We start from the raw sequence: 144,179 nt of genomic DNA on the forward strand, positions 1-144,179 counted from the left end.
CTGGGTCAGTGCTGGGAAGGCTTCATCCAGTCATGGCTTCCTCATTCTTGTCTACTCTAAAGCAGCTTCTCCTTGTCATTCTGCAAGGGGCATTTCAGCATAGAGACGACTTTAATCTTAGGACAGTCAAGATGTGCCACACCTGGTGGATCAGAATAGCACTGTTGTTCAGTTGCTAATTCATGTCCAACTCATTGTGACCCCATGGACCGCTCCCCTGCCCTTCACCATCTCCGTGAATTTGCTCAAACTCATGTCCATCTAGTCGGTGATGCCATCCAACCACCTCATCCTCTGTCATCCCCTTCTCCTCCTGCCTTCAATCTTTCCCAGAATCAGGGTCTTTTAATGAGTCAGCTCTTGGCATCAGGAGTTTCAGCTTCAGCATCAGTCCTTCCATGAATTTTCAAGGTTTATTTCCTTTAGGACTGACTGGTTTGATCTCCTTGCTGTCCATGAGACTCTCGAGAGTCTTCTCCAGCACCACAGAATAGCTCTGGGGAAATTCCAATCCTAGCAGACCAGTGGCATCCTGGAACTAGCTCTTACTAGTCTGCAACAGCTGATGGTTAAAATTTCAGGAATTTTGAAAGCTGGTTATTGATTACAACATTATTAAAAATTCAATCATATAAACTTGAAATTCAAAAAATTATATTAAAAACAAAGGTAATAAAAACTCTAAAGTTATCACTTTTAATTATATTACTATCAACCTTGCCCTGCTTCCCAAGAGGCGCTCATGGTAAAGAATCTGCCTGCCAACGCAGGAGATATGGATTTGATCCCTGGGTTGGAAAGATCCCCTGGAGAAGGAAATGGCAACCCACTCCAGTATTCTTGCTGGGAAATCCCATGGGCAGAGGAGCCTGGCGGGCTACAGTCCACGGGATCACAGAGTTGCACATGACTGAGTATGCACACTCAAGTATGCATCTTTGCCCTGTGGGTAACTGACATTTAGGTATCTATATGGCGGAAAAAATACTTAATGGTTGGCCACTGACCATCTTTTCCCAACTCTGCATTTAGGGACATCATACTGGAGCTTGAAATTGGCTGTGGTGGAAGTATTTATACTATGGAAAACAGCAAACACTTCAAATCAGACTTTTAAATTTTTCCCCAGAGAGCTGGTTGTTAGACATCTGCAAACTGTTAGTCACTCAGTTATGACCAACTCTTTGTGACCCCATGGACTTTAGCCACCAGGCTCCTCTGTCCATAGAATTCTCCAGGCAAAACTAATGGAGTGGGTTGCCATTTCCTTCTCCATAGACATCTGCAAACATACGGCTATAGCAACTTCTGCATCTGCTCCCTGTGTCTACTCCCTGTTTGGCACCATCACCAGCTTACTTGTCTGTGTTCCTTTCCTACTAGATGATAAATTACATAAAGGTGGAGATTTTTGTTCATTTTCTTCACTGTAGTTTCCTCAGCAGCACCAGCAGGGCCTGGCACATGGCAGGCACTCAGCAACTCCAGGGTTCCTCATACAAAACAGCCCTATTTACTGGGTAGAAAAAACAAGTGAAGACAATGTCACCATGCTGAATTGGCTTGTCACTGGCTTATTCACTCCCAAATCCATCAAGAAAGTGGAGGGAGCACGCTGTTATTGGCCAAAAGTGTCATCTTGTGTAAGAAATACATTGTTCTTGCAGCCAGGTCTCACTATTTCAAATTCTTCCATTCAAACCCAAACCATCTTCAGTCTGCCCCACACTAGTTATTCTTCAGTTATTCTGATGGGTCATGACAACACTCTCTGAGAAATTCTCCACATACCTTGGGCCCCAAAGAACAGGGTGGGGGGGCTGGTAAGTAGGGCTGGAATCAATCCGTCACGAACCGTGCAGCATCATGGCAGAGCCGGCTGGTCCTTCCTTCCTGGCTCCGGAAAACAACTGGGTCAACATCACTAAAGGAAGGGAAAAGGAGAAGGGCTCCCTGGCTTTGGACTTAATCACATTGGTGACAAGCGCCATTCAAAATATTCCCCTCTAGGAGAATGCTGGGTAGGCTGGGTCAGTTTTTTCTCTTCTATAACACACAGTTGGCCCTTTGTATTCAGGAGTTCTGCAGCCTGCGGGTCAACCAACCAGATGCATCTGCAGTTGGTTGAATCTGCTCATGTGGAACCACAAATAGGAGCGCTGACCTCACTGCGCCATCTTATACCGTAAGGAACTTGAGCATCCGAGGAGTTTGGTATCTCTGGGGAATCCTGGAACAAATCCCTCATGGATACCGAGGGAGGACTGTACATGCTTACTAACATCACCACGTCTTCACTGAGATGATGGACTCAAGCACCTCATCCAGGTGGGCTCAACCCTGCCTTCACACTGGACTTACCTGGAGAGCTTTAAAAACTACCAAGGCTAGGACGCCGCCCCCAGAAGTCCTGATTTAATTGGTCTGGGGAAGGACCTGGGTCCTGGGACTTTTTACAGTGTTCCTCAAGGGATTCTAACATGCAACCAGGCTTGTATAATCATATAATACAGCTCATTAACAGGAGGACCCAAGGAATTGGTCCTCAAGGAATTCACTGTCTAACCAGAGATGCTCAGGGCATCTCTGGCGTCTGGGCAGAGATCCTTGATGCCTATGAGCTCTTTGGACATCAGTGGCTAAGCATGTGAGATATTTCAAAGTCAAGTCCAGAAACAGCAGACGCGCTTTGTGAAGCCTCCCCTGGCTTGATTGTGCATGTGTGTGTGCGTGTAAGTGTTTACCCACTGATGTGTGTCCTGGTGATAGTCCAGAGAGGCGAAGGCAGATGCCTTGACCCCGACTCAGACAGTTAACGCCCAGGAGGCAGGTTGGCAGTGAGAGGTCCCCTGTGTCTTGGGAGGGGTGGATCACAGAACAGGGGCCCCTTCTCAAGGGGCGGTCACTACTCAGCCTCTGCCAGCATCACCAGCTAGGAATGTGGGCTTGGTCTTACCACACCTCCCTAATTTTTAAGAGGTCAGAAATCTGGATTTTCTGTTCAATTACTTGATTTTTTTTCTGAGTTGGGCTCAATTTCATTAAATCACACACACACTCTAAGTAGGATAACAATACCCATCTGTAGACCGGGATGGGACTCAGGCCCCCAGAACTAGAAGGAACAGCAGACCAATTTTCTGTGTTTTAGATTAAAAGTGGAGATCTTGTCTCCTCACCGTGGACCTGGGGAGCAATGCGCAGGCTCTTTTGCCCCTTTGCTGAGGCACGGGTGTGACTTACATTGGCTCGGGGTCCTGGGGAGCAGGTGAAACTGTCCTGGCGCAGATCAATCACCATGTGAATCTGTGGCCTGCCACCTGCTACCATTTTGGCTGTGACATCGTGAGGTGATGAAACCTTTGTTTCTTGGTGAAAGAAAGCCCCCGGCTAAAGTAGCCAACTGCTGCCATGAATGATGGGAAGAAAGTAAGGGAAGGAGGGGTGGCTCCAGAAAGTGGGAATGTGACACTGGGGTAAGGAGAGAATGATGGGACTGATGGGAGGGCACTCAGCAGGGCGCGGCTCTGTGGGGAACTCGGCCCACCATGTGCTATTTTGCAGACAATTAAAGAGGGATTAGCAGGACTGTTTGAGTAAATGCGTCTGTCAGGAACCTCAGAGAACGTGCCAGGGATGAGAGGGCCAGGGGTGGGTGATGATGGACACTGGCCCCGGGTGGTAAGGAGGTGCCCAGGGTGTCCACCGAGGAAAAGCTGTCAGAGAGAGAGAGAGTGTGTGTGTGTGTGTGTGTGTGTGTGTGTGTGTGTTGGATGGTTGGTCAGTCACTAAGTCATGTCCAACTCTTGTGATCCCGTGGACTTTGCCCGCCAGGCTCCTCTGTTCATGGACTTCCCAGGCAAGAATAATGGAGTGGGTTGCCACTTCCTTCTCCAGGAGATCTTCCTGACCCAGGGATCGAACCCACATCTCCTGCTTGGCAGGCACGCTCTTTACTACTAAGCCACCAGAGAAGTCCATGTGTGTGTAGGAGGTACCAACACACAGGAAGCCTGGACGTGTAGCACATACACAGGCGAACTGAAGGAACCTGGGGCAGAGAACAGAACAGGGGCTCCCGACCCCAGCTCAGCTCACAGCGGTGCAGAACCTCCCGCCTGGAGCAGGATGGGGCAGCCGGAAGTTCCCCTTGTTGAGCGGGGCACCACCACCCACTCCCTATCACTTGTTTGGCTCCCTTGTGTTTTTCCAGAACTCAGCATCTCTCCAGAGCCCTTCCTTGGTTGCCCTCGGCAGTGGGATCCCTCTGCTCCCCACTCTGGTGCCCTTGGCCCAGCTCATCTTTTCCCTCTGATGTCATCTCACAATTGTTTTGCTTGTGTGTCGTCACCTTTGCTTAAAATGTGAGCTCCATCAGACAGCCCACACCTCCCTCCTGTCCCCAGGCAGTGCTGGGCGCATGCAAATGCCCAGCAATGCCTGTAGAATGGCCAGGGACTCAGAGGTGTGAGATTCCAAAGGATCCAGGAATTCCTCCCTGCCACCCGCCTGCCTCCCCTCCCCGGATTCTCCTTGCAGGTTCTGTGGACACCCTCACTGTAGATGGGACCCCTCTACCCCTGACCATGTGTTTGGTTCCAGCTGAGTTGCTGAGTCCATGTGTTTGGTCCCAGCGCTGTGTGGGAAGGAGCAGGCCCTGGTCCTACCATTCCAAGGCTCATGGGCCACTGAGCAAATGAGGTCACAGGGCATAGAGGGGCTCCAGTTCACGTGCTTGGGCAGGGGTCCTAGGTGCCAGGAGAGGCATCATCAGCCCAGGAGACAAGGAACTGACTCAGAGCAGGTAGACTTTTGGTGGGTGGGTTTAGGAGGGCTTCCTGGAAGAGAATGGCTCAGACCTCTTTGGGGAGGGTGATCCTGGAGCACGTGAAGTGAGGACTCGGAGGGCGCTGCTGAGGGAAAGGAATTACATGAGCAGGATACAATCGAACTGGAAAGCTGGTGCTGAAACTGGGAACTTCTGCATTGAGAAAGGGGTCCTTACCCTCCAGTAACCTGGTCCAGCCCATATACTGTGTAGGGTGACTTATCCAAGGTCACGGCAAATATAAATCTGGATTCAAACCCAGGCCTCCTGACCCCGAAGCCTGAGGAGGCACCTGCCTTCTACAGCCCAGACCTGCATGAGGCTGAGTCCTGGCCTGGGGTCAGAGTGGTGGAGGACATGGCCCCTGGGGGTGTGTGCAGCATGTCTGGTTCTTTTGGTCTGTTCTCACCAGGGTTGTCTTCCCTAAAGAAACAGGTGTGGAGTGCCTCTTCCAGGAAGCCCTCCCTTCAGGCTCTATCTGCCCCAATCTCTTCAAGAGCTCCCTCTTCCTTCATGAATGACTCCACTGGGGATGGATAGATCTGCTTGAACTCATGGTCCTCAGAGGCTGGCAGAGTGCGTGTTGACGGCCTGTACTGCTGAATGGATACTGCACCAGTCCTGGCCTAGACCCCAGCCTGAACTGGCTCCTGACTTCCTTCCAACTCTGAGCCTGGCTGACCCAGACGCTCACCCTTTGGCAATCTGCACTGCTCCTTGTTGATGGCATGTCCTGCCAAAGTTGCATCCAACCCCACTTTTGGGTCACTTTGGAACTGTTGGCCATTTGGGTTTATCCTGCTCCACCCTGTGCCCCCTGAAGAGCCATCCCATGGATATCACAGTGCTGGCATCCATAATTTGGCCCGTTTTTCCACCATGGTAGTTAGCCTTATATGGCCCCCAGTCCCAGGCCTGTTCTCTTGGCTGGGGCAGGCCTTTGTAAAATGCCTAGAGTCTGGGCTCACATGGGGACAACCAGACAGAAGAAATGGGACGTGCCTGGAGAGGGAAGCACAGGCCTGCCTTCTCAGGGTTTGGCAGCTAGGCTGACAGAAGACGCCCTCCAAGCCCCTCCCCAAAGAGCAGCGAATAAACAGCTGAAGGACTGAACAACAGACTTTATTAGAAACGCTCTTCATTCATCAGTCAATTCACATTAAGGTGGCAGGAGGCAGTGCCATCTGGGGCTCTGGTGTCCCACTGTTGTGACAATTTCCAGTTAAAAATCGGTCTGGGCAGGGAGTGTTGGAAACACAAGAGATGCCCTGTGGTGGTGGCGGCGGCGGCAGCAGCATGGGTCCCCAGGGAGGACAGGCCAGGCCGGTGGAGAAGGTTCCCCATGTCCACCCTTCCACTTACAAGGCTGCCCCGAGGCCCCAAGCTGATAAATACACAGCACATCACACATGCATGCGCGCGCGCGCACACACACACACAGACACACAGACACACACACACACACGCGTGAAACAGAAGCAAACTCGCGTGAGTATCCTCAAGTGAAAAAATAATTCGCTCAAATAAAGCTTTGTGGCAGCCAGGCTGCATCCTGAATGGACAGTTGCCTGGAGACCCTCAGCCCCCCGGAAGGCTCCCCAGCCAAGGACATCACCCCCTCGGGTGTCACAAGGCCCCCAAGCCCCCCATTAGCACCTGTGGACTAAGTACTGCCCTCATCACACTCCTCTTTTAAAAAATGCACCACTACTTAAAATAACAACAATAATAAAGGAGACACTCATTCCCTGGGGTGAATTTGTCAGACTCAGCTTCCCTGAAGAGAGGTGCCCGGAGAATCCAAAGACTGGGGGTCAGGATGGGGAGCTCATGAGAGGGGAGGTAAACAACATTCAGAGAGGTAAGCTGGGACGAGTCTCAACACCGTTTTGTCCACTCGCCAACTCCACAGCTGGGCATCCCTGGGTCACAAGTCTTTCAAAGGGGCAGAGAGTCCCAAAGTGTCCTGACAATCCTGCTGCTCCAGGAGGGGCGCGGGGGGCACAAAGGGCACGCGTCAAGCGGCTTTCACCATTCATTATTCAGAGGCAAAGTTCTCCCCAGAGCGGGCCAATTTTCCCCTGGCCCTGTCTGCAGCGGGGCCACAACACAGAGTCTCCTGCCCAAATGTTTTATTCATTCTCTTGAATAAGGAAACAGGCTCGTGGATCAATATCGGTGGCCGCTGTGTCCTGCTCAGCGGAGCAGGATCTCCAACCCGGCGCAGGCTCCAGGCTCTTCCTGGCTTCCAAAGAGGTGTCTGACTTGGGAGGGTGGCTTCCAAGGCAGCAAATCCTTTTGGCAACAGACATTGTGTTTCCAAACTGGGGAAGACGTCCCGGCCTTTCAAAGAACTGAATGTTCCGGCAAACCGGGGTGGGGAGGGAGACTCCTTGCTGTGTGTGTGGTATTGTGTGACCGAGAAGGGACAGGCCCAGGCTGTGGGTGCCCCTGCTGCCCCGCTCACTGGTACTGCAGATAGTTCTTGAGAGACTGAGGCAGAGGCAGGGAGCTGATGTCCTGCAGGCGCTGGCGGCCCAGGGCCAGGCGGATGCATCTCCGGCACAGGTCCATCAGCGGCAGGGGCTCGGCTGCAAGGAGAGGGAGGAGGGTCAGAGTCTTGTGAGAGCCTGTCCTCACATCTCTCCCACCCACCCCATGCGCAGTCCCAGCTGCCTGCCCCGGGGCTGCCCTTCAGGGCCCTGAGCTCCTCTGAGAGGCTTTCTCTGGTCATATTAGGAGAAACTGAAGGCTTAGAGCAGTGTTTTTCAAATTGTGGGTGCAACAGACTAAAGACTCATAGAATCAATTCATTGGGTGGTGACCAGCGATAAAGAAAAGAAAGGGAAAGAAAAGAAAAAAACACAGAGGCATGCCCATAATAAGGGATGAATACTGTTCCACGAAAGCCTTCTTTCCGATGTACGCGTTCACTGTGTCTCAATGCAAACAATACTCCTCATTGCAGGTCATGATAAAAGTGAGACGGCTGACCTAGGGTGTATCCTCTTAGAAACAGCTGGGGCGGGGGCTATTTGGAATGTCTTTAAAACCTCAAATTTCGTATACTATCAAGGGTGAAACAGATCACCAGCCCAGGTTGGATGCATGAGACGGGTGCTCAGGGCTGGTGCACTGGGAAGACCCAGAGGGATGGGATGGAGAGGGAGGCGGGAAGGGGTATCGGGATGGGGAACACATGTAAATCCATGGCTGATTCATGTCAAAGTATGGCAAAAACCACTACAATATTGTAAAGTAATTAGCCTCCAACTAATAAAAATAAATGGAAAAAAAAATTAAAAAAAATAAAATAAAACCTCAAACTTCTCCTCATAATCTCTTTTGATAGTCAGTGGAAGACTGCATTTTCTTCTAATGTCTATTTCTGGAAAAATTCATGAACTAAAAGTCGTAAGCCATGGAACCTCTGGACATAGGACCAAGCTTTAACTAGGTTTATTGCAGACACACTTATGAAGCTCTTATTCTCTTTCAGGTCCTCTGATCGGACTCTGGGGATACCAAGAGTCCAGTACAAAGAGCTCTAAGGTAAGGCCAAAGACAGCCCTGAAAGTGGAGGAAGGCTCGACGTCTGGAGGTTTAAATACATGAATAACTGTAGTAGAGTTAACATATGCAGAAATTATTACATGCACAAAGACAGAAGTCAGGCCATTGCTTGAAAAGCTTTAAAGGGAGGATACCTGAAATGGGGTTTTGAAGGGTGAATTTATGTGATGTTTTATGTGATGTGAGTTGGGATGTGTTCTAGGCAGAGAGAACAGGTAAAAACATAGAGGTATAAGATAGGAACAAGCTGGGAGGTCTGGAGAGATGGGAATGGTGCTACTCAGCTGGATCAGGAATGAAGAGGATGCTGTCATTTGCTGCCTTATGTGGCTTGTGCAGCCCTAGTTTTCCCAAGCCCACAGGAACATGCTAGAGGCCTGCAGCTGCATCTTAGCACTTTTTTTTGGTCAATAGAACATGTGATGTTTAAAAAGCATTCTATAACATGCTAAGGTACAATAAAACTGTAAGTGGTAAGCACTAACACAAGAGCTGTGATAGGAATAATATCACAAGGGAATGGAAAGAATGGGGGAATGTTGAGAGTACATTTTATAGGAATTTTCATTTATTGGAGCTGCAGAGTTAATGAGAAGAACGCTTAAAATCAAAGCCGGACTTGACTGCTGCATTGGGAGCCACACACAAGAGCATACCCAGGCATCCTTCATGTGGGGCAAGGCTGCCTGGTGGCATATCTGGGTGTAGTGTTGGTGGTTTTAAATGCTCTTACCTCTGTATCCTCTTTCGATCCTCATACAAACTCTTTAGGCTGACCAGGGAGGCCCAGACATCCCTTCATTCCCAGGCCTAGAAAGCAGATCACTCACCCAGAGTTTTGTGGTCACATGGTCAACATGCTTAGGCCAACACCTGACACCCCCCTCGAGATGTCCTTATCTCTCCCCTAGCAACACCCCTGCACCCAGCTCTCCTCCCACTTTCCCCACCTGGTTCTCATCCAAGCTTTGCACTGTCCCCAAAATTAGGCCTCTGCGAACCCCTTTCCCTGCCTCTCCACCTGAATTGTCCCATCTTTGACCTCTTGACCTTCCCATGATCTCCTTTTAGTTCCTATAGAACCAGTGCTTGCTGCCTGCGCCGCTGGACATTAGGGAGAAAAAACCCTTAAGTCCTTATTTAATGAGAAATTGCTACTTACTTACCAGGTAACATGAGAGATGAAATACAGTTGTAGCTACTGTTTACTGAAGGTGTGTTATGTAGGTCAGGTGCTGACCTAAGCTTTTTATCTCTCCCAACTCATTTGCTCTTTAGACTTCCCTGGTGGCTCAGATGGTAAAGAATCTGCCTGCAATGCAGGAGACCTGGGTTTGATCTCTGGGTTGCGAAGATACCCTGGAGAAGAAAATGACAATCCACTCCAGTATTCTTGCCTGGAGAATTCCACAGATGGAGGAGCCTACAGTCCATGGGGTCATAAAGAGTCAGACGTGACTGTACCCACTCATGTGGGAACTGGGTAGGAGCTATTATTATCCCCATTTTAAGGAGGAAGAAATAGAAATACAGAGCAGGTAAGTTACTTGTCCAAAGACACGCAGCTGGTAAATGGCAAAGCTGGGAGTTGGACCCAGGCACCTAGAAACTGAAAACTCTTATCTCTTAGCCACATTTATTGAGCTTCTATTCTGTCCCTTTGCTACGTTAGGTTTATTTCATTTAGAGTTGACGCCATCTACTTCAGAAAAAAGGAGACAGGCTCAGAGGGAAAGAGGCTTGTCTGGACAAGCACAGCACAAAAGCCTGTATGTGGAGCTTCACGCTGCTTCCTTTAAACACCACACAGTAATGGAAGATCACTTTAAAGTATGAAGAAGGAGAGGGCCTCCTGCCTCCCAGGCTCACACAGTCCGAAGATTATTACTCTGGCTCCGACCACTTTTCAGGTCACTGATGCTCATCTCTCCCACCATGAGGTCTGCACCCACCTAGACAGGCTGCCTTGGGGCTTAGGAAGCATCACTATCAACAAAGCTAGTGGAGGTGATGGAATTCCAGTTGAGCTATTTCAAATCCTAAAGCATGATGCTGTGAAAGTGCTGCACTCAATATGCCAGCAAATTTGGAAAACTCAGCAGTGGCCACAGGACTGGAAAAGGTCAGTTTTCATTCCAATCCCAAAGAAAGGCAATGCCAAAGAATGCTCAAACTACCGCACAATTGCACTCATCTCACACACTAGTAAAGTAATGCTCAACATTCTCCAAGCCAGGCTTCAGCAATACATGAACCGTGAACTTCCAGATGTTCAAGCTGGATTTAGAAAAGGCAGAGGAACCAGAGATCAAATTGCCAACATCTGCTGGATTATTGAAAAAGCAAGAGAGTTCCAGGAAAACATCTACTTCTGCTTTATCAACTATGCCAAAGCCTTTGACTGTGTGGATCACAACAAACTGTGGAAAATTCTGAAAGAGATGGGAATACCAGACCACCTGACCTGCCTCCTGAGAAATCTGTATGCAGGTCAGGAAGCAACAGTTAGAACTGGACATGGAACAACAGGCTGGTTTGAAATAGGGAAAGGAGTACACCAAGGCTGTATATTGTCACCCTGCTTATTTAACTTATAAGCAGAGTACATCATGAGAAACGCTGGGCTGGATGAAGCACAAGCTGGAATCAAGATTGCCAGGAGAAATATCAATAACCTCAGATATGCAGATGACACCACTCTTATGGCAGAAAGTGAAGAACTAAAGAGGCTCTTGATGAAAGTGAAAGAGGAGAGTGAAAAAGTTGGCTTAAAGCTCAACATTTAGAAAACTAAGATCATGGCATCTGGTTCTACCACTTCATGGCAATTAGATGGGAAACAGTGTCAGACTTTATTTTTGGGGGCTCCAAAATCACTGTTGATGGTGACTGCAGGCATGAAAATCTTTTATTTTCATGCTCCTTGGAAGGAAAGTTAATGACCAACCTAGATAGCATTTTAAAAAGCAGAGACATTACTTTGTCAACAAAGGTCCATCTAGTCAAAGCTATGGTTTTTCCAGTAGTCATGTATGGATGTGAGAGTTGGACTATCAAGAAAACTGAGCACTGAAGAATTGATGCTTTTGAACTGTGGTGTTGGAGAAGACTCTTGAGAGTCCCTTGGACTGCAAGAGATCCAACTAGTCCATCTTAAAGGAAATCAGTCCTGAATATTCATTGGAAGGACTGATGTTGAAGCTGAAACTCCAATACTTTGGTCACGTGATGTGAAGAACTGACTCATTGCAAAAGACCCTGATGCTGGAAAAGATTGAAGGCAGGAGGAGAAGGGGATGACAGAGGATGAAATGGTTGGATGGCATCACCAACTCAATGGACATGAGTTTGAGTAAACTCCAGGAGTTGGTGATGGACAGGGAGGCCTGGCGTGCTGCGATTCATGGGGTTGCAAAGAGTCGACACATCTGAGCGGCTGAACTGGACTGAAAGGGGCTGCCCTGCCACCAAGACGCCTTTTCTGCTCTCACACCTGCCCATTTCAACGTGGACCCTGCCAGCCATGTTCCCCTTCTCACGTTCTTCAGGGCCATCAGACACCCCCCTCTTCTGGCATATGCCCTCTGGGGGATCTCCAGGAATTCGAAGTCCCTGATTTCAAGCTCCAACTCTGCCAACTCTAAGTCTGTGCCTTTGAGAACGGAACTGGGAGCGCTTGTTTCTTCACTTGTAAAATGGAGCAACAATCCCCAGGTTCCCAGAGAAGATTAAAGGAAATGACAAAATCACAGCGCCTCCCCCTCGGCACGGTGCCTGGCGGGAGCTAGGGAAACCGGCCCCCACTCTTGGTGTATTGGTGGAACAGGCCTGGGCACCACCTTGACTGGAAGTGCTCTCATCCTTCACCCAGAGAACATGGCAAGGACTTTCTATTTCATTTTCTTTTTTTTTACCTTAAAAAAATTTTTAGGGCTTCCCTGGTGGCTCAGTGGTAAAGAATCCACTTGCCAATACAGGAGACATGGGTTCAATCCCTAATCCAGGAAGATCCCACATGCCATGGAGCAACTAAGCTCGTGCACCACAACTACCGAGCCTGTGCCCCAGAGCCCAGGAGCTGAAACCACCCAGCCCGCATGTTGCAACTACAAAGCCCAAGCACTCAGAGTCCATGTTCCACACCAGGAGAAGCCGCCACACTGCAACTAGAGAGTAGCCCCTGCCAGACACAACTGGAGAAAAGTCCTCAGAGCAACAGGAATTCAGCATGGCCATAAATAAACACATACAATTATTTTAAAAATTTTAAAATTAAAAACATTTATTCTGAAAACAATGAAGTTACAGAAAGTTTGTGAGTATGGTACAAAGAACTTTATTCTTGACCCATTTGAGAGTAAGTTGCCAACCTGATGCCCAGTCACCCCTAATTACTTTAGTATGCGTTTCCTAACAAATGGGCAATGGGGTCATTCTCCTGTATGTACTACAGTGCAGCCATTAAACCAGATTATGTGGCACTACTGCCATGGATTAATAATACCCAGGCCCCATTCAAGGATCACCCACAGTTTCAAAATGTCCTTTCTAGCAAAACAGCCCAGCTAAGAATCATTCGTTGCATTTAGTTGTCCTGTCCCTTTTACCTCCTCATTCATTGTTAAATTACAAGGAGATGGTGAATTTAAAAGACATCAGCCTGACACATCTGTCTTAGGGCCCCCAACCCCCAGCCTGGGCCTGTCACAGGGGGATGGCCCAGAAACTGTCCATTAAATGAATGAATTAACTTGCTACCTTGGGGTGTGTCTTCTATAGCTGTTTCAAGCTATGGAAATAAATTGCTCTCAACTGGCAAGGTTTCTGACTTAGCTCCCCATACTCATGTAAACCCCCTGAGAACAGGGCAGGAGGCTTGTGATGAGGGTTAAATGAGTTAGAAAGTATAACGCACTTGGCACAGTAACCAGCACATAGTAGGTGTCAGGCATTTGGCACCTCTGACTATCTCTTCCCCATCCAGGTCACCCTTTGTGAGGATGAGCTTGGGCAGGGCTGTTAATGAGATGGGGTCTACTGGGAGGTCGGGCTTCCCAGGTGGCTCAGATGGTAAAGAATCTGCCTGCAATGTGGGAGATCAGGGCTCAATCCCTGGATTGGGAAGATCCCTTGGAGGAGGGCATGGCAACCCACTCTAGTATTCTTGCCTGAAGAATCCCCACAGGCAGAGGAGCCTGGTGGGCTACAGTCCATGGGGTCACAAAGAGTTGGAAATGACTGAGTGACTAAGAGCTGCTGGGAGGACAGCAATTCTTTCTTTGAGTGACGGGAGATGGGTTTGTATTTTGCAACAGGAAAATTTGGAGCTGTTAAGGTTTGACAGTCACTGCCAGGATTTAAGAGCTTTTGTAAGAGCTTTTAAAGCTCCAGGCACATACTAAGTCTTCAGTGTCCAGAATGCTAAGCCTGGTCAGCAAGCTCAGTTCCGTGTGTCCCCTGCCCACTTAGGAGCTGAAGAGAGGGAAAGAGCTCTGTTTTTCCCCATTCCTCCATAGTCACTGAAATCAATCCAGAGCCCAAACTCCAAAGGAATCGAGGGAAGCAAGAGGGGCTGGAGTCCAGAGAATGACTTTGGCCCTCAATGTGAAAAATAAACCATCTCTAATTTCTGGGGGAACTTTAACTGATGACTTCGCAGCAACCCCAGAGCACACTGAGAAAGTCCCTGCTATGGCTGTGGAGCTTCCAGAGCTCTGAGGATGTCCAGCATGGCCTGGGCCATCCCCCAACTCCTCTCTCTTGCTCCCTCTGGCTTTAGAGCCATTCTCAGAACTGCCAGATGTCAAGGCTTAGAAATGATCACCCAGGTGGGAAGAGAAATACAGCATCTTTCAGCGTGGGAGCCACTCTCAGAAATATTTTCTGACAAAAACAAAAATGAATTTAAAAAGGAATCATTGTTTGCAAAACTGAATTTCCAAATAACCAATAAATACACAAAAAGGCACTCAATTTCAAGAAGCATCAGAGAAGTTGAAATTAACACCATGATGTGACTCTGTTATATGCCAACAACGATGGCTGAAGTGAAAATAAGGTTGTGGTAAATGCTGGTGAGGATGTGGAGCAACTGGGGCTCTCATATGGCTTCAGGAGGGTGTGTAAACTGGCACAACCATTCCGGAAAACTGGGAGTGTCCACTGAGACTGAATCTATGGCCCACAGCCTCCCCTGGTATATACAGGCTCACCAAAATGCATGTGCTTGGATGCTTCAAGAATTCTACCCTCCACCCGTGGTGGAGTGCACACACCAGCTGTGTCTCTTCTTACGCTGTGGTGTGTGTGGTGTTTAGTCGCCAAGTCCCTTCACTCTCATGGGTGCTTAGCAGTCTCTTCTCATGCTGTGTGTGCTTACTTGGTCAGTCGTGTTCGATTCTTTGCGACCCCAGGGACTGTAGCCTTCCAGGCTCCTCTGTCCATGGGATTCTCCAGGCAAGGATACTGGAGTGGCTTGCCATGCCCTTCTCCAGGGGATCTTCCCAACCCAGGGATCAAACCCAGGTCTTCGGCATTGCGAGTGGATTCTTTACCAGCTGAGCTACCTGGGAAGCCCCCAGTCTCTTCTTATAGTAGAATACTAATCAGCCATGAGAATGAAGGACCACGTGTGTGCGTGCTAAATCGCTTTCAGTTGTGTCTGACTCTTTGTGACCCTTTGAACTGTAGCCCGCCAGACTCCTGTGTCCATGGGATTCTCCAGGCAAGAATACTGGAGTGGATTGCCATTCCCACCTCCAGGGGATCGTCCCAACCCAGAGATCGAACCCAGGTCTCTTATGTCTCCTGCATTGGCAGGTGGGTTCTTTACCACTAGCACCACCTGGGAAGCCGAAAGGAACCACAATTACATTAAAAAAAAAAAAAAAATGAACCACTCAATAACTCGAAGTGAAGTACGTATGGTGAAACCTTATCTGTATAGAGCTCAATAGCAGGATGATGAAATCGGGCAGTGGTGACATTGAGCATGAAATCAGGCATGGTAAGCAGCAGTGACTAGGGAGGACTGGATATTGTTCTGCTCCTTGATTTTGACTTCTGGCAATACTAGTATGTTTAGTTTGTAAAAATCATCAGGCTTAATCACCTGAAACTAGTATACTTTCATCCTATATGTTATACTTCAAAAACAAGTTTATATTAAAAAAATTAATCACTGGCTGAGTTAGGAATGCCTTGTCTCCTTGGTGGGTGGGTGTGGACACAACGCAAGCGAGGTACCTTCCCACCTTCCCACCTTTTGGCCTCAACAGACAAAGTAGGTAGAAAGGGCTGACTTGGAATCCCAGCTCCTGCTCTCACCCCCAATGGTCCAGAGAGCTGGCTCTTCCTCCCAGAGTCACATTTTTCTCATCTGTAAAACTGGGGTAGCAACACCTCTATCTATGCCTTGTGACGATGGTATGGCATAACATGCCTCTTGTTCCAAAGGCGTTCTCTCTACAGTATGTCTTATGTCATCAGCCCAAGAGGACCCTTTAAAAATAGTAAATAATTTACTTATTATGGTCCTAAAAATGCCCCAGTACGTCACCCTAATTGACAACAATGCTCTACTCTTGATGAAGACTCACTGGAGCCAGGCTGGATGTCTGGTTCTGTGCTAAAAATATCACAAGGCAGTCATTTCCAAAGTTCTCCAGTGAGCTGAATTTTTGATAATTCTCCACCACTTACCCCCTGCATGACCCACAAAACATCCCAGGAGCTCTGTTTTCTTGTCAATAAAACAGGTGCATTAGTTCATCTGGTTTTGATGGTCTATGTGAAGGCAGTGGAGATCTAGGCACTTGGTGCCTTAAGCTCCTTATCTGGGCCCCTAGAAGCCTTCTCTGCTGATGGTGGGGAGATGCCAAGATACCAGTTATCACCGTACCCCCATTCCTGCATTCATATTTTGAAAAAAAAAAAAAAAAGATGAACATTTTTAAGGTCAAGATATGAAATTATTTTGAAACAGTTTAGACGATGGTCAGCAGATGGGGGAAGCTTTCAGTGACAGCTCTGACATCCGAACTTGAGCAGACAGTTTGTTTTCAGGGAAAGAAAGAAGACATCCATGTGGGCAAGCACACCTACACACCAAATGTCAGACACTGTACTAATCACTTTTCACAGACCGTGGTTTTGGTGTCTAAGGACTCACAGCATTGCCTGCACGCCTCTAGGCCTCCTTCATGCTGTTCCCTCAGCTAGGACACCCTTCCCTATACTGCCTGCCAGCCATCTGTAGGTCCTCTTTCAGGACTCAAATTAAGTGTCACCTCCTCCCTAACGAGGCAGTTCCCCCACCCTCTAGGACTGCATCTATCAGGTGTCAATCCACTTAGCTCACTATACAAATGGATGAATGTGTCATTACCTGCTCACTTCTAAAATACTGCAACCCTCTACCAACTGGCCCTCTCACGGCCAACAGAGACCTCAGCTTACATCTAGAAAGCTCATAGAATCTGGAGTTTTCCTTTACCAAGCTTCACTGTTTCTCCAACAAAAAAAGGTTGTGACTACAGCCAGGACAAAAGCAGCATCTTCAGATGAACTCAATGCCAACAAGCATCATGGGCACAGACACCTCTATCAGGTGGGAGTGCCCGAGGGGCTGGCCCACCCACCAGCTCCCTGACCCAGGACTCAGCAGCAAAATATTCTCATCTAAAGACTCCACTGTGCTTCCAAGCAGATTGGAGCTACACTACCATGGAGTGAATAGCAGCTGCATTTTCAGATGTGTTCAGCGGTTCTAAGAGCCTCTGCAGCCCCAGGCTGAAAGTTACGTCAGGAGATACTCCAGCAAAATGAAAAAGGAATTCAAGAAACACGAAGGCACAAGCTTCCAGGAAATGGGAAGAGTAAATGGATCACAGAAGCAAAGGAAGGTAGAATAAGTGACAAGAAGACCTGTTAGATTGTGATGCTTGGAAGAGCCTCCATCCAGTGGCTATCGTGTCTCTAAAGTGCTGCCCCGCGTAGTGCTCCATGCCTCCTGACCTCTGACGCCAGACCTTGGCTCCCCCAGCCTCAGACCTGCCACTGTGCCCTCTGGAAGTGCTGCTGCACACAGATATGGCACCTCACCATAACTGAACCCAGCATCCTCTCCCAGGACACCCCTGACCCTTCAACCTTCCCTGGGTTGGTGACTCAGGGCAGGAGGTGGGCAGGACCCCTTGCTTCGTCAGCCACACACAAAGCTCACAGCCTCCATGTGCTGTGAGAAGTCTCAGCTCCTCTGTGGCTCACACCGCTTGGCTCCATCCTCTCCTGATCCTCCACGCTGCCATCTGCGGACCTCTAGCCACTCATTTGTCAGGGCTCTGGCCTGGCCTCCCTGGTCCCCTCTCCACCGATACCTGCCACCCCATGAAGATGGATTTTTCCACAGGCACAACCCTCTCAATCACTCAGCCTCCTGGTTCTGGACTGCCTCATCCTCGGGGCCACGCTCCTCCAACCCACATCCTGGGCCACACCACAGACCTCAGGATCGCCCCTCAGTGCCCCTTCAGGAACCCAGTGACCGCCGATTAGCCACCGCCTCTCCCCTCCCTCCGTGACCATTACTTCGCCCTCTCTGCTGCTCAGCCCATCAGCACTGCTTATCTTCACCTCCCTCCTCACCCAGCTGAACAATTCATTATTCCCGGGGATGAAGAGTATGGGAGCAGGCAGGCGGGATGGGGTGGCCAGGGAGTGGATGTACAGCTGGGGGCTGGACAACAAGCTGGGGACAAGAAGACTCTAATATTCAGGTCATGTGTGGCCCGTTCCACCTCACAGCTGACTGGGAAATGACCGAGCAGCTGGCAGCCCTGGGCTCTGGCTGGCCTCGGCCACCATCTGGCAGAGCAGCCTTCCCATCCTCCTCTGGGCCTCGGCTTCTACCAGGGGGGCAAGTGGATTGGCAAGAAGGCTGCGGGTCCTTTACACCAGCTGACACTTGGCGAACAGAAGTCACATTTCATCTTGGCAGTGACTCTGACTGAACCCAATCAAATTAGGCTTCAATGCACAAGAAAAAGTGAATGGCAAGGCCGAGGAGGCCTGTGAGATTCATGTTAGGGGAGCCTTGGAAACCCAGGGTCGTGGCTCCCAAGCTGTTGGCACAGGCCAGGTAGGCTTACTGAGGGAGATGATGTTGAGGCTGGCTGGTGCGTGTGTAGTCACCTCCAACTCTTTAGAGCCAATGCATGCAGCCCACCAGGCTCCCCTGTCCATGGGGATTCTCCAGGCAAGAATGCTGGAGTGGGTTGTCATGCCCTCCTCCACGGGATCTTCCTAATCCAGGGATTGAACCCAAGTCTCCTGCATTGCAGGCGGATTTTTTACCATCTTAGCCACCAGGGAAGCCCAAGAATACTGGAGTGGGTAGCCTATCCCTCCTCCAAGGGATCTTCCCAACCCAAGAATAGAATGGGGGTCTCCTGCATTACAGATGGATTCTTTGCCAGCTGAGTTACCAGGGAAGCCTGAGGCTAGCTGGTTACAATCTGCTATTATTTGGAAGGCAAGGCTGGCAGCTCAGAGGCTGTACCAGGTGAGGCCCATTTTAGCCACAGAACTGTCAAAAGAATAAGGGATCTGCTGACCTGAATCCTCTGTTTCTGGATTTTCCCTCCACTGATACTCTCTGCCCTGCTGGCCAAGATCTCAGTAGGGCTAGAGATGGTGTTCTGCTTACTCTGCAGCCATGCCTGGCCTTGCCAAAGCCAGGAGGTGTTAGCTGCTGCACTCCCCCAGCTGTGAGGATTAATGAATGGCTCCAGGCGAGTGTTGGGGACTCCCGTCCTGGGGGCTTCATGGCCTTGGCCCCTGTTGAGGCTTCTCAACCTCCAAGCAGAGGCAGCCTGAAGAAGCCTGTGTGTGCTGGGGTTTGGAGAGAGTGGGGAGAAGGAAGATGCTCCCATCTCTTGCCCAACTTCTGAGAACCTGGCTGGGGTGTGGGAAGCTGTGCTGGAGAGGATTCCGAGTTCAGCCTCCACCCTAGTACAAGGCCAAGGCCAGTCTGCTTCAGCAGCAAACTTGAACCACGGAAGATAACTTCACTGGTCCATCCTGCAGATGGAGAAGCCAAGGCACCAAAAAAAATCACTGTTTTAATGAAAGCCTTCTCAAGAAGGGTTTGGAGGGATACCCGAGTCCTAATGTCATGTTTGTGAACTCTGAGGATAAAGTCTTGTCCAACTGAGGCTCATCACTCATTCATGTATTCGTCAGACTTCTACGTATAGACGTGCTTTGCAGGTCCTGAGTACGGAGCCAGACACAGAGGTTCATGGGATGGCAGACAGGACAGGGAGACTGAAATAAGTCCAGTAGGGTCTATGCTTAAGAGAAGGAATTGTAGGGGGAGCTGTGGGAGCCACTAAGAGGGGTCACGTAAGCCAGCCTGGGAGTGTGCAGGATGGCTTCCTGGAGGAGGTGGCAATTAAGAGAAGTTTAGCTCTCTTAGCTGAGTAAGAGTTAGCTCCACTGATGGGTAAGAAGGATATCCATTGCCTCTGAAGGCAACGTTACCTCTAAGATGTGTTCAAAGAATCTCTCTTGTGTAATATGGGGGGAAGTTCACAGTTTTCCCAGCAGATACTTTGAGGGAACAACAATCAATTGTTGGAGAAAATCTAGTCTGTTAAATTTTAAAAAGTCAGTGTCCATTTCTCACTGGAAATGGCTGTACCCTAGGGGTCTTAGTCAAGTGCCCATCTGGGTGACTGGGAGCATTTGGGGATGGACCTACCCCATGTGACATCCTGGGCATCACCTGACATCGTGGTGACGTCATCTTCGCCCCTGAGGACTGTGAGACCCCACAGGCAGGGACTGGCTCTTGTCCTTGTGCCCCCCATGGCTCTGCTTTGGACATCATGGGTGTTGGGCCCATGGGAGTAGGCGACCTGGTGCCTGGGGCAAGGGAGGCAGCTGCAAAGAGCCTTCATCTCTACAAAGTAAACTATGACCCAGCTCTTCTGGTGCAGGTAACAAATTTAAAAGTAGCCTTTTCCTACCACCCAGCTCAAGAAGCCTCCAGCAAGTTCCTGCAGGCAGACAAAATTAGCAACACTCTGCTACGGCTCCTTGGTCGGCTGGAAGGATGCTTCTGACTCAGCTGAAAACTTTCCCATAAAGTCTGACTGTTTTCAGCTTGGAGCCTGCCCCAGGGAGCTGCACGATGGCTGGACACTCTGCCCCTGGGCTAGGACAGCCCCCTGTCATGTGGGGAGAGGAGCCCTGGGGGGAGCGGGCGGAGGAGGCCTGGCTGGTGTGCACCCTACACCACGGGTCATCCCAACACCCTTAAGAAGTTTTCTCTGCTGCTGCAGCCATGGGAACAAACTGGCTGCCCCTACTGAAAGAAGCATGTCCAACATGGGGAGACTAAAGCGGGGAGCAAGGTACTCATCCCATGCAGGGCACGCTTGGGGCCCTCAGGGATGGGACCCCCATTCCTCCTGAAGTGTCTCTTTTGAAAGAAGAAGAATGAGCGTGTGGAGAGCAGGAGTTGCCAACCAGAAAGCAAGTTTACTCAAAGTTATGGAAATGAATGGGCTTCCCTGATGGTTTAGATGGTAAAGAATCTGCCTGCAATGCAGGAGGCCCCGGTTCAATCCCTGGGTCAGGAAAATCCCCTGGAGAAAGAAATGGCTACCCACTCCAGGATTCTTGCCTGGAGAATTCCATGCATAGAGGAGCCGGGCTACAGCCCATAGGGTCGCAGAACTGGACACAACTGAGTGAATAACACTTTCACTACTCACACGGTAATGAAAACAGTGTGGTATGGGAACAGAAGGAGCAAACTAGAAAGTCTGAGAACTAAATTAAACAAGGCATATTCTAGACACATACTATATGTATCTAAAAAATCTACAAGGAAGGGCAAATACAAAATTCAGGAGTGGCGGCTTTGAGGCAGGGTGGGGGGTTGGCAAGGCTGAACCACGGAGGCACAGAGGTGCCTGGTTGTCAACATTCTAGTCCTAGGTTGACTGATGGATTCATGTTGGCATTAAATTAGAGAGAAAGAAATACAGGAAACACCAAAGTAGAATGAAAGAGGGCTATCTATGCACGGGACCAATGATGACAGTGTATTGCAATCAAAGGTTATGTTTAATAATAAACAAACAATGCTGTGTATCAGAAGTTCATGTGTGCATGCTAAATTGCTTCAGTTGTGTCCAACTCTTTGCTACCCTATTGACTGTGGCCCGCCAGGCTCTTCCATCCATGGGATCCTCCAGGCAAGAATACTGGACTGGGTTGCCATGCCCTCCTCCAGGGGATCTTCCCAAGCCAGAGATCAAACCCACATCTCTTGGTCTCCTGCATTGGCAGGTGGGTCCTTTACCACTAGCACCACCCGAGAAGCCCATCAGAAGTTGTTAAAAACAAAAAAAGGAAAAAGGGCAAAAGTTAATGAGGAAAATCACGAGTTGGCCTCAGTCTGGCTCAAATGAGAGCTTGGCTAGAAGATGAATTACAGTTAAATTCTAGTTGATGGGTAATTACACTCTTGCCTGCTAAGAATGTAGAATAGCTCGGAAGAAGACATCACTTTGCTAGAAAGGAGAAGCACAGGTCTGGGGTGAGAAGAAGTGGAGTTAATTCTGGTCTCACGTGGCAGATGCTTCCTCTGTAGAAGAGTGACAACCCCTGCCTCACAGGGGAGCAGGGAGAGGATGAGAGGGTGGCAGAGGTACCCAGCAGAGGAACTGGCATATGTGGGCCATATATTTGTTTTCAGAGCAGTTAGTCCTTCAGGACAAAGTGAAAAAAAAAAAAAAAAGAGGCAGCTGGTGTGGTGAGCTGAGGCCCCGACACCCCATGTGGGATGCCTGCATGTCAACAGCCACAGATAATTCCGACCAGAGGTCTGAGCAGGCCAGCGCAGCCAGTGCATCAGGAGCAGAGGTCTGGACCCAGCCGCAGGGGACCCTGATCCAGCCCTGTCCATCAGCCTCTTCTACTTTGGGGGACGTGCCTTCCAGTGTTTTCATCAGAAGCATGAATATTGGTAGGATTTCAAAACCCATCTTGGCGTTCTTGCTGGGCTCTTTGGTTGGACTTTTGGAAATAATCATAGTTATGAACAGTCATAGCAAGAACCTACCTAGCACTTCCTATGTCATGAGATGTCCCAAGGACTTTATATCTTACTGTACGTAGTCCTCACTATGAGCCAGTGAGGCAGCTGCTATCATGAGAGCCCATTTACAGACTGAGGAAACCAAGGCACAGAGTAACCGGCTGAAAGCCGCAGTTAAGTGGTGAAAACGGGACTGGAGTTCAGGCAGTGTGGCTCGGGGCACGTTCTGTAGTCACACCCTCCTGGGAGGTGGTGTGACAGCCTGCACTGAAAATGCAGCCCTACTGATTCCATTGCTCGGGGGCAGTGCTCCCCCGACCCTTCCCCCAGCCCAGCTCCATGCGGTGGTGCTGGCTTGTTTGTGCACTAGAGGTCCCTAAACGGACCAGCGATGGGCCCCTGGCCCAACAAAGTCCAGCCCTGGCTGGCAGGTAAGCTGTGAGGTGGTCCAGGTGAGGGACTCTGCCTATGGGGTCAGTCACTAATGGGTTGCCCAATCCACCTGGTTCTGTCTGGGATTTGGCCTGCAGACCTTGGAGAGGAGAAGGAAACAGGTGCAGACCACATGAGGGGGCCTCCCCCAGCCAGGTCCAAGCACAGAACCACCTACCCCTTCCCACGCAGCCCTGGGGCTACGCTCCTCCCAACGACTCAGGCCAACTGGCACGTTGACTCCTATTTTCTAGCAAATCGCCAAGGTCAGGCCAACTTCCTTCCACTTGGGAAACGGCATCACTTCAGCCTCTTGCTAAACAGCATCAGCCCCAGGGGTTTAATATGAAGGCCTTCTAATGGATTTATTGTGTTTATTTGACCTTTCCCAGTGTGAGCTCAGAAACAGGCCCAGAGGGGGGTGGGGGAAGCTTGTTTTTCTTAAGCTAAGCGAATCTGATGAGTACACTGAATTCTTGGATGGAGTATACCGAGGTTTCTCACCCTGGCTCCCCGCTCCTTTAGTCAAAAGATCCAGTTAGACTCAAGAGGAATCCCGTGTTTATTGGATAGCTCTGGAAGAAGAAGATTGTGTCTACTAAGAAGTGGTAAATGATGAGATCTGTAAATGAATATTTTCAGTATGTAAAGAGCCCTGATAAGGGATAATAGCTAGTAAATTTAGAAACGACCATTCTATTTCTACTTCTAGTTTCAAGGCAAATGACTTCTTGTTTTTAAACAACTTTTTAAAAAGCTAACGACCACGAGTGTATAAATGAAAACCACTTCCGGTATCACAAGTATATGTGTGTTTTAAACCAGAGGCTGCAAACTCCAATGTCTCATGGCCAGCCAGGTACCCTAAGTGAGCAGCGTGCAGCAGGTGGAAGTGGTGGGCAGGGGGAGGGTGGTGGCACCCACAGACACCGGAAACACACAAGGGGCCACTGCTCAGCTCAGACCTCAGCTCCAAGCAGGAATGTGGGCCCCTGTTACCAGATTCCCTGCCCTTTCCAAAAAGGCCAAGAATTCAAAATTTTTATGTGACATTTCTGAGTTACTGTAATTTAGTATGGCCACACAAAATATTTCTAGGCCCAGACATAGCCCTAGACTGGCAGTATCACCTCTACTGCAGAGTGAAGCTTATCTACCACGATGATGGGAAGTTAGAACCTGCCACTCAGGGGCAGCTCATCCCCCATGACCTGCCAGAGGCCTGAACCAACCAGAGAGGCACAAACTCCAGTGATAACCAGGAATTATGGCCATAATATCCACAACTATATGTAAAAACAAACGAGCAGACCCGAGCTTCACAAAAACCTGTTTTCTCTCTGTGGTCTCAGTGTGGACTTTGAGAGTCCAGACTGGGCAGATCTCACTCACCCAGTCACCAGACACACCCACTCCCCCTTCCCCTCCAGTTCTCCACGTGGGTACCAGGCTGGTGTGGGGCAGAGTGAGAACGACAGGAATCGGGGGTACTGCAAAGACCCCCACTGGAGGATGGTAGTGGTACCACCACCACTACAGCACGATGGATTTCATGCCACAGGTGCTGGGCGAGCATTGCCCTTGCAGCCCGGTGAGTCCTCAGCACCCCTGCACATGTCCACACTAGTGCCCACACTAGAGCCCACACTAGTGCCCACGCTAGAGCCCACACTGGAGCCCACACTGGAGCCCACACTGGAGCCCACACTGGAGCCCACACTAGAGCCCACACTAGTGCCCACACTAGAGCCCACACTAGTGCCCACACTGGAGCTCACACTAGTGCCCACGCTAGAGCCCACACTAGTGCCCACACTGGAGCCCACACTAGTGCCCACGCTAGAGCCCACACTGGAGCCCACACTGGAGCCCACACTAGAGCCCACACTGGAGCCCACACTAGAGCCCACACTGGAGCCCACACTAGTGCCCTCACTGGAGCCCACACTGGAGCACACACTAGTGCCCACACTGGTGCCCACACTGGAGCCCACACTAGTGCCCACGCTAGAGCCCACACTGGAGCCCACACTGGAGCCCACACTGGTGCCCACACTGGAGCCCACACTGGAGCCCACACTGGAGCCCACACTGGAGCCCACACTAGTGCCCACACTGGAGCCCACACTGGTGCCCACACTGGAGCCCACACTGGAGCCCACACTGGAGCCCACACTAGAGCCCACACTGGAGCCCACACTGGAGCCCACACTAGTGCCCACGCTAGAGCCCACACTGGAGCCCACACTGGAGCCCACACTGGTGCCCACACTGGTGCCCACACTGGAGCCCACACTGGAGCCCACACTGGAGCCCACACTAGAGCCCACACTGGAGCCCACACTAGTGCCCACACTGGTGCCCACACTGGAGCCCACACTAGTGCCCACGCTAGAGCCCACACTGGAGCCCACACTGGAGCCCACACTAGTGCCCACACTAGAGTCCACACTGGAGCCCACACTGGAGCCCACACTAGTGCCCACACTAGAGTCCACACTGGAGCCCACACTAGTGCCCACACTAGAGTCCACACTGGAGCCCACACTAGTGCCCACACTAGAGTCCACACTGGAGCCCACACTGGAGCCCACACTGGAGCCCACACTAGTGCCCACACTAGAGTCCACACTGGAGCCCACACTGGAGCCCACACTAGTGCCCACACTAGAGTCCACACTGGAGCCCACACTGGAGCCCACACTGGAGCCCACACTAGTGCCCACACTAGAGTCCACACTGGAGCCCACACTAGTGCCCACACTGGAGTCCACACTGGAGTCCACACTGGAGCCCACACTAGTGCCCACACTAGAGTCCACACTGGAGCCCACACTAGTGCCCACACTAGAGTCCACACTGGAGCCCACACTAGTGCCCACACTGGAGCCCACACTAGTGCCCACACTGGAGCCCACACTAGTGCCCACACTAGAGTCCACACTGGAGCCCACACTAGTGCCCACACTAGAGTCCACACTAGAGTCCACACTGGAGCCCACACTAGTGCCCACACTAGAGTCCACACTAGAGTCCACACTGGAGCCCACACTAGTGCCCACACTAGAGTCCACACTGGAGCCCACACTAGTGCCCACACTGGAGCCCACACTAGTGCCCACACTGGAGCCCACACTAGTGCCCACACTAGAGTCCACACTGGAGCCCACACTAGAGCCCACACTAGAGCCCACACTAGTGCCCACACTGGAGCCCACACTGGAGCCCACACTAGAGCCCACACTAGAGTCCACACTGGAGCCCACACTAGTGCCCACACTAGAGTCCACACTGGAGCCCACACTAGTGCCCACACTGGAGTCCACAATGGAGCCCACACTAGTGCCCACACTAGAGTCCACACTGGAGCCCACACTAGTGCCCACACTAGAGTCCACACTGGAGCCCACACTAGTGCCCACACTAGAGCCCACACTGGAGCCCACACTAGTGCCCACACTAGAGTCCACACTAGTGCCCACACTAGAGTCCACACTGGAGCCCACACTGGAGCCCACACTAGTGCCCACACTAGAGTCCACACTGGAGCCCACACTAGTGCCCACACTGGAGCCCACACTAGTGCCCACACTGGAGCCCACACTAGTGCCCACACTAGAGTCCACACTGGAGCCCACACTAGTGCCCACACTAGAGTCCACACTAGAGTCCACACTGGAGCCCACACTGGAGCCCACACTAGTGCCCACATTAGTGCCCACATTAGTGCCCACATTAGAGCCCACACTGGAGCCCACACTGGAGCCCACACTAGTGCCCACACTAGAGTCCACACTGGAGCCCATACTAGTGCCCACACTAGAGTCCACACTGGAGCCCACACTAGTGCCCACACTAGTGCCCACACTGGAGCCCACACTAGTGCCCACACTAGAGTCCACACTGGAGCCCACACTAGTGCCCACACTAGAGTCCACACTAGAGTCCACACTGGAGCCCACACTAGTGCCCACACTAGAGTCCACACTGGAGCCCACACTAGTGCCCACACTGGAGCCCACACTAGTGCCCACACTAGAGTCCACACTGGAGCCCACACTAGTGCCCACACTGGAGCCCACACTAGTGCCCACACTGGAGCCCACACTAGTGCCCACACTAGAGTCCACACTGGAGCCCACACTAGTGCCCACACTAGAGTCCACACTAGAGTCCACACTGGAGCCCACACTAGTGCCCACATTAGTGCCCACATTAGTGCCCACATTAGAGCCCACACTGGAGCCCACACTAGAGCCCACACTAGAGCCCACACTGGAGCCCACACTGGAGCCCACACTAGTGCCCACACTGGAGCCCACACTGGAGCCCACACTAGTGCCCACACTGGAGCCCACACTAGTGCCCACACTAGAGTCCACACTGGAGCCCACACTGGAGCCCACACTAGTGCCCACACTAGAGTCCACACTGGAGCCCACACTAGTGCCCACACTAGAGTCCACACTGGAGCCCACACTAGTGCCCACACTAGAGTCCACACTGGAGCCCACACTGGAACCCACACTGGAGCCCACACTAGTGCCCACACTAGAGTCCACACTGGAGCCCACACTAGTGCCCACACTAGAGTCCACACTGGAGCCCACACTAGTGCCCACACTGGAGCCCACACTAGTGCCCACACTGGAGCCCACACTAGTGCCCACACTAGAGCCCACACTAGTGCCCACACTAGAGTCCACACTGGAGCCCACACTAGTGCCCACACTAGAGTCCACACTGGAGCCCACACTGGAGCCCACACTGGAGCCCACACTAGTGCCCACACTAGAGTCCACACTGGAGCCCACACTAGTGCCCACACTGGAGCCCACACTGGAGCCCACACTAGTGCCCACACTGGAGCCCACACTAGTGCCCACACTGGAGCCCACACTAGTGCCCACACTAGTGCCCACACTAGAGTCCACACTGGAGCCCACACTAGTGCCCACACTAGAGTCCACACTAGAGTCCACACTGGAGCCCACAGTGGAGCCCACACTAGTGCCCACATTAGTGCCCAGATTAGAGCCCACACTGGAGCCCACACTGGAGCCCACACTGGAGCCCACACTGGAGCCCACACTAGTGCCCACATTAGAGACAAGGAGGCTCAAATACAGACAGGGCTCCGCCTTCTGTGTGGAGGCAGAGCCGTGGGCTTCAGCGTCTGTGTTCCTCACAAGACACCGCTCAGTGCCCAGAACATTCTGCATTTGGTATAAGCTGCCTATAATACCCATTTTCCTGTAAAATCAGACAACTTCTTATTTCTTATTTTACTACAGACAACGAGTGGCAGATCATAGAGGGTAATGAGCAAAAACATATTCGTAGAGAAAAATGACGGACAAAATCAACTTTTTGATTGTGAGCAAAGAAAAATGCAGAAAAATCCTTTAGTTCAAGGTGTGGCAAAACCAGATCCCCTTGACCTTGGAGAATAACAACAACTTAATAATATTGCATTATTAATACAGTATTAATAAAATTATTAATAATATTACAAGGTGCTTGGGGATAGATCTCAAATGTACAAATAAGAAATAGCAATTATATGAGGTGATAGCAAAAACTTCATGGCAAATAGAAGGGGAAAAAGTAGAAGCAGTGACAGATTTTCTTGGGCTCCAAAATCACTGCAGATGGTGATTACAGCCATGAAATTAAGACATTCGCTTCTTGGAAGGAAAGCTACGGCAAACCTAGACAGAGAGTTGGACCGTAAAGACTGAGCGCCAAAGAATTGTGGTGCTGGAGAAGCCTCTTTGCGAGTCCCTTGGTCAGCAAGGAGATCAAACCAGTCAATCCTCAAGGAAATCAACCCTGAGTAGTCATTGGAAGGACTGATATTGAAGCTGAAGCTCCAATATTTGGCCACCTGATGTGAAGCAGGTGCTCAGCTCTTGATGCTGGGAAAGACTGTAGCAAACGGAGAAGAGGGAAGCAGAGGATGAGATGGTTAGACAGCATCATTGACTCAATGGACATGAATCTGAGCAAACTCCAGGAGACAGTGAAGGACAGGGAGGCCTGGAGTGCTGCAGTCCATGAGGTCGCAAAGAGTTGGACATGGCTTAGGGACTGAACAACAACCACAAATTATATGAGGTGATGGACATGTCTGCTGACACTACAGTGGCAACTATTTTGTGATAACTTAAGTGTATCAGATCAACACATTTGACTCTTAAACTTACACAAGGTTATATGCTAATTGTATCTCAGTAAAGGTGGGGAACTAAAAGACTTCTTTCCTGATTTAAATAACAATAATAATAACCTAAGGCAAGTAGCAGCTGCCCTCTGCTGAGCCCTGCCTCTGGGCTGAGCCTAGCCTGGTCCGGCCACATGAAGCTTAAAGGCATCATCTCACTGGGGCGACACAGTGAGTATAGACATGGTACCGTGTCCTGGGTTATTTTTCAGTGAGGAAAACAAGCACTGAGGCTGAGCTGCCAACGCAAAACTTGACAGAGGGTGAAGGGAGGGCAGACTGATGTGCATTCTGTTTTTGTTGATGATCCCCAGGAATCCTGCATTTCTTGAGGAACTGCTGTGTGCCAGACCCGGTGCTGGAGAGTTGGAAATGAGTCAGACGCCCTCAATCTGAGAAGTGCACAGCTGCCTGGGGGTCTTGGGAAGTGAAAGGTGCTTCCCCCGTACCACGCTCAGAGTGATCAAGTTCACCCCAGGGATACTTCCTGCATGGACACAGCTAGCCTGTTGATTGAAGCCAGGGGACTCTTCCTTGCACTGAATTTTATTTTTTAATTAAGGAGTAGTTTGCATAACATTGGAGTACGAATTGGCAACCCACTCCAATATTCTTGCCTGGAAAATCTCATGGACAGAGGAGCCTGGAGGACTCCAGTCCATGGGGTTGCAAAGAGTCGGACAAGACTGAGCGACTAACACTTTTCCATAACATAAAAGGAACCATTTTAAAGTGACTCAGTGGCATTTAGCACATTCACAATGTTATACAACCACCACCTCCTTAAGGTTCCAAACCCTTCTCATTACCCTCAAAGGAAACCCTGTATCCATTAGGCATTTCCTCCACAGTTCTCCTTCCCCCAGTCCCTGGGTACCACTATTCTGTGTTCCTTTTCTATGAACTGATCTATTCTGTTAAACGGGATCATACAATATGTGACTTTTGTATCTGGCTTTCTTCAGTCAGCATAATGTATTTGAGGTTCATCTATGTTGCAGCATGTATCAGAATTTCACTCCTTTTAATGGCTAAGTATTGATAATATTCCATTGCATGATATATCCATATTCATTCATCCACTGATGGACATTTTGGAGTGTATTCGTCTTTTGGCTATTGTGATCAGTGTTTCTGTGAATATCAGTGTAAAAGTATCTCTCTAAGAATCTGTTTGCATTTCTTTCAGCTATACACCTAGAGATTCCCAGGTGGCGCTAGTGGTAAAGAACCCGCCTGCTTATGCAGGAGACATAAAAGACACGAGTTCAATACCTGGGTCAGGAAGATCCCCTGGAGGAGGGCATGGCAACCCACTACAGTATTCTTGCCTGGAGAATCCCCATGGAAAGAGGAGACTGGCAGGCTACAGTCCATGGGGTCACAAAGAGTTGGACACGACTGAAGCGACTTAGCACACACACACACATGCACACATACACCTAGAAGTGGAATTGCTGGGTCATGGTGATCCCATGTTTAATTTCTTGAGGAACTGCTAGACTGTTTTCTATGGCAGTTGCATTGCTGTACATTCCCATCAGCAATTTCTCCATATCCTCACCACTTTTTATTTTCAAAAACTTGAAATAAGTTGGATAAGACTCTTGAAGCCTTATTCAGGTCTGACTCTGCCACAAACTCATTGTGATGTTAATAACATGATAACATATATAGTAATAATGATAATAACAGCATTTCTAGTGTGTGTACTGTACCAGGCACTATTTTAAGAACTTTCATAAATTAACTTATTTAATTCCCACAATCATTAACGTCTTCTTTTATTGATGAGGCAAATGTATCACAGGGGGATTATAACAGGCCAAGGTCACACAACTAATGAGTAGAGATTCCAACCCAGGCAGTTTTAACCCAAGTCTAAGGGGCACACACAATGACAGTTTTCAGCCTCTGTGAAGGAGAAGGGCAGGTCTCTTTGCCAAAGCATGAGAATCCTTTTGCCAAATGAAATTTTACATAGAATCCCAGTCTATTTAGCAGATAGAAAGGAAGCTGCTTGGAGAGTGAGGTCCCAGTTTCCAATCTTAAAGTGGGGCCTTGGGAACTTTGGAGGAATAGGATTTGGGGACCCTCTTGCAAATTCCACAATTCTGAGTGAGATACTAAGAAGTGAGTGATGAGACAAAACCTCAGACTCTCGTCCCATGGCTGGCAAAAGCACACCCTTTGCTTTTAATTTAATGTGTGAGAATAATACCTTAGATTTATGAAGCATGTTGGTTTTTCCAGGGACCTGCACAAGCATCCTATTTGCTGTTAGCGTGAACCCTTCCACAAGCACACTTAAGGATCTATGAGGTCCTAAAGAGCCTCTACTGACTAGGACAGAATGCTCGGGAACAGGGTGAGGGACTGATTTCAATCTTCTGCTAACTATTCTCCTGCTTTGGCTTCAGCTCTTTCCTGCCTCATCAGTGCAACCTAGTGACCCAGTATAACCACCAGTGACTGTGCACTTACTGTGTGCTGGGCCTGTGCTCCGAATTTCTGACACATCATCTCCCTTCATCCTCATGACAACCCCTTGAGGGAGGTGTGACAGATCTGTGGTCCCTTATCCAAAACCCTGGGACAGATGGTTTGAGAATTCAGAGAGTTTCAGAGTTTAGTAACTAGGTGGCACATGCCACTTGTTGCCTAACATCCCAGGGGACTGGGGCAGTGCTTGCAATCACACACGTTGATATTTCTACAGCAAAACCTATGAATATTCACACTGAGTGAAATAAGATATGACTAAAAATAGCCTCCCATCAGTGCCGGTTGATCTGGCCGTCAAAGGAGTTTGCCCTAAACTTAGAAATGAAGTTTTGTTTTTCAGAACATCACCCTGTGCGAGCATCTTCATCTGACAGAGAAATGAGGCTCTAAGTGGTGGAAGGGCTTGCCGAGCAAGGGTGACGTAGCTGGTGAGTACGGGAGATAGGATTCAAGCCAGAGGTCTGACCTGAGAGCCTACATCTAAATGTGGAGAAACAGCACAGACTTCTGGGAGAAAGAGCTGAGTGCTCAAGTCCCTGCCCTGCCACTTAGGAGCTGTGGGATCTGGTAAATCACTTCACCCTGACCCCTCAACTTCTCCGGAGGTTGTTAGAGGACTGTTCTCAAATTTTCCAGCTCTCATCCTCCACGTACAGGGTCACCATGCCCTTCCCCACTCACTGAAGTTAGGTGTAGCAGTGTGTCTTACTTTGGCTAACAAGTGGAAGTGCGTGTCACTTCTAGCTGGAAGCTTTAGCAGCTGGTTGGTGACCATTAGGGGCTGTTCCTTCTGCCCTAGACCTGAAGTGAGGACAGACTTTGCAGAATAGAGCTTCCAGGGGACCAGGGATGAGCATGCACAAGGGCAAACACAAATATATCTTGGTCGTTTGACATTAGTGACTTGGAGCTTGTCTATCACTGCAGCAAGACCTGGCCCATCCTGACTGATACAGACTCCTTCTCTATAAAGAACTGGTGTGAAGACTGAATTAGGTGGCCACAAGTAAAGCTCCTAGTGGTGCCTGGCAATGACATTAGTTAACTCCTTTTCCCATGCTGGGCATGAATTCCCCTGGGGTAAAGAATGGTGAGGGGGAGGGAGGGAATGGGTAGAGGCAGTAATAGCTACCTTGCTCCTTTTAAATAACTGAAATGACTGTTAATCCAGGAGGTATGCATGGAAAGCCTTTTGTGGATGTTTCTGATGTTTTGTGGGACAGCAACGGCACCCCACTCCAGTACTCCTGCTGGAGAATTCCATGGATGGAGGAGCCTAGTGGGTTGCAGTCCATGGGGTCGCTAAGAGTGGGACAGGACTGAGTGACTTCACTTTCACTTTTCAATTGGAGAAGGCAATGGCAACCCACTCCAGTGTTCTTGCCTGGAGAATCCCAGGGACTGGGGAGCCTGGTGGGCTGCCGTCTATGGGGTCGCACAGAGTCGGACACGACTGAAGCGACCTAGCAGCAGCAGCTGACGTTTTGAGTCACAGGTGTCCCTGATCCACCCGGGCATTGATGGAGAGGATGGGGCGATGTGGGGGGTGGGGGTGGGGACAGAATCCCAGCCCTGAGGCGAACAGCTGCACAAGGACTCCGGGATCCTGATGGAAATGACAGCTGTGGACCCAATATCCCCAAAGGCTGTAAAAGGCCCGCCTGTGTCAAGAAGGGGTGAGGAAGGCTAGGCAGCCTGCTGACAGCTGCTGAGCACAGAGGAGGCATCAGTGCCTCCGAGAAGGACCACCAGATGGAGGGAGCAAGGCTGTGGGGAGGAGATTCTCCGTGATGAGAATGCGCAGTTGCCTCAGGACTCGTATTAAGACCCCATTTAGCAACACCGATTAAGGAGCTATAAATAGCACCTGGGCTCTCTCACAGACCATAAAACACACTTCCCTGCTTCGCTCCCAGCCGGCAGCCTGCCCTGCTTAATTGGGGCTCAAAATAAAATACCTGGAATGCCACTTTTGGAAGGAAGGCTCGAGTTGTCATAGTGACCAGCTGCTGAGCTAGGGTTGGGGCAGAGGCTGGACGCGGGGCTGCTGCCGCAAAGGTGGGAAGGAGGAGGCGAAGGCACAGGCGGAGGGGAGGGCACGCGGCTGAAGGTTCCTAGGAAATCTGGAACCACGCCATAAGAGGTGGCGCTGTGTCCACCAACGGTCTACAAGACCGCCCCAAACGGCAGCCTCACCCCCACCCCTTTCTAATCGCTGGGCTGACAAATAGGGACCGGAGAGGCAGAGAGGTGGGCCTGGCTGGTCCTCGGTAGATGGGAGGGCAGAAGATTTGAGTTTCAGGCCTGGCTCAGTCGCTAGACAGCTGGGAGACGTGGGGGTTGGGGGAGCTCCCCACCCTCTGGGCCTCTGGCCTTCTCCACTGTAACATGAGGGGGCGCAAAAGGTGTCTAAACTCTAATGCACGGGCGGGGCATCGGAACCCCCACCAGCGTCAAGAAGGAAGAAGCCCATCGTGTGCTGAGTCGCCTCTAAGATCCAGGCAGTGAAGAAAGCAAGGTGCACGGCAGCAGTGGGGGAATGCTGCTGTTTGTGTCGTTTGGAAAAAACATCTCAGAAGAAAATGTGAGAAATCCAATAAGCACTGGCTGCTTCTGGGGAGGGTGGCTGGGAACGGGTGGGCAGGGGACTTGCCACTATTGTTTTAATGAAGCCTAATGAATAGATTTAGTACGTGTGCTTAGTCACCAAGTCGTGTCCCACGCTTTGTGACACCATGGACTGTAGGCCTCCAGGATCTGCCCGTGGGATTCTCCAGGCAAGAACACTGGAGTGGGTTGCCATGTCCTACTCCAGGGTCCCTTCCCAACCCAGGGGCTGAACCTGCATCTCTTATGTCTCCTGTGTTGACAGATGGATTCTTTACCATTAGCGCCATCTGGGAAGCTGTACGAAGAAGTACTTGCAGTAGAGGTACCAGCAACCCCTCTGTGAGGGGCCTGCCCACCATTCTGCGTGATTAGGGAAGACTGATTCTGTGGACTGTTCACCACAAAGGTGTCATCCAGGCCTTCACTTCAGCTGCCTTCCTGCCTACGCGCTCAGGAATCCCATGCTAATGAGGCACCCCAGAGAAAGCGCTCCCAGGGAGTGCCTTGGCTCTGCAATTTAACTGCCTGGAAACTCAGCAAGGCCCTGACCCTCACTGGTCCCATCCACAGTCCCATGAAGGACTTAGCCCGGGGTGCCCCTGGTCCTCTCTGGTCCCCATCTATACCACTGGAGGTGACTTGGACCAGGTCCCTAAAGCCTTGTCTATTTGGAACTCTATCTGGAATTTATTTTATATTTTCTATCTGGAATTTTAAATATCAGCCCAAGCAGGGCAGAACAGTGAGAGAAGCCCAGTCTAGATAAACAAGTCTCCCAGTGAACCTCCGAGAGCAGAGGAGGATGTGTACGGAAGCTCCAATAGTTACAGCAAGATATTCACATGCAAGTGTGTGTGTTAGTCACTCAGTTGTGTCAGATTCTTTGCGACCCCATGGACTGTAGACTGCCAGGCATCTCTGTCCATGGGATTCTTCAGGCAAGAATACTGGAGTGGATTGCCATTCCCTTCTCCAGAGGATCTTCCTGACCCAGGGATTGAACCGTGGTCTCCTGCATTGAGCTACCGTTTGAGCTACAGGGAAGTCCAAGATATTCACTTGCAAGGCTCATGTGTAAATCCTGAAACTCTAAGGAAACACCTCTCTTCTTCCAGGTCTCTAAGTCACCACTGAAATCTGTCTTCAGCATGACTGTCCTCTGTGGATGGAAGCATGAGAGAACAGGATACAGTTGTTACCAAATGAAATTTCCCAGGTGGAAAGAAGTGATGCTATCAGAAAGACAGCCCTGATAATCACCCTGATTTACTGAAAGATCAATCATCTGTAAACTTTCATTCTACTAACCTTTATGTTAGTTACTAATGGATTTCTGATGGTTTTGCCTCCAGCATTCTTTACTTCCTCCTTTAGTAAAACATCTTTGGATTCCCTTGTGGAGTCTGTTTGTTCCTGAGACTTTGCCCCCTCCCAGGCCCTTGGGTGGAGCCTTTGACAGGGGCTGAGACAGTCAGGACTCCTTTCTTGACACCCTCCAAGGAGCAGTGGCTGCATGGGTGCAGGAGAGCCGAGAGGAGCTACTCCACGTTCAAGGTCAGGAGGGGCTGTGAGGAGATACCCCTCGTCTAATGTAAGAAGCAGTGCCTGCGCTTTGCTGGAGCAGCCGTGAAGAGATACCCCATGTCCAAGGTAAGAGAAACCCAAGAAAGAATGGTAGGTGTTGAGAGAGGGCATCAGAGGGCAGACACACTGAAACCATAATCACAGACAACCAGCCAATCTGATCACAGGAGCACAATCTTGTCTAACTCAGTGAAACTAAGCCATGCCGTGTGGGGCCACCCAAGACAGACGGGTCATGGTGGAGAGGTCTGACAGAATGTGGTCTACTGGAGAAGGGAATGGCAAACCACTTCAGTATCCTTGCCTTGAAAACCCCATGAACAGTATGAAAAGGGAAAATGATAGGATACTGAAAGAGGAACTCCCAGGTCAGTAGGTGCCCAATATGCTACTGGAGATCAGTGGAGAAATAATTCCAGAAAGAATGAAGGGATGGAGCCAAAGCAAAAACAATACCCAGTTGTGGATGGGACTGGTGATAGAAGCAAGGTCTGATGCTGTAAAGAGCAATATTGCATAGGAACCTGGAATGTTAGGTGATGAATCAAGGCAAATTGGAAGTGGTCAAACAGGAGATGGCAACAGTGAATGTCGACATTCTAGGAATCAGCGAACTAAAATGGACTGGAATGGGTGAATTTAACTCAGATGACCATTATATCTACTACTGTGGGCAGGAATCCCATAGAAGAAATGTAGTAGCCATCATGGTCAACAAAAGAGTCTGAAATGCAGTACTTGGATGCAATTTCAAAAACAACAGAATGATCTCTGTTCGTTTCCAAGGCAAACCATTCAATATCATGGTAATCCAAGTCTATGCCCCAACCAGTAAAGCTGAAGAAGCTGAAGTTGAACGGTTCTATGAAGACCTACAAGACCTTTTAGAACACCCAAAAAAGATGTCCTTTTCATTATATGGGGCTGGAATGCAAAAGTAGGAAGTCAAGAAACACCTGGAGTAACAGGCAAATTCGGCCTTAGAGTACGGAATGAAGCAGGGCAAAGGCTAATAGAGTTTTGCCAAGAGAATGCACTAGTTATAGCAAACACTCTCTTCCAACAACACAAGAGAAGACTCTACACATGGACATCACCAGATGGCCAACACCAAAATCAGATTGATTATATTCTTTGCAGCCAAAGATGGAGAAGCTCTATACAGTCAGCAAAAACAAGACTGGGAGCTGACTGTGGCTCAGATCGTGAACTCCTTACTGTAAAATTCAGACTTAAATTGAAGAAGGTGGGGAAAACCATTAGACCGTTCAGGTATGACCTAAATCAAATCCCTTATGACTATACAGTAGAAGTGAGAAATAGATTTAAGGGACTAGACCTGATAGACTGCCTGATGAACTATGGACGGAGGTTCGTGACATTGTACAGGAGACAGGGATCAAGACCATCCCCATGGAAAAGAAATGCAAAAAAGCAAAATGGCTGTCTTAGGAGGCCTTACAAATAGCTGTGAAAAGAAGAGAAGTGAAAAGCAAAGGAGAAAAGGAAAGATAGTCCCATTTGAATGCAGAGTTCCAAAGAATAGCAAGGAGAGATAAGAAAGCCTTCCTCAGCGATCAATGCAAAGAAATAGAGGAAAACAATAGAATGAGAAAGACTAAAGATCTCTTCAAGAAAATTAGAGATACCAAGGGAACATTTCATGCAAAGATGGGCTCGATAAAGGACAGAAATGGTATTGGCCTAACAGAAGCAGAAGATATTAAGAAGAGGTGGCAAGAAGAACTGTACCAAAAAGATCTTCACGACCCAGATAATCAAGATGGTGTGATCACTCACCTAGAGCCAGACTCACATCCTGGAATGTGAAGTCAAGTGGGCCTTAGAAAGCATCACTATGAAAAAAGCTAGTGGATGGAAAACAGTGTGGAGATTTCTTAAAAAACTGGAAATAGAACTACCATATGACCCAGCAATACCACTTCTGCGCATACACACTGAGGAATCCAGATCTGAAAGAGACACGTGCACCCCAATGTTCATCGCAGCACTGTTTATAATAGCCAGGACATGGAAGCAACCTAGATGCCCATCAGCAGATGAATGAATAAGGAAGCTGTGGTATATATACACCATGGAATATTACTCAGCCATTAAAAAGAATTCATTTGAATCAGTTCTAATGAGATGGATGAAACTGGAGCCCATTATACAGAGTGAAGTAAGCCAGAAAGATAAAGAACATTACAGCATACTAACACATATATATGGAATTTAGAAAGATGGTAACGATGGCCCTATATGCAGGGCAGAAGAAGAGACGCAGAAGTACAGAACAGACTTTTGAACTCTGTGGGAGAAGGTGAGGGTGGGATGTTTCGAAAGAACAGCATGTATATTATCTGTGGTGAAACAGACCACCAGCCCAGGTGGGAGGCATGAGTCAAGTGCTCGGGCCTGGTGGGCTGGAAAGACCCAGAGGAATCGGGTGGAGAGGGAGGTGGGATGGGGGACCGGGATGGGGAATACGTGTAACTCTACGGCTGATTCATATCAATGTATGACAAAACCCACTGAAAAATTTAAAAAATAAATAAATAAATAAATAAATAAATAAAAAGAAAAAAGCTAGTGGAGGTGATGGAATTCCAGTTGAGCTATTTCAAATCCTGAAAGATGATGCTGTGAAAGTGCTGCACTCAATATGCCAGCAAATTTGGAAAACTCAGCAGTGGCCACAGGACTGGAAAAGGTCAGTTTTCATTCCAATCCTAAAGAAAGGCAATGCCAAAGAATGCTCAAACTACCGCACAATTGCACTCATCTCACACGCTAGTAAAGTAATGCTCAAAATTCTCCAAGCCAGGCTTCAGCAATACATGAACCGGGAACTTCCAGATGTTCAAGCTGATTTTCGAAAAGGCAGAGGAACCAGAGATCAAATTGCCAACATCTGCTGGATTATTGAAAAAGCAAGAGAGTTCCAGAAAAACATCTATTTCTGCTTTATTGACTATGCCAAAGCCTTTGACTGTGTGGATCACAATAAACTGTGGAAAATTCTAAAAGAGATGGGAATACCAGACCACCTGACCTGCCTCTTGAGAAACCTGTATGCAGGTCAGGAAGCAACAATTAGAACTGGACATGATCAGCAGACTGGTTCCAAATAGGAAAAGGAGTACGTCAAGGCTGTATATTGTCACCCTGCTTATTTAACTTATATGCAGAGTACATCATGAGAAATGCTGGGCTGGAAGAAGCACAAGCTGGAATCAAGACTGCCGGGAGAAATATCAATAACCTCAGATATGCAGATGACACCACCCTTATGGCAGAAAGTGAAGAGGAACTAAAAAGCCTCTTGATGAAAGTGAGAGAGGAGAGTGAAAATGTTGCCTTAAAGCTCAACATTCAGAAAACTAAGGTCATGGCATCTGGTCCCATTACTTCATGGCAAATAGATGGGGAAACAGTGTCAGCCTTTATTTTGGGGGGCTCCAAAATCACTGCAGATGGTGATTGCAGCCATGAAATTAAAAGACGCTTACTTCTTGGAAGGAAAGTTATGACCAACCTAGACAGCATATTAAAAATCGGAGACATTACTTTGCCAACAAAGGTCCGTCTAGTCAAGCTATGGTTTTTCCAGTGGTCATGTATGGATATGAGAGTTGGACTATGAAGAAAGCTGAGTGCCGAAGAATTGATGCTTTTGAACTGTGGTGTTGGAGAAGACTCTTGAGAGTCCCTTGGACTGCAAGGAGATCCAACCAGTGCATCTAAAGGAGATCAGTCCTGGGTGTTCATTGGAAGGACGGATGCTGAAGCTAAAACTCCAATACTTTGGCCACCTCATGCAAAAAGCTGACTCATTGGAAAAGACCCTGATGCTTGGAGGGATTGGGGGCAGGAGGAGAAGGGGATGACAGAAGATGAGATGGCTGGATGGCATAACCGACTTGATGGACATGAGTTTGGTTAAACTCTGGGAGTTGGTGATGGACAGGGAGGCCTGGCATGCTGTGATTCATGGGGTTGCAAAGAGTTGGACACGACTGAGCGACTGAACTGAACTGAACTGAGACAGTCAGCACATTCCAATCCAGTGGCCGTGTAATTGGTTGAGGGAGGGTCATGTGACTCAAATGGGGCCAATCAGAATGCATTACAGAGCATAAGCGTGTTGGCTCCTGCTGGATCAGGAGGGAAGGGGTGCCCCAGGGGGCTCCTGTGGTTGTTTTGGGACCCTAGAAAGAAGACTCCAATCATGGGGCCTCCATCCAGAATGTGTGTAGGAGGGGCTGAGGGATGATGCTCTGTGGCATTTATGTGGAATCACTGTCTTTACTTAGACTGTGTCTTTTCATGTAGGTTGAGAGTATGAAGACCTAAGGACACCCCTAAGGTTTGAAGGAAGAAGGGCTTGAGATAAGACATAGCTGGGCCCCAGGCTGAGCAGCTGGAGTTTGTCCCCTGAAGATAGATACTCCAAGATAAAGATAATAACAGGAACAAGGAGGAGCTGAGTCCTGTCCAGATAAAAGATAAAGGTGCTAAGTGCTCAGCTGTGTCAGACTCTTTGCAACCCCAGGGACTGGAGCTGTCCAGGGAATTTTTAGGCAGGAATACTAGAGTGACTTGCCATTTCCTTCTTCAGGAATCTTTCCTACCCATGGATCAAACCTGTGTCTGGCATCTTTTGCACTGGCAGGCAGATTCTTTACCACGAGTGCCACCTGGGAAGCCCTATAAGATAAAGAGACCACACATTTCTCATTCTCGAGGTGAAGGAGACCTTCCCAGCTACACATGTGCAGAAAGGTGAGTGCAGGTGCTAAGTTGCTACAGTCATATTCCATTCTTTGTGACCCCATCAACTGTGGCCTGCCAGGCTCCTATGTCCATGGGATTTCCCAGGCAAGAATACTGAAGTGGGTTGCCTTTTCCATCTGCAGAGGATCTTCCCTGACCCAGGGATCGAACCTGCGTCTATTATGTTTCCTGCATTAGTAGTTCTTTACCACTAGCACCACCTGGGAAGCCCTTTGAAGTCAACAAGGGAGGGGGCATTATCCCACAGTAAGTGATGTCAAACTCCCCATAGGCCTCTTAACTAGAATTCATCTTGGCTAAGAGATGCACACACACAGGTGAGGACCCTAAGTTAAACCAAATATGGACTCATAACCAAAGTAGGATGACTGGCCAAAGGAAATCCAGAAGAAATGCTCCATATAAGTGATTTAAACTATCACCAGCGCATGACTCTCTGAGCCCGCCCATGTGTGTCTATTCACAAGTACTCTTTTCTTTTCCTCCTAATAAACACTGTACTTGTTTTACTACTCTCCATCTCTTTGTGGAAACTCATTTCTCTGAAGCCACTGGGCCAGGGGCTTGTCACTGGCCACTGTCCCTGGTGCTCTAGTGGTCAGGATTTACCAGCGAGGATTTACCTCGCTGCTGCAGCCTGACTTCAGTCTCTGATTGGGAAACTGAGATCCTGTTTCAAGCTGCTGCAGGCTGAGGCCACTCAAGATCAGGCTGAGAAAGAGAAACCCGATCTAGATCCTGGTGACAGTGTCTGAACCCTGGATGCAGGTGAAGTTGAAGCCAGATTCACCCAGGAGTAGTCACAGTGATAAACGCACATTACTAAATAATAGCAAACCAAACAACTGCCAAAGAATTGATCTCCAAAATATATAAGCCGCTCATGCAGCTCAATACCAGAAAAACAAACAACCCAATTAAAAAGTGGGCAGAAGATCTAAACAGACATCTCTCCAAACAAGATATACAGATGGCTAATAAACACATGAAAAGATACTCAACATTGTTCATTATTAGAGAAATGCAAAACCGAAATACACCAAGGTATCGCCTCACACAGGTCAGAATGGCCATCATCCAAAAAATCTACAAACCGTAAATGCTGGAGAGGGTGTGAAGTAAAGGGAATCCTCTTGCACTGTTGGTGGGAATGCAAATTGATACAGCCACTGTGGAAGACAGTATGGAGATTCCCTAAAAAACTAGGAATAAAACCACCATAGGACCCAACAATCCCACTACTGGGCAGATACCCTGTTGTTGTTCAGTTGGCCGGTCTGACTCTTTGCAAGCCCATGAACTGCAGCACACCAGGCTGTCCCTCGCCATCTCCTGGAGTTTGCCCAAGTTCATGTCCATCGCATCGGTGATGCTGTCCAGCCATCTCATCCTCTGACACCCTCTTCTCCTGCCCTTGGTCTTTCCCAGCATCAGGGAGTTTTTCACTGAGTTGTCTGTGCACATCAGATGACCAAAATACTGGAGCTTCAGCTTCAGCATCAGTCCTTCCAGTGAACATTCAGGGTTGCTCTCCCTTAAGACTGACTGGCATATACCCTGAGGAAACCATAATTGAAGAAGGCACATGTCCCCCAACGTTCATCGTGGCCTGGAGTCTGAGAGGATCCCAGAGTGAGAGCCCTCAGTGGGCCAAGCTGCCCACTTGTAGGAAAAGGTACCACCTTTATAGATTGGCCTCAGGGCTTCAGAAAGTCCTGCCTGCCCAAACTGGCTTCCCCTCTGGTGCCTCAAAAACTGCCTGATCATTTTTTTTTCTTCAAGTTTAATGCAACATAAGAGAGACAACTGGGACTTCCCTGGTGGTCCATGGCTGAGACTCTGGGCTACCAATGCAGGGGGCCTGACCTTGATCCCTGGACAGGGAACTAGATCCCACATGCCGAAACCAAGACCTAGCGCAGCCAAATAAATATATATACTGCTATCATTTTTAAAAAGAGAGAGGAGTCAGAGAACGTCTGTTAGAGGGCCTCTCCAGGAATACCAGTCCATGCAGGAGCTGCACAACCAAGGATCTGCTGTCTCGAGAACTGAAGCGGCTCCGCGCCGGCGGGGCGGGTCCAGAGATGGACTACAGCCCGTGGCTCTCACTTCCAACGAGGAGTCCCGCCCACTCTCAGCCGCTGTTGTCCGGTTAAGTCTGCTCTTCAAAATCTTTCTTCCCGCTATGAGAAGGCTCTGCCACCAGGTGGCGATATGGAGTCACCACAGTCTGTGTGGCAGGAAGCGGGCCTCGTGGATTTGCTTTTACATTAAAAGCATCGTCTCAAACGATAATCAGCATATAAAATTATGGTTAACTTGAACAGAACCTCCGGGATAAGCCAAACGATTATAGGCGGGTTACATACATTGTCTACTCTTCATTAACTGCTTGCCTTTTTCTAACCCAGCTGAGCAGGGAGTGAAGCCAGGCTCTCAAGTCAGGCTGGCCTGTGTGAAACCCAGCTCGGCCGCGTCTCGGTGTAGGTCTCCGCTGCGGGTCTCTGCAAGTCATTCCTCTCTGAGCTCCACAGCCCCTCTGTAACCATGGGTTCACTCCTACTCTGGACAGAGCTGCTGTGAGGAATTTCCTTGCCGCATCGCCAGGGTGCAGTCAGTGTTCAGTAGGTCTCAGCGGAAGGAATGAAGGCAGCACCTACTGAAGAGCCCGGCATGAGAAGGCAAGCGCTCGATAAAGGACACCTCGTGTTAGAGGCGGAAGGGAGGCTCGTCTACCAGTGGAACTGTAGGGAGTCTGCAGGGGGTGTGAGAACTCGCCGGAGGCCCTGCGGGAATGCCAGGATGTCCGCCGCTGCCCGCCTGCTCGCTGCCCAAGGCTGATGCTTTTCAACCTCAGTGCAGGTCATTCCCCCCTCCCCACCTAATGCACCTCGGTTCTGAAACCCTTCTAGAATCCTCTCTGCCTTGTGAGGAGGGTCTGCAGGACAATTCCCATCACTTTCTCGGGGAGCTCCCTGACCTCACCTGTGAGCAGCAGGCTAACAGTCCCCAAAGTGTGGTGGGACAGAAGATTCTCAGGGTGAGGGGTGGGGAGGCTGGGATGAACTGGGGGATGAGCACTGACGTATATACGCTACCATGTGTGAAACAGAGAGCGAGGGGGAGGCTGCTGCATAGTGCAGGGAGCTCAGTTCCGTGCGCTGTGGGGTGGGGTGCAAGGGAGGTCCGAGGGGAAGGGGACATATGTACACAGACGGCTGAGTCATTTCATTGTGCAGCAGAAACTATCACAATATTGTAAAGCAATTGCGTGTGTGCCTGCTAAGTCAACTTCAGTCGGGTCGACTCTTTGCAACCCTATGGACTGTAGCCTGACAGGCTCCTCTGTCCATGGGATTCTCTGGGCAAGGCAAGAATACTGGAGTGGGTTACTATTTCCTACTCCAGGGGATCTCCCTAACACAGGGCTCATTACATCTCCTGCATTGGCCAGGGGGGCCGGGGGGGGGGGGCGCATCTTTCCCACTAGGGCCATCTAAGATGCCCAAAGCAATTATAATCCAATTAAAAAAAAAGATTCTTGGTGAACAGGGTCTCCTCTTCTAACACAGGCTCGAGGACTGACTTTCCAAGCTTTGGGCCTCATTCTGTCTGTCTGCAGAACCTGCAGCTGGCTTGGCTGGTGCTCTCGACCCCTCCAGAGCTGGGGTCCTGGGACCGCCCCTCCCCCTCGGGCTGACCAGCCTTTCCAGGGGCACAGAATTCTCTTAACTTCAAACTTCTCAACTCTAACGGAGCAAATTATGTGACGCTTTATTTTTCCCAGGTTGAATGGGCAGAGCTAGCACCTCATAAAGCAACAGGGAAAATATTTGGCTGGTTTTGTAAGCCGGGGCCACAAAGGCTTGCTTGTGATGGGTGGCCCTGCCCAACTCTGGGCAGCAAAGTCCGCAGACAAGGCCTGCTCGCTTGACACCAGCCACCTGTGTGCAGGCCACGAGGCCTGGCCATCTCCTCCCACACACTTCCAGACTCTGAGCTGCCAAAAACAACGCCAGCTGTCGGCCCTGCAGGGGGGATCCTCCGGGGCAGGGAGGCCCTCAAAGAAGCTTCTGTGGACTGGTCAGCGGCCCTGCCCAGGAGATGTCTGCAGTGTGTCTGGTCGTGGTCTGTCCCCAGGAGGCTTCCCTTAGGGAATCCGCCCGCTGACTTCCTTCGTGCTTCCCAGCCTCCCTGCCTTTGCTCCCCCACCCGCCCTGCCTGGACCGCTTCTCCCTGTCCCGTCCGCCCATGCACGCCCCTTCCCAGCCCCGCACAGCATCTTCTTCTCACCCAACCCCTCTGTCATTCTATGCCCACAGAGACCAGTCCCTTTCAGGAGCTGATAGCACTCCCTGCTTGTGCCCCTCGTTAGATAATGAATCACACCTTTTTGGGGTGCCTCTTATTATTTAATGCTGGGATGATTCATTCCACTGACACTTCATTTATTTGAAACTTAGGGAAAGAGCTTTTTCAACATCAGTAAATTTTTCTGATAAACTATCCATTTAAGTACCAGTTTACCTTTAGTCTGATCTCTTTGGGTGGGAATTTTTCTAAAATACATTATTACGCCTTCATTAAAAAAATTTTTTTTCCAGTTTTATTGAAATATAATTAATAGATGGCACTGTATAAGTTTGGGCTTCCGTGGTGGCTCAGCAGTAAATAATCCGCCTGAGGTGTAGGAGATGCAGGTTTGATCCCTGGGTTGGGAAGATCCCCTGGAGAAGGGCACGGCAACCCACTCCAGTATTCTGGCCTGGACAGTCTCCATGGACAGAGGAGCCTGGTGGGCTATGGCCCATAGGGTTGCAAAGAGTCGGACACGACTGAAGTGACTTAGCACGCATGCACCCACTGCATAAGTTCAAGGTGAACCACAATTATTTGATACATGTAGATACTGCCAAATGGTATTATGCCCTCCTCTTAAAGGATTTATCCCTAAATGTAATGGAATCCATTTTTGAGGATTCAGAATTAGAAAAGAAAATGCCACTTTTGGTACCATGACCTGGCTCTGTTCTGTTCCCAAGGTGGGGGTTGCCCCACCCCTTTTGCTGGCTGGCCCCAAATGGCTGTTTCAGAAGTTCTCACTTGCTGTGAACAAGTGTCCCTCCATGTGGGCAGGGGGTCCATGCTGCAGGGGGTGCCCTTAGGGTGCTTGCCTCTGACCTCGCATACCCGCCACACTCCCATGTACTGTTTCTGTTCTGCAAAAGGAGTGGGAGGCCACTAACAGAGTCTGTGTAAATGAAAGCAGCGTGTGGATGAACAGCAAATAGTATCTGAGAAGAGTTTCTTTCAAGGTCCTGAGCAAGTCTTTCTGTCCATTCTCAGGGGTGGTGTTATGTAGAGCTGAGAGTGCCACATAAGCGCACGGCTCCTGTGCTCATGCCTCCTTGGGGGTGATGAGTAGGGTCCCCTGTGCCCACCAGAGCCTGACCCGGGGCAGCTCAGAAACAGGACTCAGCTGACTTGTTCTGGGACGTGTGACCTGGATGTGGCTCATCCCAGAGCTCAACCACCAGCTCTTACTTCAGAATCAACTGTATCCTGAAGGGGTGGCTGGGCCTGTAGGTGGAGCAGGCTCGGTCTCAACATGGGCTCCCAGTGCCTGTGGCTCCAGGTCTCTAGTGACTGCTGTCTTTAGAGGATGCACTTTTGGGACAGGTAAGGATCTCTAAAGCCTTGTTGCAAACAATTGTTGCATCTGATCTCTGGTTCGTGGGAAAAGAGAGATGTCCAGCAAGTTTATGTGGCATACAGAACAGGCGTGGCCACTAAGGAAACATCTGGTTTCTTGCAAGTTACTATAGTTGGTCTGGGCTGCAGTAAATCCTCTTTTTAAGGCCTGGGAATAGAGGGGAGCTGCACCAAGGGCAAGCTGGGTGCAGTGACTACATAGCACTGTCAGGATCTGGGAACAGGGGAAGGAAGGGCCTACGAGGCCCCTGGAGCCCAGCTGGGAGGTGGAGGCAGAGGTATGGCCTCTGTCCCACAGGTAGGTGGCCTGGCTGCCCTGAGGTTGATGAGCTCTGCTGAGCAGCGTGTGATGTTGCTTTTCTCCAGCCATTTTAACCATGAGGCATCTCAAAGGAAACACTTGGCCACCTGGCCTTGGGCACTATTGGTAAACCTGCAATTTTGCCCACACCCCCAAATTATTGTTACTCAAAGTTCTTAGGTACACCAAGCTTTACTTTCTGCTTGCTTCCTTTAACCTTTGTGAGACCCTGCCTGCCCCCACTACCAGCTCTGTTTCCTGTCATACTCCATGCATGCCACCTGGATCTCCATTCCTAAGCTGTCCCAGGCTCCTTCCTGCCTCAGGAGCTTTGCACATGCTGCTCCTTCCACCTGGAACACCCTGCTTACTCTCACCACATAGCAGACACTTTGCTAGTTAGTTAATTTCAACTCTGAGCTACAGGGTCTCTCGGTTGGCCTTCTCTGATATCTAAGACAGACCAGGCCCCTCACACGCTCAGCACCTCTGCTTCCCTGGTGTGCCAATGACACAAAAGGAATCACAGAATAATCTCTGTACTTGGCTGTAACATGTCTCCCTGCTGAGTTCTAAGTTCCACGGGGTGGGCCCTGGAGCTGCCTGTTCATGGCCTTATCTTTAGCACCTAGCACTGTGCCTGGTACATGGTTCATGATGAGTAAATACTTGCTATTAATCAGTCACACCCTTCATTCCAACTCGAGCCATGCTGAGCTGTCCCCAGGCCCCAATCATTCTCCAAACTCTAATTAAAAGATTTCCCCGGTGATCCAGTAAGGTTAAGACTCCATGATGCCAATGCAGGGTGCATAGGTTTGATCTCTAGTTGGGGAACTAAGATCCCACATGCTGCACAGCATGGCCAAAAAAAAAAAAAACGACCAATAAACAAAACTCTAATTTCTTGCTCTTCTGCCTGGATACAACTTTCTTGCCTAAGTCATTCCTGCTCTTTGATGAAAGGTGAAAGTGAAAGTCACTCAGTCGTATCCGACTCTTTGTGACCCCATGGACAGTAGCTCACCTGGCTCCTCTGTCCATGGAATTCTTCAGGCAAGGATACTGGAGTGGGTTGCCATTCTCTTCTCCAGAGGATCTTCCCAACCCAAGGAATGAACCTGGGTCTTCTGGTTCAATCTTCTGTGTGTCTTCTGTGTTGCAGGCAGATTCTTTACCATCTGAGCCACCAGAGAAGCCCTGCTCTTCGATGAAGGAGTAAATAAATCAATGAACCACTAAATAAACTATCAGAATTTCAGAGATTTTATATTCTCTGAGGCCGGCCGCTGCACAACTGAAAAAGCACTAAATGTGTGGCAAAAGAAGTATTCACAGAGGAAAAGGCCCTTGAGTGAGAGTACTGCATGCAACAAAGCTCAATGAACGTACAAGCATCCCTGTAAAATACTTTGGGAGAATCCTGAAAAGTCCCTTGTGAGCAAGGACTGGTGAGTGGAAATGAATAGCAAGTAACCTACAGTGATGAACTTGAGATGGCTACGCATCATCATGCATCTTGTATTTAGTGTGCTGCTTGCTATTCAGCTTAAGGGAGGGGGAAATATCCATAAGGTGGAAAGGACTTTGGTATCTGTCATCTGAAGAGTCTTATGCAGGTAGTAATAAGAGCTGGGGCTTCCCTGGTGGCTCAGTGGTAAAGAATCCGCCACTAATGTGGGTCTTCCCTTGATCCCTGGGTCAGGAAGATCCCCTGCAGAAGGAAACAGCAGCCCACTCCAGTATTCTGGCCTGGAGAATTCCATGGAGAGAGGAGCCTGGCAGGCTACAGTCCATGGGGTTGCAAAGAGTTGGACACGACTGAGCACCTCAACAAGAGCTGCCTGGCAGTGACCACTTCTGGGCACCAGCACGGTGCTGGGCAGCTTATATGTTTTATATTAATGAATCCTCGAGAGAACTTTGAAAAGTGGGAGCTATGTTCATTTTGCAGGTGAGAAGATGGAAGTTTAGAGAGGCTGAGTAACTGAGCCAAGGTTACAGAACTCGCTGTGGCAGAGGTGGGCTCGACCCCAGGCAGCTGGACTCCCAAGTCTCTGCCCTGGTTGCAGAGCGAGGTGCTGGGCAGGGGCCTCCGGGCAGGCGTCCCCCGAGCTGAAGATGAAGTGCTGCCATGGAAACAGAGCTCCCAGCTTCCGGCCCTGCCAGGCTGGCTTCCCAGTCTTTAGACAGGTCTTCCCTAGTCTCCCAGCCTGAAGGTCCGCAGCGGCCAGAGAGAAAGGAAAGGGCCACCCTTGGACCACTCAGACCAGGCCACGAGGGCACACGTGTCAGTCTGCGGGGGGTGGCGGATGACCTCCCAGGTCCCCCATCTTCTTCCATGGAGACCTCCCCCACTGCCGGCCTTGGAGAGTCCGGGGGGCACGGCCAAGGGCAGCCCCGTCCGCCCTCCAGCTGCCCTTTTGTACTTGCAGAACTGCAGTCTCACGAAGCCCGTCTTCTGCTTCCTTGAAGTTCCCCGATGGTCGCCATGTACCTCCACCACCAAGGAACAGCTAGTTGACTTGTGCGCTGGAAAGAGGGAGCTCTGACCCCTTCACAGGGCCTCCTTGATGGTTCCCGCAGCAAGCACGAACAGGCTTCCCCAGAGGAACACCTCCGTGGGTACCAAGGGCACCCTCACCTTCTCTCTTTAGGCTCCAGGCTCACACCCAGGGCAGCTAAGTCCTGGGAGCCAGGATGCCCCCTGTACAGGCTCTGCCCCACTCCTGTCCCTCTCTGCCTGTTCAGGCCCTCTTGATGCCCCATTCCTGAGCACATGGAGACCTGTGTTGAGCAGACAAGCTTCACCCCCCGTATTAGTTAGCTAAGGCTGCCGTTACAAAGTGCCACAGACTGGGTGGCTCAAGCAACAGAAATGCATTGTCTCACAGTTCCAGAGGCTGGAAGCCCAAGACCCAGGTGTCGGCAGGGTGGGTTCCTTTGAGGTTGAGAGAGACAGAGTCTGTCCCAGGCCTCTCCCCTAGCCTCTGGGGGTTCGCTGCCGACCTCTGGTGGTCCTTGGCTTGTAACGCACTGCACTGGCCTCTGCCTTTGTGTTCCCGCGGCATTCTCCTAGCAGCTGTGTCCCTGTTCTGCTTTTTATAAGGACACCAGTCATGTTAGATTAGGGCTCACTCTCATGACCTCATCTCATTTCATCTTCATTGCATCTTACTTCCAAGTGAGGTCTCCTTCTGAGGTATGAGAGGTTAGGACTTTAACACAAGAATTTTAGGGGGACACAGGCCAACCCATAACACTGTTTCACTTTACGCAAGGGAAGACCAGGATGATGGGGGGAAGACCTGAGTGATAGGGAATAGGACACAGTCCAGCATCTGACTGCAGCACAGTTGGGTTGGCAAGGGTCCTAAAGACACCACTGGAGAGCAATGAAAGTGACTTTGTGCAAAAGGCAGCTCGGAGTGGGCGGGCAGAGCCCTGGGAGCACGATCGGGGGCCACATGGCCGCTGCGGGGCTGCCAGCCAGCACTGCCGTATACCCACGGCTCCCCAGGCCAGGGCAAGACCAGCAAGGCAGTGCTGGCGCACATTTCTGATGACCGCATAGTTCACGACAGACCCTAACAGAGGGGATTTGCAGAAGGTAAACATAGGCTGTAGTGGGTTCAGATCGGGGGCCCCAAGAGGCCAACAGCCTCAGCACCAGCCCATTCTAATGTTCCCATCTCTTGTTCTTAACTAAACCTGGGTTCACAGTAAAATACCTATGCAACAGGACTAACAACCAAGCTCACAAGATAAATCTCCTCTCAGGATACAGTCCCCGAGACTCTGCAAGGTACTAACCAAAGGTTCAAAGCTTTAAAATGTATATATCAGCTTAACTCATTAGAGAATGCTTTTCTGGAAAATCAGCTGGCAGTCAGTATCAGCAATCTGAAAAGCAGTTTTTATTTCTTGAGCCGTTATTTTTACTCCTAATGATCCACCATGCTGATATAAATAAAAAGACGGCAAGTATAAGCAAAAGCATTATTTGTAAAAGAGAAAATTGGAAACAACCTAAATGTACAAAAGTGAAGATGGTTAATTACACTATGATATAACCAATGGTGACAAATTATTTAGTCATTAACAATTATATTACCCCACCAACACTACCCATACGTAGCAGTGTTCTAAAAGTACTGGCCAGATAACTAGATAAGAGAAAGAAAGAAAAATTGTCATTATCTGTAGAAAATATACTTGTAGACCCAGAATACCCAAGAAAGCAAAAGAGAAACTACTAGAGAAATAAGAACTCAGTGAGGCAGAAAATCACTGGTAATCAAAAATCAACAGCTTCCCTCTAGACACATACCAAGCTAGGAAATATAATGGAAGACTGGATTTCTTCCATAATAACAACAAAAATGATGAAATACCTAGGGCTGAACACAATGAGGTACGTGTAAGACCTGTAAGAGTAAAAATTGAAATCATGCGAAAGGACATTTCAGAAAGCTTGAAAAAGTGGAAAGACATATTTTATGCTTGCAGTGGCGTACTAAGTAACTCAAAACATGCCAATTATCCCCTAAAATAATCTATGAATGCAGTATGATCTAAATTAAAATACCTATAGGATTTTCGGGGACCTTACCAAAATGATTAACTAAGGTTTGTCTGGAAAAGTAAACAGAAAAGAAGAAACAGAAAAACACTAAAGGAAACAGTAATGAGGCAGGAGCTGTACTACTGGCTATTAAAACATTTTTGATCATAGCATTACAGTAATTAAAGCCATGTGGTCCTGGTGAAGGCCTAGACCAATGGATCAATGGAACGCAGCATTTCTCCAAGATTTGGCAAAAAAGCTGCTTCTTGTAAGAAAGAGGTCTGGTGGGGAAGCAAGGGCATGGGTTTGAGAGCCAGACAGACTTGGGCTGTCCTCCCAGCCTGTGTGGCCTTGGATGCTGGTGGCATTTGCTCTGAGCCTGTTTTTGTTTCATGTGAATATTGTGAAAACTTAAAAAGGCAATGTATGCAAAGTGCTCAGTAAAGGGTCTCAAACATACTGGATACTCACTGAAAGGTCACTATTACTATCAATAATTTATTCTTATTTTTTACTTTAAAATTATTTTAACTTTTGAATATTATTAATACCACTTTGCCACCCAATCAGAGTCCCTGGGGCCCTGCGTCCTGCGGCAAAAGCCACACCCCAGCTCCCCATCTGGTCTTCCCTCCACAATAGAGCTGGTTGCACATCCCTGACCCATCCCTCCTTGCTGAACAGAGGGAGGCCAATCTCTGTCCTTCATGGGAGACAAGCAGAGAGTCCAAGCAAAGAGTCCTTAGGAGACCTCCTGAGAAAGGGTAGATACTTTGGGAAATAGGAGTCTTCTGAAAGAAATGTGGGAAGCCTTGGAAACACAGTCTTGTTTAAAAAGCCTGTCATGGCCCCAGGACGGATCACTGAAGTTTTCCCCTTCTCAGGGTGGGGAAGCGGAGAAGGCAGTGGCAACCCACTCCAGTACTCTTGCCTGGAAAATCTCATGGACGGAGGAGCCTGGTAGGCTGCAGAGTCGGACACGACTGAGCGACTTCACTTTCACTTTTCACTTTCATGCATTGGAGAAGGAAATGGCAACCCACTCGAGTGTTCTTGCCTGGAGAATCCCAGGGACGGGGGAGCCTGGTGGGCTGCCGTCTATGGGGTCGCAGAGAGTTGGACATGACTGAAGCGACTTAACAGCAGCAGCAGCAGGCTGGGTAAGAACAGTGACAGTGATGGAAATGGAGGAATCAGCATGGTGGGTCTGGGGGCTAACAAAGGCCCTGGCCTGACTTCAAGGATGCCCTACATTAGGGCAGAGGGCCACTGGGTCACACAGGGACTGGGAGCTTGTGGTCTGGCCTGGTTTTGGTGAACTATGCAGACTTTCAATAAAGAATGGAACAACAAAGAAATGGTATTCCTGGGCTTCCCTGGTGGGCTCAGTGGTGAAGAATCCGCCTGCCAAAGCAGGAGACACGCGTTCGATCCCTGATCTGGGAAGATCCCATATGTCGAAGAGCAACTAAGCTCATATGCCACAACTACTGAGCCTGTGCTCTATGGACCCCACTCCCTGCAACTAGAGAAAAGCCCCAGCAGCAATGAAGATCCAGCACAGGAAAAAAAAAAAAAATCATTAAAAAAAAAAAAGAAATGGTATTCCAGGATGATGAATCTGGAAGCCATGTACCGAGGACGCCTGGTTAAGGAAGGTCATCCATGAGGCTGACGCAGCTGACCAGGAGCGAGGGCAGACCTGCTTCAATCACCGGGACACTTCAGGCACAAGGCCCCAAACCACATAATTTTCAAAGGGTTTAAAAAATGTTTGAGACCTGGGGTGAATTTATTGGTTCAAAAGCTACTGGAAGAAAGTCGTAAAATTAAAATTAACACATGCTTAATCAAATATTTACCAAAATAAAAAGTACAGTGTTGAGAAGTCAAGAGCAACTCAACTGACAGTCACACATTCATTGTATTTACTGTAGGATGTTGTACATTTTAACATGTTTGTTACGAACTTTACCATGCATGTAAGCAAGCACAAGCTGGAAGAGACAGATAATACGAGCATGGAAACAGAAACCCCAAATGCCCTCCATATTCTAGGAAATTTGGCATAGTGCAGTAAGGTGGACCCTGTCAAGGATTCCTATAAAGGCCTGCTTTTAGGCCTTGGAAGTAGATCCGGCTGGCAGGACATGTTATTCTGCGACATAATACTCTGCAAAAGAGAGTCACAAGCCCCCTGAGACTGGACAATGAGAGCTGCCTGCTTTTTCCCGGTGGTTCGGTGGTAAAGAATCCACCTGCAATGCAGGAGACGCTGGTTCAATCCCTGGGTCAGGAAGATCCCCTGGAGAAGGGCATGGCAATCCACTCCAGTACTCTTGCCTGGAGAATCCCATGGATGGAGGACCTGGCGGGCTACAGTCCACGGGGTCACAAAGAGTCGGATACAACTGAAGTGACCTAGGCCAACAGAGACTGCATCGAAAGAAAGGAGGTGAGGTCCCACTGTAACCTGTGTGAGAAGCCTTGACTGCAGCGTACAACCTACCTCTTCTAGTCACTAAACTCACTTGCTGTCTTACTAACCTATTAAGCTGCTTCTACTGCTGGCCCTGCATGGTCATCACAGTCCAGGGTTTCCTCTTCCAGAGGAAAGCATATAAGAAGCTTCCGACTGAGGCGGAAGATACCTCCAGTTCTTCTGTTCTAGGTGTTATTTCTAACTCTGCTACGCTTCCTGAATCCAGGCACAGACTCAGCCCAGACATGCTTCTAGGAGTCCCCTGGATGCCCACCAGTTTGAACCCAGGATCTTAATAATGCCACATCTGCCTCCTAGGTTCTTCCTTATCTTGGGAGTCCCTCTGCCCACAGTGCCAGCCCTGTGTTACCCTCCAGCCCAGGCTCCTAAGCAGAAAGCACTGGGCAGACCACCTGAAATCTTCCAAGGGGCCAGGGCACCAAGGGTCCCAAGTTATCCCCACATTCCAGGTCCCAGCTGCTTCCCAGGAAGTTTGGGTAGGCAAGGGCCATGCCCAGCCACTCCCCTCGCAGAGAAAAGTGAGAATTCCCTTCTTCCTCCTGATGTCTGCGGCTCTGGAGCCAACAGAGCCAGATGACATTAGGATTTATATGAGTTTTGACAACATCAAGTCCCAGCAAAGTCTCAGGGGAGCCGGAAGGGAGCAGGTGGGGGAGCGAGGAATGAATAAGTCTGTTCTGAGCCCCAGGACAGCCTCTTCCATTATGCATTTGTATTCATCCCGTAGCCATGGCGCTCCAGGCAGCCGCCCAAACAATACAGAGGACACAGCTGTTGAGGAGCTTACAGTCTCAAATTTTCCGCCTCAGAGTGGCCCGGAAATCCCTTCCTGAACATGCCCTCTGCAGCCGGGGCGGCAGAGCAGGCCTCTCCTGGGGCGATGGCCTGGCACCCTGCATCGCCCGGTGCAGCGCCCCCGACGGGCCGGGTCTGCTGTCCCCATTGCCACCTCCAGGGAGGCCCCAGGGAAGAGGTGTGCATTCTTCAAGTGGGAACGGGCTAGTCAGAGCAGATAGACAGTCAAGACTTTATCTGACATGCTTTCTCCTAAAATGCTTCCCTGCCGGCCCCCGAGGCCACTGCTAAAGCCCGCTCGCTCTCTGAGAGGGACAGTGCAGCCGCAGGGAAACCATGTAGAGTGGGGACAAGACAGTCGGGGGCGGGAGGGTAGAGGTGACACCAGGAAGGTGTGTTCTCACTCCCGCCACTGCTGAGTGCCAGCAGCAGGACCCCCGGGGCCAGAAGCTGCGCCAGGAGACCCCACCTGAGGATGAGGGGCTGGGGTGTTCACACCCCACTTCCAGAAATGACTCTGCTGCTCCCTGGCAGGGGGTGGACAGCAGGCCATTTGTTTGCTCAGTCACCCAGTCATGTCCGACTCTTTGCAACCCCGTGAACTGTAGCACACCAGGCTTTTCTGTCCATCACCGACTCCCAGAGCTTGCTCAAACTCATGTCCATTGAGTCAGTGATGCCATCCAACCATCTTGTCCTCTGTCGTCCCCTTCTCCTCCGCCTTCAATCTTTCCAGCAACAGGGTCTTTTCTAATGGGTCAGTTCTTTGCATCAGGTGGCCAAAGTATTGGAGCTCCAGCTGGCTACCATGGCCAAAGGGAGCCTTCAGGGCCAGCGCAGGAATGGAGGACAGGGCAAGGAAATGGAGGACAGAGGGTCGCGGAATTCACAGGGCCTCCCCTAGTCTCACCCTGCAAGATAAGAGGAGTTTCTACTTGTTTTTTTTATATGACTTTTGGGGTGAACTGAACTGAAACAAAGTCCAGGAGCAAGCACAAGATCCAGGTCATGCTCTCCTCAGGCCAACTCAAAGACTGCCTCCTCCGCGAAGCCTGCCGTGTTCTGCCCACCCTTCCTGAGCTCAGGGCACAGAGTGTGTGGGAGGAGCAGCTTTGCTGCCCCACAGCCTCCGAGGCGAATGTGAGGACAAGGAGCTGCCCCGTCCTGCCCTGCCGGCCTGGTAAGGGCTGGCACAGGCGCTCCTCGGGATGCCTGCAGGGGCACCGCAGACCTGCCCGGGGCCGGAGCACAAACTCTGTGATCCACCGAGCTCCCCAACTCCGACTCTGCAGTGGAGGGAACGGTGGACGGTGCCTGGTCATCTGGGGCCAGCCAGAAGGAGAACAGAGGCTGCCACCGGCGGGGCCACAGGAGGAAGAGGAAGATGGGCACGGCTGTGTCCACAGCAGAAGGCGACACTGGACCCCAGCTGGCCCTGGGCAGCCAGGCTGCCGCAAAGATTGTTCCAGACACAGGGTGAGCATGGCCAGCTATCAGTAACTAAAGGGAACCCGGCCAGGCTAGGGTGGCATTTGTTCAACAGCCACAGCATGCCGGGCACCCGGGTGCGTCTTTATAGACACCACCACACCAAAGCCCCCTGCTGTCCCAGAGAGAGGGTGCTGCCGCCCTCCACCTCCCAGAATATAGCCTAGGAGGAACATGGCCCAGAGCCCGCTCAAGGTCACAGGAGGTTCACGTGGGATTAGGGGAGGGGGCTGGGGTTCCGAAGCGGTGGCTCAGGCTCTGGGTGACTGAGGGAGTGGGCACATAGCTCTTCACACCCAGCTTGGCTTCCGGTCTGAGCCTCTGGAAGAGGCTGAGCTGCCGGTAAAATTGTGCACGTGTGTGTGATCGATGAGTGTGGGGGGAGGGATGGGGAGCGGAGTATGCAGGGGGGCCTGGCAGCTGGCACATGGCCCTTCTCCAGCACCGCAGGGTGGCAGGGTGGCTCTGGAGATCTGGAAGCTTCCCCAGCTGTGACTAATTCGCTGCGGCCTCAAGCCCCACTTAACCTCTCTGGGCCTCCTCTTTGTTACCTAAGGTGGAACCTTGTGATGATTAAATTACACCTCCGTTCATCCAGCAGAATAAGCATGCTTTGGGAATGACAGAGGCTCTGGTTTGGATCCTGGCTCTGTCACTTATTAGCTGGGTGACCTTGGGCAGGTTAAGTGACCTCTCTGAACCCAATTACCTCATCTGTAAAGTAGGGAGTAATGTCTGCTTGGCAGATTGCTGGTATGATTTACAATAGGGAAAGTGCTTACCACAATATACGGCATTACTACATATTTTATTATTGTTGTTGTTGTCATTATGGCCAGCTGGCATTTTTAGGTTTAAGTTCCAAGAAGCCTTGATTTCTCCCTACAGACTCTATTATGAAAAAGAACAGCTTCATCGCCCTGCATGACCTCTGCAAATGTTCCCACACCGGTGGAGCTGCCTGGCCTCCTCTTCCCCTTCTGAGTAGGGATCCAACACCTTTCATTGCCAGGCAGGTCAGGCTCAGCCCTACCTTCCCTCTGTTCAGAGCTACAGTGGGGTCCGCAGCCCCCTCTGAGTAGGGCTGAGAGAGGGAGGCAGAGGACAAAGAGTAAAGCCAGCATCAGACTGTCCTGGAAGTAGCTGTGTGACCTTGAACAAGTTGCTTTACTTCTCTGATCCCCTTAAAGCCGGGAGAGCAGCCCCTCCCTACAGTGGAGCAGGGGTGAAGGAGCTGATAAAATCTCGAGCATACACTGGCACATGGGAGGGGGCACTGCCTCCTCTCTCTCCCTGCTGTGGGTCAGTACCAGGCTGCTCACCCTGCCTATTTTCCTCTCTGCTCTTCCTTTCCTGGGGAGCTGAGGGCTGGACGCTCACTCCAAGCAGTCAGTCTACTTGGGAGGCCCTTGGAGATGCTTTAAACCCCACAGCAGGGGACTGAGCCCCTGTGCCAACCACTCCTCCAGAGGACTGACCCATGGGCAAAGCCAGGATCTGCCCAAGCTGCTTCAGGAGAGTCTAGCTGCGTCCCTGTCTCCAGGCTCACTCCTGGTGCACAGGGGCATAGAGATGCTAACTGTATCAGTGATGAAGGCCTTCCATGCAGAATGCCCTAATCAACCCCTTGTGACAGTCGAGAACAAAAGATATGGTTAATGATAGAGCAGGGCTTGGTGGAACGCAGGTTGATTGCACCCTGGAAGTCTTCCTTTGGTTTGCTAATAATGATATCGCCTACTATATATCAAGTCCTATTTTGTGCCACATACTTTATATCCAGTCCATGAACCATGCTAAGAATCAAGCCTTCCTCCCCACCATGCAGAAAAGGAAACTGAAGCTCAAAGAGGTGAAATAACTACACAAGGCCTCCCAAGCTGGGGACAAAGGAAGCTGAGATTTGAACCCCACTCAGCTGAAGCTGAAGCTCCCATACTATGGCCACCTGATGCGAACAGCCAGCTCATTGGAAAAGACCCTGATGCTGGGAAAGATTGGAGGCAAAAGGAGAAGGGGGTGGAAGAGGATGAGATGGTTAGATAGCATCACCAATTCAATGAACACGAATTAGAGCAAGCTCCAGGAGATAGTGAAGGACGGGGACCATTGCATGCTGTAGTCCATGGTGTCACAGAGTCAGACAAGACTTAGCGACTGAATAACAGCTCGACTCAAAGCCAACCCAGGCTTCTCATGCCCAAATTGCTAACTCTGGGTTCATGGCTTCTTCCAAAGCTTGTTTACAGCTGGGCTGGACAATACATTGACCCCTAAGACAAGCAGCAGCAGTGGGGTGGGCTGGCTCCAGTGAAAACCGGGTTTGCTGAAGGAGCTGGGATTTGAAGGAGCTCTACCCCTACATCTGCTTTTAAAAAGGAAGTCTTCCCACAAAAGGAAGTTACCCTGCCATGTCACTATCACTGTAGGGTTTCAGCCTGTGTCCCCGGCCTTTCAGCCTGAACGTGGGCCCCTGGCACCACGCGCAGTGGGCATGGCCATTGGGGCTTGTCCTGAGCAGAGCTGGCATCCACGTTCTTGCAGGCAAGCAGCACCTGCTCTGCTTAATTAAGTTGTTTGCCAGCATTAACAGGCTGTGGCAAAAAGATCAGAGCCGCCGGAGTCTGGGGTCTGCACTCGAGCCCTGGCTCTGTCACTAACATGCGGTATAGAGAGCCGGGCACCTCTCTTAAAACTCCCTGAACCCCAGGCTTCTCACTTGCCAGATGGGGATAAATACATTCTGTCTTATTGCTCAAGACACTTCAGAGGGTCAAAAATAATTTTTAAAAAGTGGATTTTAAAGTTGGAATGCACTTGTAAATAAAATGAATTATGTTTGTTAAGACAATAATTTCTATTATTAATAACAACTCTTATTTATGGTCCTCCTACTCTATGCTATTTACTATTAGAGGCTTTGTTGTTGCTTAGTCGCTACTGCTACTGCCAAGTCACTTCAGTTGTGTCCGACTCTGTGCGACCCCATAGACGGCAGCCCACCAGGCTCCCCTGTCCCTGGGATTCTCCAGGCAAGAACACTGGAGTGGGTTGCCATTTCCTTCTCCAAGGCATGAAAGTGAAAAGTGAAAGTGAAGTCGCTCAGTCGTGTCCGACTCTTAGCGACCCCATGGACTGCAGCCTACCAGGCTCCTCTGTCCATGGGATTTTCCAGGCAAGAGTACTGGAGTGGGGTGCCATTGCCTTCTCCAGTTCAGTCGCTAAGCCATGTCCAATTCTTTGAGCCTCCATGGACTGCAGCATGCCAGGCTTCCCTGTCCTTCACTATCTCCTGGAGTTTGCTCAGACTCACGTCCATTAAGTCGATGATGCCATCCAACCATCTCACCATAAAGAAGGCTGAGCACCAAAGAATTGCTGCTTTCGAATTGTGGTGCTGGAGGAGACTCTTGAGAGTCCCTTGGACGGTGAGGAGATCAAACCAGTCAATCCTAAAGGAAATCAACCCTGAATATTCATTGGAAGGGTTGATTTCCTCTAGGATTGACTGGTTTGATCTCCTACAATTGAGTGATTTTCAGTCACTTCACATTCGTTGGAAGGACTGATGCTGAAGCTGAAGCTCCAATACTTTGGCCATCTGATGGGAAGAGCTGACTCATTGGAAAAGACTCTGATGCTGGGGAAGACTGAAGGCAGGAGGAGAAGGGGGCAACAGAGGATGAGAGGTTTTACATGTACCATCTCACATAATCTCCACAACAGCCTCTAGGAGGTATCAGTAGTTGTGGTTTTCCCGTTTTACAGAAGGAAAGACAGAGGCTTGGTTTCTGAGCATTACAGTACCCTAGGGCTTGTCCTGGAACCTCTTCTCTTCAGTAGTGACACGCATCCACCAGGGGATTTCACACTGTGTCGTGGTTATAAACACCATCGGCCTATGCAGCACCTCCTCTTGGATGCCCTGTGGGCATCTCAACCCTCACAGGTCTCAAAACGAGCTCCTGACCGCCACCCCAACCTGCAACTTTGCCCAACTCCAATAAATCTATCTTCATCCTTCTAGGTGCTGGGGCCCCAAGCCTGGAGGTCATCCTGACTCCTCCTCTCACCCCCTAGAGCAAATCCTAAACCTGTCTTCATCCTTCTAGGTGCTGGGGCCCCAAGCCTGGAGGTCATCCTGACTCCTCCTCTCACCCCCTAGGGCAAATCCTAAACCTGTCTTCATCTTTCTGGGTGCTGGGGCCCCAAGCCTGGAGGTCATCCTGCCTCCTCCTCTCACCCCCTGGGGCAAATCCTAAACCTGTCTTCATCCTTCTGGGTGCTGGGGCCCCAAGCCTGGAGGTCATCCTGCCTCCTCCTCTCACCCCCTAGAGCAAATCCTGTTGGCCCCGCTTTCAGAATACATCCAGCAACAGCTACCTCTCCTTTCCTCTACTGTTCCCATCCTGATCCAAGCCACCAGCATCTCTCATTTGTATTGAAACAGCCTCCGAGCTGGCCTCCATGCCTCTATCTTGCACCCCTACAATTGATTCCCAAGAATACAATTAAAGTGCCCCTGTTAAAACCTAAGACAAATCAGGTCACTCCTCTCCTCCAAAGTCTGCAGTGACTCCTCACCTCAGAGAGAGAGCCCAAGGTCACCCTTGGTCTGCCTACCCCTGCCTGGTTCCTCTCTGACCTCACGCTGCTCCTCCCTTCTCCTCTCTCCAGGTGACCAGGGCCTTTGCACCTGCTGTTGCTTCTCCCTGGATAGCCCTTCCCAGACACATCTACATGGCTCATTCCTGCTCCTCTTTCAAGTTCTTCACGCAAATGTCTCTTTCTCAACAAGGCCTTCCTCAACCACCTTCTTTAAAATTGACAACTGCAGCTTCCTCCAACACATTCCAGCCCCATCTCTGCTTTATTTTTCTCCATAACACTCATCACCACAAACAGTTCACTTATTAGCGGATTCTCTTTTTTTAAAATGTCATTTATTTGGATGCGCCCAGTCCTAGTTGGGGCACAGAGATTCTTTGTTTCATCATGCATGATCTTTCATTGCAATGTTGGAGTACACAAGCTTAGTTGCCCCATGGCATGTGGAATCCTTGTTCCTTGACCAGGAATCAAACCTGTGTCCCCTGCATTGCAAGGCAGATTCTTAACCACTGGACCACCAGGGAAGTCCCACTTCTTGGCTGATTCTTCTATCTCCACCTACTAAAATATGAGCTTCATAAGGATAAGAATTTTTGTCTGTTTTGTCCCTGAAGTTCTGTACCCCCAGTGCATGGAATAGTACTTGGCATATATAAGGTACTCACTTAATATGTGCAGAATGAATGAGTTTTTAAAAAATTACTTGGCTGGGGTAATATGGTAGTAGAATTGGGGTCTAAATTCTGGACTGACCCTTTGTATATTCCCAATCTGGGAGGTGGTGGGAAAGACAGACAATCGATAGAGAAGCATTCTGCATAGTATTCTTCTTAATTTATAAGCAGCCTGGAAGGGCAGCAGGAGCAGAAAAAAAGTGGTGGGTGGTCAGCATCACCCAAGACTGGTGTTCATGCATGTTCCCATACCTCCCACATGATGGATGTACCTACGTCTCAGTAGCTGCTTTAAAGAAACAAAAAGAGCAGTTCCAAGCAGACTCTAAAGTGACTTTCCCAAGGTCATCCAGCTGATTAGTGGCACAGCTGTCAACACCCACAAATTCTGAAAAGATTTCTGTGAAATCCCTGAAAATTGGTTTTTCATAGATAACTGGCTTTTGACAAATTTCCTAAGGATAAGGTAAGGGCTTCGGTCCAAGTGTGTCCATCGTCTCATCTGGCTCCTGACCCCAAGGCTGCTGGCAGACGTAGGCCTGCTTGTGGAAGTCTGCAACAGAAGAATTCATTGCAGTCGAGGAAGATGATCGGTTCAGTTGTCAGAAACCCCCGGCTCACTGTCCTGCCCTCCCCGCCCCTCCCCCATGAGCTCTCGCTCCTCCACACCTCTGCCCCAGCAGTGCTCACAGCCTGCCCTGCTCCTTCGGGCTCTGCCCCAGTTGGCAGAAGTCCTTTCCTCTGCAGGGCCCTCCCCGGTTGGATAACTTTGTCTCCTGTGTGCCCTCTGTCCCTGTCTCTGGGAGCCTGGGGCTCTTACTAGACAGTTCCACTCCTACTGGACATACGGGCTGGACCGTGTTGGCCCATCTTTGCACCTGCAAGGCTCCCACCCAGTCTGGCTTGCTGGGGGAGGTGGAGAAGGCTCAGCCAGTGTTTACACAGTGAAACTGACCCCTGGACGAGGACAAGGATCTATCACACACTCCCCTTCCTTGAAGGAACTTCTAGCTGGTCCCGTTCCTAAGGGATGTGGGTGCCCCATAAGCAGGCCTGAGGTCAACAGCAAGGGCTCCGAGCTGCCCCGAGCGACACCTGAAACCCCCAGAAGTGTCTCATGCAGTCACAAAGGAAGCATGTTGCAGAATGGTCCCATTAAGTAGATGAAATAAGACAGGCATAAAGGAACAAGATATGAAACTGGAAACCAGTATTTAGATCCGGACACAGATGCCCTTGCATATGCCTAGAACACGTCTGAGATGCTCTGTAGAAAAGTGGTCAGAGTAGGCCTGTCTTACCAGAGACAAAGCTTTGGGTGCAGGTAGTTTGAGGGTGGGGAGGCAATCTCAGCAAATAAAAATTCTGGAGACAGGAGAGTGAAACAGGAAAGGGAGGCAAGACTAGAGAGGGTGTGTTAATAAGTGGACACAGCTGGGGGCTCCTGCAAGAGCCTCTGAGCAGCTGTGTAGAACGTGCCTGTGTAGAACGGTTCCACTGGAGACTGGGGACACGCACCCACTGATCCCCGTGACCCCAGTGGTTGAGGCGAGCCCTCAAGGTTGAACCCACATCCACCTGAGTGGCCACCTGCGGCTAGGGGAGAGCAGATTGATGCTCCCTGCAGGAAGCTCTGGGCCTGGGACAGTCCACCAGTGTAGGGAGCAGGGAATGGGGTGGGCTCCCAAAGAATCAAACACGAAATATGGATGGCTGGAGAGGGCCTAGACTTTTCATAATTCTATCCTTTCGTGAGTGTGGGTTTGGAAAGGACAAAGATTCAGGGAATTCATCTCTTCTCCAGCCACTGGGATGACCAGCCTGGAGCACCGCCTCTCAGTGTTATTTTTCAGTGCTCACGAAGTTCCTACAGCTTTATTTTTTAGGATTCACACAGTTCCTATAGCTGTGTGCACTCTTTGTGTGTCCCCACGGAACACAGGTGATACCTCCCCTTAAAGCTGGTGCTAATAGCTCTGTTGTCAGGAGAGGGGGACGGGCAACCACCAGTCCACTTCCAAGCCAGCTGTGGGAAGGAGTTTGGGGTCCAGATGGAGCTCAGAGGGGAGGGAGGGCCCCCACCCAGAAGTGCAGAGCAGATTCATCACTGCCACCACTGCTGCCATCCAGCTATTAAACAAGGGGCTGCCCAGGCAGCCAACAGGGCCTTAAATCTCCGCCCCAGGGTCACTTCCATTTTCCTGCTCACTGAGCACGACCAAACTTTTGCTTCCTAAAGAAAAGTCTATCCTTGAAGGTTGTAAGCGCAGAAAAGTCTCACCACCGCCATCCCCGCCACAGACAAGGAAGGAGATTCCTCAAGGAGGCAGCTGGAGACGCTCACCATCCCTCCCCGCACCCAACCCACATGCCACCTGCCCCCTCAGCCTGGCGGGGCCAGCTTAGTACTCGGGGCCACCTTAGTACTCGGCTCTGGGCCCCCGTCCAGCTCTGCCGCTCCAGGCTAGGTCACCTCAGGCAAGCCCCTGCATCTCTGGAGCCTCTGCTTTATCACCTGGAAAATGGGTATGTCACACCTGCTTCCCAGGACAATTTGAGGATCAACCAAGATCATCGATGCGAAGCAGCTGGCACAGTGCCTGACACTGCTGGAACCCCAAAACTGGGGGCCCCACCAGCACACCCTGGACTTCCCACTCCTGCTGGGTCCCTCCTTCTGGGTCCACCTCCCTACGTGGCCTGCCTTCCTCCACCGTCTGCTCTAGTCTTGTCTGCCCACGATCCTCCCACCCCACCCTCTGCTAACTAACAGGGACTCCTCCAGAAACCTAGCTTTCACCGTGCTCCTTCAGCCCCTCCCACGCTTCCCACTGCCTACCTGCAGATCTAAAGCTCGAGGGAGCAAGCCCCACACTGTCGCCCTTCCACAGTCACACTCCTGCCATGGGAGCCCCACAAGGACAGCCTCCTCCAAGACGGGCCCAGAGAGCTTGTGGGCGAGGGTCAGGGTCAGGGTCCTGGCTGCGAATCTGACTATAAGGGTTCAGAAGCCCTGGTCCTCTGTGTCGCTTGGAACCTCTGGCACAGCTGGCCCCGAAGCTCTGGGCGGCCTCCACCCCCAGCACTTCCCCCCTTAAACCCAGGGCCTCCTCCTCTTCAGGACCAACGTCCCCATGCAGGACCACTCGGGCTGGGGTCAGCGAACCCAGGAGGTCAAATCTCAGCTTCATTTTCACAGCTGTGTGACCCTGGGCAAGTCCCTAGGTCTCCCTTTCTCCAGGAAGACTGTCACTAGCAACCTAGCTGTCTAGTGATCTTAGGCAGAAGAGGAGCTGTAACGGAGCCTGGGATACGGTATCATTATTATAACCATCACCATAGTGCTGACATACTGACTGCGTCCTGCGTGTCACTTTACAGCGATCCCATCACTAACCGTCACCCTGCCAGGCAGGTCCTGTTATATTTGCTTCATAAATGAGGAAACAGAGCCCAAAGGAGTCAGCTACCCAGAATCCTAACCCAGGCCTGGTGGTGGCACTCAGTCACTCAGTCACGCAGTCGTGTCTGACTCTTTGCGACTTCATGGACTATAGCCAATGGGATTCTCCAGGCAAGAATACTGGAGTGGGTTGTCATTTCCACCTCCAGGGGATCTTCTCAACCCAGGGACTGAACCCGGGTCTCCTGCATTGCAGGCAGATTCTTTACCAGCTAAGCCATTAGGAAACCCAGGCCTGCCTGACCTCAAACACTATGCCCTTCAGAGCTGTTATCTCCTATATGCACTGACGATATGCCAGATGTGTAAGCCCTTTATTGCATATTATGATATGTATGAGCCTTACAACAGCCCTTCAAGGTAGGCACTATTATCATCATCATCCCCATTTCACGGATACAGGGACAAAGGAACTGAGAGGTTAAGTAACACACACAAGGTCAAGCAGGAATCAGCAGCAGAGCCAGAATTGGAACCCAGGCAGTTTGAAGCCAGAGCCTGCTCTGCCCTCTGGGTCTCTTCCCTCCTCTGCCGTCTTGTATTTCCTGTGATCCTTCCAACAACCCCTCAAGACAGGGAGTATTAACCCCAGTTCACAGCTAAGGAAACCAGGGCTCTGACACTCAGCGGGTGTAAAATTAAACCAGGAGACAATGCACTTCCAGCTGTGAAAATAAAATGGCTCAGAACTTTCCTCAAATTCTTTCTGTATTATTACCTTCTGGAAAAGCTCTCACTGGGGGATGAGGCTGCAGTGACCTCAGTGACCCTGTATTCCTTTCTCATCCTCCTAGTCCATGTTCTCATGGCACAGCCCATCCTGCAGACTCTAGGCTTGCTGAAGGGCAATGGATGTCTGGAGGATGCTATAGATCAGATACAAGATCAGACTGTAAAGTACCAAGAAACCCTTCACCTAGAATTCTGTTCAGTTCTGGGGCTTTGGAAAGTGGCTGGCCATGTGCCTGGCTCTGTTTGCAAGAACTGCACCAAACACCTTGGGAATCCCTGGGGAGAGGACCTTCTGGCAGCAGACCAGCAAGACAAACACTGGGAAGCATGCTGTTGGCTCCATGCCCACAAGGAAGGGAGACATCATTAACTGAGCAGTGTTCTTCCCACAAAGCCAAGGTAGAGCCTCCAGAGCCTTTGCAGAACAATGTTCTAGTCAGCACCTATTGATCACAACTACATTTCTCAGCTTCCTTGCAGCTAAGAGTGGAATATGATAATGTTTTAAACACTGAGCTATAAGCAGAAGCATAGTAGGGCATTTCTGAGACAACTTTTTAAAGAGAGACAGTGTGCTCTCCAGCTCTTTTTCCATCATACTTCCTGGAATTCAGGTGCCAAGGTTGGAGGTCTGGCAGCTGTTCTGAACCATGAGGTACTTTTGAGACAAGAAATCACAAGCTTGGGAAGGTACAGCAGCAAGCAGGTGGAGCCTGAGGCACTGATTACCTTATGGAGTCCCACAGTATCCTTGGATTCCCTATTTTCAGACTTGTCTTAAGTGAGAGAGAAATGAACCTCTACTTATGTTTAACCTGATTAAATTTGGAATTTGGGGTTGTACACAATCCAACCTAATTCATATTGATATAGCTCTAAGCCCCCATCATCCTCCAGGTATACTTTCTGCCTGCTCTCCAATTTGCAGGCCACTGAATCTATCAAGCTGCTTCACACCCTGAGCTGGTACCTATGGCGAGCGTTTCTCTGAAACACACTTGCCCATTCCTCTACCTGGCGAACACCAACTCGTCCTTCAAGACAGCTCAAGCATTCCTCCCTGAGAAGTTGTCCTGGATTCCAAGGTTATAGTGCATCCACCTTCTCAATTCTAATGGTGCTCTGGATCCCTTGCTCACCCTGTCCCATAATCAGCTTTAGCTGTCTCAGGGAGCTCCTGGTTGCAAGGCAATATTCAAGCTTCCCCAGAGCCCAGGCAGAGGAAGCACAGTGAATGCTTATAGACAAAGAGTATTCACTGTATGAATGAGTGCCTGGAGGGTCAGACATTCTATGCTATAGAAGCTCCAGCAGCGGCAGTAGCCAGGGAAGACTTCCTGGAGGAGGAGGCAGACCATAGCATAGAGTATACTAGCTCAGGCTACTGGACCAGGCCACTACCTGTGGCACAGAAAGTAGACACCACAAACTGTCAAGAGCTCTTTATATGGCTTAATGGAATGTCTCCAAGATAGTCTCTAAGTGTCTCTGAGAGGTCACAGCCCCCAGCTGCTGCCAGGCCTGGATCCCCAGTTGGTAGTGACTGACAGAGCAGCTGCCTGAAGAATCTCCGAGGCCCCAGGTCAGGCAGGGGAGGGGTCAGGCATTGTTGGAAGCTGAGCCTCCTCTGTGCCGGCGCTGTACAGCCATCTGGTTTGGGTCAGAGGTCTCCAGGGACAGGTTTGATTTATAGGCCGGTGCAGCCACCCGGGCGGCATGGAGGGAGGGCACAGGGAGGCCAAGGCATGGGAGTGGGAGAGGAGGAGGGAAGGGCCAGGAGGGGCCCCTCAGAGGCTGAGCCAACACTGGGCCTCTGCTCTCAGCCTCGAGGGGCTCGGGTTGCTTTTAATAGAGAAACATCGCAAAAAAAGTACTGGAGGGCTTGCCTAGTGGTCCTGTGGTTAAGAATCGGCCTTGCCACACAGGGACACTGGTTTGATCCCTGGTCCCGGAAGGTCCCACGTGCCACGGGGCAACTAAGCCATGGTCCACCACTACTGAAGCCTGCGTGCCTACAGCCCATGTTCTGCAACCAGAGGAGCCACCACAATGACAAGCCCGAGCACCGCAACTAGAAAGTAGCCCCTGCTACTAGAGAAGGCCTGTGTGCAGCAAGGAAGACTCATCACAGGCGAAAATTACATGAATAAGTAAATCTTTTATAAAAGAAGAAAGTACTGGAAAAGCAAAGAAGTCTTTACTGTGAGCTCACTGTCCGGGCTGTACGTGGGGCTGCGGTTATCTGGGAGAGCAAAAGAATGAACCCCAGGGCAGCCCCACCCACAGCGCTGAGCTGGGCTTGCCAAGCCGGCAGGTCCCCTGCCCTCTCTCTGCCACCCTCCATGGCCATCATCAGCCGCACTTTCCAGACGATGACACCAACGGGAAGGACAGAGAGGCCCCAGCCAGGAATGGCAGAGCTAAGATTCAAACTCCAGCTTTCTACCCGACCTCAGAGCTTTTCCCTCTGTTCTGCGGGGTCCCCAGAATGTTCCAGAGGTGGAGAGGTAAGCAGGGACCAGAGTCTAGTGAGGGGGAGCCACAGAGGAAGACCCTGGAGCGTTGGCCTTTAACAATGTGGTCGTGCCTTCAACTTTTGAGTTAGAAAGCCCTGCAGGCCCTCATCCACCCAAGTGCACTCCAGTCGTGCAGAGCAGAGTTGTCGGTACCAACTGAGGTCACCAGGAGCACTTTACAAACAATCGGGCATCTCTCTGAGCCTGGAGAAAGGATCGCACTAGGCAGATGGAGAAGATGGCATCCGGGCAAGGAGCCACAGGCGAAAGTGTGGAGGTCAAATCTGCCTGGTGAGATGCGGAGCTGCCCTGAGGACCAGGGGCCAACTCTCGTAACAGAGTGGTAAGAAGCCAGCCCTGGTGAGAGAGGGCACGCACTAGGCACATCTCCTGGAGTCTGCCCTGAGAAAGGGGTGCAGCAAAGAGCCCCCACTCCCCAGGGCAGAGCCATCTGTACTCTCAGAAGGCTGAGAACATGGGCCCCAGAGGGGCTGATGCTTTTCCCATGTCCTCTGCTGGACATGTCCTGGGTCAAGAGAGATACTGCCCAGGGTTCTACTGGGGGTAGTGAGGATGGGAAGCAGGGGGACTGTCTCCTCAGACACCACGGAGCACAGTTCCCCGGGACCCCTCCAAACAACCTGGGTGCAGCTGTGTGCCTGGCATGCCACCCCTCCGGCTCCTTCGATATGTAAGGTGCCCCCACTGTCTAGTGAGGGCAGCTGGGCTCAGAAGGACTCTGTGTCTGGTCCAGGTCACAGAGCTCTGCAAAGCCCGGCCCTGAGCCTTCACCCAGAGAAGTTCAGATCTTCACACTGAGGCTAAGCAAAGAGCGCAAGGAGCTTTTCAGGCATTGAAAAACTTCACTGGGATCAGATGGGAGATACCAGGGGCGAGAAGGGGACCTTCAGGACATTTGGACCTGAGAATCAGACAGATTAGGGCCCGCATTCCAGTTCTGAGTTTCCCTATCCATGAAATGGGGGTGTTAACATGACCTACCAAAAAGGAGTTAATGGGATTGCATGTACATATATAAAGCATTTCTGGGGCAAGGAGGTGTTCAGCAAATGTTTACTTTGACTTATCTTCATGAACACTTCTGTCAGGAAGCCCACCAATTGTGCGTCACGACAAGTGGCTCGGGGGGTTCAACTCCTCTCTCTATGTTCTGTGTGTGCTGGTGGGGACTTCATGAAACGCCAGAGCCAGACCTAAGTCATGAATCCATCCAGGGCTGGGGTGCAGTAGGCAATCCATTATCCACAGTCAGCCAGACATGTCACCTCCCAGCAAGGAATGCAGATGAAAGTCCATTTCATCATGAAACTAGACACCAGGCTACTTCCTGCCAAGAGCACCCCAAGTACACCCCTGCTGTGGCCTCTGGCCTCTGGCCTCTGACCTCTGCCCTTGGTTTGTTTATATACTGCAGGGCTGGGGTCAGAGCTGAGAGGAGCCCATGGGTTGAGAAAACAACCACCAGATCCAGGCAGACACACACGTGTGTTAGGGACAAGGAAAACTGTTGGAGGACTCCCAGGGCATGACTACAGGCCAGCAAAAGATCACCAGGTCAGGAGGAAGAAGCAAGAGCCGCGGCCCCTGCGCGGCAGCCACCGGTGCTGCTCTGCCCAACTGCAGTGGGACGGTGCCAACAGAAGCCGCCTGCCTGCAGGGACAAGGGAAAAACACCACCCTTTTTCCAAAGAGCCTGCTGCCTGAACGGAGAGACAGGACAGACACCTCAGACAGACACCTTAAAACCACCACTGAGACAGCTACGATTACAAGTCAAAGCGAACCATCAACAGCGTCTTGTGAAGCAGTCTCTACCTTGATCCAGGCCACCATTTACAAAGGGCTCTCCAGAGTTTGTTTTATTTCATCTCCATTAACAACCCTCTTTCTCATTCCTTCCCTTTCACCCACTAGGAGGAGGCGGCTCAGCTGGCTCAGGGATGCTCCAAAGACACAGATCTAGTAAGGGGCTCTGCTGCGCCCCCAACCCGTGCCTGGGGTCCTGGGTTCTTGCCTCTCTGTTGCAGCTGTCCCTCCCCCCAAGAGAGCTCCTGACCCCTGATGTCCCCTGGCCCTCCTCCCCACATTCCTGGCATACCTCCTGTCGGTGGCCCCCTCCTGGCTTTCCCCACCCAGGACTTACAACATTCTTTACGGCTTCCTGGTCCTCCTGCTGCTGCTGCCTAGTTGTCCGGGGTCCTTCCTGACCCCCATCCTTGAGTTGGGTCCTGGAATATAGCTCCTGGGAGAGCTGAATCTCCTCGCAGCCCTGGGAGGAAACCATGGCCTATGCCCTCTCCATGGGGTCCCCACTCCCCCCAGTGGCACTCAAGAAGCAGGGTCCACTAGAGTTTGGCGTGATGATGGAAATGGTCTAATCTACCTTGTCTGACATGGTGGTCACCAGCAACCTGTGGTTTTGAAGTCATTGAGTGTGGCAAGTGCAACTGAAAAACTGGATTTTTAATTTGTTTCTAATTAATTTAAACTTAAATGTAAATAGCCACACCTAGTTGGTGGCTTCTGTATTGGACCAGAGGGTGTGTAAAGTCTGTCATCCAAAAAAAATCAAATGTGCACTCTCTGGATATTAGATAGCAAAGAATAATGGAGATCCTTCCAGGTCATCTTGTCTAACCCTTCCTTTTTGTGATGGAGAAACAGAGGCTCAGAGAGGCGAGGTGACTTGCCCAAGGTCACACAGCTGGTTGTCAAGCTGGAGCAGCTAAGCTAGGTTTTCTGGCTCCCAGTCCCCACTCCCTCTTTTCCAAACACCTCCCAACAACCAGTACCTGTACACCTGGGGCATTACTGCTTAGCCATCCATACCCCCTCACTACTTGACTGCACTCCACCCATCCAAGAAGCCTCCTTCAGCCAGGAATCCTGAGCAGCTGACTTCCAGCCAGTGCTGGATTGATGGCGAGATCGACTGCAACTGGGAAGCTTGTAACACACACACACACAATCCTTCCAGGGCCCATGGATTCAGCAGAGGAGAGACAGCCAAAATCTATGTTTTCACACTCTCCCTGAGGGACACTGAGGTCAGGCAAGTGTGCTAAGTGACCAGCTCCAGGACTCCCCACAACCAAGGGAACCAGCAGGTTGGACCTGAGCCAGAAGTACCAATCAGAGGGCTGGGGGAACCTCTATCTGCACCTGAGAAGCGCTGAGCCCATCGGAGACTCTCAGGGCTTTAAACCAAGACCTCGGAAGATAGCGTGTTGGCTAATAGTGAGCCAGAAGTGGTCAGAGACCAGGAGGTGGTGGTGTCAGGGCCACGGTGAGCTAACCCCAAGGGATGCCCAAATTAGGAGGGAACAGAGAAGACACAGGAGAGCTGGGGCGCAGTGGGGCGGGAAGGGGTCTGGGGGCAAATGTGCAGCGAAGGCAGTGGTGGGCTGCCGGAGAGCATCCCATTTCTGGGTCCACCCACCACACACTTGCCTCCTTACCCGAGGCAACCTGGATCCCTCCTGAGGACTGGAGGTCCAAGGGAGCCTCAACTAAATGTCCCCCCACCCCCCACCTTCTCAGGGCTTGGCCCCCAGGGGGACTCTGAGTGGCCCTGGGCTGTGACTCTGACCCCTGTCCCAGTGGAAGCCACCCTCAGAGAAGATCCCGTGTGGGCCTCCCAGCAGGGACTGAACACAGACAGAAAGCTATCGTCCACCTTACTGAACACCAGGGCAAAACTGCTCTAATCCTAGGACACCCCGCGGGTGCATTTTGAGAGAGAAACATCAACCGATAGGACAAGATCTGGAAGACGGCTGTGGCTTCTAATGGATTGACTCGGATGGGTTCATGCTTCTATTCTAATGACTCCACCGCCGGGAGGACCACATCTCTGCTGGGGTGGGCTGCCTCATCAGGTGTGGTCCCGGGGGCCCAGGATGGGGCAGCCTGTACCCGGTCGGGGGGAGGAGGGGGATGGGGCTCCCGGCAGGCGGGTCACGACGCGGGGCGCGCAGCTCTATTTATAGAAAGTGGCTGCTGCGGAGGATGAAGAACTGGGGAGAACCGGCTCAGCGGTATTTTCCAAGCTCACGCTGTCTCGGCTTAATTTCATCCCAAGCAAATAAATCATTAAGGAGGCACCGAGTCCTGGAAGATCTGATGAAGAAGGGCCATTAAACGGCACAGCCTTAACTTGAATTATGGAAGGCCTCAGACAAGCAGCCTTATTAGTGTCTGGGCTAAGCCGTAACTCATGCTAACCGCCCCCTTGCCTTAACCAAGTGACGAGACAGGGAGGGTCAGCTGGCTCCCCAACCGCAGGCACAGCCCAGCAGGCTGTCTGCTCTCCCCATGTTTTAAATACCCTCCTGCAAACGTGCTTACTCCATCCGCCGCCACCCCAGCTGCACCCACTCCCACGGGCAGGGGTGATGATGGATGGCCTGCTGTTGGTGTAAGGGTGTTCACAGGCTGGGGCCGTGGGAGCTGACGACACCAGCGTGGGGAAACCCTTCTGATGAGCACCCAAGCCCAAGGTCTGGGACCACCCACAGAGCCACGGAAGACTCACATGACCCCGTGCGTCATGGAGGTGAGAGGTGTGGGTTCAAATCTGCAGGCTGGCTGTCTCCCAAGCTCCTGCCCTGAGCAGGCTCTTCATCTCCCTTGGCCTCAGTCTCCTCACGTGGGAAGTGGGATAGCGACACCTTCTCATCCATGGATGAAACGGGATAACGTGCATGGGATGCTCACCAGCGTTGGCAGGGGCCTGTGGAGGTTTAAGTCGGATGCTGCACCCGCTGTGCTAAGCAGCATCTGGTCTCTTGTAAGTGCTCACTCGAGGGCCGTTTAACACAGAGCTGTTTCTATTTGCAGTAATCCCTTCCCAAAAGAAGTTGCCCTCACGGGAAATTCATGGATGATAGTGCGGATTCACTTGGGTACATCTTGCCGGCAACTGTGAGAATTTGGGTCTCAGGACACATAAACTGCGTCCCGCAGTGGTTGGGGAAGACAAGGACATGAGGGAAGTGGGGTGGGATGGGGAAGGGGCTTATGCAGCAAGCACAGCGGGGCTGCTGGGAGCAGGGGTGTGGGGGGTGGTGCACAGGACTGGTCCTTGCATCAGCCAGGAGGGAGGGCGGCAGGCAGAGAGCCAGACTAGGCAACCCTGGGTCTTGCTGGGGCCAGGGAAGCGGGCCATTTCCAACAAAGAAAAGAGGTCAACATAGGCCAAGGGGATTAGCCGGGCTGCAGGATCAGAGTGGGGTTAGGCAGAGGGAGGGGCTGGGGAGGAAGGGGAGCAGGGGCCTTGCATGTGGAGGCCTTGCCCACACCCCCAGTTCACTGCCCCTCCCAATGGCACCCACACCAGTCGCACCGATGCCCATCGGCAGGGGTGAGAACAGACAGGCTGGCTGTGCTGTAGTTGAGGGTGTTCAAATACAGCGGCAGCTGCTGACACCCGTCTCAGGAAACCCTTCTGCTAAACAGACTGCCCGATGACTCGTCATGAGCATCACCAGGAGCTCGTCAGAAAGGCACAGCCCAGAGCCCTGCGCAGACCTGCTATGTCAGAAGCTGCTTTTAACAAGATCTCCAGCTGACTTGAATGCACACAAAGGTCTGAGATGCTCCGCTGACAGCAAGTCTATGGGAAAGTCCCAGCATCACACCCACTGCACAGGTCTGAGAAGTCAGGAGACTACGCCCAGGCCATCCAGGTAGTCAGTGGAGAGGTCACTTACGTCTGGTCCTGACGGCGCTGAACCCCCTGGTTCAGTGATCTGAGCAGGGGTGGTTCTGGGTCTGAGCCGGGGTAGAGTGTCTGACATGTAGGAGGCACTGAAAGGCCAAGGAGGGTCTTGCTATGGGTGGGGGTGGGGGTTGGGTAGCACCTATTCTAAACTCTACCCAAGCTCCAAAGGCCCGTAGCCCCCATCCATCCTGCTTCTCCTAAACTCCTGTGTCCTCCTTCATCCATGTTGGGTTTTTCAATACAGATTCATAAACTGCATTGAATCTCACCCTCATGTTTCTGGTGAGGTGTATTGCCAAGCGGGCATTGGAGGTCTGGGTTTTAGCTCTGGTTCTGCCACTAAAATTATCAGGTGACCTTGGGTAACTCCTCCCGGCTCTCTGGTCCATTCAGCTCCCATCTGTAAAATGTGGGTCTTGCAAGGGCTGTCCAATGGCACGTTCCAGCCCTAACGCCCGGGGTGGGAGGGGGGCTGCTCTCACCCCTGCCAGTCCCTAAGAGGTGAAGACTGGCCGCCCCATCCCTTTCCCTGTCCTTCAAGGACCAGTAGCACCAGTCCACAGCCAGGCCAAGCAATCATCTGTCCGGAGGCACACGCTGCCCCTCAGGCCCACGATCTCACAGCTCATCTCTGCTGGATATACACGTGGGCATAACTGGTGAGGCCACTGCGTGGTTGGACATCTGTGTTGAAAACATGCTTACCAGGCAATTCACCACTGGAAGCTACAGAGCATGTGAAGCAGACACTGGCTGGAAACCTTTAAAACTGCTCATAGGGAAGGCTGAGCACTCCCAGCTCATTTGCGACAAATTCACAGTGGCCTCTGAACCTCTGGTGGCATTTCCATCATGTATCTCAAAGAGAAAAGAGACAAACTTCCCCAAACCTCCCTTGTGTGGAATCCATCAGTGTTCACAACGTGGACCCACATTTAACAATAATAATTACTTCCACATCTAATAACACTAAAGAATTTTACCAACGTATGGGAGCTGTAATAGTTGAAACTGGTAATTTTTAAGCCCACCTTTTTTAGTACTTACTATGTGCCAGGCACCAGTCCAGTCACTTTCTGCATGTGACCTATGAACCTGACGCCTTGTGGCAAAGTAAATTTCTGCTACTATTACAGTCAGGACACATGGCTCAGGGGTGCTGACTTGGGTCAGAGCTAACTAGCAGCCAAGTCCTGACTGAATCCAAAGCTGGGAGATCTCTGAGCCGCAGTTCTTCCCACGACCCCAGGCTTTGCACCCCCCACCAAGAAAGATGACAGCAGCTCCACAGTGGCCCACAGTGACACTTGTCCCAAATAGGCCTGCATTTCAAAGCTCCCTTCCGGGATTTCCCAGGCGTTCCAGAGGTTAAAAGTCCATTCTGTAATGCAGAAGACGTCGGTTCAATCCCTACTTGGGGAACTAAGATCCCACATGTTGAGGAGCTAAGCCTGCATGCCAAACCTAGAGAGTGAGTGTGTTGCAGCGAAAGATCACTCATGCCACAATTAAAACCCAATGCAGCCAGATAAATAAAGAAATAAACATTAACAACAACAACAAAAAGTTCCCTTCTGCAGGCAGGACTTACTAGTCATGAACCTACTCATGACTATGCTAAGTGTGAAAAGAACTCTCAAAGCAGGGCCACATTGTCTGAGCGAAACCCTTTTGTTCAGCTGAAAGTCTGCTCCTTTTTGTGGAAAACAAAGGGTAGGGGCCAGTTTCTGAATGCTGAGACCCTGAATTGAGTTTCTGGGCCATCATGCAGCCTCTGCTTGGCTTGGGTATGGGGACAGATGTGCGGTGCATGACGCACAATGAGGGGTGGAATTGGGTCGCTCCGGGGTCAGGCTTCAAGGGGGCGGCAGCTCTGAGCCCTGCTCACTCGCTTCCAACCAACTATGACTCCAGTTGCACTGCAGTGGAGAAGAGAAAAGCTAAGCAGGTGGTGGGAGCTCAGTACAGTAACACATGCTGCTTGAGCAAGGACTATGTACTCTGCTACAGGGGTGGTTGAGGAGACTAGGATGCACTTCTGGCCTCAAAGAACTGCAACTTTTAGCAGGAGCAGCAGCAGCAATAACAAAATAGCAAAACAGCAGAACAAGAAAGTTAAAAAAAATAAATAAGTAAAATAAAACAGAAAGTATGTTGTGGTAAGAAAGACGTGTTTCATTTATTTATTTATGTTTGCCTGCGCTGGGTCTTCATTGCTACCTGCAGACTCTTTCTCTAGCTGCAGTGAGCAGGGGTTACTCTAGTTGTGATGTGTGGGTTTCACATTTTGGTGACTTCGCTTGTTGAGGAGCACCGTTTTCAGGTGCTCGGGCTTCAGCAGTTGCAGCACACAGGCTTAGTAGCTGTGGCTCATGGGCTCCGGAGTGCGGGCTTAGTAGTTGGTGTGCTCGAGCTTGGGTGTCCTGGGATCTTCCTGGATCAGGGATGGAGCCTGTGTCCCCTGCACTGGCAGATGGATCCCTAACCAGGGAAGCCCAGAAAGACATGTTTTAAGAGTTTCATTCTGCTATTCACTGACTGGAGAGAAACTACTGTTGTTTTTCTGAGTTTCCATTTTCTAACTATAATAATAAAATAATGAAAGGTAAAAAAAAAGAAATCAGCAAAACACACTTCTTATAGACCTGCTCTTGGCTGGAGAATCCCCATAGACAAAGGAGCCTGGCTGGCTATAGTTCATGGGGTTGCAAAGAGTCGGACACGACTGAGTGATAAAGCATGGCAGAGCACATGGATCTGCTCTGTGCAAGGAAGGGCCCAGTGGTCTCACTGAACTGACAGACAGCCCATGTAAAGATTGACTGAACTGACTGAATCAAATGATCAAAGTCCAACCATGAGTTTGAAGCCATCTTAATACAAAGTTAAAGCAACTGTGCTATATTTTAAATCAGAAACCAAATCATTCATAAGCATTCATCAGGTGCCAAAGACGAGCTCAGCACTGGCACAGCACAACGGGTAACACAGGAAATACAGTAATATCAAAGGCTCCCCTCCACCCCACACCTAATGTGAGGCGCATGCTGGCACACGCTGCATTTCTGCATCAACCTTAATATTCACAGCAACTTTGCAAGGTATATTTCATTATTCCCACCACACAGAGGGGAAAAACTAAGGCTCAAGGATGCCAATTAGCCAGCAGGGGTAAGAAATAAACTTCAAATCAGGATCAAAAGTTTACCCTCAAAGACTGGAAATTACCTAGATGTCCAAAAGTAAGGGTCTAGATAATCAAATTATGATACAACCATTACACAGAAACCCATGCAGCTGTTAATAAGGAATGAGGCAGCTCTACGTCAATCATATTTAAAAAGTCACCAAGATCTACTAAGAGGGGAAATGAGATGCAGAGCAACATTCACCGCATGATCATGCTGGGGTGAAACTTCTGCAAGGACATGGGAAAGAGTGACAATAGTGGTTGACAACAGGAAGAGGCTGGGAGCTTTGGGATGGAGTGTTTCACCAGACAGTCTTTTGTAACATTTAAATTTGTTGTCACATGCACCGTTTACCTTTCAAAAGTAAATGCACACATATTTTTAAATCCCTCTGGGGCTCCCCTGGTGGTTCAGTGGTAAAGAATCTTCCTGCCAATGCAAGAGACATGGGTTTGATCCCTGATCTGGGAAGATCCCACATGCCAAACAGCAACTAAGCCCACTCCCCACAGCTATCGAGCCTGTGTTCTAGAGCCCAGGAGCCACAACTACTGAGGCCCGTGTGCCCGAGAGCCTGTGCTCCACAGCAAGAGAAGCCACCACAATGAGAAGCCTGAGCACCGCAGCTAGAGAGTAGCCCCCACTCGCCGCAACCGGAGAAAAGTCCTCGCAGCAATGAAGACCCAGCACAACCAAAAATAAATAAAATTACCTTAAAGATAAGTAAATAAAGCCCCCAGTTTGCCCGTTTCCCCACACATGCCTCCTGGGGGACCATTTGTGTCCTGGGGAATTCACACCCACCTGGAGAAAGAAGGCACACACATGTGGGAAAGTAGTGAGTGGAGTGAAGCGAGAGGAGGACTCAGTACTGAACTGGGGGCTCAGGGGACACAGCCACGGGCTGAGGGCTGGGGTGAGATGGGGTCAGGGCAGAGTGATAGGGCACTGGTCAAAGGGGAGACCAGGCCTGGACCTGAGTCAGGAGGGAGGAGAAGCAGAGTCCGGATGTCAGGGCGGCTAGGAGGACCACACCCCCGGGAGACACATGGGAATCGGGCAGGAAGGTTATGAGTACAAAGCAGACAGCTCTGGCAAGGGGACAGTGTCCTTGCAGTCATCCTGGTAGAAAACTCTCTCTGGCCTTCATCAATACCAGAAGCCTTGGCTGGCCGCCAGGGCTTCTTTGCTGAGCTGTTGCACCAATAAATACTTGTTGGCAGATCAATTAAACCATCTAGGAACGACGTCTGGAACGACAGTGTCCCTGGCTCAAGGAAGGTGGACAAGCCCTCCCTGCTCATCAGGCCTGAGATGCTAGGGGTTCCCACTTCCCATCCCCCAGAAAGTCAGTCCTGGGCCCCGAAACCTGTTCTTTGGAACTGCTAGGCAGAGTGGAAGCAGCGCTGGCTCAGGCTGCAGGAGGCAGGGTGCAGGAGTGCCCCGGGTTTCAGTAAAGCCCTGCCAGTAGCTAGTTGTGGGGCCCTGAGCCAACTCTTCAACTCTCCAAGGTTCAGTTTCCCCATTTATAAGATGGGGATAATAACAATAACATTGCCTCGAGGTTCACTGTGTGGACTGAAGAAAAAAGTGAGTAAGACACTTGGCCCAGGGCATAGAACCTAGGTGGTACCCCTCCAAACATAGAATTGCACGACTCCCAAATCAAAGCTTCTGTGTCTGGGGCCCTGCTCCTCTTCCTGGGTCACTCATGTACTACTTGTGTGTGCATGTTAAGTCACTTCAGTTGTGTCCAACTCTTTGGGACCCCACGGACTATAACCCGCCAGGCTCCTCTGTCCATGGGAATCTCTGAGCAAGAATACTGGAGAGGATTGCCCTGCTCTCCCTCCAGGGGATCTTCCCGACCCAGGGATCGAACCCACATCTCTTATGTCTCACACTCTGGCAGGCAGGTTCTTTACCACTGAGCCATCTGGAAAGCCCTCACATACTACTTACCACCCAAGAATTCCAAGACAGGAGACAAAGCCGTTCTGTCAGGCCTCCTGGCCGCCAGCATGTGGAAGGAGGAGCCGGGGGCCAGGGAGCAATTCCGGAAACCATCTTGGAACAGATTCCAAAGGCCGGGCCCACCCCAGGGATGACCCTCACAGCGGTTGGGATGCTTTCAGTGACATTCTCCTGTGAGCGACCAAAGCACGCCTGATTCACAGACACTGCTGGGGCTGTCTTTATGCAAAACTTTTCAGAACATCCTGCAGAGCTCTGTGCTAAGCCAAGAGCTTTGAGGGCTGGAGGTGAAACCAATGGGAGGGACAGATTCTCGGGGCCTCCTCCAAACTCACTGCCAAAGGAAAGGGTTCCATCCTTTGCTGAGTAGCCACCCAGCCCGATGGAGCAGCCTCTCCTGTTCCTTCCCTTTTATTGGTAAATATCTGTACGAGGTACCCACTGGACCAGCCTGCCTCAGTTTGATCCTGTAATTAGCTATGTGACCTTGAGCAACTTACTCAAGCTCTCTGGGCTTCAACTTCTTCATGGGAAAATGAAGATGATCATACAGGTTGTGAGCTATAAAGAGTTGTTACAAGGATTAAATGAATTAAAATGTACTTAGAATCTAGCCCAGCCCACACCAGGTACCAGAGAAGTGTCGGTTATGGGTGATGGTGTCACTGCTGTTATTTGGCCCCAGACACAGGTACCTTGAGCCAGCTTGCCAGTTTGCCCCGCCTCGGTTCTGTGCTTCTCAGTTCATTCAGATGGCAGAGTCCCTGGGCATCTTGTAGTTCTTTACTCTAAACCCCCCACCCCAGATGCTGAGCTGCTTTGCTCCAGGGTGTAGCTGAAGAACACATTTGTAATAGGAAAATGCGCTTCTAGGAGCTCCTGGCCTCCACAAACACATACTTCAGAGTCACAAGCAGTTAGCTCTTTCTAAGTCTTGTGAAAATTAAAAAACGGAGAAAATGATGTCCATTAACTTCCTTCCTACATATTGGAGGAGAAGGCTCTATTGAGGCCACTTTGATTTTTATCCTTAGGTGAACCCCCGGACCTGGCCCAGCTCACCTAGTTAATCAAAGCAGCGAGCAGCAGTCGCTGTGGGCTTGCTCTGTGCTGGCGAGCTTTACCACAGCTGTTTCACAAAGGAGAACACTGTGGTCCACAGGGAAGAGGTAATCCTTGTCCACGGCCTCCTGGTAAGTGCTGGGGCCAGATTCTATCTAAGCCCATCTTTTCTCCCCACCGTGATCCTGTGGGAAATCAATCCATCCCAGAGAGGAACTCCGTCTGCCTCTCTGCTCCATAACCTCTCTGTGACTGGTCAGGGCTGAATTTGGGGACCTGCCTTCATGTCCACAACCAGTGTTGCTCAGACTTCTCCTCATACTCAGAAATCCAGCTTGGGTCACCCTACCTGCCCAGGGATTCCCTAGGGCCAAACCCCTCTCGGTGTCCAGGAATCCACTGGACTTCAGCCTAGGTTACTGGCTATAGGCATTGCACAGTCCCCTCCCCACCAGTCCCTGTCAGACTCCCCTCGGCCTGTCCTTTGGTGGTCTACCCTATAGTCAGGTCTCGTCCCACTGACCATGGGTCTTTCAAAGCCCAGAAAAGCTGAGCTCCCCCTTTGACAATCACACCCTGCCCAAGATAGAAAACATCACTCCTATCTGAGAAGAGGCCAACACCACAGTACTCAAGTCAGTCCTGTTACCCAATGGGAAATGCCCACGGCTCATATGACATGACATCCCAGCCTTCCCTTGCCTCCTGGATGGGCACTCTAGCCTCTGCCAACCTGAAAAAAATCACTGCCAAAGGGAAGGATGGAACGTTCCAAATTTCAGCCTCACCAAGTGTCTCTAGGCACCTGAAGGATCCACAAGCCCCAGATGCTTGGAACACGAATGTCCTTTCCCATCCAGACTCTGCCCTCAGCAGAACATCAAGGCCTGGCTGCTCTTGATCCTATCCTGCGTGGGGGAGCCACTACCTGCAACACTGTAAGTAGCTTGCTGCCAAGCTGCCCAGTCACTTCGGTCATGTCTGACTCTGTGCAACCCCATAGACGGCAGCCCACCAGGCTCCCCCGTCCCTGGGATTTTCCAGGCAAGAACACTGGAGTGGGTTGCCATTTCCTTCTCCAATGCAGGAAAGTGAAAAGTGAAAGTGAAGTCGCACCTTAGCTTGTAGCTAAAAATGAAGCAGCAGGTAATACCCAAGTGGAATCAATAACCAAGGGAAGGCCCACCTTGGGGCCCAATTGTTGGCTCAGGTAGTTCTGCTGGGTATCAATGCTGTCCTTTCATCCCAGATATCATATTATTGGTGCCACTGCATGAGATTTCACAGCAGCTATGAAAGGGACCTGCTACTGTTCCCTTTCACAGATGAGTAAAATGAGCCCTGAGTGGCTCACCAAAGACACAAAACCACTAAGCATTGAGGATGCAGTGGGAAATGAGGCATGTCAGAAGCCTTGGTACATCAAGGCCACCCTTCTAGTCCAGTGAGCAATTCTGGCAAGTAGATTTCCCAGGTCCATTTTACAAGAGCATTTGTTAACAAAAATAAAATTTGCTGTTGCTGTTGGTTTTCTCAGCACTGGGGTTTGCCTGGTTACCACGTCACCCAGCATTCTCCACTAGGCACTGTGGTGACTAAGCTAGCCCATCTCAGGATAAATGTTCATCCTTTCTTTATCTAACCATTCAATCAGAGAAAAAACAGAACAACACTTTGCCATTCAATGTCAATCTGAGTCCAACAACCACAGAAATGAAATGTGAGCAAAAGTGTCGCCATTTAAACCACAGAGCAGAGCGCAGCAGCCACTTTCTGGTGGCCTGTCACCCTTGAAAACAGTCAGCCCACCCTAGCTCGAGTCAACGTCAATTTCTGACGTCAAACTTGAGTATAATCTTGTCCTTGACCTCTTTTCTGGAGTGTTACTCTCAGTCCCTCAGCTAAAATGGGAGCACGGGAAAAGAGTGGGCTTCAGAGCTGAGAGAACTGGGTAGGCCTGGGTTCTTGTTCTTGGTAAGCTCTGCTCTTCAGTTTCCTCTTCTCTGAAAGGGGGCAGTTATATCTCTGGTTTAAAGTTAATAAGCTGGAATTCTGGCTTTAAATGCCCACCTCAGGAGCTTCATCAGGGCTATGGCTTCATAAGTCAAGTGGACAAGGTATGTGCAAGCCCACAAGTGCCCGACTCCAGGCTCTACTCAGCCGGGATTCCACGGGGGGCAGAGAGTCACGTGCACCTCTGTCCAGGGGCCACCCTGCCTCCCTGAGTGACTCCCTCCTAAAATCAACAACCGTTTTTGTTACCAGGGTTTTAAGCTAGCTTCACAGGATGAGTGTGTATATTAAATGAGAGAAAGCCTTAGAGGTGTCAGGAGTCAAACCCAACAGCCTGTGGGCTTATCTGCAACCTGCAAGGGAGTTCTGTTTGTTCACATGGTGTCTTTAGCAGCTGCCAACTTGAAAAATGGGAATAGTTCGCACAAAATCTAGACTGCTGGGTCCTCTGGAAAGAAGTCAGAAGATTCCACAACTTTTGGCTCTCATTCCCATGCGGCAATAATCATAGAGATGCCTAAGAGATAGTTCAGCAGGAAGACCTAGATTTGAGTGTTCAGCCCCTACATACAGCAGGTATTCAATAAATGATAGTTACTATCATTACTTATTATTTATCAGTAACTTGAGGGCAAGAGATTCAAGTGCAGAGACTCTGTCTTCTACTTGTCTCTCTTCTCCTGCTGTGAACTTGAAGCCAGGTACACAGGAGACATCATTGGGCACAATCCTTACAGAGACTGGCTTCTCTGGTGGCTCAGACGGTAATGCATCTGTCTGCAATGCAGGAGACTTGGGTTCAATCCCTAGGTTGGAAAGATCCCCTGGAGAAGGAAGTGGCAACCCACTCCAGGACTCTTACCTGGAAAATCCCACGGACAGGGCAGCCTGGTAGGCTACAGTCCATGGGGGCGCAGGGGCGCAAAGAGTCAGACATGACTGAGCAACTTCACTTTCACTTCACAGAGACCGAAAGGTTTGTGACTGTCACCGACAGTTCTCAGCATTGCCCTAAGCACTGCATGTTTGTTCTCGCTGTTCCGCCGCTCAGTCATGTCCGACTCTTTGCGATCCCATGGGCTACAATGTGCTAGGATTCCCTGTCCTTCATCCTCTCGGGGAACTTGCTCAAACTCATGTTCATTGATGTCATCAGTGATGCCATCCAACCATCTCATGCTCTGTTGCCCCCTTCTCCTGCCTTCAATCTTTCCCAGCATCAAGGTCACTTCACATTATTATTATCTTATTTGATTTCTCATAACAACCCTGAGCTAGATTACTATCATTGAGTCACTTCTGCAGAGAGAGAAACTGAGGCACAGCCCAGGATCACCAAGTGAGCAGAAAAAAGTCAAGATCCAAACCCGGGAGCCTGGCCTCGGGGTCCACATCCTCACCACCAGTACATGCGGCAGGACGATCCCAAGTGCCGACGGCGGATGGGGCCTCACCTGCTCCCCCTCCCCCATCTCTCCTCCCTCTCCAGCTCCCCTAGGGACAGGCAGCCTCTGGACCCATCCCTGCCAGCCCCCCAGCCCCCCAATCCCCCACAGCACGCTGCACTTACGGTCAAGGCCATTGATGTAGCGCATGGTGACTTCGCAATGGCCCCACACGGCGCTCACCACCGGGTAGAGCTTCTTGCCCTTGAGGCCACGGAAGGCCACGCCCAGGTACTGGCCGTCCACGACGAAGCTGAGTGTGCCCTCGTCCATGTCCAGCACCACGAGCAGCGAGTCGGGCAGCGCAAAGGCCTCCTCGGGCCCCAGGAAGGCGGGGTAGGCCACGCCGGGCCGGTTCTTGCCGTCGTGGTAGAGGCGGCTGCGGCCCAGGTCCCAGCCCCAGGACTCGGCGTCGCTGCCCACCAGCGCGGTATAGCCCACGGAGTGCAGCGGGGCCCGCGCCGTGGCCACGCCCACCACTGCGTGCGTGCCCCGCTGCCGCGCCGGCCAGTGGATCTGCCAGGCGTGCAGGCCGCGCGCGTGGCCCACCTTCCCGCGGATGCCGTCCGTGCTCTGCGCCACCGGGTGCCGGTGGAAGGTGAGCCGGTCGTCATCCTTGACGAAGACGTTGAGCGAGCGGTCCTCGGGGTTCCACGCGTGCCTCAGCTGCACCGCCAGCCCCGCCGCCGGCATGTCCAGCAGCTGATCCAGTCGCGCCGGCCGCCCCGGCTCCTCTCCCCGCAGCTCGCGCTTGGCCGGCCGCAGGGCCGGCTCCCGCACCTCCACCGACTTGAGGCTCCCCGAGAGCTTCTGGCCCATGGCTCACTGCCGGGACGGGGCCGCTGCAGGCCACCGCTACCTCCTGGGAGCTTCCACTCCCCGCAGCCAGGGATGGGCCACGGGGCTGGAAACCAGGCGTCTGGACTGGACACGCCCACAGCCTCCACGGGGCTGGGGCAGAGAACCAAGCTCCTGGAAGGAAGCAAAGGACACGGGTTATAACAGCAGCCTCAACAGCCATCTATGCCCATGCCTTGGCTGGGCCCTGGGCATGCATTCATAATAATAACTAATGAATAGAATGATATATGACACTTATCTAGAACTCACCATGTGCCAGACACTGCTCTAAATGATTCACATTTATTAGTTCATTTAATCCTTAAACCCTCCCAATAAGACATTCATTATTATTCCCATTTTATAGATGAGAAACGCATAGGTCATAGAGGAGGTAAGTAATTAACCAACGTCCCACAGTTAAGAGGGGCTGAGCCAAGATCCACACTGAGGCCATCTGGCTTCAGAGTTTGTGTTCTGCTCTTGGAGAAATCACAGGCTATTTTATTTTAGAAATAAGAACTGAGCCCAGAGAAGTTGTGATTTGCTGAAGATTATAGAGAACCCCAGCGCACTTGGTCCCAAGAAACAAGCCCTAGGCCCTAGGTAGGGGGAACAGGGTGCTCAAGACAGGGGCGTTGGAGATGTTTAGGGAGTGGTCCATTGGTTCCTATCCTTGGCTGCCCTGGGGAGCTTAAATAGCATCTAAAGTGCAATCAGGCTTGAGAAGCTAGACACTGAGCAAAGATCCACCAAGGTCACCCAGGGACAAGAACAAGGACATAAGGCAAGCATCTGAGGATAGGGTGAGGTCTCATGGTAAGGTGAGTTGGAAGCAGGGTGATGAGAGAGTTGGTGTTCAGGCTCTGGAGCCAGAGAGAACTATATGTAAATCCCTCTCTCCATCTCTTAGTTGTGTGTCCACAAGAAGGTTCTCTTAGCCTCTCTAAAACTCCAGTCTATAAAATGGGGATAAAATATTCCCTCCAAGTGGTATGGGAAGCTAAGAAACAATATCAGAAGCCAAACCTGAGACTCTGCCGGCAGATTTTCCTTTCTGGCTCTATCTTCTGGACATCTTGCATGTACCCCTTCCCCTTGGATGGGCAAGCTCTGTCTTTGAGCGTATAAACCCCATTAACAGCATTGACCCTGGACAGCCTCCTCTGAGACAGGACCCTGGTTTTTAGGGAGGAGAACTTGGCCACCATCACTAAGAGACCAGCCAGAGTCCAGGGTTCTTGGGGTGTTTGGATGAACCCTGGGTGTGGGGAGAGATGGAGAGCTGAGCCCTGCAGCCCATCTAGAGCAAAGGCATGTGTCTTCCCCTCCCTGGTCTGAGAGTTGCTAGGTTCAGAACACTTTCCCCTGAGACAGACCAGGAGGCATTTTCCACGCCCTGCTCTGCCTGGCCATGCCCTCGCACCCAAATAGTGGTACAGTCCCAGCCAAAGTGCCATACGGCACTAGCTGCAATAGTGTGCATTGCTTTTTTGAACCTTCCGATTTTATTCTCAGCTCCTATTTTCTTTCTATTGTCAGACCCCAACTTCAGCTCATGCCAACCTTATCCAGAGAGCTCTGGCTAATGTTTAATCTAAGGGGATACCAGCACACGTAAAAATATGCAACTAGACATTTCCAAGATAGCAAAATAGTTACTCCTCTTTATATCCAAAATCACCCAAAATAAAGGAGAAAGAGAAATGGGAAGGCAGATTCTATCTTCAGCAAAACTAGAACACATTTGTAATCCAAACCACAACTTATAAGGAAAGGTTGCCAAAAAACCGGTCAAGAGCTGCCAAAAGCAGTGAAGATCAAACGAGGTGTGAGTAAACACCTACAGAAGACACCTGTGGCTGCAGATCGCTGATAAAGATGGCAGAGCCAGCCAGTAGCTGGCACTCCCTGAAGAAGAAAAACAAAGATTCCTAATCAAGAGCAATGGGTACAGGGTCTGTGGTCCAGTGATGGGATCTGCCTCTGACACTATAGGGAAAGAGGAGGATAGGACTAACAGAGAATACTACCGTCCACCATCTTCACAGGAAGCAGTCTGCTGGTGAGGCAGAATAGTAGAAGGGCCTGGACTGTGGGAAGCCCATGGCTACAGATCCCTGCTGACTGGGTAGAAGCTAGAACAAATCGTTGCCACAGGCCTATGAACAAAGTTACCATGAACCAGGAAGCAACCCTGCTCTCCCAAAATACCTCATGGCATTTCATTTACACACACTGCCTGCAAAATGCTGATCAGGAAGGTCCACCTCTTCCAAAGAGAAGCAGCACACGACATAGGCAAAGATACTGGAAAAGAAAGAAATGAGCAAAAGAACAGGAAAAAAGATGGCAAACCAAGAAAGCTCACCAGAAAAAAGCTGTCACAAAACAGATGAAAACTGTGACTAAATTTGTAAACTAATTTTACAATCACTTATTTCATAAGGGAGACAACTAGTACAGCCTTCAGAAAAAAAAAAAAAAAAAAGATTAAATACATTTTACACAGTTCAAAGGCAACCTCCAGAAGAACTCAAAATAAACACAAACCTTCCCAATTGTCATAAAAAACACAGCACAAAATAAAACAGACCATACACTGAAAGATTTTGCTTTAAAAAGCAATAGAAGCAAAAACACAAAGACATAAAACTAAGACCAAAATCCTATATATATATATATATATCAATGAATGGCCATAGGAAACTCCTAAAAAGAAAAGATTTTAAGGTTGGGGAACAAGACAAAACCTTCAACCATACACCGTGTTTAAGAGATACTCCCAAAGCAAAGTAATTCAACAATGTTGAAAATAACAGGAAAAGCAAATATATACCAAATAAGTGCAATCTCAAACTAAGCAGGTACTGTAACCTTAATATTAGGCTGCTGCTGCTGCTAAGTCGCCTCAGTCGTGTCCGACTCTGTGTGAGCCCATAGACGGCAGCCCACCAGGCTCCTCTGTCCCTGTGATTCTCCAGGCAAGGACACTGGAGTGGGTTGCCATTTCCTCCTCCAACTAAAGTTAATTAAGGGTAAATGATTGTAAATGAGACAAAGAACACTTTATAACAATGAAGAATATAATCCACAATTGAAGACTAACTACATTAAATAACAACGCTAAAATTCAAAGCTACAGAAAATACAAGGAAGATCAGATACCCAGTAGAGGCAGATGATTTTAATTCACCTCTTTTAGCTCATGACAGATCAACCGACCAAATTAAGTAAAAACATAGAAAAACCAAAATTGCATACTTAATAAGACAGACTTAATTTATGTATAGTAGTAGTTAGTGGAAGAAGTTTAGTTGTTAAGTCGTGTGCGACCCTTCTGACCCCATGGAGCCCACCAGGCTGCTCTGTTCATGGGATTCTCCAGGCAAGAATACTGGAGTGGGTTGCCATGCCCTCCTCCAGGGGATCTTCCCAACCCAGGGACTGATCCCATGTTTCCTTCATTGTGCACAGTCTCTTGCATTGCAGGTGGATTCTTTATCTCTGAGCCACCAGGGAAGCCAATTAATGTATATGTATTTCTAAAAGAGTTCCCATATATTAGGCCACAAATAAAACCTCACCCCAAAAGCAGAAATAATATAGAATCTAATAATACAGAAAAAAAAAGCTAGAAATTAATCACAAAATTATGGCTGACAAAATTCTATCTTTGGAAATTTTTAAAAACTCTATTTTAAACAACTTGGATCAAAAGGAGACCTATATAGAAATTGAAGAGTATCTAGAAAATAAAATATAGAAAACATTCCATATATTAGAATCTGAGGGATCCTATTAAAGTAGAGCTCAGAGGAAATCATGGCTGGTGTACTCTTATTAGTGTATGAAGAAGAGTGAAAGTATATAAATTAAGCATAATAAAATAGAAAAAGAAAAAGATCTAATAAAAACAAGGGTTTCCCTGGTGGCTCAGTGTTAAAGAATCTGCCAGCCAATGCAGGAGACATGGGTTCAATCCCTGGGTCGGAAAGATCCCTTGCAGAAGAAAATGGCAGCCCACTCCAGTCTTCTTGCCTGGGAAATCCCATGGGTGAGGTCCCTGGTGGGCTATAGTCACCAGGGTTGCAGAGTTGGACACAATTTAGCAACTAAAACACAACAAATTGGAAGAACAGAGCCTCTGGTGGTACAGGACTATAAGCAGCTCTGTGGCCCACACAAGATATTTCTAAGGAGAATGGCTTTATCCTTATGCACACTATGCCAACTTTGGAATGCTGAAAAGACACCTTTACTGGGTTTGAAAGCAGCTACCTTCAGGTCATGGAGGTCTGGCTGCTTTCCTTTCTGGCCTTGAAGCCTCTGCCCCATTAGTGGCAGGTGGGGACCTCAAAAGTTGCTCTCACTGGCAATAGTGAGGTGGACACACAATAACCCCTGTGCTGCTCCCCAGAAGACAGGATCAAAGCAGAGTGCTCATGTTCAGTAATGGTCATTCACTAGGGGAAGCTAGTGACAACACAATATAACAATGGGCAGGGTTCAATCCCTCCCTGTCCACTGGGCCCTGCGTAAGGGCTTGACCTCTCGGAGACGCATCTGAGAAGCACTCTGTGTGCTAACCTTGCCTGTCTTTGCAAGATCAGGGGAGACAGCTGTCTGGAATGGCACAGGCACGTGGGAGGCACCTGGTGAATGTTACATGCTCTTTTAAATTGCGCGTGTCCTCTGCCCTAGACATTTAACCACCTGAATGCATCCCAAGGGCTTCCCTGGTGGCTCAGCAGTAAAGAATCCACCTGCAATGCAGGAGATGTGGGTTTGATCCCTGGGTTGGGAAAAGCCCCTGGAGAAGGAAATAATAATCCACACCAGTATTCTTGCCTGGAGAGTCACATAGACAGAGGAGCCTGGTAGACTACAGTCCATGCGGTCTCAAAAGAGTCAGACACGACTAAATTCGAGTGCTGCAACTTGAAAAAGCTGGTGTTTCCCCTTGAAGACCCTGCACAGACAAAAATAAAAACTTAAAAAAAAAAAAAAAGGAAAAAGGGCATGCACTAGGATTCAGCTACAGAAGCAAAGGGCAAAGTGGTTCATAGCAACAAAGGACAGAGATCAGTGTAAATGCTCACAATAGGAGGTTTTGACTTTTTCTTGGGTGCCCAGCTCCCAGCCAGATCCACTCTGCCCATACCTGTCCAGCACCCAAGTGGGACATTGCCTCTGCAGTTCTCACCCCTGAGAAGTTCCGGCTCCTGCAGTCTCCTACAATTGTGACTGAACTAACAAATGAATAAAAGAGGGGCTGAGTTACTTGGGCTTATTCCCATGGAATCTGTCAGAGGCAGAGGTCAGGATCAGCATGACCAGATAAAGGGCCAAGGCCAGAGCTGGGAGACAGAAAGTTATTAATGCAAAGTCCCAACCTCTAAACCAGGGTGACACATCAATCTTCATGTCTTTGTCCATGCACAGTTGGGGCCCCAGACCTTCCTTCCTCACCCCCCCAATCCTGCCTGAGAGCCCCACCTCCTCCAGGAAGCCAGCCCTGATCCTCTGGGCCTCTAGGTGCCTGTCCCACCTCTCTGTCCCTCCTAAGTCAGCCAGGACTTTCTGGTCCACTATCCTGGGTTTTTTTCTACCTCAAGGGACATTGTTCCGGGGACGGGAAGCTTCCCCTGGGCTTCTTCACAACCCTCCTCCACCCCCCAAGCACATATACAAACATAGTGCTTTGAAGACAGGGCAGAGTACATGTATCGTGTGAAGAGGAGATTCTGGCCTTCAGCAAAGTCTCACTTTCTGTTCTCTCTAGAGAATTCAGCAGGAAAAAGTCCAGGGCTGGAGTCAGGAGATGGGAACATGGGGCCTCGTTCTCCACTAACACAGTCATCATCTCTGAGTCTCTGATCCTGGGTCATATCCAGTCTGCCCCTTGTTAGATACTGCTGTGCTCCCTTCCTGCTTCCAGCCCTCATCTATTCATTAGACAAAGACTTGGTGGATTGCTGCCATGTGCCAGGTTCTTTACTGCTGAGAGCCAGGGGCATGTAGTAGTGGCCTAGTCAAGCTCAGCCCCTGCCCCCTCTCTCCAGCCAGAGGGAGTGAGGGCTTGTCACATTTCTCCTCTCATCTTCACCACAACACGTGGCACCGGACTAGGCATAGACGAGATACAACAGGGTCTAACTTCCTGGTAGGAGTAACATCAGCTCTCAACCCAGCAAGCGGAGGGCATACTGAACAGTGCCTCCATCACATTTCCTCAAACCAAACTTAATTTCTTAGACCATGCTTGAATGGGGATGCTTAATGACATTATCCGGAAGGATCCTCCCCGGGGCCTCAGTGATGGCTGAGCAAGAAAACAAAAACTCAAACTGTCAGTTGCCCTTCCCAGGACCCTGGCGGGTGTTGCAGCCCGAGAGGGAAATGAGGAGACAACAAAGCGTGGATGTTGCACCTTGTAAGGAGCCTTGGCTGTTTGCAAAATGGGATACTCAAGTCTTCAGAGGCCCAGAACCCCAAATCCCATTCTCAGAGTCTTGTCTGCTGGACTTAGTCAGGCATGGGGTCTGCCAGGAGACAGGACTGCTGCAGGATTGATGATGACTGGGTGAAACGCCCTCCCCTCAATGTGGCCTCTGGCTTTGGACTTGCTAGGGAAGGGGTTGGGGGTAGATTTCATTCCTTCATTTAACCAGCAGTAACCATGCCTCTCTGGAGATCTGAGGCTTCAGGAAAGTGTAAGACCCAATCACTTCCTGTCCAGGAGAGCTCAGAGGGGTCTGACTCAGTGACAAGTCTGAATAACGACAAGGACTGTAAAAAGCAGTGCAGTTTGATACCACTTGAATCCTTATAATAGACTGACCATTGCTTTCAAACATATAGGACAGCCCTTGTGAAATGCAAAGCTGATCTAATCATATTCCCTGCTTAAAGTCCCCCACAGGCTCTCCAGGGCTTTCAGGAGAAAGTACAAACTCCTAACCCTTGTTTTTGTTGTTGTCTAGTCCGGCTAAGTCATGTCCGACTCTTTCATAGACTGTAGCCCGCCAGGCTCCTCTGTCCATGGGGTTTCCCAGGCAAGAATACTGGAGTGGGCTGCAGTTTCCTTCTCAAGGGGATCCTCTTGATCCAGGGATCAAACTTGCTTTCTCCTGCATTGACAGATTCTTTACCACTGAGCCACCAGGGAAGCCCCTCCTAACCCTTCTCCCCACAAAAACCTCACAATGTTTTCTTGGCTCATCTCCCTCTATGAAGCCCCTCAGAGCATCCCCACTAAGCTGTCTGAATTTCCCCACAGGCACCACAGGGGCCCACACACTTGTGTCCTGAACCTCTGCTGCCTTCACCCGTTCACTCTCCCTTGCACACCCCTCCCACATATACTCACCTGGGTAATTCATTCAACTCGGGTCTCAGTGCCTCTGGGGAGCTCGTCATCCTGTGCCCTGAGAGCCCCTGCACCCGACTCCATCACAGACTTATCACTGATGTTTCCTCAGCTGCCTCCCTCCCTCTAGACTGGGGGCAACTCAAGAGCAGGGGCTGGGTCCCCCACCAGAGTCCTCAGGGCCCTGCAGGGCTCTGGCTCAGAGGGAAAGTGGTAGGCACGAAAGCATGAACAAAGAAGTAAAAGCAACCTGCTGCCTTGGAAAGAGCCTCCGCTGAGGCATGACTGAGACAGCAGAGCACCGTGAGCTTGGGCGAGTCAATTACTTACATCTTCAGCCCTCAATTTTCACCTCTGCCTAATGGTGCCAATGGTACCTACTTGGACCTGGTTCGATGGGGATGTTCCTAAGATTTTCTTGGTATAAACATTAAGCAAAGAGGCTATTCTATTAAAAGATGTTCATTGAGAGTGAACCTGCCAAAAGTGAATGAGCTAAAGAAGCCCCAAGCTTTTATTCACTGGCGTCCATTAGCTTTTCTCTCTGAAGACACGCATGGAGCTCATACGACACTCGACTGGGGCAGGCCCTTTCTTACCAGGAGCTCACAGAGAGCCATCTGTCCAGCTCCAGGTGGAACCGTCTCACGCCTGTCCTCCGGGAGCATGAATCAATGAGGTTTCCCTGCGCCTCTCCTTCTTGTGGGGTTTCCATGGGAATCCTCCCACGCCTGACAGAGCCAGGAGCCCCCAAGGCGGAAGCTCAGACTATCAATCAGCAAGGAGTGCAGGGGATGGGATGAAGAAGGTTTGCTAGGCAGTGACCAAGCCAGCTTGCTCTGCAAGGTCATTTGAAAGAGACACACCTCTAGGGCAGCGAGGCCAGAGGCCCTACATCCAGGTGCCTTCCTAGCAGGGTCTGCCCCTGCGCCCCAAGCATGTGTGGGTGGCTCTGTGGGACAGCTGGCCTCCGTGAGGCTGCAGCAGACCTACCTAGGAGAAAGTGGCTGGGGGTGGGTGAGGCATAACAGGACCCTCAAGGAAAAACTTCAAGGAAGAAAACACAGTGACCTTCAAGTCTAGCCTGTCATTTATCTCCCTAACCGAACTTTGCTCGCTTGATTGTCTGAAATCTCAATGCCTGAATGAAAATGGAAACTGTATGCCTCAGGCTTGGTCTAGGAGGTCCTAATAGGTACCTGCTGGAATTTCTGAAGGTCCTTCTGTTAAGCTTCAGGTGTCTCTGGGAGCATTTTTTATTTTTTATTTTTTTTTCTTTTTTCTGGGAGCATTTTTGAGATACTGAGGGTGGGGGGGGGGAGCGACTGGAGAGGCAGAGGGGATGGAAGGAAGTGGCGAGACAGGGAGACTCAGAGATAGAGAAGAGACAGGAAGCCCTAGGGAGCAGGGAGCCACTATGGCCCCAGGAAGCCATGTGACATGGCATCTCACAAAATGTGGCTGACGGGCGAGACGTTTCTGTGGACAAAGCCGCAGACTGGTTTCTGGAGAAGGCAGAGCTCCAGGCTCACCCATCAGTGACTTTTCACATCCCTGAAAGCCAGGCGGAGGACTTGGGAGCGGCTCTGGGCCCCTCCTTCTGCGCACACCAGCGCATGGAGGTGCAGAGCTCCAGGCAGTTTCCTGCGGCCTTTCTGCTCCAGGGTGCACCTGGCCTGCCTCATAAATGGGGCCCCCCCACTGCTGCCTCTTCAGTTCTGCTGCTCCCTCTCTGCGTGCCTCTTCTCTCGTGATTGGCATTCCCAGCCCTCTGCGGATTCTCTCAAACTGGGTCTCCAGCCCTGCTCTCTCTCCTCAGCACCAGACCCACCTACTCGGAAGCCTCTGGCCACCCCAGATCACCCCAGACTAGCTGCTCCTTCAAACGACGCTGTAAAGCCAGGGGGTCTCTTTCCCCGTGGACACGCCCACCCATTCTAGATAGCAGACGTGGTGGCTTAGGGTCTGCAGGCACCTCAGAATCTACACGCCCAGGGCTGAAGGCAGCCTCTTCCTTCTCTGGCAAACCAGGTTCCTCTCTGCACAGCCTCTTTTCTGCCGGGGATCTCCCTGTCCCTCGGGCTCCCTCCGTGCCTTTGGCTCTCCCTCAGTTCAGATCTTGCCTGGATTACTACACAGGTCTCCCGGTGGTCCCCCAAGCCACCACTCATGCTGCCACAGGGTAAATCTGACCGAGGCACCCACTCACCTTTTGTTCAGCTCTCCAGGTGGCTTCACCAGGGAGAAGCTGTACCCCTTTCCTGGGTACATAAGAATCCCCAAGACCTGTCCTTGCTTATTTCTCCCATATCAGTCTCCCAGCATGGCCCCCCATCAGAGCAGTCACAGTAGGTTCCTCTCACAAACCCTATCCTGCCCATCCTTTCACCTGGGAGCCTTCTCACCTCCCCTGGTCTGACTGGTATTCATTCTCCTCATACTTCCAAGTGGGGCTGGGCACCCTCTGTGGCATTCCTCCATTGCCCTGTGGCCTCATCCTGCATCCCCAGCTGTCTTCTGTACCATGGGCGCTGTTTCTTGCTGGCGAGGTCAGCGCCCGCCCACCCAGCCTCTATCTCCTACCAGCATCTGCTACCTCTGGCTGCATCGGACTGAAGAAGAAACTTCCACTCCACACCTCTTGTACAGTTTGCCTTTTTAACAACAAACATTGTTCTCTCATGATTCAAGTACACATTTTAAGTGGGGATTAACTCAATATGTATAGCAAAAAAATCACACGCAGTCCATGCCACCCAGGAAACTTCTTCTGAGGAAGGTTCATGACACCTGATTCGGGTCTTCGATCCTCTCTCCCAAAGGACTCCACAGAAATGAGTTTTTCCTACAGCTTCAGAACAGATACCCCCTGTGAGCTTTATTTATGGACCATATTTTATTCAAAATATTTTATTTAAAATGTGTTGCTGGCGACTTCCCTGGTGGTCCAATGGTTAAGATTTTGAGCTCCTAATGCGGGGTACTGGGGTTCAGTCCCTGGTCAGGGAACTAAGATTCCACATGCTGCAACTAGGAACCAGTGTCAAATAAATAAATAAATATTAAAAAAATAAAGGACTTCCCTGGTGGTGCAGTGGATAGGAATCCACCTGCCAATGTGGGGGACACAGGTTCGAGCTCTGGTTGGGGAAGAAATGCCAGGGAGCCACTAAGCCTATGCACCACAACTACTGAAGCTGGCACATCTAGAACCTGTGCTTTGCAACAGGAGAAGCCATTGCAATGAGAAGCCCATGTACCATACCAAGAGTGGCCCCCACTCACTGCAACTAGAGAAAGCCGGCGCAAAGCAACAAAGACAGGGCAGCCAAAAATAAATAAATAAGTGATTTAAAAAAATAAATCAAATGTGTTGCTATTTTATTTCTTATTGTTGATCTTTCTTGCCAAGTATGTATGGTTATGTTCACATAAGTTGTGTGTATGCACTTATGTATTTAGTTTTTTAAATGACTCTGAGGCAGAGACGTCTAGTAACTTTGCTTCAGGTACCTCCACACCCCTGATTTTCTGCACCCAGTGGCCTGTTTTAGCTGCAAGTTTGCCTGAGACCCTTCTTTCCTGTACCAGCAAAGAAGAACCTTGAAGAACCTGGCTATCTAACCACGTCAGGCATCATTCTCTTGGGGAGAATCGAGTAGCTCCTATAGGGTGAATGGAACTAGGTCTTTTCCCAAAGAGGAGGGGAATTCAGTACTGGCCCAGGTCTTGGCTACTTTCTGGAGTAGAAGTGAAGCTCCCCAAGGACAGGCCTGTCTAAGTGAGGAGGAGCCAGGTTTGATAAAAGCCAAGGAAAAAGTCTTTGAAGTGTTGGAGCAAAGCCCAAAAGGTCAGGGGTGGAAGTTAATAAGAGGAAAACAGTGAGAAAGGGGTGAAAGGGGGCAGGAACCAGACCTGTAGGCCTTTGGAGGCACTTTAATCTTACTCCTGGGCAGCCTCGAGGAGATTCTAAGACTAGGAGGGATTTGATCTATCTTATATTTTTAAAAGATGTTTCTGATAAATGATTATTTGCTAATGTGATATGTGAAAATTGTCTTGTAGTTTGAACTTGAATTTTTCTTATTGAGTGAGGTAGAGCAACTTGTCATATGCTTGTTATTTCAGTTTTACTTTGTGCATGTGAACAGTGAATGGTCTTTTTCTTGTTGACTTGAGAACATTTTTACACATTAAAGAGATGAGCCCTTTGTGACAGGAGTGACCATTCTCCCAGTTTGTTATAGATCTTTTCATTGTTTCTGGTGATGTCCCTGTAGATTTTCTTCTCATATAACTGAGTTTACCAGTCTTTTAAGCAAAATAGAAATACAGACTGGAGAGAGATTTGAGTAGAATGGTCAGCAAGCAGAATTTTGTTTGTTGTTGGCCCAAGGTGGCTTAAATTCCTTTTATTGGTACTTTTAAAGGAAGTTTGTAAAATGGAATCTATCAGAGGGTTATGTATCTCAGGAGGATGGTGTCTTGTGGCAAACATCCTTGTATCAAGCTACCAACACCGTGTCTTTCTACAAACTCCATTAATCAGCAGCACTTCGTGAAAAATGGAGTTGTGGAGGATGAACAGGGATCCCCCATCAGTCTCAGTGACAGAGACTGCAGAGTTGAGTTGGAGGAGAGGGGCATCAAGGGGGAGAGAGAGGGAGAGGCCGGGGAGATGTGTTGCACGGGCGCTTCTTCCTTAGGTGCAATGACCGCCTGGAGCGGGGAGGGGCGGGCAGCTCCCGTATTCTCCTTTTAATAGCGTTTCCCCCAAGCTCAGGCACGTCTTCCTGATTTATGCTCATCGATTGCAGGGGGACGGAAGGTGCATGGAGGATGGTGGCTCTGATTCCTGGAGAGGAGAGAACTCCTACCTTCAACCCCTAAACTCCCCCAGGAGGAGGCTGGGGCAGACTAGGAAACTGAGCTGGGAAAGATTAGAGTACTTGCCCAAGGTCACACTGCGGGCTGGTGGTGGAGGCGGAATTCGAACTCAAGCCTTACTCCAGAGCCGAGAACTCTCCATCTCCTAGCGCTAGCGGCCCAGAAGTGCCCTCCTCTCTCTGCCAGTCCGCAACAGCCCATGCTCCTCCATCCCGGAGGCGGGAGCGGCCACTCCCCCACCTCCCCGCCCACCATTCTTCTCCCTTCAGGGAGAGGTCCTGGGCTCGGCGTCCCCTCCTGGCTCCAAGCCCGTGGCGCGTCCTGCGCTACCAAGGCGGACACATTTGCCGCGCTCCAGGCTCTGGCCTCCTCCCTTCTTCCCAGACCCCACCCCCCTCCCCTGCTCGTGACTCACACTGCACGCGACCCCCTCCCTTCCAAAGCATCGCCAAGTTTGTCTCCAAGCAAGGCCAGGAGCTGGCCCCAAGCAGTGCTCGGACCGGGCGACCAGCCTCACTATCCAGCGTCAAGAGTAAACAGTAACAACAGCCCCCATTTCACCAGTGTCCACTGCGTGCCAGGCGCTTGACTTCCATCGCTCTGAACTCCCCCCGCCCCCCCAACCCGGACGAACAGACTCCTGGAAATTACTGTCCCCAATACATCGACGAAAGAACGGCTGCAGCTCCGGAAAGTTGGATGACACGCTTGGGTTCATACAGCTAATAATAAGCTGGCTAACGTTTGATCGAGTGGTTCTTATGTGTCAGGAACAGGTCTACGTACATTACGAGGACCACCCCATAGATGCTACTAAGAGCCCTATTAAAAGGGTACCATTATCATCCCCATCCTACGGATGAGGAAACAGAGGTTTGGCGCCTTGCCCAAGGTCACTCATTCAGTGAATGACAGATCATGGACCTAAACCCAAGAAGGGTGACTGGGGCGGGGGCGGGGGGTTTAGTTTTTTTGTGCTGTCTCCATTACGCAGAAAAGCAGCGGGCTTCGAACCTTTGCCACCAGGGGCCGGCCCCAAACGCCCAAAGGCAAACCAACCAGCTCGGATTGCCACAGCCCGCAGAGAGGAATTCCCGAGGATCTGGACCGGACCCACGCCAGGAGCGCGGACTGTGGCCGGTGCCGGCCCGCACCAGGTCCGCGCGGCCAGACCTCGGCTCCCGCGCGCCCCTTACCAGAAGATGGAGAATACTCACCATAAAAGAGAGGGCAAGCGCCTGCCCTGGAGGAATCGCCAGCGCTGGCAGGTCCTGGACTCCGAGGAGAGACGTCTGCGGCCGCTGCCACCCGCTCAGGGGCGCCCAAGCGACCCCGAAGATGCCGGCTTGTTCCCAGGGGCCAGGGGCGCGTCCTCACGGCTCGAGCCCCGGAGCAGCGCCCCCTCTGCCCGGCAGGGTGGCCCGGAGTTGGAGCGTTCTTGGGGAAGTTGGCGCTCCAGCGCGGCGGGAGGGCGCAGGGGGTCGGGTGGGAGTGGGGAAGCGTCTTTCTGCGCGGATCCCGGGGGCGCGCCAAGGCCCGCGCTCCAGCGGTTCCTAAGCTCCGCGCTGGACCTGGAGGGCGGCGAGTCCCGAGCTCACGGCGCACGGGCCGCGCCTCTGCCGCCCGCCCCTGGCGCGCCCGGCGTCTTCCCCCTCGCCCTGGGCGCACGCATTGGTGTTCGAAGCTGGGGCCCGGGTCCGGGCTACGGTGCGCTCATCGCCCTCCCCAAGGGGCTGGGCGTCTTTGTGCGCCGGGCGCGCCGACCGCCGCGGCCAGCTCTGGATGCTGCAGCCGCCGCCGCCGCCTCCCCCTCCTCCTCCGCCGCCGCCCGCTCCCCGCCTTCCCGGCCGGCCCAGAGGCTGCAGCTGAAAGCCGATCCGGCTGAGCTCATCCCTGAAGGCCACTAATCCAATAGCCGCGGAAGGCGCGGCCGCCGGGAACGCCCCTTCCCCCACCATCCCGCGCCCCGGCCCGTCCCAGCTCGGGCCGCTGCCGGCGCCGCCACCTTTCCGAGGCCACCAGCTGGCCGGAGAGGGAAGTGGAGCCCGCGCCCGCGTGCCGAGTCGGCGCGGTCGCCATTCACCCGCCCGCTAGCCCGCGAACTCCCTCACTCACGCACTCATTCATGCGCGCCCCCCCCACCCCCATTCATTCAAGCGCGCCGGGAGCGCCAGGGTGGGTGCCCCTGAGCCGGAGACACACACAATCATTCGGCAGCTTTGCTGTCTTTACCCAACTTGTGTGGGAAATAGCAGCCGGGGAAAGAGTATGGTTTAATGACCTCTTCCTCAGGAGCGGGTCTACACTTTTATTTCTTTAAGATCAGATTCCAGCTCATCTTCTAAAGTCCAATTTCATACCTCTCCTGCTTCTCGGAGGCTTCCCCCGACCACTCGCGGCGCAAAGAGGTGTTTCAACTCTGCCTGCTGCCAGGACTGAAGGTGGGCCGCCCCGTTGCCCGCCTGGAGCAGAGGAAGAGGGCGTGGCCAGAGCGGAGGCCTGGAGGGTGCCTGTTGCATCTGTGCTCTGTCTGGAAAACTGACAGTTACTGGTCTGGGTGCCTTTTGTGCTCCCAGAGGTGAGCTGAGTTCACTCTCCAATCATCTGGTCTGACCTCAGCCCTCTCTATGCCGGATACCAAACGGCCTAGGTGCAGAGTGCCGGCTAATCTGGGACAGAGACAAGTAAGAGGTAACTCAGCCTAGGGAAACAGATGGCAGCTCTGGGGCTCCTTTTTCAGACTGGGAAGGGCAATCTGGAAATGCTTCCTAGTAGCGGTGGCTACATGAATTAGCCCTGGAGACAGAGGGACAGGGTGGTCATCTGTCTAGGTGCCTATCACAGCACGGAGCCTGTGGTTTGTACAGGAGTGTAAACGATAAGTTAAGATGTGGCTGGAGGGGTGGACAATGGCTAGGGTCTTGGAAGTCAACTAGAGTTTGATCTTTCCTCAAGATTAGTTGAGGCCTTTAGTGGTTCAGACAGTAAAGCATCTCTCTGCAGTGCTGGAGACCCGGGTTGGATCCCTGGGTCGGGAAGATCCCCTGGAGAAGGAAATGGCAACCCACTCCAGGACTCTTGCCTGGAAAATCCCATGGACAGAGGAGCCTGGTAGGCTACAGTCGATGGGGTCGCAAAGAGTCGGACAGGACTGAGCGACTTTACTACTTTACTTAATCAAAGTAATGATTTATCAGATTTACATTCTCCAAAGATCTCTCAGCAGAGTGAATGGATAGAGGAAAGCAAGCTTGGAACTCCTGATACAGTCCAAGCAAAAGACGACGCTTCACAAACCAGGTTAGTCATTGGTGGGATAGCCAAAGGGGGTGTTGATCAAGTATTTATTGCATTTATCCTACTGTTCTGTCATTGCCTGTTTGTATGTGTCTCCCTCCTAAAGTTGTGAACCCCTTCAAAGGGCAAGAATGCTTTTTATACGTGTCTGAATTCTCTATACCCAGCCCAGAACAGATGTTGAATAAATGTACTTTGAATTGACCGGAGTGGCATTCTGACCTGCACTCACATTTACTGTATTTGGGGCAGGGGGGGCGGCGGTCTCCACAGCAGTCCTTTCTATCCCCCATCAGGAAACTCCTGGAGCACCTACTCTGCAAGTCACTGAGGAGGCTATGGACACAGATGAGGGGCAAGAAAAGAAAATTTGGGGGAAAAGATACAGAAGCCAAAGGGAATTGAAAGAAGATTTTTCAGTGGTTTCTCCACCTGAACCTAGTCTGGCTGACAGGGTTGGGGAGGGAGGGATATGTCTATCACTTGCCCTCTTTGCTGGGAAATATCACAATAGCCTCAAGCAAGATAGGGAATAAACAATGGTCATAGTTTGAGAAACTAATTTTTCCCTGGGGGCTCCAGATAGGTTCAACCTGCTGACCTCTCCAGATGTGCCTTAGGCCCAAAGATGTAGCCACAACACCACTCCAAGTGTCCCTAAAATACTCCAGCCCCTGTATACCAAGCAAAATGACTTGTCGTTTTGGAAGAAGTCAGAATAGCCTGTCTGTTATTAAATAAAACTCTTCACATTGAGGTAAGCAGCCTCTAAGATGTCTCCAGCAATCTCTGCCCCTTGGTTTCATACCCTTGTGTAACCACTCTGTTTAGGTGTGGCCGGCCTCATGGACTTGCTTCTCACCAAGAGAATAATGTGGAAGTAATGGATGGCCCAGCCAAGATTAGGTTATAAAAGATGGTGGCTTCGGCTTTGAGCATGCACGCTCTGTCTCTTGCATGTTCGCTCGCTCTCTCTTTCTTTTGAATTAGCTCTCTGGAAGAAGTCACCTGCTATGTGCTGAAGCAGCCTTGTGGAGAGGCCCATGTGGTGGGGACAGAGGCTGCCAACAACCGTGCAAGTGAACGTAGAAGCTCATCCCACCCTCCAGTCCTAGCTGGGCCTTCATATGAGAAGGCAGCCCTGTCTGACAACTTGACTGCAGTTTCATGGGAGACTTTGAATCAGAGAAACTCAACTACACTCTGCCCAGATTCCTGACCACGGAAACTGTAAAATAATAAATGTTCATTGTGTTAAGCTGTTCATTTTCAGGGGTAATCTATTGTGCACCAATAGATAACTCATGCAAGATGTTCTTAACTACCTAAGGGCGATTCAAAAAACAAACCCTTGAAGAACTAGCCAGTCTCACTCCAAAGAAAACACGTATTTCACGGGTATGGCCAGGCAGCCTTTGGGTTTAATTTTAATTCAGGCCCTTTGAGTCTTAGCTTTTTCACTATAAAATGGGGACAGAAGGATTTCCTGAGTATGGTTATGTGTTGTAGCATTTACATACAGAGTAGGTACTCAATAAATCTTTTTCTTCTACTTCTCAGCAGTAGACAAAGATCTGCAGCATTCTTGGAATTCTTCGGCTAAGGCAAAGTCAGGCCTGGAGCAGAAGGTCCATGGAGGGGCTGCTACTGTCAGTGGTCCAGAATCGCTGTTTATAATGCAAAGCTGTGGATTTTGCCAATACTTAAGAATCCACCTGCCAATGCAGGGAACACAGGTTCGATCCCTGGTCTGGGAAGATCCCGCATGCCGCAGAGCAACTAAGCCTGTGGGCCACAACTACTGAAGCCCATGCACCTGGAGCCCAAACTCTGCAACTAGAGAAGCCACCTCAATAAGAAGCCCGTGCACCACATTGAAGAGTAGCCCCCACTTGCTGCAACTAGAGAAAGCCCTCATGCAGCAACCAAGAGCCAGAGCAACCAAAAAAGAAACTAATTAATTAAATACATTTAATACAAAGCTGGGAACCCCACCATTTGCCTGCCTCTTTCTCCCAGCTGACTTGGAATCTAGGTTTCAGCAAACATGATCTCCTTCTCAGTATTAACTGTAATTTAGTAGAAGTTGAGGAAAAACTTGCTCCAAGGAGGTGTATGGCAGGGAGGAGGACTATGCGGGGTGCAGGTGGCATGTCTTCTGCCCTCCCTCAGAGGAAACCTCGTTTGAGCCTAGCCTATGGCGTGGGGCGGCCTGTCTGAGATTGGTCCCCTCCAGTGCTCGTGCCTACCTGTGTGTTAAGTCACTTCAGTATCGTCTGACTCTTCGCGACCCCATGGACTGTAGCCCGTCAGGCTCCTCTGTCCAAAGGATTCTCCAGACAAGAGTACTGCACTGAGTTGCCATGCCCTCCTTCAGGGGATCTTCCCAACCCGGGGATCGAACCCAGGTCTTTTAAGTCTCCTGCATTGGCAGGCAGGTTCTTTACCACTAGCGCCATCTGGAAAGCCCCTCTGCACCACTGTCTCCTTCCCTAACAGCTCTGCTTCCTCACTTCTGCTCTGCAGCCAAAGCTGTCTTCTCAAAGTCACCCCTGCCACCCCTTTCAGAGAATGGCCCCCAGGATGGTTTTCCCACTTAGCTGAATCTGGTGCTAGCCTGAGTTTCCTGCACCTTTGCTCTGGGCCAAGCCACACCAAGACCCCCTGAGCCACGCTTCAGCCCTGACACCAGCCTTCGAACACACTGACCTTGCTCCCTGGCACAGATTTTGCCTAGAGAACTCCGATGCTCTGCCTGTCTGCGGATCCAGGAAGCCTTCCCAACACCCTGGGCTCAGGGCCCACTGTCCTGTGTGTGCCCTCCCACCTGTTCCCCCCACCTCGGGGTCCCCATCCCACTGTTGCTGCTGCCTCTTTTCTTGCCGTCCTCTCCTCCCCCAAGATGTGAGCACTTCCAGGGCAGAGCTGTCTTTTTCTTCTTTATAGCTTTTGCACTCCCACCTCCCATCTCCATTTCCATCTCACTAATTTCTCTTCCATTTCCATCTCACTAATTTCTCAGAGCAACACAGTCCTCCCCAGTGCCCCTCCCCCTGTGGGTTAGGGCCCCTTCCTGGAGCCCCATAGCAGCTTGTTGTCTTCCTTCTGTCACTGCTCTTTTCAAACCCTTTGGGAGCTGTCAGACTCCCGCAGCAGACAGTGGCTCTGCAAAGGGCACAACTGTGTCTGTTTCACCTCAGTGCTGCTGGCACCCAGCCTGATGCCAGGTATGCAGCAGACAGTCAATGGATGTTCATGGAAGAAATGACTGAAGGCAGGGCAGAAAGAAGGAAAGACAGAGGCTGGTAGGAAGAAAACCTACCTTCATTACCCCCTTCCTTCCTCTTCCTCCCTCTCTCTCTTTCTTTCTGAGATCAGTGCTGAGAATTGGATTAATCATAGTCCTTGGTTCATGACACACTTTCATCATTAACCCATGCATGGCCCTCATGTGTTTACACATGTGTTCATAATATTAAATATGTAAGCAAGTGGTACCAAACCCAAGGCACCTACATCTCCCATGTGCTACTATCCTAGCCCATCTTTCTGCCTCCTTGTCACATAAAACTACTCTTCTGATTGTTAAGACTTATCATTTTCTTAGATTATTTTTTTCAAATATCTATACAGTTAACCCTTGAACAAATCCAGGGGTTAGGGGTGCCAATTTCCTCCCAGTCTAAAATCTTTATATAATTTCAGGGTTGGCCCTCTGTGTCTGAGGTTCTACATTCAGGGGTTCAACCAACCACAGATCTCGTTCAGTTCAGTTCAGTTCAGTTCACTCACTCAGTCGTGTCCGACTCTTTGCAACCCCATGAATCACAGCACGCCAGGCCTCCCTGTCCATCACCAACCCTCAGAGTTTACTCAAACTCAAGTCCATCGAGTCGGTGATGCCATCCAACCATCTTATCCTCTGTTGTCCCCTTCTCCTCCTGCCCCCAATCCTCCCAGCATCAGGGTCTTTTCCAATGAGTCAACTTTTCGCATGAGGTGGCCAAAGTATTGGAGTTTCAGCTACAGCATCAGTCCTTCCAATGAACACCCAGGACTGATCTCCTTTAGAATGGACTGGTTGGATCTCCTTGCAGTCCAAGGGACTCTCAAGAGTCTTCTCCAATACCACAGTTCAAAAGCATCAATTCTTCGGCACTCAGCTTTCTTCACAGTCCAAATTTCACATCCATACATGACCACTGGAAAAACCATAGCCTTGACTAGATGGACCATTGTTGGCAAAGTAATGTCTCTGCTTTTTAATATGCTATCTAGATTGGTCATAACTTTCCTTCTAAGGAGTAAACGTCTTTTAATTTCATGACTGCAATCACCATCTGCAGTGAATTTGGAGCCCAAATTATTAATATTTGACACTGTTTCCACCATTTCCCCATCTATTGCCCATGAAGTGATGGGACCAGATGCCATGATCTTAGTTTTCTGAATGTTGAGCTTTAAGCCAACTTTTTCACTCTCCTCTTTCACTTTCATCAAGAGGCTTTTTAGTTCCTCTTCACTTTCTGCCATAAGGGTGGTGTCATCTGCATATCTGAGGTTATTGATATTTCTCCCGGCAGCCTTGATTCCAGCTTGTGCTTCTTCCAGCCCAGCGTTTCTCATAATGTACTCTGCATATAAGTTAAATAAGCAGGGTGACAATATACAGCCTTGACATACTCCTTTTCCTATTTGGAACCAGTCTGTTGTTCCATGTCCAGTTCTAACTGTTGCTTCCTGACCTGCATACAGGTTTCTCAAGAAGCAGGTCAAGTGGTCTGGTATTCCCATCTCTTTCAGAATTTTCCACAGTTTATTGTGATCCATAGAACAGATCTCGTAGAACATGTTTATTGAAAACCATTCACACATAAGTGGACTTGTATGGGTCAAACCCAGGGGTCAACTTTGTGTGTGTGTGTTTGTATGTGTGTATGTGTGTGTGTGTCAGTGAGTGTTCATTTGCTCAGTTGTGTTTGACTCTTTGTGACCCCATGGACTGCCAAACTCCTCTGTCTGTGGTATTTTCCAGGTGAGAATACTGGAGTGGCTTGCCATTTCCTACTCTAGGAAGTCTTCCCGACCCAGGGATGGAAAATGAGTCTGTAGCATCTCCTGAACTGGCAAGTGGATTCTTTACCAGTGTGCCACCTGGAAAGCCCAGTTTGTGTATATACGTCTATCTATCTATCTATCTATCTATCTATCTATCTATCTAACTATCTATCTATCTATCTTTCTATCTATCTATCTATCTATCTATCTATCTATCTATTTGGTAGTGGTGGTGGTTCAGTTGCCAAGTCGTGTCTGACTCTTGTGACCCATGGATTGTAGCCCACCAGGCTCCTCTGTCCATAGAATTCTCCAGGCAAGAATATTGGGGTAGGTTGCCACTTCCTTCTCCAGGGGATCTTTCTGACCCAGGAACTGAACCCGGGTCTCCTGCATTGCAGGCAGATTCTTTACTGACTGAGCCACAAGGGAAGCCCTTGCTTAAACATTACTTAGTTTTACTTGTTTTTTGACTGTTATTAAAAGATGCTATACTACCTGTAGTTTTCTAAGACTTGGTTTTTGAACACAACAAGATTCATCCATAATGATGCATGCAACTCTAGCTCATTCATTTTTCTTGGCTATGATAGCTTATTGTGTGAATAAACACAGTGTTAAAAAATTATTCATGACACTTGTTGAAGATGGTGGGAGTTGGGGAGGGTAGGCGGGTGGTGATGTGTGGACTACGATGGGGTTTCATGGCCAGGGAGGGACATCAGGCTCAACTCGAGTACAACAAGGACAAGTAGGGATTTATAGCCAAAGAGCAAGGTGGAGGGTGGGGTCCGTGGATGGAAAATTGCTGGAAGCAAACACAGAGGTAAGATGGATTCTTGCTAGACTAACTCAACAGGGTCCTTGTTGAAGGCAGACCAGCCTGAGGGATGATATTTGATCAGATAGTGAATGTAATCAGATACAAAAGTGTGGGAGGGTTTTGCTAAACTGATTTAGTAAGATTCTTACTCAAACTCTACAGGGATGGAGAGGGAAGCCAAAGATCAGGCCTGGATGAGCAGAGGAGACATTCAAATTTGGTCAAAAGAAAGCATCTTTGCCAGCAATTTATTTTTTCATGGTCCTTTCAAGGGGTGTTGAGATTGATTCTAGTTTGGGGGCTATTAGGAACAGTGCTGCTATGAACATTCCCAGTTTCCCTCCTACATCCATGCTAATGTTTTCCTGGGCCTGTTTGTAGGAGTGGACTTGATGTACTGTCTAGCATGGGCCAGCCCATTCAAAGAAGTTCTAAAAACTGTTTCAATCCTCCACATCAAAGATCATCAGGGGAAAAAAAAACAACAAAGGTCATCAGGGAGATGCAAATCAAAGCAATGAGATGCCACTACCCCTCCATTAAAATGGGCAAAGTCCAGAACACTGGTGGCACCAGTACTGGCCAGGATATGGAGCAATAGGCACTCTCACACACTGCTGGGGGGAACGCAAAATGGTAGAGCCACACTGGAAGACACTTCGGTTCTTTCTTATAAAACGAAAGCTCTCTTACTGTCACTCATTCATTCATTTCGGTTGCTCAGTTGTGTCCGACTCTTTGAGACCCCATGGACTGCAGCATGCCAGGCCTCCCTATCCATCACCAACTCCCAGAGTTTACTTAAACTCATGTCCATTGAGTCGTGACGCCATCCAACCATCTCATCCTCTGTTGTCCCCTTCTCCTCCTGCCTTCAATCTTTCTCAGCATCAGGGTCTTTTCAAATGAGTCAGCTCTTGGCATCAGGTGGCCAAAGTACTGGAGTTTCAGCTTCTACATCAGTCTTTCCAATGAATATTCAGGACTGATCTCCTTTAGGATGGACTGGTTGGATCTCCTTGCAGTCCAAGGGACTCTCAAGAGTCTTCTTCAACACCACAGTTCAAAAGCATCCATTCTTCAGCACTCAGCTTTCTTTATAGTCCAACTCTCACATCCATACATGACCACTGGAAAAACCATAGCCTTGACTAGACAGACCTTTGTTGGCAAAGTAATGTCTCTGCTTTTTGATATGCTGTCGAGGTTGGTCATAACTTTCCTTCCAAGGAGTAAGCATCTTTTAATTTCATGGCTGCAATCACCATCTACAGTGATTTTGGAGCCTCCCAAAATAAAGTCTGCCACTGTTTCCACTGTATCCCCATCTATTTGCCATCAAGTCATGGGCCCAGATGCCATGATCTTAGTTTTCTGAATGTTGAGCTTTAAGCCAACTTTTTCACTCTCCTCTTTCACTTTCATCAAGAGGCTCTTTACTTTAACTATACAGTTCAGCAATCACACTCCTTGGTATTTACCCAGAGGAACTGAAGTTTTCACACAAAAACTTGCACATGGATGTTTATAACAGCTTTATTCATAATTGCCAAAATTTGGAAGCAACAAAGATGTCCTTTGTAGGTGAATGGATAAATAAACTGTGGTACATTTACATAATGGAATATTAATCAGTCATGTCCAACTCTTTGCCACCCCATGGACTGTAGCCCGCCAAGCGCCTCTGTCCATGGAGTTCTCCAGGCAAGAAAACTGGAGTGGGTTGCCATTTCCTTCTCCAAAGAATTTTCCGACCCAGAGATCGAATCTGGGTCTCCTGCATTGAAGGAAGATTCTTTATTGTCTGAACCACCAGAGAAGCCATATTATTTAGTACTAAGAAGAAACAAATTCTCAAGGCATGAAAAGACATGGAGGAAACTCAAATTTGTGTTTCTTACAAAGTGAAAGAAGCCAGTCTGAAAAGGCTACATATAGTATGATTTCAACTATATGACAGTCTGAAAAAGGTAAAAGAGTATGGAGACAGTAAAAAGATCACTGTTAGTCAATGGTTAGGAGGGAGGGAGGGATGAATAGGTGGAGCACAGATTTTTTGAGCAGTGAAACTACTCTGTGTGATGCTATCATGGTAGATAAAGGTCATTAGACATTTGTCAAAACCCATAGCATGTACACCAAGAGTGACCATAAGACAAACTACAGACTTTGGGTGCTAATGATATGTTAATGCAGGTTCATCATTGTAACAAATGTACCTCTCTGGTGGGGAATGCTGATAATGGGGGGACTTTGCATGTGTTACAAGAAGTGTATGAGAAATCTCTGTACCTTCCACTCCATTTTCTGTGTCCTTAAAACTGCCCTAAAAATACAGTCTGTTTTTTAAAACTGTTTCAGTCCAGCTGCAAAACATGGAGGGTCAAATGCACTGAAAATAATTTGCATCATTTACAGATTACCACAATGATTGACCTAGGGATCCCCAACACTATTCCCTTGGACTAATTTGCATACAAATGATTTGCATACTGACATAGTTGCAGATCTCAGGTTATTCCATTCCCGTTCTCGTCGCTATTTATGTCCTAGATAAGCAGAGCTATTGGTGCCCAGAGGACTAAGCACCCCAGGACTCTGGGATACACCCTAGTTAATCTGTAGCAAGAAAGTAGACAAGTGTGACTCAATCACAGACACACCCAAATTCACCCAGTGAACGCTGAACTTGGTGCTGGATAAGATATGAAGGACACACACAAGCATGCACGTGCACACTCAGCTCAGAGTCCTGGACCCTGGTACACTGGGATGAGGTGGCAGACAGAGGACAGATCACAGCAGGGTCACATCACAGGGTTTTAGCCTTTTCATCGATTTCTGTAATCCTCACGTTTATATAAATGGTTGAGATACTGTCTACCACATAGAGTTGTAAGGATTAAAGGAGGTGCTGTCTATAAGGGTTTGGCAAACGTTTGTTCTTCATATTGTGATCTTGCACGGGTTACCAAATGCCTGGAAAATGGAACTAATAAGTGTAACTTTATGTAGGGGACTTCCCTGGTGGTCCAGTGGTTAAGATTTTGCCTTGCATTGCAGGGGGTGTGGGTTTGATCCCTGGTTGGGGAGTTAAGATCCCACATGCCTATAGCCAAAAAAAAAAAAAAAAAAAAAAAAAAAAAAAAACCGACAACAAAACATAAAGCAGAAGCAATATTGTAACAAGTTCAAGAAAGACCTTTTCTTAAAGTACCTTTCTTTAGTGGCATTTCTCACATTGAAATGCTGAGCAGTTGAACCACCTCTCCAAGCCTGAGAAGTTCCCCTCCACAGGAATCCAAGCATCTCTGCGTCCAACAGATGAACAAAAAGCCCAGGGCCCATCGGGCTTCCTTGGTGGCCCAATGGTTAGGACTGCACTGCCACTGCAGGGGACACAAGTTCCACCCCTGGCCGGGCAACTAATATTACACGTGCCAGGCTGCATGGTAAAAAAAAAAAAAAGAAACAACAACAACTCAGTTCCCAGTCAATGCTCTCAAATCTCTTGCAAATGCTCATTGCATTTTATTTTTGGTAAAATCAAGCAAATAAAACCCCTTCATGTCCTAGCCTCCCTTGCCCTGGATGTGGCTGTGATCTGGATTCTGCCAGACAAACATACCAGTCAGATTCAGAAGTTCACTCCTTTAGAACATTCTTTAGGCCTACGGAATCCCCTCTGGCTGGTACTTCTGGGGAAGTAGAGGAAGCTCTTTTCTGGAATCGCAGTGAGAGTGGCAGATTCCTCATCTCATTTGTGGCAGAAGCTCCCTTACCAGGCCCATTCTACAGTGTCGACAGAATTTTCCTGAAAGTTCCATCCAGAGCCTAGTTTTCAACAATCCCAATGATTCCATAAGCTGTTTATTCTGCTTCACTAAGTCCCCACCTGCATGAAATAAGTGGAGTGGATTCTACAGTTGGCAACTAAGAACTCCTTCTGTTACCTTCCCTTTTCCAGTCTTCCTGACAGCTTGGCTAATCACATCCTTCCTCCTGGGTTTTCAAAACTGGAACCAACTATTCCAAAAAAAAAAAAAAAGCAAAATGGTGGAGAATTCGTTCTGATGGAGGCATTGGCAGCAGCAACATCCAGCCCCCAAGGACGCCATCAGCTGGTACCCACTCCCACATCCAACGATCAGTGCTGTCAACGGCAGCTCAGTAGATTGGGTATGCGGTGTGATTCCAGCTGTATTTCTCTGCACTGCATTTGCTGTTGATTTTGTTGTTCCTGCCTTTTTTATGGTTTTTTTCTTTTTCCTGGATCTTGCTGTCCAGCTTTCCAAGTCATTTTGTGATTTCCCAATTTCCTTTCTTATTAAATCTAGTCATAGAGTGAATTACACTGATTGGGTTTTGAATGTGGAACTAGCTTTGCATTCCTGGGATAAATCCCATCTGGCTGTGATACATTGTCCTTCTACTACATGGTTGGATTTCCATTAGTGTCTACATTCATGAAGAATACTGTCTGTGCTTTCCTTTTCTTGTAATATCTTTGTCTTGCTTTGATACCAAACTAAGACTGGATTTCAAGAATGAGTTAACAAATTGCACTAAAAAGGAAAAAGAAAAAGAAAAGAATGAGTTAACAACATTCTTCTTCTTTTTTCTTTTTTAACATTCTTCTTTATTCTAAGAAAAAAGAAATACAGAAATGATAATATTTCTCCTTAAATGTTTTATGGAATTCACCAGGGAAATAATCTGGCCCTGGAGTTTTCTTTACGGGGAGAGTTTTAAACAGAAATTCAATTATTTTAAAATAGATACAGAGCTATTGTGTTTGTTTCTTTTTGAATGAACTATAGTAGCTTATATCTTTCAAGACATTTGTCATGTCACATAATTGTTGACTATATTGGCATGGAGTTCATAATTTTTCCTTATTACCTTTTTATTTCATGAGAATTTCTGTAGTGGTGTCAACTTTCTTATTTCTGATACTGGTATTTTGGGCCTTTTCTGTCTTATTTTGCTTGTTCAGTCTGGCTAGCAGTTTATCAATTTTATTGATGGTCTCAAATAATCAGCTTTTGTTTTCATTTATTTTCTCTAAGCTTTCTTGGCTCTCTCTCCTTTCTTGGGTTTACTTTTGGCATCCATTTGCTCTTTCGCTTAAGGTGGAAAGCTGAGATCGTTTATTTTAGACCATTTTTCTAGTCTAATATAGGCCTTTAGTGCCATACATTGTTTTCTAAGTACTGCATCTCACAGATTTTGCAACATAGTGTTTTTATGTACATTCAATTCAAAAGACATTGCAAATTTTTTTTTGATGCATAGCTTACTTAGAATTTAGTTATTTTGTTTCCAAATATTTGAAGATTTTCCAGACATCACTCCAGTATTGATTCCTAACATTTCTATGTGGTCATTCTTCCTATAACTTGAATAGTTTTAAATTCACTGAAATTTATTTTACGGCTCAGAATACAGTTGGGCTTTATAGGCATTCTGAGTGCCCTTAAAAAGGATGTGTATTCTGCTACTGTCAGATGAACTGCTCTGGAAGCACCAATGACATCAGGTTAGCTGTGATACTCAAGTCTCCTATATTCTTACTGATTTTCTGTTCATCTGTTCTGTCAATCATAAGAGAGGGTATATAAGTATACTTGTGAATCTGTTTGCTGCTTCTTACAGTTCTATCCCTTTTTGTTTCACGCATTTTGAAGCCTTGTTTTAGGTGCATATACTTTTGGGGTGTTCCAAAACACCAGTGTTCCTTTATGAACTGTCTCTCTTTGGGCCTGCTAATACTCTCTGCTCTGAAATCTCTTTTGTTTGCTAATGTTAAATATGCTTTCACTTCTTTTTAAAATTAGTGTTAGCAGAGTATATCTTTTCTATCCTGTTACTTTTAACCTGTATGGGTCTTATAGTGCAGGTTTGATGGTGGTGAGTTCTTGAAGCTTTTGTCTATTTGAAAAAGACTTGTTTACCCTCTTTTATTTATTTATTTTTTAGTTCTACCACTTTATTGCTACCAACCCATCTCCCTCCACCCTCGTGCACACATGCTCAGTCATGTAATCCCATGGACTTTAACCCGCCAGGTTCCTCTGTCCATGGACTTTTCCAGGCAAGAATACTGGAGTGGGTTACCATTTCCTTCTCCATACCCTCACTTTTAAAAGCTTTCTTCTTAGTAAGGAATTTTAGGTTGGTGGATTTTTTGTTTTTCTTCCATTGCTTTAAAGATGTTGCTGCCTGTTTATAATAGCCAGGACATGGAAGCAACCTAGATGCCCAGCAGCAGATGAATGGATAAGGAAGCTGTGGTACATATACACAATGGAATATTACTCAGCCATTAAAAAGAATACATTTGAATCAGCTCTAATGAGATGGATGAAACTGGAGCCCATTATACAGAGTGAAGTAAGCCAGAAAGATAAACAGTATACTAATGCATATATATGGAATTTAAAAAGATGGTAACGATAACCCTATATGCAAAACAGTAAAAGAGACACAGATGTATAGAACAGAATTTTGGACTCTGTGGGAGAAAGTGAGGGTGGGATGTTCTGAGAGAATAGCACTGAAACAAATATACTATCAAGTGTGAAACAGATCGCCAGCCCAGGTTGGATGCATGAGACAAGTGCTCAGGGCTGGTGCACTGGGAAGACCCAGAGGGACGGGATGGGGAGGGAGGTGGGAGGGTCGATCGGGATGGGGAACACATGTAAATCCATGGCTGATTCATGTCAATGTATGGCAAAAAGCACTATAATATTGTAAAGTAATTAGCCTCCAACTAATAAAAATAAATGAAAAAAAAAAGATGTTGCTGCATGGTCTTTTATATTAAATTGTTACTGACCAAAAAAAAAAAAAAAAAAAAATCTGCTTTTATCCTCTTTTCCTCTGTATGTAATGTTCCCTCCTTTTCCCTGGCTATTTTCAATCGTTTTTCTTTATCAGTGGTTTCAATCAATTCAATTATGATGTGCTTTGGTGTAGTTTTCTTTATGTTTCTTATGTTTGAGTTTCTTTAAACTTTTTAGATTTGTGGGTTTAGAGTTTTCTTCATATTGAGAAATATGGGGGCTCTTACTTCTTCAAATATTTTTCTGCCCACTCCGTTTCCTGCAAGGAGCCCTACTCCACCTGCACAGGCTGCCTGAAATTACCCTACAGATTGCTGTTATTCCATTTAGATTTTTCATCTGTTTTTTCTCTGTGCTTCATTTTAAACCATTTCAATGTCTTCAGTTTCACTAACTTTTCCTTCTACTACATCTGATCTACAATTAATCCCACCCAGTATATTTTCATCGCGGACATTGTAGATTTGTTTCTAGAAATTCAGCCTGGATATGAACACAGTTGGGGAAAGGGATGGTGGGACGAATTGGGAGAGTAACAGTGACACATATACACTTATTGTTGTCATTCAGTCACCAAGTCGTGTCCACTCTTTGTGACGCTGAGGACAGCAGCATGCCAGGCCTCCCTGTCCCTCACCATCTCCCTGAGCTTGCCCAAGCTCCTGTTCATTGAATCAGTGATGCCATCCAACCATCTCATCTCTGTCGCCCTCTTCTCCTTCTGCCTTCAATCTTTCCCAGCACCAGGATCTTTTCCAATGAGTCAGCTCTTCACATCAGGTGGTCAAAGTATCAGAGCTTCAGCTTCTGCATTAGTCCTTCCAATGAGTATTCAGGGTTGATTTCCTTCAAGATTGACTGGCTTGATCTTGCTGTCCCAGGGACTCTCAAGAGTCTTCTCCAGCACCACAGTTTGAAAGCATCAGTTCTTCATGCTCTGCTTTCTTTATGGTCCAACTCTCACATCTATACATGACTACTGAAAAGACCATAGCCTTGACTATATGGACCTTTTTCAGCAAAGTGATGACTCCGTTTTTTAATACACTGTCCAAGTTTTTCATAGCTTTCCTTCTAAGAAGCAATCACCTTCTCATTTCAGGGCTGCGGTCATCATCTGCGTTGACTTTAGAGTCCAAGAAGAGGAAATCTATCACTGCTTTCACCCTTTCCCCTTCTATTTGCCATTAAGTGATGTGACCAGATGCCATGATTTTAGTTTTCTTAATATGGAGTTGTATCCGTCTTTTTCACTCTCCTCTTCCACCCTCATTAAGAGGCCTCTTTTCTCTCTGCCATTATAGTGGTATCATGTGTAGAATAGACAGCTCCATGTGTAAAATAGATACACTACCATGTGTAAAATAGACAGCTCCATGTGTAAAATAGATACACTACCATGTGTAAAATAGAGAGCTAGAGGAAAGCTACTATTCAGCACAGGGAACTCAACTCAGAGCTCTGTGTTGACCTAGTGAGGTGGGATGGGGTGGGGTGGGAGAGGGTCCGGGAGAGAAGGAACAGGTACGCTTGCAGCTGCTTCACTTTGTTGTACAACAGAAACTAATGCGACATTGTAAAGCAATTACCCTCCAATAGAAAAGATAAATTCAACCTGGACCTTTTTTATATCTCCCATGTCTTTATTTAACATAGTCAATCCTTCCTCTAGAATCCTGAACATATGGAATACAGTCATACTTTTCAAAATTTCCATATCTACTACTTCTGTTATCTGGGTCATTTTGGGGTTAGTTTTGATGGATCAATTTTTCTCCTCCCTTTGGGTTATGGGGTTGTAGGTACCTGCTTCTTTGCATGCCTGGTAAACTTTTTCCCACTGTGGAGCAAGACCCTGTTTGTATTTTGCCTGATGTCCACTCTGGCTGGTGGGGAGAGGTACTATTTCTAGTCTTAGGTGAGTTCCAGGGATTGTTCTCTCTCGTTTTGTTGGTATTACTTCCCACGCCTTAGAGTTTCCTCTTATGCATGCTCTGACCTGTGCTCAACTGCATCTTTGAGGGGCACCTTTTTTGAAAATCTCCCTGGTTCTCTCTTTGTGTAGCTTTCTCCTTTCCAGTATGCTTCCCTGTAAATTTTATTTGCCTTGGCCTTCTTGCTCTCAGCTCCATATTCCCAAGCCAAGGAGATCACTCAGCTCTGCCAGGCTTCCCCTTTTCCTGCACCATGACCTGGAAGCTCCCATATCTCAGAGATTACTGTCTTTCACTGCCCGTCATCTAATATCTTAAAAACCACAGTTTTATATATCTCATATCCTTTTTAGTTCTTTCGGGTATGAGAGCACATCCAGCCTCTGTTGTTCCCTCTTGGCTGGAAGCAGAAGTCTTCCTCTTGTACTTCCTTGTGTACACAGCCAGAGTAATTTTCTGATGTTTACAATAGAAAACACTGGATGAAACACTACCTTGCATGATTAATGTGAAGATTAAATGAGAGAACACACATGTATGCTCAGGATAGTGTCAGCACTGAACAAATGCTCAGTTAATGTTGATGTACTTGTCAGCTTATGCTGTGTCAACAAACAATCTCCACACCTCAGCAGCTTACAATAACAAACACATCTAGCTCACGGGTGTTCTGGTCTACTGGTCTTTATCTGTCATGACTTGGCTGTGCTTAGCTCCCCTTGAGCACCAAGCTTTCTTATTCTGGGATGCAGATTGACAGTAGCATCATCTAAGAAGACAAGAACATGAGACCAAATAAATCATGAGATGCATTTAATGTTTCTGCTCTGATGTGGTGCCTGTTGCATTCTCTCACATTCGACTGGCTATCCTAAAGTCAGTGGGATACCATTATACTCCATCCTCAGAGAGTTCTGGCAAAGAAGAGAGGTGTGATTCTCTTACAGAAGAGGGAGCTGATGGTGATGGTGGTGGAAGTCGCTCAGTCATGTCTGACTGTTTGTGACCCCATGGACCGCAGCCCTCCAGGTTCCTCTGTTCATTGAATTCTCCAGGCAAGAATACTGCAGTAGGTAGCTGTTTCCTTCTCCAGGGGATCTTCCCCTCTCAGGGATCAAACCTGGGTGTCCTGCCTTGCAGGCAGATTCTTTACCATCTGAGCCACCAGGGAAGCCCAAGGGAGCTGATACTTGGGAACAAAACATAATTTACAATTGCTGGTGGTTGTTATGAACATCTTCTGCAAGTAAGTTTCTCTATGTATTTTTGCTCAGAGCAATACTTTGTGAACAGCACTGGGGTGAACACATCTCTGTCCATTAGCATTTCTTTTCTCCTAGGTACATACCTGTCCTCTGACTCATTTGCTATTGCCCATTGGACTCTGATTACTGCAAGAGGAAGGACAATGCATTCAAAGTGGGCTCAAAGGCATTGAGACAGATGGACAGTGAGAACTGGCAGCTCAAGGACAAACAGTATCAGTGGTCTGGGCATTGGGTGGATAACTGAATGACTTTCTTCAGTCTTCCACGTGCCACTTCTGTCTTAGGCATCCAAATCTTTATCCCTTATCTTTGGTGCAGGAAACAAGGCTCCCATGATGTATCTGAGCAAATCATGGGACCTTACAAGGCTCCCATGATGTATCTGAGCAAATCAGTCCATCCTTGCAGGATGCCAGGCACATCCCTTCTTCATGAAAGAAACTCCTCCACCTACCTCAGTTTGAATGGTTCTCCTCTCCCCCAAACTCCAAGAGCCTTTATTTCAGGGCATTTCACTTGGTAATGACTTACAGGCAGTTTTGCAATAGGTCTTCAGTTTAACTTCAATTTAACTACCATATGGTTTGAAAACAAAGGAACTCAGATTTTCTAAGGGCCTACCTTGTGCCAGGTCCCTTACATGGAGCAGCTATTCTAAACCTTGTGATGACCTCACCAGGTTGCTCTGTTTCACAGGTGAGGAAACAGACGTACAGAGAAGTTAAGTGACTGTTCAAGGTCACAAAGCTAATAAGTGGCAGAGCTGGGGTTTGAACTCAGGTCTGTGTGTGCTTTGGGTTATAATTATTTATTTTTGTTTTATAATAATTATTTTGGGCCCTTAGTGAGATTTTTTTGGTTCCTGGAAAGCAAGGACTGCATCTTATGCTTCTTTGGTTCATCCAAAAAGTCCAGTACAGAGACTGAGCACTGTACAGGTGCTTAAAAACATTACTAAATGTATTTATAAAGAGAGAAACAGGGCTCCCCTGGTGGTTCATAGTGGTAAAGAATCTGCCTGCCAATGCAGAAGACATAGTTGGATCCCTAATCCAGGAAGATGCCACATGCCTTGGAGAACTAAGCCTGTGTGCCCCGCCTACTAAGCCCGTGCTCTAGAGCCCACAAGCCCCAACTATTGAAGCCCATGCTCTATAACCTAAGCTCCAAAACAAGAGGAGTCACCATAGTGAGAAGCCCACACACCACAAATAGAGAGTAGCCCAACTCGCCGCAGCTAGGGCAACTCCTGTGCAGCAACAAAGACCCAGCCCAGACAAAAAGAAATAAATTTAAAAAAAAAATTTTTTTTAAGGGTAAAGCTAATGACTCAGTGCTCCTTGAGTCCTGAAAAACATACCAGGTGTGGAGAAAGTAGTTCTCCTTTCTGCTCTCATCCCTTGGTGGTCTAATCCTCATCGCTGGTTAAGGGCATGATGGGGATGAGAGGATATGATAAAAATGGCTTTGTCAGGGCACAGAAGGAAATCCACGAAGCTGTGGCGGGAGAAGGAAAAGCACATTTACTGTGTGTCTCTGTGCTGAGTTTTCACCATTTATTATCTCATCAAAGGCACATAATATCTTGTGGGGTCAGATTTCTTAACCCCATTTAACAGCTAAGTGAAAAGAGAAAGTGAAAGTTGCTCAGTCGTGTCCAACTCTTTGCAACCCCATGTACTATACAGTCCATGGAATTCTCCAGGCCAGAATACTGGAGTGGGTAGCCTTTCCCTTCTCCAAGGGATCTTCCCAACCCAGGAATCAAACCCAGGTCTCCCACATTGCAGGCAGATTCTTTACCAGCTAAGTATCAGACAGTAATAAATAATTTGGAATCTCAATACAGGTCTGACTGACTTCAAACTTCCAACGGTTGCCTCTACACCCAACTACTGACATGGATAGCACCCCCTCCGTTGAGAGAAAGCGAGGTCAAGCCATCACTGATGCTGGCTGGCCTTGAGCACACGGGGATTAAATAACTGAGAATATATTCCACCCACACAACCGAAAGTTACCTGCTTCACACTACCTGATCCATTGCCACTGGAGATTTTTTTCAGCTATTACCTGTGGGGTAGTCAAGCAGTTCATCTTTTTCATTGAATCACCTCATTATGTTCTTGACATAGTTTCTCATTCCCTCTGAAAATAAAATGGTTTAAGATGAAAACTGCAATTACAGTGCCATCTATTAAAAGGACCTGGGATTCCTGCAGCGTTTAAAAGAAAAGCATGCTATTGGTCCAAACGATTGATTAAAAGCTAATTTGGAGGAATTTTCTGTGCACCGTCATGGACAGGCTCACACCCTTTCTCTTGGAACCAAAGTGATCTGTGTGAGGGTCAGAGAGGTTAGTAACTTGTCCAAGGTCACACAGCTAGCATTCTTCTGATGTAGGAGGATATACATTTGAAATGTATTGCCCAGGGACCTGACACAGACAAGAGTATGTAAGATTCTAGAAGGGTTCAGATGATTTCACGGGCAAAGGTGGGCTTTCCTGGTTCCAGTATTTATCATCTTGTTCCTGGACTTTGGCAGTTTATTTATTCATTTTTTAATATTCATTTATTTGGATGTGCCAGGTGTTAGCTGTGGCATGTGGGATCTTTGATTTTTGTAGCAGCATGCAGGATCTGTAGCTGTGGCATGCGAGCTCTTAATTGTGGCATGTGAGATCTAGTTCCCCAACCAGGGCTTGAACCCAAGGCCCTGTGTTGGCGGCACAGAGTCTTAGCCACTGGACCACCATGGAAGTCCCCTAGCAGTTTACACTCCTCTCGCTCACCTCACTCCCTTCCCACAATGTTCTCCAAATAACACCCTGAGAGACTGTGACAATTATTATTGGTGGCCCACCAAAAAGGCTTCCCCATCCTTTTGGCATTACCAGAATGATAGTTTTAATCCAGTAACAATATATTTAGGGAGCAATCTTGATAGGTTTCAGCCTCTCCTTGCAACTACACACATAAATAAGTAAGTCTTGTGTTTTACTTAGTAGATTTGGTTTGCTGTAATAGGATGAGTACAAAGATTCTGAAACTATTTTCTATGTTTCTAGATCTGAACAAATAAATGAATATACTAATGTTGGGAGTCAGATTTCTCACCATGGAAGAAACAAACCTGAAATGGAGTAAAGCAAGCAAAGCCCCTACAGAGTTTGATGGGAATTAGAGACTGGAGCATGACCCTTTGGGCTTCCCTGGTGGCTCAGATGAATCTTCTGTAAAGAATCTTCTATAAAGCAGGAGACCCGGGTTCCATCTCTGGGTGGGGAAGATCCCCCAGAGAAGGGAATGGCAACCCACTCCAATACTCTTGTTTGAAGAACTTCGTGGACAGAGGAGCCTGGTGGGGTTGCAGAGAGTTGGACATGACTGAGTGACTAACACTTCCACGTTACTGTACTTCTAGCTTTGCCCAGTGAAAGGGCCTTGAAGTGTTGACATAATTGGCAATGAGCACACTCCAGCACACAGTTTTAGTTTCTGAAAAGCATTCTTAGGCTTCCTGACGATTCAGTGATTAAAGACTCTGTGTTTGCAATGCAAGGAGGTGCAGGTTCAATCCTTGGTCTGGAAACTAAGATCTGATAGGCCATGCAGCATCTCTCATTAAAGGTAATTTTTTAAAATAAATAAAAATTAAAAAATAAAGAGCATTCTTTGTTAAAAACAAACAAGCAAACCAGGGGTCCTTGAAGAAATGGCTGATTCAAGGACTGGGGCAGGGAAAGTACAAAGTGAGTCTGGAACATGGACTGTGACAGAAAATAAGAAATATTAATGATAGGAATAGATCAAAAGTACAAGGAGACACCCAAAGGCAGTAAGCATCCAAATGTATGACAGTTTTGGGTTATAACCAACTGAATATATTAATTATAAGAATCTATAAGTTCATCCAAGTCTGTACATATATGCACTAGGAACAGCTTCCCCTGTTGTAGAAAAATGCAAAAGAAATTGACGGTATTAGAAAACCACATTTTTGCTACCATCCTAGCTAAAGAACTGGGCAAAAATCATCAAGGGATGCTAAAACATGTGATTGAAAGTCTAATGAGGAACAAGATATTTACAGTCTCAACAAATCTCTCGACCAAGCAATTATTAATTAGAAAAGGAAAAATAAGAATTTGGCAAGCACCCTTTTAATAAAATGATCAAAGTTAACACCACCAATAATGGGACAAATCAACCTTGCTACCTCCTTATATTTTGCACTTGTGTGGTGTTCTGGCCCAAAGTACTTAACATAAAACTAATAATGAGGAAATATCCAGACAAACTTAAATTGAGGGGTATCCTACAAAACAATTGGCATGACTCTTAAAAATGTTAAAGTTATAAAAGAAAAAGAAAGGGTGAGGAAACATTCCAGATTAGAGGAAGCTAAAGAGATCTGACGACTAAATGTAACATAGAACCTTGGATTAGATCCTGGACCAGAAAAAGGTTTGGACAATTATAATATAGATTATAGATTAGATACTAGTAGTTTTCAGCATTGAAATTCCTGCTGTTCTGTGGATCCATCAAATAATTTTTTGTTTGGGACTTCCCTGGTGGTCCAGGGGTTAAGACTCTGCATTTCACTGCAAGCGGGGCACAGGAAAAGTGCCCCTGGTCAGGGAACTAAGATCCTGCATACTTCTCATTGCAGCTTAAAAAAAAAAAAAGAAAGACTGTTTTGCTTTTAGCAATTATTAATACATAGGAAAGTATCCAAGGATAAAGGAGCATGATGTATGCAACTTACTCTCAACTACTTCAGAAAGAAAAATTATGACACAAACATGGCAAAATACCAACAACTGGTGAATTGTGGTGCAATAGGGATGGCCACACCCTTATTGCTACTCTTCTGACTGGGTTGCTTATTGTTTAGTCGCTCAGTCCTATCTGACTCATTGTGCCTCCATGGACTGTAGCCCACCTGCGGAGTTCCTTTGTCCATGAAATTCTCCAGGCAAGAATATTGGAGTGGGTTGCCATTTCCTTCTCCAGGGGATCTTCCTGACCCAGGAATCAAACCCACCTCTCCTACTTTGCAGCCAGATTCTTTACTGCTGAACCACTGGGGAGACAGACTAATTCCTATCTTTAAATCTGAGTTGGTCTTAGTCACTTGTTAGACCACCAGGCTGTTGGGAAGAGATACTCTGGGACTTCCTTAACTATGTTATGAGAAGCTTTGCCCTTTTAGTCTGGGCCTTTTGGAAGGTTCTCTCCAGGGCCCTTGAGCTGCTATAAGACATCTAGCAGCTCCCTGAGACCATGGCACTAGAGAGGCCATGCACAGGTGCACCTGTTGACACGTCCCCCTCAGCTCAGCCTTGCTGCTCTCCTCACCAAGGTGCCAGACTTGTGAGTGAAGCTCTCTTGGATTCTCTAGATCATTCCGTCCATGAGCTAAATAGCATTCCATGACCTCTGTCAACACCGCATGGAACAGAAATCACCCAACTGCGCTCTGCCCAAATTCTTGACACAGAAAATCATGATACCTCCTATAATGGTTGCTGTTTTAAGCCACTAAGTTTGGCAGCAGGTTTTTGTGTTTTGTTTTGTTTTTTAACACAAAAACAGATAACTAGCAATAGGGAGAGTGACTTTTTTAAAGAGGGCGTTCTTTGTATTGTTCTCACAACTTTTCTGTATGTTTGATATTATTTTTAAATTTAAAAAAATTTAGGGCCATCAGTTCATGGTTAAGATGGGTGTGTATTTTTGCTTAAACCAAAGCTCTTTTTTTCTCAGCAGGAAAATCATTTAGCAATTCCTTAAATTTATGCCAACTTCTAGACCCAAATTGAACTTTTCGAGTGAAACCTGGTGAGTCAAGACCACAAAGGGGTTTGTTGAACTTTGATGCTAAATGTGGAAACCAAAACTCATAAAGTGGAAACACACCTGTTACATGTCTCACTTCTATACTCCATCACTGTGGATCCAACTGCTTCTCCTTCTCCCCCAGATATGTCAATGACACTTCAACTCATCATGTCCTAATCCTAACGCACAATCTCAGCAACCTAAACCCCAATCCCCATTAATATAAACAAACAATAAATACGTAAACCCCTAGTCCTCCTTTAGTGTTTGCTATGTCAGAGAGTGGGCTGCTCCATTCCTTTTCAAAATCAGAACCAGAATCTGAGACTCATCCTTGTTGCCTCCCTTGCCTTATTCTCCATCATCAGCTGTGCTGGTTTTGCCTCTTGATCTTTCTCCCATTTATCTTCTTCACGCCAAGTCACCATCACCTTTCACCTTCTAACCACTCTCCCTGGATTTAATCTTGCCCTCTTAAGAGTCCAATCTTCAGTTCCCTGGGCAGCAGCCACATTTAGAATACAAATCAGATTGTATCACTTTCCTGCTTAAAAACCATTCAAGGCTTCCTTTTGTTCTTGGACTTCCTGCAGGAAGCCATAAAGAAAAACTTCAAATTTAACTAGGAAAATGTACAAAAGAGGCAAAAAAAGAATACACATAAATGATCATAAAGCAGGCTAAAAACAAAGAATAAATTGGAGGGAAATATTCACAACACCATGTGAGTAACAAAGAGCTATAGTCCTCATTATATAAAAGACCTAACAAATCGACACAAAAAGGATCAAATTCCAATAGCAAAATGGACCTAGAACACAACAGTTTAGCTCACAGTAAAGAGGAAAATGGCATAGAAATACACAGAAAAGATGCTCAACTGCACTTATAATTAAATAAATATGAAACTAAGGAACGCACAAAAATGTTACCTGTCAGGTTGACATAGATTAATAATTTTGAAAACACAAAATGTTGGGTTTCCCTGGTAGCACAATGGAATGTGCCAATGCAGGAGACATGGATTCAATCCCTGGTCTGGGGAGATCCAACATGCTGGTGAACAACTAAGCCTGTGCACCCCAACTATTGAGCCTGTGATCTAGGAACCAGGAACAACAACTAATGAAGCCCACATACTCTAAAGCCTGTGTTCCACAAGAGAAGTCATCATAATGAGAAGCCTGCTCACTGCAACTGGAGAGTAGCCTGCATGTAGCAACGAAGATCCAGCATAGTAAAAAATAATACACAAATTAAGAAAAAGAAAGAAAATACAAAATGTTGATGAAGGTACAGTGCTCAGTTGTGTCTGACTCTTTGTGGCCACATGGACTGTACCCCACCAGGCTCCTCTGTCTGTGGAATTTCCCAGGCAAGAATACTGGAGTGGGTTGCCATGCCCTTCCCAAGGGGAACTTCATGATCCAAAAATTGAACCCAGGTTTCCTGCATTGCAGGCAGATTCTTTACCATTTGAGCTACCCGGGAAGCCCAATGAAGGTATAAAGATTCAGACAACTCTCTACACAGTTTGTATAATCAAGGCCATTTTAAGACGTTTAGGACTTCATGCACTCTTACTATCAGAAATCATGCCCTACATCATATGAAATACATATATATCCTATATTAAGTATAATTTTTGCTGATATTGAAATATTGAAAGGGTTCTAATAATTTGTCTTTGAAATTACTTGGCTGTAAGTAATCCTTATGATGAGTTGTTTAATTTATGATAAGCTATTTAATTTATAAAACCTATTTTTCAACAGTCATTATAAATGCTTGTGAATTCTTGCAAAATAAGCAAAATACATAACCTACAAATTGTTTTCAAAGATAACGAACTCTGTATGAATAATAGCATTACAAGTAATACATTGTAGAGATATTTAATTAAACATTTATTGATCTCAGATTTGCAGCTTCCCTGTGTCAGGACACTAATCCATACTGTTCAGTGCGCAGACATTTTCCTAGGCCCCTGATGCTAAGTTATGTCTATGGAACATTTTAATGGTAAAAGGGCCCTGGACAAATATCTCCAGAGGACAATTAGATAGTGCCTTTCTAAATGATAAAGGTACATACTTTTCACCAAGAAATTGTTCAGAAGTGAATTTATCCTATACGTGTACTCACACACGTGCCCAGATATGTCTTTACAAGAGTGTTTCTGGCCGCGGTGTTTCTAACAATGAAAACCAGTAAGAGCTTAAAATATCCACCAATCAGAGAGTGAGTAAATACACAATGTCACATCCATGCATTGGGGTACCGCGCAGCCCTTGGGAAAAACCTATGTGTATCCAACTGTGCTGACATGGAGCAGTCTCTACATGTGTTGTCAAGTGGGACAAATGAAAGTGTGAAACACTGCAAGTAAAATCTGCCTTCCCCTCATATACCCATTGTTTCTCAGAAATATCTATACAGTATGTTACATGTATGTTTATGAAATCGTTCTAGAAGCATATATGAGTGTGAGGCTGTCACGGCTAACGACATGACAGGCAGCCTAGAGTAGGAGTAGGCCTGGTTTCCTCGGGTAACATAATTATCAGGCCTCCTGGAGCCAGCCAATCAACATATGCCTAGCGAGAAAAAAGGGAACCTATCAGGGGAAAGCTGAAAGCCCCACGTTGGGCCAACAAAAATTGCCTTGCAACTGTGTAACCAATCCGCTTACGCCAACTGCCCGCTGTGTAACCAATCCACTTGCGCCAACTACCTGCTGCTTTTTTTGACCTGATAAATACTGGAGAGAACTGGGGCTCGGGGCCTTTTCGTCCTCACACCCTTGGTGAGGGCGGGAGGCCCTGGCTCAAGTCAGTAATAAATTCCCCTATTGCAAGTTGCATTGTTTCGTGGAGTCTTCTTTCCCTACCAGGAACTCGGACTACGGGCAGAACAATGAGAAACCTTGACAGTGGTCATCTCTATGGCCTGGGGCAGGGGCAGGGAGAGAATACGGAGGTTTTTTTGGCTATAACTCATGAGTCATTTTCTTAACGACTTCACAAAAGGGTTAAAGTGGTAAAAGAGGAAGGAGACTAGGGGACAGGAGGAGAAGGAAAAAACAGATTCCTAAACTGGACCGCAGCAGATTTCCCAAGCTGGGGATCCAGCAGAGGAACTGAGAACACCCAGGGACTCTGACTTTGGAGGCCAGTGGGATTTGATTACAGAACTTCCGCAGGACTGAGGAAACCTGGAGGGCACAAACAAAACCTTGTGCATACCAGGACCTAGGAGAAAGGACAGTGTCTCCACCAGAGACCGAGCCAGACTTGAATGTGAGTGTCTGGGAGTCTCTGGTGGAGGAGCAGGTTGACAGTGGCCTGCCTCGGGGTCAGGGACACGGACTGCAGTAATCCTGGGAGGTGCAGCAGGCTGGCGTAAGTCCTTTTGGAAGAGGTCGCCATTACTCCTACCATCGCTTGGCCTCAGGCCAAGCTGCAGGGAGGAAACACAGCCCCACTCATCAGCAGAAAATTGGGTTAAAGATTTACTGAGTGTGGCCTTGCCCACCAGAGCAAATCCCAGATTCCCCCACAGCCAGTCCCTCCATCAGGAGGCGTCCACAAGCCTCTTATCCTCATCCATCAGAGGGCAGTCAAAATGAGAACCACAACCACAGAAAACTAACCAAACTGATCACATGGGTCACAGCCTCGTCTAACAATGAAACAATGAGGCATGCCCTGTAGGGCCATGGACGGGTCACGGTGGAGAATACTGACAACACGTGGTCCGCTGAAGAAGGGAATGACAAAATAATTTCAGAATTCTTGCTTCAAGAACCCCATAAACAGTATGAAAAGGCAAAAAGATACGACGCTGAAAGATGAACTTCCCAAGTTGGTAGGTGCCCAATATGCTACTGGAGAAAAGCAGAGAAATAGCTCCAGAAAGAATGAAAAGGCTGAGTCAAAGCAAAAACTATGCTCAGTTGTGGATGTGTCTCGGGGTGGAAGTAAAGTCCGATGATGTAAGAACAACATTGCATAGGAACCTGGGAAGTCAGGTCCATGAATCACGGTAAATTGGAACTGGTCAGACAAGAGCTGGCAAGAGTGAACATTGTTATTTTAGAAATCAGTGAGCTAAATGGATGTGAAAGGGTGCATTTATTCAGATGACCATTATATCTACTACTGTGGGCAAGAATCCCTTAGAAGAGATGGAGTAGCCCTCATGGTCAACAAGAGAGTCTGAAATGCAGTACACAGGTGTCTCAAAAAGGACAGAATGATCTCATTTGTTTTCAAGGCAAACCATTCCATATCATAGTAACCCAAGTCTATGCTCCAACCACTAATGCTGAAGAAGCTGAAGCTGGAACGGTTCTATGAAGACCTACAAGACCTTCTAGAACTAACACCCAAAAAAGTTATCCTTTTCATCATAGGGGACTGAAATGCAAAGTAGGATGTCAAGAAATACCGGGAGTAACAGGCAAGTTTGACCTTGGAGTACAAAACGAAGCAGGGTAAAAGCTAAGAGAGCGCTGCCAAGAGAACACACTGGTCATAGCAAACATCCTCTTCCAACAACACAAGAGACGACTCTACTCATGGACATCAGCAGATGGTGAACACCAAAATCAGATTGATTATATTCTTTGCAGTTGAAGATGGAGAAGCTCTACACAGTTAGCCAAAACAAGACTAGGAGCTGACTGTGACTCAGATCATGAACTCCTTACTGCAAAATTCAGACTTCAATTGAAGAAAGTAGGGAAAACCACTAGGCCATTCAGGCATGAACTAAATCAAATCCCTTACAATTATACAGTATAAGTGACAATTATTTATGATAGGCAGAGTGCCTGAGGAACTATGGATGGAGGTTTGTAACACTGTTCAGGAGGCAGTGGCAAAACCACCTGCAAGAAAAAGAAATGCAAAAAGGCAAAATGAAGAGGACTTACAAATAGCTGAGAAAAGAAGAGAAATGAAAGGCAAAGGAGAAAAGGAAAGATATAGCCATTGAATGGAGAGTTCCAAAGAATACCAAGGAGAGATAAGAAAGTCTTCCTAAGTGAACAGTACAAAGAAATAGAGGAAAACAATAGAATGGAAAAGACCAGAGATCTCTTCAAGAAAATTAGAGATACCAATGGAACATTTCATGCAAAGACAGGCACAATAAAGGACAGAAACAATATGTACCTAACAGAAGCAGAAGATATTAAGAAGAGGTGGCAAGAATACACAGAAGAGCTACACAAAAAAGTTCTTAATGACTTGGATAACCACAATGGTGTGATCACTCACCTAGAGCCAGACATCCTGGAATGAGAAGTCAAGTGGGCCTAAGGAAGCATCACTATGAACAAAGCTAGTGAAAGTGATGAAATTCCAGCTGAGCTATTTCAAATCCTAAAAGATGATGATGTTAAAGTGCTGAACTCAATATGCCAGCAAATTTGGAATACTCAGCAGTGGCCACAGGACTGGAAAATGTCAGTTTCATTCCAATCCCAAAGGATGTTCAAACTACCGCACAATTGCACTCATTTCACACACTAGCAAGGAATGCTCAAAATCCTTCAAGCTAGGCTACAACAGTATGTGAACCGAGAACTTCCAGGTTTACAATCTGGATTTAGAAAAGGCAGAGGAATCAGAGATTAAATTGCTGACACATGTTGGGTCATATAAAAAGCAAGAGAGTACCAGAAAAACATTTACTGCTTCATTGACTAAGCTAAATCCTTTGTGTGGATCACAGCAAACTGTGGAAAATTCTTCGAGATGGGAATACCAGACCACCTGACCTGCCTCCTGAGAAATCTCTATGCAGGTCTAGAAGCAACTGGACATGGAATAACGGACTGGTTCAAAATTGGGAAAGGAGTATGTCAAGGCTGTATGTCAAGGTGACAATATACATATTGTCACCCTACTTATTTAACTTATACACAAAATATTTCAGGCAAAATATCAGGCTGGATGAAGCACAAGCTGGAATCAAGATTGCCAGGAGAAATATCAATAACCTCAGATACGATGATGACACCACCCTTATGGCAGAAAGCGAAAAGGAACTAAAGAGCCTCTTGGTGAAGATGAAAGAGGAGAATGAAAAAACTAGCTTAAAACTCAACATTCAAAAAAAGAAGATTATGGCATCCTGTCCCATCACTTCATGGCAAATAGATGGGCAAACAATGGAAACAGTGACAGACTTTATTTTCTTGGGCTCCAAAATCACTGCAGATGGTGAGTGCAGCCATGAAATTAAAAGATGCTTTTTCTTGGAAGAAAAGCTATGACCAACCTAGACAGCATATTAAAGAGCAGAAACATCACTTTGTCAACAAAAGTCTGTCTAGTCAAAGGTACGGTTTTTCAGTAGTCATGTATGGATGTGACAGTTCGACCATAAAGAAGGCTGAGAGTTGAAGAATTGATACTTTCTAACTGTGGTGTGGAGAAGACTCTTGAGAGTCCCTTGGACTGCAAGGAACAAACCAGTCAATTCTAAAGGAAATCAATCCTGGATATTCAATGGAAGGACTGAAGCTGAAGCTGAAACTCCAATACTTTGGCCACCTGATGGGAAGAACTGACTCACTGGAAAAGACCCTGATGCTGGGAAAGATTGAAGGTAGGAAGAGAAGGGGATGACAAAGATGAGATGGTTGGATGGCATCACTGACTCAAACATGAGTTTGAGCAAGCTCCGTTAGATGGTGAAGGACAAGAATGCCTGGCTTGCTGCAGTCCTTGAGGTCTGCAAAGAGTCAGACATGACTGAGTGACTGAAAAACAACAAAACTGAACCACCAAGTTCGAGTGATCAGATCAAAGTTTGTGCACTTTGATGAGCTAAAAGGCTTCATCTTGTCCTCTATACCCTCCTGGTCCTCTAAAATCTAGCTCACCCGGGTCTCTCCCTCCTGCACATTTCCAATTCCCTCTCCCATCTCTGAGTCTTTACACATGCTTTTCCTTCTTCCTGGAACTAGGCCCACTAGCACACACAGTTCATTAATTTTTACTCTTCTTTCTAATGATTTCTCATTCCTGAGGGAGGCCTTCCCAGACCTCTTGGGCTGTACCAAGCACCCTATTATTCACTCTAGTAACTTCCTATGCTTTTAACTCAGGGCATAACTTTTCATCACAGTTTCAAATCCTATACCTGTGTGTTGTTTCATGCCTGGCTCCCTTAGTAAGTCACTGATAATCATATTTCTGTCTCCAGAACCTTGTCTGACAAATGGTAGGTGCTCTGTAAATGTTTAATGAGTAAATGAAGCTCCTACCCGGGGGGAGGGGAGGGGTGTCTTCCCTTGTGGAAGCATGGCCTTGTTTACCAAGCATGGCCCCTCTCGTGTTCTTCCAACAAGATATGAGCTAAAGAATTTGCCTTCGGGGCTTCCCTGGTAGCTCAGTGGTAAAGAATCAGTCTGCCAATGCAGGAGACATGGGTTCAACCCCGGATCCAGGAAGATCCCACATGACATGGAGCAACTAGGTCTGTGTGCCACAACTACTGAGGCCCGTGTGCCCTAGAGCCCGTGCTCCACAAGAGAAGCCACCACAGCGAGAAGCCCAAGCACCGCAACTAGAGAGTAGCTCCCACTCGCTGCAACTGGAGAAAAGCCCACACAGCACTAAAGACCCACCACAGCCGTAAATAGGTAAAGAAAGTTTTAACCCAGCAATACCACTTCTGGGCATACACACCGAGGAAACCAGATCTGAAAGAGACACGTGCACCCCAATGTTCATCGCAGCACTGTTTATAATAGCCAGGACATGGAAGCAACCTAGATGTCCATCAGCAGATGAATGGATAAGGAAGCTGTGGTACATATACACCATGGAATATTACTCAGCCGTTAAAAAATTCATTTGAATCAGTTCTAATGAGATGGATGAAACTGGAGCCCATTATACAGACTGAAGTAAGCCAGAAAGATAAAGAACATTACAGCATACTAACACATATATATGGAATTTAGAAAGATGGTAACGATAACCCTATATGCAAAACAGAAAAAGAGACACAGATGTACAGAACAGACTTTTGAACTCTGTGGGAGAAGGTGAGGGTGGGATGTTTCGAAAGAACAGCATGTATATTATCTATGGTGAAACAGATCACCAGCCCAGGTGGGATGCATGAGTCAAGTGCTCGGGCCTGGTGCACTGGGAGGACCCAGAGGAGTCGGGTGGAGAGGGAGGTGGGAGGGGGGATCGGGATGGGGAATACGTGTAACTCTATGGCTGATTCATGTCAATGTATGACAAAACCCACTGAAATGTTGTGAAATAATTAGCCTCCAACTAATAAAATAAAATTTAAAAAAAAAGAAAGTTTTAAAAAACATATTTTTTAAAGAATTTGCCTTCATCACAGAAAAGCATTCCACAAAAGGCTTCCCCCTCAGCACTGTTAGAACACACAAGAATGAACACTTTCCTGTAGAAAAGTAGAAGGGCTGTCAACAGGCCTCCTTTTTATATCTTAGATTTTTGTTGATGTCATGGTTTTTAGAATTCGGCAACATGAAAATATCACTTTAAACTGGGCAATATTTTGTCAGATGTATCTTTAAAAAGCTTAAATTTAAAAGGAACAAGTATATTGGCAAAGAAAGAAAGGATATTTTCATTGCCAATAGGGCCAAAGGACCTGATCCTCCTGGAAAAAACAATTAAAAGTTCAGAAAAATGTACCCACCCCCCCCCCAAAAAAAAAGGCCTGAAGACACTGAAGAATGAACAAAAGCAGGAAGATTCTGAGGATGAATCTAAGAAAAAAATGAATGGCACAAGGTGAGATACTCATATTTATGGGTTTTAGCTTTAAAGTAAGCCTAAGTTAGCTCCACATGAGGTAGGTAAATCTCTGCTGGAAAGCCTGCACTTCTGGGCCTGAAAAAGTAGAAGCCGGAGTTCAGGGCAACTGTAGCCACTGAAAACTGAAGGCAGATCCTGTAAAGGAGAGAGCTGGAGAGAGGAAGCCCCAAATTCAGTGCCAATCTCCACTCACATCTCTAGAATCACTGACCCATACATGCCTGGGGCAGACTGTGAGCAGCCTCGTCCGGGGAAAAAAGTGAACTGAGATTTGAGCTGCTACTCAAGAGAGGGAATTTGCAGTAGAAATCCAAAAAAGGTAATCATCTGCTAAAAAACAAATGAATAAATATACAAATCAGAATCTTGAGTCTTTGCAAAATAAGGTGCACGATGTTGGGGATACAATCCAAATGTATTTGAAATATGAAGGTCAGGAGAATTTAGCCCATTATCAAGAAAAAAGACCTACCTTGAGATAACTCAGGTGTTCAAATGAGCATGTAAAGATTTTAAAAGCAGCTATTATAATTGTATACAAGAACTCTACACGAACTCTTCCAGGAAATAGAAGAGAACACTTTCTGACTTATTCTATGAGCCAGTCCATCATCACCCTGATACCAAAGCCCAAGACATGGCCAAAAATATCAGCAAAAACCACAGACCAATATGAATATAAACAATCCTTTAAAAAATTAACATGTTTAATGCAACACTCTATTAAAGAAGAGATTACTACAGGGGCTTCCCTTGTGGCTCAGTGGAAAAGAATGTGACTGCTAATGCAGGAAATATGGGTTTGATCCATGATCTGGGAAGATCCCACGTGACATGGAACAACTAAGCCCATGTGCCACAACTATTAAGCCTGTGCTCTGGAGCCCAGGAATTACAGCTACAGAATCTACCTTCCCTAGATTGTGTGCTCTGAAGCAAGAGAAACCACCACAAAGAGAAGCCAACCCACCTCAACTAGAGAGAGTAGCCCCCACTCTCCACAATTAGAGAAAACTCTGTGCAGTAATGAAAACCCAGCACAGCCAATAAATAAATAAATAAAATTGTATATATATATATATATATATATATATATATATATATATATATATAAAGAAGAGACTACATCACAACCAAGTAACCAAGTGAGGTTTATCCCAGGAATATAAGATTGGCTGAACATTCAAAAATCAATCAAGATAATTCACATCAACAGGTTAAACATAAAACTATGTGATCATCTTAGCAGACACAAAAAGCATTTGAAAATTCTTTTTGTTTTTTCATTTATTTAGGATAAAAATGCTCAACAAATCAAGAATTAGAAGGGGACAAAGGGAAATATTTCACAAACTACAGCTAAACTCATTTGTTGTTCAGTCACCTAATTGTGTCCAACTTTTGTGACCCCACAGACTGCAGCATGCCAGGCCTTCCTGTCCGTCACCATCTCCTGGAGTTTCCTCAAACTCATGTCCATTGAGTTGGTGATGCTATCCAATAATCTCATGCTCTGTCATCCCCTTCTCCTGCCTTCAATCTTTCCCAGCATCAGGGTCTTTCCCAATGAGTCAGTTCTTCGCATCAGGTGGCCAAAGTATTGGAGTTTCAGCTTTAGCATCAGTCTTTCCAATGAATATCCAGGATCGATTTCCTTTAGAATTGACTGGTTTGATCTCCTTGAAGTCCAAGGGACTCTCAAGAGTCTTCTCCAACACCACACTTCAAAAGAATCAATTCTGTAGCACTCAACCTTCTTTATGGTCCAACTCTCACAACAATACATGACTACTGAAAAAACCATAAATCTGACTAGACAGACTTTTGTTGACAAAGTGATGTCTCTGCTTTTTAATATGCTGTCTAGGTTGGTCAATAGCTTTTCTTCCAAGGAGCAAACATCTTTTGATTTCATGGCTGTAGTCACCACCTGCAGTGATTTTGGAGCCCAAGAAAATAAAGTCTGTCACTGCTTCCATTGTTTGCCCATCTATCTGCCATGATGTGGTGGGACCAGAAGGCATGATCTTAGTTTTTGAGTGTTGAGTTTTAAGCTAACACTTTCCCTCTCCTCTTTCACTTTCATAAAGAGGCTCTTTAGTTCCTCTTCGCTTTCTGCCACAAGTGTGGTGTCATCTGTATATCTGAGGTTATTGATATTTCTCCTGACAATCTTGATTCCAGTTTGTGCTTCTTCCAGCTGGGCATTTTGCATGATGTATTCTGCATGTAAGTTAAATAAGCTAAACTCAGACTTTTTGGTAAAAAATTGAAGTCTTTCCTCCACAAATGGGAACAAGAATGTTCACTCTCATCATTCTTAGCAACATCATACTAGAGATCCTAGCAAGAGCAGTGAGGCAACAAACAAAAATAAAAGTCATTTAAATCAGAAAGAAATAAACAAAACTATCTTTATTTGCCAACGACATGATCATCCAGGAAGAAAATCCCAAAGAACCAACGATAAAATCTATTAAGACTATTAACTGAGATAAGTGAAATCAGAAAACACAAAGTCATAATACAAAAATCAATTGTATTTGTACATAATATTAATGATCAATTGTACATTGAAATTTATAAAATGGTGCCATTTATAAGAGCATAAAAAGCAAAATACATAGGGACAAAATGTTTAAAGAATGCACAAGATTTGTATGAGAGAGAGTAAAGAGGACTTAAATAAACAGATACACCATGTTCACAAATTAGAAGTGTCATTACTAAGATTCAGTTCCCTCAAATTGATGTATAGACTGAATATAATTCCAATCAATATTACAGGAGGCTTTTTAAAATTGACAAGCTGATTCTAAAATTCATATGGAAAAACAATGAGTCTGTAATAGCTAACCCATCTAAAGAGCTCACATTACCTGATTTCATAACTTTCAGACAGTGTGAAATTGGTACACACATAGATCATACAGACATATGGAGCCTAGAAATAGACCCATTCGTATATAGTCAATTATTCTTCAACAAATTTATTAAGGTAATCCAATGGAGAAAACACTATTTTTAAAAAGCAAACAAACAAAAAAACAGGACCATGATCTTAAACTTGCACCAAATAAAAAAATCAATCCAAAATGAGTCATAGAGTCAATGTAAAATATTTCTGACTTAACACTTAGGCCAAGATTTCTTTTCTATTATATTTAATTTAATTAATCAACTTACTTATGGCTGTGCTGAGCCTTTGTTGCTGCTCAGGCTTCTCTCTAGCTGCTGAGAGTGGGGACTAACTGCTGGATTGTGTGCACGGCCTTCTCACTGCAGAGATTTCTCTCGTTGCAGAGCGCAGGCTCTAGGGCGCACAGGCTTTATAAGCAGTTGCAACACAAGGGCTCAGGAGCTTTGGCTCCTGGGCTCTAGAGCACAGGCTCAATAGTTGTGGCCCAAGGGTTTAGTTGCTTCTCAGCATGTGGGATCTTCCAGAATTAGGGATTGAACCCATGTCTCCTGCATTGGCGGGTGGATCCTTCACCACTGAGCCACCAGGGAAGTCCTAAGCCAAAAGTCTTTTCTTAAAAGAGAACACAAAAAGCCTGAACCTTATAAGAAAAATTGGTCAATTGGACTTATCCAAAATGAAAAGTTTCTGCTCTTTGAAAGACTGTTAGGATTACAAAAAGACAGGATTACCCTGATGGTCCAGTTGCTAACACTCTGTGCTCCTAATGCAGGAGACCAGGGGTTCAATCCCTGGTCAAGAAATGAGATCTCACATGCTGCAACCAAAGATCCTGCATGCTGCTACCAAGACATGGTGCAGAAATTAACATTAAAAAAAAAAATTATGAAAAGACAAGCCACAAGGCAGAGAAAATACATGCCATATACATATCTGAAAAGGGGCTTATATTCAGAATTTATGAAGAACTCTCACAGCTCAATAATAAGAAAATAAGTAAGTCAGTATAAAAAATGGGCAATAAAATTGGTATCTGTACACAAATACAGAATATTAATAAAAGTATAAATCACCCTTTTCTTATACTTAAGGGAAAATAAAGAAGGATCTTGAAGATCATTACTTAATGGTAGAAAAAGCACTGGACCACAGGCTGAGTAGGGACACTCAATGGGTGTGTGTGTGTGTGTGTGTGCGCGCGCATTGTGAGCATCCAAGGTCATTAGAAGGTCAAGACGCTAAAATGACTTCTCTCCTATGGCTTCCCTCTTTTCATTTGTGTACATATTTTCCCTTTCTGCTGTCAGACCTCCTCTCTGGCTCTGCCTCTAGGATGCACATCATCCCTCCTGCCCTTGCTAGGGCTGCCTCTGCCTGTTTGTCTTCATCCCTTCCTTCCTGGGGATTTTACATCAGCTACCAGCTCTCTGATTGGAGCTGCTGCATTCCTCCCCGTGTCTGTGGGCGAGAGGCCTGAGCCACTGTGGAGCATGCCTGGACTGTAAATCCTGCCAATTATAACCAATAACAGGGCTCCTGGGATAAAAAGCAGCACCTGTACAGAGAGCAGCTGCTCCTTATACTTTTAAGAATGCTTCCATATCTATTATCTCACTTAAGCCTTAGGACTGCCTTGCGCAGTGGGATGAGAACTCCTCACTTCACGGGAAGGAGACTTTGGCCCCAAGGGTCTTCTTTCCTGACATCAAATGAGCAAGCAGGCTGCTCACAAGATGTTTGATGTCTCATGGGAGACCAGGAGCCCTGAAATGAGCACAGACTTTGGAACCAAAGAAACTCAGATATGAGTTGACTTCCACTTGCTAGCCATGTGACTTTAGACAAGACACTTACCTTCTCTGAGCTTTCATTTCTTGTGCTCTGCTGTGATAATACTACCAGCTGCCTAGGGTTATCTTGTTGTTGCTAAGTTGCTAAGGCTTGTCTGACTCTTTGTGACCTCATGGACTGTAGCATGCCAGGCTTCCCCGTCCTTCACCATCTCCTGGAGCTTGCTGAAATTCATGTCCATTGACTTGGTGATGCTATCTAACCATGTCATCTTCTGCCGCCCTCTTCTGCTTAATTAATGATGATCAAAAGCACAACAAAGATAAAATTCTTCTACAAGGAACTCATTTGATGTCTTTCTCTGTGAAGACAAATCTGCTTATTTATGATTTTTTTCCTTTGGGAGTGTCTTTTCTCACTTATTTTATTTGAAATAGTAAAATCTAAACACTCAAAGCCTCATATTATATATATAATTAAAAACAGAGGGGTTTCCCTCGTGGTGCAGTCATGGACCTGCATGTCCAGTCTGGGGGCATGTGGGCTTGGTCTATGGTCAAGGAACTGGGATTCTGCAATGCTGCACAGTGAGGCCAAATAAAAAATAAATAAATGAAAATGGAACTATTTCCCCCCCCACCAGTTATTTGAAACTATTCTTTTCTTTTTCTGTTTTACCTTCCTCCAGTACCTCCCTCTGTTCATAAGATCTCCTTGTGCTTGAGTCTAACTCGGAAAAAATCCACCAAAGTAAAGGGAGCCCTGATATACTGTTGGTAAGAATGTAAATTGGTACAGCCACTATGGAAAATAGTTTGGAGGTTCCTCAAAAAATTAAAAATAGATTTACCATGTGATCCAGCAATTCCACTTCTGGTATGAAACTGTTTACCTCAAATTGGGACTTGACCCCAGTGGCTGGGACTCAAACCCGGCCAAAACCCACAGTCTTCCCACTGAGATCACAGACCTGGTTTCTGAACCTAATGAAGCTCAGGTTCTTGATGTCTCATTGCAGAAAGAAATCAGTGAGAGACAAAATCATAGGTAAGAAGTGGATTTATTCAGAGTCAGAGAGAAGCATGCTCCACAGACAGAATGTGGGCCAGTGTAGAGGATGAGTGTGGTGGCCCCAAAATGTGACATGGTAAGTTCTTAAGAGCTGGGTAATTTCATAGGCTCCAAAATCACTGCTGACAGTGACTGCCACCATGAAATTAAAAGGTGCTTTTTCCTTGGAAGAAAAGTCATGACAAACCTAGACAGTGTATCAAAAAGCAGAGACATCACTTTGCCAACGAAGGTCTGTCTAGTCAAAGCTATGGTTTTTCCAGTAGCCGTGCATGGATGTGAGGTGGACCATGAAGGTTGAGCACCAAAGAACTGAGGCTTTCAAAGTGTAATACTGTAACAGGAGGGAAAGGGTCAGGGCACAACTTTTGAAAGAATGACATAGCCCAAGGACACAACATATACTGATTAGAATCAAATGGGACCAAGATGGTAGACAAGACTAGACCTTGATCCTCAATCAGCAAGCTAAATGATACACCCAGAGGTGCCATGACAGTTCCAAGACATTGTCAAAAGACCAAGGAGGGAGTAGAGACCCAATTCCTGGAAATCTCCACCCTCTCTCCAAAACTAGATGGAAAAACCCTCCCACTCACTAACAAATGAAATTACCCAGCCTATAAAAACTAACCATGCCACATTTCAAGGCAGCACTCACCCTCTGTATGGCCCATACTAAATCCACTTCTTAACTAGCACTTTGTCTCTCACTGAATTCTTTCTGTGATGAGACATCAAGAACCTGGGCTTCATTAAATCCTGAAACCAGGTACTGTGGGTTTTGGCTGAGTTTGAGTCCCAGAACATGGGTTCAAGTTCCAATCTGAGGTAAATGGTTTCAGTATTGGAGAAGACTCTTGAGAGTCCCTTGGACAGTAAGGAGATCAAATCAAACAACCCTAAAGGAAATCAACCCTGAATATTCACTGGAAGGACTGATGCTAAAGCTGAAGCTCCAATACTTTGGCCACCTGATGTGAAGAGCCAACTCATTTGAAAAGACCTTGCTGTTAGTAAAGATTGAGGGCAGGAGGAGAAGAGGGTGATAGAGTATGAGACGGGTGGATGGCATCACTGACTCAGTGGACATAAGTTTGAGCAAAGCTGGGAGATGGTGAAGGACAGGCAAGCCTGGCATGCTGCAGCCCATGTGTTGCAGAGTCTGACATGACTGAGTAACTGAACAACAACAACAATTTCATAGGCTAACGAATGGGAAGATTATTCCAACTATTTTGGGGAAAGAGTGGAGATTTCTAGGAATTGGGCCACCGTACACTCCTTGGTCTTTTAACAGTGTTTTGGAACTGCCATGGAGCCTCTGGGTGCATCATTTAGATTGCTGATAAAGGATCAAGGTCTAGGTGAAGTTAACTTTTCAGCCATCTTGGACCCTTTGATTCTAATCAGTTTATGTTGTGTCCTTGGACCATGTCATTCTATCAAAAGTTGTGCCCTACCCACTTCCCTCCTGTTTCATTTATCCCTCAGAGATTTTACTCCCATAATAAGGGAGGCAGAAGGGCAATGATCCATCTTCTATAACTGCTTCAAGGCTGAGTAGAAACATGGACCCTACCTATCAGGGAGTAAAAATCTCTGGATACCTGATTTAGGGGCCCCAGGGGCAGGGTAACTCCTTGCCTAATCAATGTGGACTGGAAACCCCATGTAGCCATCATCTTGATGTGGAACTGTTGTAACTATTTCCTTAACCTTCCTATGAATCTTCTTGATGATGAAGCACTTTAACCTGAAACCGTTTACCTCAGATTGGGACTTGAACAGACGTGTTGGGACTTGAACCCAACCAAAACTCTGCTTGGGACCCTAAGCCACGTGGCTGGGACTTGAACCCAGAGAAATCCATGGTCTTCCCACTGAGGTCACAGACCTGGTTTTAGGACCAAATGAAGCTCAGGTTCTTGTTGTCTCATCACAGAAAAAATTCAGTGAGAGCCACAGTGATAGGTAAGAAGGCTGGGATTCAAACTGGGCCAAAATCCAGTTTGGGACTCTAACCCACTTGGACCCATTTGATACTACTCAGCTTATGTTGTGTCCTTTGTTGCACTCAACATGCCAGGAAATTTGGAAAACTCAGCAGTGGCCACAGGACTGGAAAAGGTCAGTTTTCATTCCAATCCCAAAGAAAGGCAATGCCAAAGAATCTTCAAACTACCACACAATTGCAGTCATACCACATGCTAGCAAAGTAATGCTCAAAATTCTCCAAGTCAGGCTTCAATAGTATGGGGATTGAGAACTTCCAGATGTTCAAGCTGAGTTTAGAAAAGGCAGAGGAGCCAGAGATCAAATTGCCAACATCAGTTAGATCAAGAAAAAAGCAAGAGAATGCCAGAAAAACTTCTATTTCTGCTTAATTGACTATGCCAAAGCTTTTGACTGTGTGGATCACAACAAACTGTGGAAAACTCTTCAAGAGATGGGACTACCAGACCACCTTACCTGCCTCCTGAGAAATCTGTATGCAGGTCAAGGAGCAACAGTTAGACCTGGACAGGGAACAACAACAGATAGGTTTCAAATTGGGAAAGGAGTTCATCAAGGCTATACATGGTCACCCTGCTTATTTAGCTTATATGCAGAGTACATCATGCAAAATGCCTGGCTGGATGAAGCATAAGCTGGAATCAAGATTGCCGGGAAAAATATCAGTAGCTTCAGATATGCAGATAGCACCATCCTTATGGCAAAAAAATGAAGAGGAACTAAAAAGCCTCTTGATGAAAGTGAAAGAGAAGAGTGAAAAAGTTGGCATAAAACTCAACATTCAGAAAGCTAAGATCATGATATCTGGTCCCATCACTTCATGGCAAATAGATGGGGAAACAAAGGAAATAGTGAAAAGCTATTTTCTTGAGCTCCAAAATCACTGTTGATGGTGATTGCAGCCATGCAATTAAAAGATGCTTGCTTCTTGGAAAAAAAGCTATGGCCAACCTAGACAGCAGAGACATTACTTTGCTGACAAAGGTCTGTCTAGTCAAAGCTATAGTTTTTCTCATAGTATGGATGTAAGAATTGGACCACAAAGAAAGCTTAGGGCCGAAGAATTGATGCTTTTGAACTGTGGTGTTGGAGAAGACTCTTGAGAGTCCCTTGGACTTCAAGGAGATCAAACCAGTCCATCCTAAAGGAAATCAGCCCTGAATGTTCATTGGAAGGACTGATGCTAAAGTTGAAACTCCAAAACTTTGGCCACCTGATAGGAAAAACTGACACATTGGAAAAGACCTTGATGCTGGGAAAGATTGAACGCAGGAGGAGAAGGGGATGACAGAGGATGAGTTGGCTGGATGGCATCAACGACTTGATCGACATGAGTTTGAGCAATGGAGTTGGGAGTTGGTGATGGACAGGGAGCCTGATGTGCTGCAGTCCATGGGGACACAAAGAGTCGAATGCAACTGAGCGACTGAACTGCCTGGGCTATGTCATTCTCTCCAAAGTTGTGCCCTGCCTCCTTCCCTCCTGTTCCAGGTATTCATCCAAAGGAAAATAACTACCTCGATGAGACAGCTGTACCCCCAGGGTCACTATAACATTATCTACAATAGGTGAGAAATAGGAACAAGCTAAGAAAATGGAATATTATTGAGTCATAAAAATAAGGTAATTGTGCCATTTGCAGCAAAATGGATGGATCTTGAGGGCATTAGGTTAAGTGAAGTAAGTCAGCCAGAGAAAGACAAAACTGTGTGTTCTTACTTATATGTAGAATCTTTTTAAAGCTGAACTTGAAGAAATAGAGAGTATGAGAAATGGAGTATTTCTTGCCATATCAGTAAATAAGGATGTCACAATCATCAGTGATTGCTGCCACCACAGACAGTGAGCTGGTGAGCCCTGAGAGAACTCAGGAAGGAAAGAATACCTGCCATCTAGCAGCCATCAGACTACAGCCGCTCCCTGCGGTGAGCCTGAAGGAAAGGAAACTCAGGATGTGAGAACACAGGATACTGGCCCCAGATGGCTGAGGTGCATATGAAAGGAATGATTTCAGTGAACCCACATTTTTGCATCTTCCCTTACATAGTTCAGTTCAGTTGCTCAGTCATATCTGACTCGTGGTGACTCCATGGAATGCAGCACGCCAGGCTACCCTGTCCATCACCAACTCCTGGAGCTTGCTCAAACTCATGTCCATCGAGCTGGTGATGCCATCCAAACATCTCATCCTCTGTCATCCCCTTCTCCTCCTGCCTTCAATCTTTCCCAGCATCAGAGTCTTTTCCAATGTGTCAGTTCTTCCTATCAGGTGGCCAAAGTATTGGAGTTTCAGCTTCAGCATCAGTCCTTCCAATGTATAGTCAAGATTGATTTCCTTTAGGATGGACTGGTTTGATCTCCTTGCAGTCCAAGGGACTCTCAAGAGTCTTCTCTAACACCACAGTTCAAAAGCATCAATTCTTCAGCGCTCAGCTATCTTTATAGTCCAACTCTCACATTCATACATGACTACTGGAAAAACCAAAACTTTGACTACTAGATGGACCTTTGTTGGCAAAGAGATATCTAGAAAATGCTAAATTCTTTAACTTAAGATATCTGATTTTCTTTCATTTAGCAATAATCTTCTGATGTTCAGACTACCTGCAATTTGTTGCAAAACTTCTGTATAACCTGGCTCCTCCCCTTGCCTCCTCGAAACAGTTCTGTCAGGGTTACTTGAGATGCTGTCTCCCAGGCTTGAAGTCCCCCAATTTCCACCAAATAAAATACAACTCTTAACTTTCCAGTTAAGTTCAGTCACTCAGTCGTGTCCGACTCTTTGCAACTCCATGAACCACAGCACGCCAGGCCTCCCTGTCTATCAGCAACTCCCAGAGTCCACCCAAACCCATGTCCATTGAGTCGGTGATGCCATCCAACCATCTCATCCTCTGTTGTCCCCTTATCCTCCTGCCCTCAATCTTTCCCAGCATCAGAATCTTTTCCAATGAGTCAGCTCTTCACATCAGGTGGCCAAAGTATTGGAGTTTCAGCTTCAGCATCAGTCCTTCCAATGAACACCCAGGACTGATCTCCTTTAGGATGGACTGGTTGGATCTCTTCGCAGTCCAAGGGACTCTCAAGAGTTCAACACCACAGTTCAAAAGCATCAATTCTTCAACACTCAGCTTTCTTTATAGTCCAACTCTCACATCCACACATGACCACTGGAAAAACCATAGCCTTGACTAGACGGACCTTTGTTGGCAAAGTAATGTCTCTGCTTTTTAACATGCTGTCTAGGTTGGTCATAACTTTCCTTCCAAGGAGTAAGTGTCTTTTAATTTCATGACTGCAATCACCATCTGCAGTGATTTGGGAGCCCAGAAAAATAGAGTCAGCCACTGTTTCCACTGTTTCCCCATCTATCTGCCATGAAGTGATGGGACCAGATGTCATGATCTTAGTTTTCTGAATGTTGAGCTTTAAGCTAACATTTTCACTCTCCCCTTTCACTTTCATCAAGAGGCTTTTTAGTTTCTCTTCACTTTCTGCCATAAGGGTGGTGTCATCTGCATATCTGAGGTTATTGATATTTCTCCCGGCAATCTTGATTCCAGCTTGTGCTTCTTCCATCCCATTGTTTCTCATGATGTACTCTGCATATAAGTTAAATAAGTAGAGTGACAATATACAGCCTTGACGCACTTCTTTTCCTATTTGGAACCAATTTGTTGTTCCATGTCCACTTCTAACTGTTGCTTCTTGACCTGCATACAGGTTTCTTAAGAGGCAGGTCAGGTGGTCTGGTATTCCCATCTCTTTCAGAATTTTCCACAGTTTGTTGTGATCCACACAGTCAAAGGTTTTGGCATAGTTGATAAAGCAGAAGTAGATGTTTTTCTGGAACTCTCTTGCTTTTTCGATAGTCCAGCAGATGTTGGTAATTTGATCTATGGTTCCTCTGCCTTTTCGAAAACGAGCTTGAACATCTGGAAGTTCCCAGTTCACGTATTGCTGAAGCCTGACTTGGAAAATTTTAAGCATTACTTTACTAGCATGTGAGATAAGTGCAATTGTGTGGTAGTTTGAGCATTCTTCAGCTTTGCCTTTCTTTAGGATTGGAATGAAAACTGACCTTTTCCAGTCCTGTGGCCACTGCTGAGTTTTCCATATTTACTGGCATGTTGAGTGCAGCACTTTCACAGCGTCATCTTTCAGGATTTGAACTAGCTCAACTGGAATTCCATCACCTCCACTAGCTTTGTTCATAGTAATGGTTCCTAAGGCCCACTTGACTTCACATTCCAGGATGTCTGGCTCTAGGTGAGTGATCACATCATTGTGATTATCTGGGTCATGAAGATCTTTTTTGTACAGTTCTATGTATTCTTGCCACCTCTTCTTAATATCTTCTGCTTTTGTTAGGTCCCTACCATTTCTGTCCTTTATTTAGGTTGCATGTAATTTTTCAGTCAGCAAGTAAGATGGTGATTACCTGGAGGGTGATGGTAATGGGGATTTGTTTGTCAAAGGATACAAACTTCTAGCTATAAAATAAATAAGTTCTGGGAATCTCTAGTACAGCATAGTGACTATAGTTTTTGTTGCAGTGAAAAGGAAAAAAGAGCAATGAGTTTTTCTCTTTCCCTTTCCTGAGAACAAAGAACATAAAGAGAACAGTGAGCAGGCCCCTTAACATTCTTAGTTGTTTTTTTTTTTTTTTTAAACTGTTCCTGATTCTGCATGTCTATAACTAAGTTTGCTTTTCTGCCCCCTAACTCTGCAGGAGCTACAATTTACATTTTCTCCTTTGACATTCCCTATCTGCTGTTTACCCTTATAACATCCTTCCCCTTGTAGTTACATATCAGAAAGAAGGCCACAGAGCCACTGAACTACCAGACTCAATTACTGGGTTACTGACACCAGCCTATGATTGTCTTTGAAACAATGCAAGAGAAAGAAATCAAGATCCTGTCACCTTTGTTCCTCATCTCTGACTCATCACTGACTGTCAGCCCTTGCCTTATATAAGCCCCTACATTCCTCATGGAGATGGAGCACAGTTCTTGAGGCCTGGGCTTACTGTGTTCTCCTTTCCACCGGCTGAGAATAAAAATCACTTTTCTATTTTCTCCAAACTCTGTCTCTGTATTTTTCATCAACTTCGGTGGGCAGAAAAGGCCAAGATTTTGGCCAGCAAGATTACCAATACTGAATTGTACAATGGACAGTTGTTAAGAGAATAATAGATCTTAAATATTACACTCACACACAAAAGGAATTATGTGAGAGAATGCAAGTATTGATTAAACTTTTTGTGGTAATCATTTTGCAATATATGAGTATATCAAATCATCACATTGTATACTTTAAACTTACACACGACATGACATACGTCCATATTTTAATAAAGCTGGAAAATAAAAAATCCACAGTCATCATGAGAAAATGATATGAAAAAGAGAATTTCCTTAAAGAATGCCACCTGAACACACTGAATATGTTGGTGCCCCAAAGGGAGCAAGACTAGTTCCCAGCAGACAGAATTAACTTTGCATAAAGCTCTCGTAAGTCCAAACAAACTTGGGCTTCCAGACCTGCCTGGTTCCCACGAAAGCTCAGAACTGTCCTTGCCAAGGAGACCAAGGCCTGGGGTGAACAAGGAGGCAGTCTGGAAGGCCGAGCTGTCCTGCGCCCATCCCTGTCTTCTGTAACTCACATTCCTGTCCACAAAGCCTCCCTTTGATGTCCCCTGCAAGGGGCTCGGCCAAGGGCCCATCTGGGCTTGGCTGGGAGGGAGAGGGCTTTCCAGGCAGATACAAAGCAGAGACCTGACCCTGGGCGCCCCTGAAGGCGTCCTGCATTGTTCTAAGGGAGGCCCCGGGGCAGCCCCAGGTTGGGGGAGGGGAGCAGGTGGGGTCCAGCCGGCAGGCGGCACCCTGGCCAGACAGATGGTGAACAAAAGGGGCAGACAAAGG

General features: G+C 48.1%; 1 protein-coding gene across 1 annotated transcript; it reads right to left on the reverse strand.

Annotated features, from left to right (window-relative positions):
* Positions 1-5,944: 5,944 nt before the first annotated feature.
* On the reverse strand, positions 5,945-98,347 carry SPSB4 (splA/ryanodine receptor domain and SOCS box containing 4). The gene is made up of 3 exons (XM_065942758.1): positions 97,772-98,347; positions 83,581-84,427; positions 5,945-7,419 (listed from the first exon to the last, which is right to left on the reverse strand). The coding sequence occupies exons 2-3, from the start codon at positions 84,272-84,274 to the stop codon at positions 7,292-7,294; spliced, it is 822 nt and encodes a 273-aa protein (XP_065798830.1). The 5' UTR covers positions 84,275-84,427; positions 97,772-98,347; the 3' UTR covers positions 5,945-7,291.
* Between the last annotated feature and the right edge of the window lie 45,832 nt (positions 98,348-144,179).

Source organism: Muntiacus reevesi, chromosome 8 (genome assembly GCF_963930625.1).
Source record: "Muntiacus reevesi chromosome 8, mMunRee1.1, whole genome shotgun sequence".
NCBI lineage: Eukaryota > Metazoa > Chordata > Mammalia > Artiodactyla > Cervidae > Muntiacus > Muntiacus reevesi.

Bases quoted from the DNA above. Each gene is read 5' to 3' on its own strand.
- SPSB4 (XM_065942758.1), bottom strand. From the start codon at position 84,274: ATGGGCCAGAAGCTCTCGGGGAGCCTCAAGTCGGTGGAGGTGCGGGAG. The intron at 7,420-83,580 runs GTAAGTGCAGCG...CTCTCCTTGCAG, and splicing joins CTACATCAATGGCCTTGACC to CCGAGCCCCTGCCGCTGATG.